The sequence below is a fragment of the Dunckerocampus dactyliophorus genome, chromosome 13 (assembly GCF_027744805.1).
Source record: "Dunckerocampus dactyliophorus isolate RoL2022-P2 chromosome 13, RoL_Ddac_1.1, whole genome shotgun sequence".
NCBI lineage: Eukaryota > Metazoa > Chordata > Actinopteri > Syngnathiformes > Syngnathidae > Dunckerocampus > Dunckerocampus dactyliophorus.
Window position 1 is genome coordinate 27022647 of NC_072831.1, and position 144179 is coordinate 27166825.

The window sequence follows — 144179 nt, forward strand, 5'->3', positions numbered from 1 at the left end:
CATCAATGTAACATAATTTAGCATCACTGACACCTAGTGACCAGTGTAGAATATTACATATCACAATGTGTCTTTTTCTGAATGACTTATATGTTTGCATTTTTGTTTGTTTAGCCATTTTTATGCTTGAAAAACGTATGCATATATTTTTTACTAATAAAAGGTAGCAATGATTTATTTAAGTAATATATTTTGAAAATAGATCATAGAAAATGATAGAGTGAAGCTGCAAAAATTCGAAGCATGATGTGGCGAGGGACAACTGTAGTCCATTTGCCCCGTACTGTATCGTTCCGCTAAATCGAGTGGCCAAACAAAGAACCCTGCGTGTTGCTGACTCACCGTCCCTGCATGTTTTATGGAGTGCAACTGCTAAATAACCCGCCAAGGGGCCAATGAAAGTTGAGAGTGCCAACACTTTTTGGTAACGAAGGCGAGAAACACTATTGAATTCCATCTAGCCAGGATGTACGGGAAGTCGGGGGTACCACTGTACTACCACTGCTGTTTCACAAACGATGAAGATAGTTGATACAACAAACTTGTATGACTGTACGCATTAATATATGCATGGAAGTACAGTATGTACTCTATGTGCTGTACATCATATCCTAAAAAAATGTCATATTTGACAACGTTAAGGTTAAGGTCGAGAAGCCACTTCTGAACAGAGGAGGAGGTCTGCGACACCACCTTTCTCCCACATGCAATGCCGACCTTTCATCCCTTCCTAAAAGATTCACTTATATAGCCTCTAACAAATACAGACGGCACAGCCACCTTGGTTTCAGGTGGCTCCATAACCATCATTACATCTGAATGGGATGCTAACGAAGGTGATACCACCCAAACGACCATCGGTGGCGGGCAGAGGCCCCACTCCATTTAATGCCACTGTCATTTGTCACCACAAAAAAGCGAAACCATTGTTCTCCGGGCCTGACTCCTCCATTAGAGGACAAATACACTGGATCTTGCACCAAGTTCTCAGACTATAGCCGTCCTATCTAGTCTGACGAGTGTTTGTCCCACCGAGTCGTTGAGCATGAGCTGATGAAGCCTGCTCGGATGCGAGGTGAAACGTCTTCTAAGACAACCTGAACAGTCCACTTGCGAGCTTTGAGATTTTGTGTAATGATGTGTATATAATACATATGTTAAACATAATATAAACATACTGTAATATATGTTTATATAATCTCCTGACTGCGTGGCCAACATGCTAACCACTAGGCCACCGTCCGGCCCATTTTTAATATATATTTTAGATGTTTTTGAATATATTTTTTAAAATAAAACATAACAAAGCTACAAAGTAAAATTAAAAATGATGAGCAGAGTGGGTTTTTGTATGTTTCTTAAAATGAAATATCCCTGTCACTACTAAGAAGTCTCTCATGAGCAGATGTTTGGGGAAAAGTGCTTGTGTCTCTCGCTGTCACTTTTGTGATTAATAACAACCCAAATGTGTCATGTTGGCCTGAGGACTATTAAATTGGGAAATGTCAAACTTCCTTTGCTTCACATTGTCTCTTCTTCCCCTGGAAATAAAAGTTAATGAAAATTGAAATTGTGGCGGAGCCTCTCAAGCTGAGAGAAGAGAGAGAAACCATTTTTCCAATAGGAAATACCGCCAGTGAAGGCATCTGTTCCTGGGTCAAACTGTGACATCATCACGTGCACAAGCAGTGTTGGAGCGTTCTTCAACGTCATATACAAAAAAGTTATCTTCTTGTTGTTGGCTTGGCCATGTTGTACCGAGGTAAGGGTTCTTTTCCAGAAAACCACAGGAAGTGAGCAAACGTAGGGCACGGGCACATTTCACGAACCGCCAAGAAAGATTATGTATTACAGTGGAACCGCTTTTAGCATAAGCCCTGGTTAGCGTGTTTTTGAAAATGTACGCCAAAATTTGTCTGCCGCCGTATCCCCGCGCGCTGTCGCCTGTGCGTTCATGTCGCCGGGCGTTTTGTGAGGCCGTTTTTTTTTTTTAGAAGACGTATTTGTGATGCAAATGTATCCATCTTTTGAACGCATATTGTTTTGAGAAGCCAAACTCTTTACTTAATTGTCCCCAGCAACTAAGCGGAACTACGTTCTTCATCACAGAAGTCTGACCGGACCTGGACTCGGGAGACCAAGTGGGGGGGGTAAGTCGCTGTTATTGTACTACAATGCTGATGGGGATGTCATACAACTTCATGTCAAACAATCCAAACTATCCCTTTAAATTAAACAACACCAAATAATTTAGAGGGCCTTAAGAATATACTGTAAGGAGAACCGCATGTGCCATGCCAGGTTCTGTGGTTGTCGTCACACTTTTCCTTTTTGCTGAACACGTACAACTTATCACCAATTACTACCCTAATTCAGTGATTCAGGGGTTGGTGAGGTGTCGGGGGGGCGTGACTATACTATGTACTATATACACTATTATACTATATTTGCATTTCTTCAAAGATGGCAGGCCTGTTCGTGTCAGTATTGATGCTTGCATGACGCTGGGGCCAGCAACTCATACAGTGGTTTGTACAGATAAATAACTATGGCATTTCAGGTTGTCAATAGTATTTCAAATTAGGGATATCTTAATCCTAACACCAACGCATTCAGGACAAAAACCCAATGTTAGAACGTTGACGCTGCATGTTCCCCTCATCTCATACATGCGCATAACCCTGACCTTTGACTTCAGCAATTTATTAATGAGGTGTTCTTGCTCAATATGCAAGGTTTCTATTCTGGTATTAGCCCAAAGAACTTCCTCCCTTACCTCTCCTTGGCACCTGTCCTCGGGCGGCGAGAGCAGGTGAGCGTTCTATTAAAGCCAACAGCACGTGTTTCCCGCGTACGTACACCCTCCTTCACTCCACATCCTCTATGGCGTCCTCTACGCTGGCAGCCAAGAACATTCTCGAAGCTTCCTCAAGGCCGAGTATCCTCTAAGCCAGGGGTAGGGAACCTATGACTCGGGCGCCAGATGTGGCTCTTTTGATATGGAGTACGCCGCAAAACCACTGCTAAGAAGTATTTTATTTATTGTTGGTTAGCTTAAGTATAATGTTTTTAAATTCAGGTTTACTGTATTCTAAAAGTACTAAAAAAGTCCAGAATTACATTCCCGCCTTCAATGGAGTCAACTTCATCAGCTTTTCAAGCACTTGCAATCGTACAACACGACAAAACCTGTTACCTGTGGACAGGGAGGCAGTAAAATAGGTGCAAACTCGCCGTGACGTCCACAGGAAACACTCAAAACAAAACACTTAAAGTGGCAATTGTGGGACTAAATACACGCACACGCACACAATGCTGCTAATGCTACATTTGCCCATTACAACCTACTCTTGTGTAAAAATAAACAGACATTTATATATATATATATATATATATATATATATATATAAAACAATGACAATTATTTAGCCCATATTATTTAAATATATTTTAATATAATATGTTACTACTAATAATAATATATTAATATTATATATTTAGTATATTTATTGTATTAAATGAACAATGAAATACAGTATATTTATATCTACAATATATATTACATTAAATAATGAAATTGATTTAACCCATATTATTTAAATATATGTAAAATATATATGAAATGTATAATATATTAAATAAATAATAATAATCATTATTATTATTTAACAAATATATTATTTAAATAAATAAATGTATGTGTGTGTGTGTGTATAATATATTAATTATTAAAAGCTACTTTACATTTGTGTAAAAAGTCAACAATGACATTTCTTTAACCCATATTATTTAAATATATGGAATATATGTGTTAAATGTACATGATATTAAATAAATTATGAAATTATTGAAGCCATTACATTATTACTTAACCCATATTAGTGAAATATATTTAATATGTATTAAAGCATATAAATATGGGTTGAATAAAAGTCATCGTTTATTTTAAAGTAGTTTTTAACGGGCAATGTAGCGTTAGGCTTAAAATAGTGTTTGGGTTAAGGCAGCGGTTCTCAATTATCTTTTGTCATGCCCCCACTGGGGGACGGAAATGTTTTCACGCCCCCTCCCGATTTAAAATACTACTGACTAAACTGCTAATATCTTTTTACTTATCTGCAGTGTACAGACTGACCTTGAAACTGCAAGAAAACGGAGAGCAGTGAAGCGTACAAGCGTATTTAAGAGTCAAGTTGCGTGCTAAGTACGACAAATTCATACATGTTGGCAGGTCCAGGGTTTTCTTACACCATGCGTTTATCTATAACCATTCATCTTTCAGTGTACTTAAGTGTTCTACTCGCAAGTATAACGCCAGAGTGCAGTGGAGAGTTTTGTTGAGGTGGTAGCAGCCCAGGAAGTAAAGATCACTTTTTTTCCTTAGTGCAGCTTTAATTAGTGCCACTTTGTTTGGCAAGAAAAACAACAGTGGGCTGTTTCGGAGCCAAGCCAATCTATCATTGTGTATCAAGCTCAGCATGTACAAAAAGAAGGACCCCCCCTCCCCCTTCAATAATTAGGCTTCCCATATAGTGTCCTAGCAAGCCATACAACATTTAACAAGCATCCCGTTGCACATTTGTGGAAGAAATGGGGCAGAATGAACAACAGAGTGTAAGCTATCACATGCACACACACACACACATGAATATTATATCACAGAACATGACCAAAGCAGCACACAGGAAGTGGAGCACTCCTTATGAATATTACACACCTCCGTGTGTTAAAAGCTTTGCATGTGCGTGCTGCTCCGCAACTGTCAGACTGCAGCGGCGCTTGCGACAGAGGCCGTAGAGGTTCAGCAAGCGGCCATGAATCAATGTGTGCGCATTGGGCGCCGCATGTCTTATTATAATAACACACGGCGATCGCGGAGCAGAGTGGTACAATGTGACGTGAGAGGACATGTTCTCATGTGATGTGGTCTGAGCACATGCCGACCTTCGTCACACTCCCGTCTGTTCGGAGGAATACAGTACGTCATTATCCAGTGGCACCGACTCCCACGTGCAAAAAGCTTGCAAAATGTGCATTAAAAATAGAAGGACCTGTCATACACGTGTGTGTTTGTGGATGAAATGATGGCGATCCAGCATCCTTTAAACTCTGCCCAAAATAGAAAATCCACAACTAGAATGATTGTGGTTGTAGTTTGATTTATTTGTTAAAGTCTGATTAGCAGCTTGCAGTGTGTCTTGGTAAAGTAGATGTGCCACGTGTGCGTCCGCTATTGTTGGCATCGGACGAAGCCCTAACTCAAACTCTAAGCCTAACCCCAATCCTAAACCCTAACCCTGACTCTAAACCCCAAGTACAGCCAATCCTCGCCACCAAACCAACCTTTACAGTAAAAACCTACTGCTAACCTAAACCCTAATACTACCCGAACCTAACACTGAGCCGTAAGCAAACTCAAACCCAAATCCTACCCTTATCCTAACCCTAATCTAACCAATATCCCCAGCTAAACTCTTTTCAATTCCAATCTAAAACTTAACTCTAACCCTGAACCGTAACCCTAGCCAAGCTCTAACCTAAGCCTACTCAAACCCTACCTAGCTCCAAAGGCTAATCCTACCCACCCTACAACCTTAACTCTAGCCAAATCCTAACCTATCCTGACCCCAGCCTAACCCTAAAATCAACCCTATTGTAATCTAAACCCTAACCTGATCATAAACCTAACTCTAACCTACCCTAAATCCTAACTGTAAACCCAAATCATACCAACCCTAACTCTAACCCAACTCTTAACTGTAACCCTAGCCAAAGCCCAACTCTCTCCTTAAATCTAAGGCCTAAAGCTACCCAGGCCTAAACTCTAACCTAACTCTAAACCCTAACATTACCGTTCAACCTAAATCTACCACAGTGCTAATTCCAAAATCCTAATCCAGGAAACCCGAATCCTACCCAAAAACAGAAATTAAAACTCTAATCCGGCCCTTAACCCTATCCTAGCCAACCTTAAACTCGAACCTAACTCTAAACCCTAACATTAACGTCAAACCAGAACCCTAAACCTACCACAGCCCCAATTCTAAGACCCTAATGTAGGAAACCCTCATTCTACCCTCATCCAACCTTCCTGTCAGCATCAGCCCGTCCTGTTCAACACAGGCGTCCGCCCCTACCTTTTGCCCACACTTCTCATTCCGTCTTTGCTTCCGCTTCCGTCACGCACTCCACCTCGCCGTGACTGATGGTCGTCACGCGCCACTCCAGCTGTCGTGGCGAGTCACAACAAGCGTGAGACATTATCAGGCGAGCGCACTGGATGATTGTGGTAACGTCGGCGCTGATGGTATTAATGCGGCCACTGATTGGAGCACATCCATCACAATGTCCCTGCCGTGAGGCGCTAACAAGACACGTTATCCTCATAAGGAGAAAGAATGTCGCTGTAAAGATTAAAGCTAAACGCTGAGCATTTTTCCAAAGTACCGAGTAATGCAAAGGATGCTTGTTGATGTCCTTGCCTCCTCTCCCCTCACCTCCCCTTTCACCCCATCACTAATCGCCAACTAAATGCCTCAATTTGTTCCCCATTCTTCGTTTCTTCTTCATGTTTTCCTCCTCGACCTTTTTTCCCTTCTCTACCGCTCTCTCTAACGTTTTCATCTTTTTTATGTTCTACAGTGCTTCGCTTATTTTTCCACTTGTAAAACAATTGAGGAGGTTAAGAGGGGAGTTTACGAGGACGGGCAGCACCCGCACACATTTTGCACACACTGTAAGCGTGACCCAAACCATCCGCGCCGCCTAATTGGGAACATGACACTTGAACATCCTCTGTCCCCAATTAAATGGGCTTTGGTGTGAAATGTGACCCCCCCACACACACTTACCTGTAACTGCAGGATGTGTGCGTCCCCGTCGTTATCGAGCGCTGGTCTGCGGTACCGCCAAAGGCAAGGCTTCATAACAGGGTCACACACTCAAGGACGTCTTGTCACTGATCCACGTGGTCCACACACACGAAAGCTACCAGCGGACCCCCCACTCCCCCCACCGTATAGAAGCCTCTCTATCTAGGAGTCACGCTCCAGAAAGAGAAGCAAAAAAAACAAGTGCAGAACGAGTGTAGCTTATTAGTGAGAGCATGTTCTAACGACCTGAGTGGACATGAGGTGCCGGGAAAAGGCACAGGGACACGTTGGAGGACAGACACGACGTGGGCATGCAGAAGGAGATAAGGGAAAGGAAGAGGAAGGAATCTGGTCCCAATCCAGATTCAGTTTTTAGGGAACAAAATGGAACAAGAGCTGACGTAAGCACAAACAAATTCCAACCTTGTCTGGTGAGATATTTCACCAAGATGCTATTTTATTCCTTTCAGTAAACCATTTTTTTTTTTTTATTGCGTATTTTTTTGCATAATAAAAATATTTTTTAATGGGGGGGGTGATTTTACAAAGTCAATTAAAATTTTTATGTTTTTTTCTAACAATGGTAGTATTTGAAGTATTTAAATATTAAATATATTAAATTATATTAAAAAAACATCAAATATATAAATAGAATTATATTATTGATATATTTGATCATTTATCATCAATTTATGGCAACAGAAATGTCGGAGGAAGCCTCTTAATGTGGACTTCACACTGCTGAGGAAACAGTGCCATCTAGTGTCTGGTACCTGCAACGCCTTTAATAAAAGCCCAACAGAAACTGCAAGCTTAGACAGACCAAAAATGTCATTTCAGCGATTTCTTCTCCGGTTGACATGCTACTTTATGGTACTTCGTCCTTGGCGGAGGTCTCTGATAACTGAGTCCAGGCGTGGAAGGCGATCTGGGAAGCCAAGCGATAAGCTAGGTGGTGTCACTTGCGTCTATCTGATCACCCGCCCTTCTTATCTTCTCAGGGCTCCGGAGGTGGCGAGCAGGCCAGGAAAAAGATAAATGGAGAAGACGGAGACAAGCTAGTGATGGAGCTGCGGGTTAAGCGGTAAAAGGTACGGCAAAAGTGCCATTCTAGGGTGACATGAGGGCGGGAATGTAAGGGTCGGCTGCCCGAGAAGCTTGTAAGGAAACGGAGCCAACACACTCACCACACACACACACACACACACACACACACTTGTTCAAAAGCCCCAGTGTGTGTGTTCGCATGTGTGTATTAAGGATGGCTGCTAATTGAATAATGACATGGATGCTTCTGATGGATGAGCTGACACTTTCCTCACTTCTCTCCTTCCATCACTGTCACCCTTCTTTTCCCTTCCTGTCAGGTTAACCAGCCCCCACCGCTCGCCCGTGATCCATAGACCAAACCATCCAAAATAATCCAGCCTTTTCAATTCAGTACTATTTCATTCATTATTTCATTTTTTTTAAGTCATTATTTGGACACTTTTATTATTATTATTAAATATTTTATTTTTTTTTTAAATCCATCCGTCTTCTGTGCCGCTTATTCTAAGAAAAAAAAATAACAAAAATAATAAAGGTAGTTTTTTTGTTGTTTTTTTTACCGTACATAAAATATTTTATATATATATATATATATATAATTTTTTTTACATAAAATATTTTATATATATATATATTTTTTTTTTTATTTTTTTACATAAAATATTTTATTTATATATATATATATATATATATATATATATATATTTTTTTTTTTTTTTTTTTTACTTGAATTATCATTATATCTTGTAAAAATAAAGCAGTGAAGGATTTCTGAGCCACAATGACAAGAGACAAGACAAAAAGTAGCACTTCCGTGGGGATGAAGTTATGGCCGTATGACTACAAACTGGTCATTTTACAGGAATAATTATGTAATATTATGAGGGGGGGAAAATGACATTTTGTCTGTATTCGCATATCAAATGAAGTGACGGCTTTTTAAGCCACAACGATAAGAAAACAACTTTTTACAGGAATAGTCGTCATTTGACAATAAAAAGTGGTAATTTTATGGCAATAAATATATCTTGAAAGCATATTTGATGACAATAAATGTGTATGCCAAGGGAACCAACGTTGTGTTATCACTTTATTCTTGTAAAAAGAAAATCCATAAGGGAAAGTATATTTCATCCAAAATGACAAGAAAACAGCAGCACTTGTATGGGAATTACACTGCAGTGCTATGACTAAAAACAGCTTATTTGACACTAATAAATACATAACATTCGGAGGGAAAAAACTATGATTTTTTTTTTTAAATAAAGGACTTTTAAGCCACAGAGAAAAGGACAAAATAAAGATACATAATATGAAGCTCAGTGAGAGAACACCACAGTTGCAGCGCTATCAAGAAAAAAAGATAAGACATAAAATACACTGTATGTCTAAAATATAAAGACATATTTGGAGTTATTTCACACCTTTTCGTTCAGTACATCATTCCACATGTGTCCATTCATTGTATTGGGGAAGACCCAGCACACGTTGGAGAGACCATGTCTCTCAACTGGCCTGGGAACGCCTCGGGATCCGCCGGGAGGAGCTTGACAAAGAAGCCAGGGAGAAGGAAGTCTGGGCTTCCCTGTTTAGGCTGCCGCCCCCGCGACCCCCGACCTTGGATAAGCGGAAGGAAGATGGATGGATGGAACTTGGAATACTGGATTAAAAATAGACTCTTTGATAAAATAGACTATTAGGTAACTACGAAAAAAATATTTTTAAGCCATAATGACATGAAAAAATAACATTTCTACGGGAAGTAAGTCTTAATTCTATGATAAAAACTGATCATTTTACAAGATTTTTTTTACATTAATAAATGTATATTAGAACACTTATTTTTAGTGAAGTTTTTTTTTTTAAAGTCATTTTTATTAAACATTATTGTACATAAATGATTAGTTTTTCCAAAACAATTTGGTGTCAGAAGTGGGATTCCTTGAGAGAAAATCGCCCTCATGTTGTCGAAGCCAGGAAATAAGAAATGAATATTTGTGATACGACACACAGTAGTCAGGATATTTAGAAGGATATTTCTCATCATTTGTTTAATTGGTTTAAAAAGAAGCAGCTCTTGGTCATGAAGGACAGTCGGACAAACACGCAGCATCAGGACGTGAAATGAGTCAGCGTCCTACGTCTTTGCCTTCCATCAGAATCAGGGAAGCTGGCCTCGGGCCCGGCCTGACTCACGTCAACGTTTCTGACACATTTCTTTTAGCTGCCGAGGACCTCGTCGGGTTTAATCAGTTCCTCGCTGCCGACGTCGAGAAAAGCCGCGGCTGACGTCCTTGAACGGGCTTTTGCACGTCTCACAGCACATAAATTGGTGAGGCTGTAAAGCGACACACTTTAATTAAAGTTCCTTAGTCCAGACCGGCACAGTTAACCGATTAGATCGGAAATAATCTTCAGCATTTTTATGGTAGCTGAAGCAGAAGAAGACATTATTTTGTCCATTTTCATTGATGCCAGTGCTGTCACTGATTAGAAAAAGAGCATCATCTTTACAAATTGGAATAAAATGACGTTTTTACAGCCACCACAAGCGGGAGACCAACACATCAAATATGAAAAAGCAAAGAAATGGTGTGGACACACACGTAAAATAAACCGAAATACAAACTATTTATCTCGAAACCAGGACTTGTCCACGGTGTTTAACCAAAAATGTACTTCGGAATTGTCAAGCCATTGATAAAATGCAGATAAAGTCCTTGAATTATGGTGAACTATTACAAAAATCATGTTTCTATGAGGAAAAAAAATATTTCACAGGAATAAATTCGTAATCCTAATATGATGACCTCAAAACATTTGGTTTTTTTGCTGTCGTACGTACAAAAATATAGGTAAATTAAATCAATATTACTACTTTATTCTTGCAAAAAAAAACGTACAAAATATAAAACATTTTTACGTGAGAAAAAAATGGGAACATACGCGTAGCAATCCAAATTTTAAAAAGTACAACTTCATTCTTATGAAAAAAATCTAGTTGTTAAAGTGAAGGAGTGATGAGAATTAAGTACAATAAATGGACAAGATTTTTTTATTTTTATTTTTATTTTACAAGAATAAATATGTAATATTATGAGGGCCAAAATTGGAATATTACAACTTTTGGGGGAAAATAGAGTTGCTATTGAAAAAACATCCGAGAGTGAATTCGTAATTCTTTGACAATTTTGACAAGAATATACTTTATATGTTACAAGAATAAAAGTATATGTTACAAGAATAAAAGTATCATATTATATTATTATGATATTATTGTGGAAAAAAATGAAGTTGCTATTGTGAAGGGGTTTAAAAGAAAAAAAAAACACAGGAGGAAAAAAGTTGGAATTCTGTGATAAAACTGTATTTACATTAAAAACCGTTTAAAACATTCTTTTTCATTTTTACGAGAAAATAGTTTTGAATTTGACAAGAAGAAATATAAAATACTGTATATATAAATAGAAATACCTTAGAGCTACTGCTTTTTTGTGAAGGCGTTTCTCAACCACACTGAAAAGGAAACAAAAAACAAGAGAATGTAATGTAAAATGTAATCCTGTGATGTAAAAACAGTCAATTTTCAAATAAAAATTGATAATTTTATGAGAAAAAAAAATTTAATTTTGCAAGAATAAAAGCATAATAACAAATTTATATTTGTAAAAAAAAAAAAGTTTTTATTGAGCAGTAATATGAGGGCCACAATGAAAACAAAGAAACGCTGCCACTGTGAATAAACAAGAAAAAAAAAAAAACAGGATTTTGTCAGCAATAAAATGGTTTATTTAATATTTTTAGTATTTGAGAATAATTATTTGTAATAGGACACATTTTTTTCTTGTCATTTTTTCTTCTTTTTTTAAAATTTGAATCAAGAATCTTTCATCCTCTGGTTCGTTCCTCTAATAGCTGCATTTCCAACATTTTAGGATAGAGATTTGTCAAAACATAACTGGATTCTTTTAAAAACATCACACTGCCAATTAGGACAGGTCTCCCACACACACACACACACACAATCCTATAATCATGTGTACATATGTAAGTGTTGCAATGAATAGCACCCACTGGTTCAGTGCCAGAGATGTACCCTGGGGGCGGGAACATGAAACGATAATCCAAAAGGAACACAAAACAACAGCAAGTGCAGATGGTGTAGAAAATCCTTATGAAACACACTTTTTATTTGTAAAAACTTCAATGCACTTCTATTGTATCCTTTTTTTCCTATACTCTTACTTCCCGTCCTTTCTTGCGTTGCCCTTCCTAAATCCACACACTGCGTTTCAGGGACATTTTATAGCCGTTTGAGCAGATTAGCCCCTCTTAAGAGAGCTCCACCCTGACAGGCGGCACTTTGGAAGTTCTAAATGGAGACCACAACAAGGACATTAGGAAAGAAAAAGTGTCGGGCGATCAGAGGGAGTAGCAAGTGGGAGTGGATGTGAGATGTCTGCCTCCCGGTTTCATCAGCAGAAGCCTGTTGGCGGAGAAATATCACAATTTGTAGCAATCGTTGGTTGTTGAGAGCCGTTTCTGATGTTTTTGCAATACAGTGTTCCCTCGTTTATCGCGGGGGATGCGTTCCCAAAATAAGCAAAATGCGCGAAGTAGCCTACTTCATTATTTTTTACAATTATAATTTATATTTTAAGGCTGTAAAACCCCTCACCACACACTTTATACACTCTTCTCACACAGGCAATAACATTTTCTCACATTTCTCTGATGTTTAAACCCTCTCAAAAAAGTTCAAACCTTGGTTTGAATTTTAACGACCAACCTGCAGGTCGGACACAAGAAATGATGAAGTCACTCACGCGTGTTCCACTCCTGTTGCAGTCTTCCTCCTTTCAGCTGAAAATTCATTTACAAGCCAGCAAGCAGGCGAGCTAGCAATGACACACGAAACACAGCAATGGTCGGCAGCCAATCAGGACGCAGAAAACAGACGAGAGAGGGAAGAGAGAGACGCTCAACTTCCCACAATGCAATTCTTCTTAAAGGGCCAGGCTGGGCCTGTAACAGCGTTCATATGCTGTAATCAAAAAAAGAAGCACTAAAGAAATTCGCGAAAGGTGAACGGCGAAAGAGCGAGGGAACGCTGTACGGACTTCGCTACGTTACTGCGGAAGCCCGTTTCCACCACTGACAGAAAAAAGTATTTCTAATTATGAGATAAAAAGTCAACTTTGTGGGGTAAAAGTCACAATGAGGGCATAAAAAGTTGGAATTATGAGATTTTAAAGAAATCATAATTGTGAGATAAGAAAGTCATCATTTTGAGATTAAAAATCAAAATTCGGAGATAAAAAGTCATAATTGTGAGAAAAAAGTCATAATTAGGAGACAAACAGTAATAATTACAGGATAAGAAAGTCATTATCATGACATAAAAAATTGAAATTATGAGATGAAAACTCATAATTGTGAGATAAAAGTCATCATTTTGAGATTAAAAATCGAAATTACAAGACGAAAAGTCATAATTGTGAGAAAAAAATCATAATTACGAGACAAAAAGTAATAATTATGACATTAAAAGGTCATAATCATAACATAAAAAGATAAAGTCATAATTATGAGATAAAAAGTCATAATTTTGAGGTAAAAAGACTGAATTATGAGATAAAAAGTCAAACTCCAAACAGCGCATGTGCTCACTGGAGCCTTGGTCACATGGCACTCGACACGTGAGTGTATGTATTTCATAATTTGGACTTTTTATCTTGTAATTATGACTTTAGTTCATAATTTGGACTTTTTAACTGATCATTTAGATTTTTTGAATCTCATAATTCTGATTTACCAGTGGGTTATTCTTCTTCTTTCATTGGCAGAAACGGGCTTCCATACATTACAGAGCAACAGTTTGTTGGTGTGATGCAGTGCACAGCTGCACCACTGCAATATGGACTGTAATGCCCCCTACTGGACTGGAGCTAAACCTTATCTTTCAATGGACATGGCTGGTCTAGTCTCACCTTGACACTCAAAGGCCTGCAGTGTGCTGGTGTAAGAGTGGCCCAGCCAGGAGGGGAAGCCCCCCAGGACCCTCAGCAGGTGGTGGGTGGAGTCTGTGAACAGCACGTCAGAGTCGGGATATCCTGCAGAGCTGAACAGGCTGAAGCCCTCGGTGGCGTTGCCAAAGATGTTCTAGCGGAGGAAGGAAGAAGCCATGATGGACAATGAATGAACGGATGACGGAGAGAAGGTCAGCGCACTCACCTGAAGGCGTTCCAAATATTTCCAGACGCGACATTTGTCCTCCATGCGCACCACCACGGCGTTGGCGGGAACGGCGGCCAGGTGGCAGCGTTCGTACTCCTCTAGATCAGCTTCCGTGCCATCGGGACACAGCAGCTTCAGGTCCTCCACTTCCAGATCCAGGGCCCACGATTCCTGGTTCCTGCCTGGACAGGTGAGGCCACGGAGACGTCACTTTGCAGTCTCACGCTGAAAACCTCCAAATAGGTTTCTTTTTCTAAATGTCGCATCAGTGCAACCTTCTGCTTCTTTAATTGGCACGCTGACATTTGGACATCCATCGCCTGTTGCCGGGCAACCGCAGGTGGACAAACACCCAAAGACATCTCGGCATCGCGTCAAAGTACGTCAATGCCAGAGCGCAACGTGTTCGGAATTCATTTTTACATAATACACACCGTCCAGGTTGTCAAAGACAGTCGTGTGCTTGACAAAAGCCACGTCGCCGAGGTTCTCAGCCACACACCTGAAAGAAACACACAAACAAGTATGTCGAAATAGACTCAAACTTGGAGCTAAATAAGGTCATCTGTACTGTGAAACCAAATAAGCTTCTTTGGAAGAAGTACTCTAACCTTCTGGCTCTAAATAATGAGCACGGGTCAGTAAGAAAGAAGCCAAACTCAGTTAGAGAACCAGCCAAATTTAGGACACACTTTCTCATCCAATAGTAAGGGAAAACAGCCATCTCTGAACGGGGGGAGGTCTGTGACACCACCTTTCTCCCACATACAATGCTGTGCTTTCATCCCTTCCAAAAAGATTCAGTCATGTAGCCCGGGGGGCAGACCCCCACTCCATTGTATCCTATCGATGGTCATTTGACACCACTAAAGAGCTAACCCTTCCTGTCTGGTCCCGTCTCCTCCTTTAGAGGAAAAACAGATTGGCTCTTGCACCGAGCTCTCAGACTAGAGCTGTTCTACCTAGTCTGACTGGTGTGTGTCCCACCGAGCCTTTGAGCATGAACTGATGAAGCCTGCTCGGATGAGAGGCGAAACGTCTTCTAAGACAACCTGAACAGTCCAGTTGTGATGCCCTGAGAATACAAAGACCTCAATGAATGAGAGGCTTCGCAGGCATACAGCAAAAAATGGTAATGTAGTTTAATTGAGGTTTGGACACCCTTGTGCTATGGACAGTACATGCTAGCATACAAACGTTTCCAGACACCTCCCCATGCCCCTTAATGTTAGTATTTCATCTTAAGTAATATTAGTATTCATTAGTATTACGATATTGCTCTCTTACTATTTTGTCCTTATTGTTGTACATTTTTGCTGTTTATATTATTTTTACAGATATTTCAACTTTTAATTTTTTTCTGGTAATGTTATGACTTTCTCATATTTGGACTATCGTAATATTATGACTTTTTCTCAACTTGATTTTCCAAATATTTTTGGTTTTGTTTTGTTCTTTTCTCATATTAGGACTTTTTTCCTTTAATTTTTCAATTTTATGCTCTTTTTTCCTGTTAATATTATGACTTTACTCTCCATTTTGCCTTTATTCTTCTAAAATTACTGTTGATTTCCCCATTTTTGCAGTTTTTTTTAATAAATATTTCAACTCTCATCTCATTTTTTTTATTCTCATATTTTGATTTTATTGTAATATTATAAATTTCTGCCAACTTAATTTTCCAAAAATTGCAATTTTTTTCTTTGTTGTTTTGTTTCTTTTTTCCTTAAATTTTTACATTTTATTATGACTTTACTCTTTCTAATATTTTGTCTTTTTCTTGTAAAATTACTGCTTTTCTCCATTTTTCTGTTTTTTTTAGTTGACTTGTTTAATTGTATTTTTAACAGGTGCCGAGGGCCAATAAAAAAAAAACAGCCGCAGACTGCAAATAGCCCCCGGGCCGCACTTTGGACACCACCAGTATAGACTTCAGAGTGTGAAAATTTGAAACTGAGTCAAAAGTTCAGAGACGCCATCTCATTTAGTAGCATGGAAAAGAGTCTCTAAACTTTTGACTGCACCTCTGTATAGTAACTTTTAAAGCGCAAGGATCTGATTCACTTGCATGGGACAGTCAGAAATTTCAAATGCTCACACTTTACTATGTAAAGCACCAGTCAAAGGTTTAGAGACACCTTCCTATTCAATAATATGGGAAAGTGTCTTTAAACTTTTGCCTGTATTTCAAATGCACGTACTTTAAAACGTACTACTTTTGACTGTATTTCAAAAGCTCACACTTTTGAAATAGTAACACTTTTGAGTTACTATCCACAGTACCAGTCAAAAGTTTAGGGACACTGCCCCATGCATTGAATCAGAAGGTGTCCCCAAACTTTTTTCGATTTACCCGAATCAAAAGATTTGAAATGCCTTCCCATTCAATAACATGGGAAAGTGTCTCTAAATTTTGGGCTGCTGGGTATTGTGTCTGATCGGAGACAGATAAGAGTTCCGGAGACGGATAACTAACAAGAATAATGTACCTCAGGGCCCCCGCCTCGCCGTAGTGTCGCTCTCGGGGGTTGCTGGCGCAGATGTGTCTGTCATTCTCGTCGCCTATGCAGGCCTCGCACAGGTTCTTGGGGTTGTTGCCCCTGGGGTCGTGCTGGGGGTCCTTGATGCCAGGTACGCAGCTGTAACCAAAGAAGTTGCCCACCACTGGGAAGGAAAGACGAAGAAAAGAAAAAACTCATGACAGGATAATCTGTCAGGATAACATTGGTCAGGGACGGCGAAGTACAGCGAGGGAAGTTGCACTGCTCCCCAACGCTGATCTGCGAGGTGTTGACCAGGTAGCCGATGGGAACGGTCCAGCCCACGGTGGTGCGCATGCCGGGGTGGCAGGAGCTGCGTTCATGCATCTCCAGCAGGGACAAATCGGATGATGAGCGCCGGGCCAGCGCCACCACGTAGTAGCTGATGCCATCTGCAGAAAGAATGCATTTTTTATGTTTGTTTGTTTTTAATCTAATCCCCACCCCTAATTTGCCAATGCTTGATGCCTGACCTATGACCTGTAGACTCACCCACTCCATTGAGGGACTCCCCTGCTGATACCTCCAGGCCGTGACACAGACCTGCAGCGTAGACGTCATCTGCAAACATGGAGGCTGCATCTGCGCTCCCATTCTGGGAAGTAAAAAAAAAAAGGTTAAAAACAACACAAAAAAATTAAAAAAATAACACTTAATAACACTTAACTAAAAGTGTTTAAAACTTTTAATAAAAGGACAAAAGCAGAAAATGAAACAGATTTTGATCTTTTCTCTATTGGGAAGTATAAAATTCATTCAACCAAATAAATGATGATAATTTAGAATGTGGCTATTAGCATACAACCAACAAGGTTAAGTATCACTATCAGTGTTAAATCATTTAAATGAGTAGTTAAACACACTAATTCCAATAGATACATTAAAACACAAATACTAAACCAAAACAAATAAATTAAAATGAATAAATAAAAAGTGAAATTGACATTTGACATTTTAAAAATGTTACATTTGTATTAAATAGTAATTAATTCTTATTATAATTACTATGAGCATACATTTTTATTTTGAAATATAAACAGATTTCATGAACACCTTAATCACACATAAGCTTTTCTTACTTTTTTTTTTTTATACATACTTTAATTTTCTCCATGCAGTCTCTGGTGTTCAGCCCTCGAACGCATTGCAAGTTCCCTCTGACATTCCGAGCTGTGGCGTTCCCGGCCAGATCCATGCACTTCTGTTCCTCCGCATCCGATATCACACACCATGACACTGAACAGCAGCCAATGAAAGGCAAGAGCGTTACTGTTTCTACTGATAATGCTGTGCTAATATTGTTCCTACCTGTTGCTTTTTGATGGGAGACGCAGTGGACGGAGAGAAGATGCGAGAAGAGCAGGAAAGCTGAAGTTCTCCCTAAAAGCTCCATGTCCACTCTGGTTGGGAGACTTGGGATAGTCCTTCTAATGCAACAGGGAATGAGGAGCAGGTGGATTTCATTGCACGGAACCAAAACAAAAAAAGTCAGTGAAGCAGGAATCTGAGAGGAGGAGAGTGTTGGTTAGCGAAAGAAGTCCTCAGAATAATCCTTCCTTAGTCTGCAGATAGTATAGCAGGATAGCATTACCCAATGCTGTATTATCTATATACATAGAGTGGGAGCACTGCAGGTCACCTGGCAATAAGAGTCAACTTGGGAGTTTTTAATTAAAAGGTGCAGCAGACAATGTGCCTCTGTGAACTGAACCGATACCGGGCCAGACTCGCTGCGACCCACTGGAGGCTGAAGCCTAGCTAACTTAACAGCGCTGCCTTTTGTCCCACGGTCACACATCACAGAGCGGCTCCATACAATTCTCCCTGTGCGCTGCATACATTTGGCACAAGTCGAGTACTATGGAGAAGTATCGCATTTCCTCAACTTCGTTCTAATACAGTGGTTGTCAGCTGGTGGGTCGCGGACTGAGAGTCAAAAATAACATTTAAATATGTAATATACAGCCAACATCTGAGATGTATCTGAGATATGGCATAGGCCGGTGGGTCCCAAACTTTTTACTGTTGTGTACCACTTCAGTTGTTTCACCTGAAGCCATGTACCCCCACACTTAAAAAAACATAAGCCTTTTTTTCTTAATTAACTCGATATATTGAACACAATTAATTGATTAAATCATTTTATAGTAATTCCGGGTGAAAATGTGTATTTTGTATGGTTACGTTTTGATAATATTTCACATGAACACTGATAAATACATAAGTAATCATCCTACACGTCTTTTATTCCAGTCTGATGTTGACTTCCTTCTGTTTGAATGGGTTGAATTTTTTGTAGCTGTGGTTTAAGTCTGCACATAAAGCAGTATCCAAAGTACAAAAATACATACAACCAATCGTTTTCAGGGGACAGCAATATAAATGAAATCTTCAAGATTAAACACTCTTAATGCACAAAATCATCATCAAACTTACTTATTTGTTCATATAATGCACACAGCAATGACCAACTTCATTCTGTGGCTCCTTTCTGCGCTGTTCTTCTTGCAGTGAGGCGTTCAGGCACACTCGGAATTGTGAGTGTTCCGCGCCAATTGTCGTTTTTATTCACGTACCCCCATCACAACTGGTGAACCCCTCTGGATACACCTACCCCACTTTGGAAACCGGGGACATAGGCGATTTAATTTTATTTGTATTTTTTTCTTCATTGAAATATATATATATATAATTTTCCTTCCATTCAAGCATTGTTTTGGTTCAGTTACGAAAACGTCCGAGCTGATGTAGATTTAAATTCATGGTAGATCTTAAAGATGTATAAGGATTCTAACACACCCATCTGGCAACGCCGATCCCACAGTGCACCGCGATGCTAACGTTTTGGTGACGTCACGTTAGTCTGGAACAAAAACAAGCGAGTTGGTGGGCTGGGCTGGGCCCCTCTTTGGTGGCTGCCATCGCTAATTTCCAGTAAAAAAAAAAAGCACACATTTAACCGAATCCAAGGAGACGTACACATAACGGGATGAGGTAGAAGGCGTCACCCGTGTGTGCCGGGTAAGTTTAAAGTTTTCGGGTCGCTTACTTTTGCTAGTCTTGTGGCTGAGCTTTGTTTGGTACTGTAGCTAGTTTAGCATGCCAGGCTAGGCTAACAGCAGCATCTTTCTGCTCTTGACTGGCGCCTCCGAGACGGCGGTATTCGGCCAATAAACCTTCTTGTTAATGCACCCCCCTCGGCTACACAAAACAAATAACCTCTGACCTGGGGGGGTGCTTTAAATATGCATGCATGTTGGCGCTAAGTTAATTGGTAAGATAACTGCATATCACAGTAGAGGGTGTGTGGTAATGTTTGACAATGCAATTTGGAAATGTTAGCAAACATCGGGGGCGGGGTGTGCGTAAATGTAATTATCTGCTACTCTTACAGTTTTCCACCAGTGCACTGAGACATGGCTTGGAGGAGTCTCCACGTCCTGCTGCTGCTGCTTTTCAAGTGGGCCTTCCAAACATCAGCTGAGGGCTCAGGTACTGTACCAGTTGTCCTCTCCCATGTTTAACGTCTTTTTGTTGTGTCCATGACACAAACATAGCAAAGCATCAAGTGTGTACAGTGAACATCTTGTGGTCTCCCTCCACAGATGGGCAGCTCGTGTGCCTGTGCGACAGTACGAAATGCCTCCAGGACCAGTGCCAGGGTACGCGCTGCTTCTCCTCAGTGCGGGTGGGCTCCAACGGCGTGGTATTTGAGCGGGGCTGCCTGGAGGGCCCCAAGAAAACGCGCTTACACTGCTCCACACAGCCTTCCTCCCACCAGGCCATTTCATGCTGCTCCCATGACATGTGCAACCTCAACACGACAAGGAGCTCTGTGATGGCTCTGCTGCCTTCAGGTGCAGTGACAGAAATAGTTCATCCAAGATCACTTGTTGGACTTTTTCTTCACTGCGAATTATCCAATGTGTAGCCCCGCAGGAAGAGCCGGTCGGGTACGGCGTCGGGATGCTGGTTCTCTTCGTGGTGGGTCCCATTGTGGTTCTGGCTCTGATGTCAGTGGCATTGGCGCTGGCCTGCAGGAGGCTCCACCACGGCCGCCTGCAGAGGCTGCAGGAGTTCGACACTGAGCAGGGGGCCGTCGAGGGCCTCATCACCTCCAATGTGGGGGACAGCACTTTAGCGGTAAGAGGAACAGGACATCTCTTTGAACTTGCATTGAGAGGACTAAAGTGGGTTTGTCTGCTCCTTTTAGGACTTGCTGGATCACTCGTGCACATCGGGGAGTGGTTCAGGTCTTCCATTCCTGGTCCAGAGGACTGTTGCTCGGCAGATCAGTCTGGTGGAGTGTGTAGGTAAGTTGGGCAGCATTGTAAATCTAAAGCAAAATGAATGAGTCCAGCTGCATTTACACTAACTATTAGCGATGTGTTGGTCGTGAACGATTTGGCTCTAAGAGCCGTCGCTCATTTCAAAGTGCCGGCAGGGGCCGGTTTGCGTCGATGGGAGCCAATTGGAAGCCCGTTAGTTGCCTCATTGGTTTCTCAGCCTCATTGGTTAAAATGATCTAAGAGTTGGGAATTGTACTGCCACATGCTTATATACAGTACCACTCAAAAGTTTGGAACGCATTCTCATGTTATTAAATGGGAAGGTATGTTTAAACTTTTGGCCCGTATGGTATTTTTCTTACAATACCTGTGTTGGCCTTCCTGTGGCGTTTTTGCATCTCCATTTCGGGTTCTTCTGTGTGTCCCTCCAAGGCAAGGGGAGGTACGGTGAGGTGTGGCGAGGCCAGTGGCAGGGCGAGAATGTGGCCGTCAAAATCTTCTCCTCGAGGGATGAAAAGTCCTGGTTCCGAGAGACTGAGATCTACAACACAGTGCTCCTGAGACACGAGAACATCTTGGGTGAGTCTACTGAACCTCTTCAGATCATCACATCAGGTATTGATGACGCTCACGTGACTCCTTGCAGGCTTCATGGCGTCTGACATGACTTCGCGCAACTCCAGCACCCAGCTGTGGCTCATCACTCACTACCATGAAAACGGCTCCCTGTACGACTACTTGCAGCGGGTCGCTGTGGAGCCGTCGGAGGGCTTGGCCATGGGGGCGTCCATCGCCAGTGGCCTGGTGCATCTGCACACAGAGATCTTTGGCACAGAGGGTAAGCCGGCCATCGCACACCGGGACCTGAAGAGCAAGAACATCCTGGTGACCAAGGAGCTGCGCTGCTGCATCGCCGACCTTGGTAAGAGAATACTTTTACAACAAGTGCAGTTTGGAACAGTAGGAAAACACACGTGAGGTGTGCTGACACTATTTTTTTTTTTTTTTTTTTTTTTTTTTAATGGCACTGAACAAGTCTCAACCAATCAACAGCCGAGCTCCACCCTTTAGGGTTGTGTATTTGGTACAGTAATGGTTATAAAAGTGCCTTCTTCAACTTTGCACAAAGGAAACACCAAACAATGCTTACCAGACTGCACTGTGTGGTAGAAACTGGGCTGTGATTCACTGCTGGTGTGTTTTTCCAGGGCTGGCGGTGACCCACTCGCAGGCAGACAACCTGCTGGATGTGGGCAACAACCCCAAAGTGGGCACCAAGCGCTACATGGCACCCGAGGTCCTGGACGAGAGCATACAGACAGACTGCTTTGACGCCTTCAAGAGAGTGGACATCTGGGCCTTCGGGCTGGTGCTGTGGGAGATAGCGAGGCGTACGTACAGCAACGGTAAGTCTATAGGCTTTTAGGACCTCCTGAATCTGTAGGCCCTGATAAATTCCCTCAATTCGTCTGTGCAGGTATCGTAGAAGACTACAAGCCTCCATTCTATGATCTGGTACCAAATGACCCAAGTTTTGAGGAGATGAGGAAGGTGGTGTGTGTGGAACAGCAGAGGCCTTTTATCCCCAATCGCTGGTTCTCTGACCCAGTATGTCGTTGGCTCATCCCCTCTGTATCATCAGCGTATTCCTGCACAGTCTTAACTTGTCCTCTTCTTCTCCTCTCAGACACTCTCTGCTTTGGTGAAGCTGATGAAGGAGTGTTGGTACCAGAACCCATCAGCCAGGCTGACAGCGCTACGCATCAAAAAGACCCTGGATAAGATCCACAGCTCCCTGGACAAGGTGAAGGACTCGTGAGAGGAGCATCCCTTCTTCCGTGGTTGCCTTCCACTGACCTTCTTCGGACTGGGCCTTTACAAGACAACACTTTGTAATGTTCTGCTCTGGCTAGAGACAATCAGGAGTTAGCCAACAGACTTGGCTATGTGTACTTATCTTAACACATCACTACGGAGGTGAACATGTCCATTTGTCATGGTCATTGCTCTAAAGCTGAAAAATAGGAATACATCTGCAGATGATGTAACAATCCAAGTCTTCTGTGAAGGGAGAGGAGAGGTCAAGGAATATTTGTTTACACTAGTGACTTATTCTTTTTAAGATATGGAGGTTTACTGTCTAGCAAGTGGGGCCTGTGCATACTCCTCTCGCCTCTCATCATGCCTCACTGCACAAACCACCTGAATAAGGAAAAACAAAACACTCCATCTTCAGTAGAAAACATTTTATTTATGCCTTGAAGTTGCCTAGGTGTGCGGTTACAGGTGAATTTGTTCACAAATGCTCGCTTTTGTTTATCTTTTTATATGTAATAAAATATTTGCTGCACTTCTGTCACAGATTTGACTATACTTATATATTATTACTTGGAGTATAGACAGTCATTGCATTTGTTCAACTGGTGGCCTCCACTCTTAATAGATGCCATGACTCAATTAATGGTCTATTTGAATGAATTAATACCGCAAGATGGCTGTAATTACCTCAGTACATGCAGCCTGCACAGCAGACATGGCATCTGTAAAGCTGAAAGTGTCGCGCTGGATGGAGGAGAAATTTTGAAAGCCATAAAATAAAGGCCTCCTCTATAAATGTATTGCTGTTTTCCTCAAACATCTGCTACTCTCTGCAGTTAAGTAAATATTACTGGCCACTGTTCTAAAAAATATGTACCCCCGCAACTTGCCCCGTACCACTAGGGGTATGCGTACCCCTCCCTGGTTGGGAATCACTGGTCTACCCTACATAAATTAACATAAAAAAAGGTTATGGCTTGCCATGTGTCATTTGCATCTGCCCAAAAACAACAAAAAGTGGGATATAAAACTCTTATCTTCATATTACCTTTATTAGTCTTGAAGGCCTTCTCAGAGTATAGCGCTGCTGGTGACTTTCATCGCATATGGTCTGGTAAAGTCTTGTATGGGTTGAGGATGCCTTTGGGGTCCAGCATGGCCTTGATGCCGGCCATCATGGCGACCGCCCGGCTGGGTTTACTGTAGTAGATGTAGTTCCTCTTCTTCAAGCCGAGCCCGTGCTCGGCGCTGACGCTGCCCTGACAGCCGGATGTCCACTCATAGACGAAGGGGTCGATGGCGGCCAGGAGTGCGGGGTCTCTGGCAGGAGAGGTGATGTTCAAGTGGAGGTTGCCATCTCCTACAAAAGGAGAGAAGACAATAGAAGTCATCATTTAGGATTGATGAAATTGTAGTTCACTCACCTCCCCACTAGATGGAGTTACACTTATTGCGCTCTCACTCGCTGGATGATGGAATGCAGCACAATGCATCCCCGACTATTCACAATTCAGCATTTGCAGCATGTTTTGCAATTTGCTTAAGAGTGTCAAAAATAGGCATTTTTATGGGTGCACCTGTTAATCGCGTTTTTGGCAGGAGGTCTCAGATGGTATCCCCCGCATAGAGCAGGAGTCAGCTGCACATATTATTTAGTTATTTAGTTTATCTTTACGAAATTACTCTTTTTGTCTCACCTACGTGCCCGTATCCTACAACGCTCTTAGCCTGGGCCCCTAGGTGCTCCCTCATGTCAGTCACTAGCTGGTAGATCTTCTCCACGGGAAGCGAGACGTCATACTTGTAGGTGAAGCCTTCATGAGTCAGAGCCTCTGTCACGCGTTCACGCATCGACCATAAAGCCTTCAAGAAAAAAAATTATCAAAAGGAAAATCACATTATCTGCTTTTACTTTCTTGGTAGTATGCCGCCCCCTGGTGGTTAGGCAAGTACATTATGCGCATCTCCATTTGAAGCCACATAACCTTTGTTTTGGATTCCTCCGTCGCCACCGTCCCATCAGTGACCAGCGATGAGGTCATGGCCTCCTCCAAAAAATTGTGGAGCTTCTCCTCATCGTGCTTTGCATCAGATCCAGACGTTTCTATGACGACGTAGAAAGGGCAATCTGCAAGCAAAGGCAGGGGGGTTTTGTTTTATTTATTTATTTATATATATATATATATATACATATATATATATATACACATATATATATATATATATACATATACATATACATATATATATACATATATATATATATACACATATATATATATATATATACATATACATATACATATATATATACATATATATACATATATATATATTATATATATATATATACACATATACATATACATATATATAGGCCTTTATTTCTACAAATTTTTCCTTCCAGCACAGTGTTTGCTAAAACGAAATTCAGCACTCTGGATCATATTAGCGTTTTAAAATAAATAAATAGCTATAAGATAATTTTACCGTAAATGTGAGCATACCCTACAGCAGGGGTCTCAAACACAATTTACCTGGGGGCCGCTGGAGGTAGAGTCTGAGTGAGGCTGGGCCGCATCAAGTATTGGGAGTAGGGCTGGGAATGTCGGGGTACCTCACGATACCACACGCAATACATAGGTCACAATAACGATAATATCTTGATACAGTATTAGGGTGAATCAAATAAATAAATAATTTCATAGTTTATATTTTGCTGCATTCAGCTGGGATAGGCTCCAGCTTACCCGTGACCCTAATGAAGACAAGGTATAGAAAATGGATGGAATTTTTTTACATTTTTTAAGTGACTCACTCACTCTTAGTTCAGTGTAGGCTTATGTGTGCATCCTACGAGTAACATTGGCTTGTCGCACGCCGTACTACAGTAATCTTTGAAGACAAGTCGAGGGCCGCAAAATGTGACTCGGCGGGCCGCAAATGGCCAAAGGGCCACGAGTTTGAGACTCCTGCCCTCCAGGGTAGGCCATAAGTTTCCATACATACAAAAATGTAAAATATATGTTGTTTTTTTTAATGTGTATCCTATGTATGGAAACTTATGGCCCACCCTGTATAATATAAACATATAGTTTCACTATGTTACTATTTTTACCCACAAATTTCTGATAAATTAAAACAATATATTACAATAATTAATCAAACATATACTAGAATATATAACCCAAATAAAATAAAAGTTATATAGCAATTATTTTACGTGTGCGTGTTTGTGTGTGTGTGTGTACCAGAGATAGGGTTATCCAGTTTGAGGTGTGTATTGAGCAGCCTCATACATTCACTGTCCAAGAACTCAAATGCAGACAGGATTTCACCCAGCATGCTTCTGCACAGCTGAAAGGTCTTCAGGAGATCCTCAAACGTTTCACAACCTGATCACGTGCAGAAGAACACACAAGTTGTTTATTCTGGATAATTTTTTTTTTACAACTATGATGCTAAATGTGAAGAGCCCTACCCAGAAAAACCACATTGACAGATTTGGGTTTGTGAGGACAAAGGATGGAGACAGCCGTGATGACCCCTAGTGTTCCTTCAGAGCCGATGAAGAGCTGTTTGAGGTCGTATCCTGTATTGTCCTTCCTCAGAGTGGCCAAACAGTCCAGGACCTGCCCGTCTGCCAACACCTGGACCATCACACCCACAAAGCAACAGCTCTCAGTGTCACAAAACATCTGCTAACTGAAGGAAGAAAAGCTCCTTAACTTCCTCACCGCTTCCAAACCTAGAACATTCCCGTGCAAGGAGCCGTACCGCAGCAGCCGCAGCCCACCAGCATTGGTCGCCACGTTGCCCCCGATATGGCAGCTGCCTTTGGCCCCCAGGTCTAGAGGCATGATGTGGTCTCGCTGCTCCAGGTAGAGAGACAGGTTCTCCAGAACGCAACCCGCCTGGCATGTCAGGACCCCTCAAAGGTGCAGAAAAGTATGTCCTGGATAACTATCACTGACCACAACATTAGGTACACCTGTAGAACCTACAAAGACTCGGTTTTAATTGACGCCAACAGACCACTATTTTACTGCATTTCTTCAGATGAATTTACTCAGCTGCAGAGAGTACCGGGCATCTATGAGAGGTAACGGATTGAAAAGAGAAAGGACTTTATTTGTAGTAATTTGTTATTATAAAAATGTTAAATTATTGTGTCAATATTTTTCCTGCTACCAAATTAATAAATTAAATTAATTAAACCGAATTTTTTTAATTTTATTAATTTAAATGTAATTAATGAAACAATTAAAATATTATACATATACTGTACATATAACATGTGTAATTTTGTTGAAATGAACAAAAAAAGGTTATTTTTGAGTAAAATAACCAGAATGTTATATTAATAAATTATATTTGTGGCAGTTCAGTTTTGGGTTCCTCAAAAGAAAATTATCCACGTGTAAAAAAACAGGTCCAAATATAATTTTTGAAGTGGCAGTAGTTTACTCACCTGCAGCGAGTGGCTGGCATCTATCAGGCCTTTAATTGCACAAATGCATTTTATTACAATACTAAAATCACATAACAAATTGTGATTTTTCTGAAAAAAATAAAATGATATACTGCAATAAATAAAATATACGCAACATCAGCTTTACAGATACCATGTCTGGCCAGCAAGTAATGTGTTGTCTTCTGTGACACATGGTGCTATCAGTGATATCACTATTTATTTTCTGGATTGATTTAATTAGGCATTATTTTAGCAAACAATTGAGGCACAACATCTATTAAAGCGGAGGCTACTAGTTAGTGTGGACACTCACCAGAAACACAGTCAAAGCTCAGGATGTTGTTCATGAAGGCGGTGGACAGAATGATCTCATCGTAAACGGGAACGCTGCCGCCCACCAGCCCGGTGTTGCCTCCTTGCGTGTTGACCGCCAGGTTACGACGGTTACAGTAGCTACATTTGGGAAGGAGACAACTGTTGGCATGTGATAAAGTGTATGTCGTTGACACTATTTGTGGTCCCTACCTGAGAATTTGAGAGACTTCCTGTGTTGACTGAGGCCTCAGCAGCACTTCACTGGAACCTGCAGAAGAGACACAAACGTCATTGAATTATCTTCTTTTACTTCTACTTTTGGCTTGTCCCGTCACCTTTCACAGACTTGAGCCAGTCTACATTGCACGATTCCAACAGGTCCGGGTCGGTGATGGTTCTGCCAGGTAGAATCCTCCTGAAAAAGTCCATATCCTCTGGCGTCACTGTGGAGAAGGGTAGCCTCTCTGGTGCTGCATCAAATGACGTGTTGGCCACATCTGCCCCGCCGTGGAACCTCCGACAGCAAGCTACACTTTGACACAGGCTCGTGGACAACAATGGGCCATAGGATGTGGATGAGCGGATGATGTGTTTGCTCAAGGGTTTTAGAGCGCTCCTCAGCTTCAATGTCCTCTGCAACATCCCAGCCATGACTGTAAGATTGTAGTAAGTAGTTAGCAACGTCTTAGCAAATACGGCCACTTCTTCTCTCTATATCTCCACACACAATTCATTAAAAATATAGCATTAGTTCGCAGTGATGTATAAAATTAACAAATGGCTTCTGAAAACTTTCAAGCTAAAGCTACTAGCTAGCTACCTCAGCACAGGTTTCAGAAGAAATTAGCTATCAAACTTACCTCAAAAGTTTTCTAATTTGCCGCGTTGTGGGGCACCTTCAAATTTTCGTGACGGTAGCCACTATTAGAGTAGCGTTTCCTTTTTTTTTTTTTTATAGTTTAGTCATTGAAATGTTCAGCTAACAGTAGCAACAGGAACAGTTCCGGGGGGTGAGAGCAGAGACGACGGACCAATCAACGTTTACGCTGAGCCGAAAGAGGCGGGGTTATCGTTTTAGGTCGGTCCAATGGCAGCTGTAGAAGAAGTGAAATATCGTAATGCGTATAAACACGGCGCAAGTACATAATTGCACAGCCAACTTTTTGTAACGACATAGAAGCTACTATTAGATTTGAGGCACATTGAAATTGGAATTTATTCACATCTTTTCTGATTTAGCGTTTGCCTTGAGTATGTATTACAACTGAAGTGATCAAAATGAGCAAAAAAAAAATCCTACACAAAATACTTTTCAAACTCTTGACAATTCATTTAAGCATGCATGCTGTAAAATATGTTGCATGCAACAACGTGTTTCCACCTTAATTCTTTCAACAAAAAAATCCCTGAATACAGTTTTCTTCTTAAAACATTGAGACGATACTAGTACCTTTACATGGGAGAGTTTAACAAGATGAGGGCTGGGGGTGAGAGACGGAACACTGACCTAACACATTAGTTTCATCAAAAAAAAAAAAAAAACATTGTGGATATATACAAATTTGTCATCTGAGAGTGTGAACAATGACATGGCGCACAGGACACTAACGTACTCCAAAGCATCGTCAATCGTCACGTGCCTTGTCTTGGTTTAAGAGCCTTTGTTGCACTGACGATCTGGATCACCTCGGCAGTAGCGACCGTTCCTCTGGGTGACCCTCTCACCTCTGACCGTCCCATTTGACCACCAGCCTATTTTGCGGCGAGTCCGAGCGCTCAGAGCTCAGACTCCATCCATGCCCGTTGCTTCAACTTGTTGTAAGTAACACTTGATCCAAGGCTTGCCTCCTCAGTTGGGGGCAGAATGTTGCTGAAGCTGTTGCTGGTCGAAGTTGGATATGAGCTTCTTGATGTGTGCCAGTTTGTTGTGGAGATACTGACAGCGGATCCTGTCCTGGCTGTAGTTGGGATTGGACTGATGGCACACACACACACAAAGAAACTGTAAGACGTGAGTAGGTAAATGTCACATGCAGTAATTTAAAAGTGGGGATTACCTTTTTTATGTTGCGATAATCGTGGAGTATCTGATTATGAATAGTCTGCAAGAGACATTCATCGTCATAAGGCTGGATAAACTTTGTATAACAAGTACACTAAATATGAACTTTGCATTGTTATGCCGTATTTCCACCAGCTTGAAAATTCAAATAGTCCAGTGAGAAACTGCAAAACCATGATGCAGTGAACGCACTGCATGACTGTCTCCTGCATCTACTTCTCAGCAGATCTGCCGAAGCGAGGAGACATATTTTATCCAGGAGAGACTGAGCTGCAGCACAGTGGATACAGCGGAGCTAATAATAGCGTTTGTGTTTATCAAATGTGAGAATTTTCATCCATATGGTGACAGATTGTAGCAAAGGAAAAGCGTCTGTAGCCGATAAAGACAATGCACGGTGGAAAAAGGAGCTTAAAGTTCCCATCTAACCTTGTATTTATGGGAATCGTGGTGGAGCTGTTTGAGCTGCGTGTCCAGCTCCATGAACTGTCTGGTGACACTGTCAATGCGGGCGTGCAGGTCTCGGTACTCGCTGTACTCCTTGTTGAACTCCTCCTTGTAAAGCTGTCGCTGAGGGTGGCTGCTAATCTCTGTGTACTTCCTACAGAAGACAGAAGCCAACGCAATCACATTCACAGAACTTTATTTGTCAAGGTTAGGCCTGTCACGATAACAAGTTTTCCTGCAAGGGCCGCACTGTGGCCTAGTGATTAGCATGTTGGCCGCAGTCAGGAGAGCAGGAAGATCTGGTATCAATTCTCCGCTTGGGCATTTCTGTGTGGAGTTTGCATGTTCTCCCCGTGCGTGCGTGGGTTTTCCACGAATACTCCAGTTTTGTCCCACATTCCAAAAATATGCATGTTAGGTTAACTGGAGACTCAAAATTGTCCGTAGGTATGAATGCGAGTGTGAATGGTTGTTTGTCTATATGTGCCCTGTGATTGACTGCCGACCAGTCCAGGGTGTACCCCACCTCTCGCCCGAAGTCAGCTGGGATAGGCTCCTGGGTCTGTTCCTGGGTAAGCCTGTCACCATCGTAACACTTTCATTCAAATTCAGAAAATAACAAAACTTAAAAACTACATGTTCATTGACTAAGAATGCCTTAACGGAGGCGATTACAATGCTGTGTGTGCGTGTGTGTGTGTGTGTGTGTGCACGCGCCTGGGAGGTGAGTCTCTTCACATTAAGACCAAACCTAGAAGATTTTCCCCCTATTCTGTTATAAAGCATCTTGATGCTTCAGGCATATGGAGCTCAGCAACCTCGATGGAGATGTACAGTATATACTTTGCCACAATAAGCGTTCATCACAATACTCCCTTTTGCGATCACTGGCACTAGTGTGTGATGGTATCACAAAATAACACTTGTGTAGTTAATCTTTTAGATGCTCTCAGGGCTTAAGTGCTGCGTGACAACGGTGTGACCCTAAAGAGTTTTTATAAAACTTAGAAGCGCAATTTCAGCTGAATTTTGAGGTCAACTCTATTATGACTATTACGACTTCAGAATGTGTTACTTACGTTAAATAATCAGTGCTATCGTCGGCTGATTGAGGCTCATCCGAGTCAAACATCACATCAGCAGGCTCTGCGGACAAAGTCCAATAGTTTTATGAAACACCACACTGTATAGTGAATATGTCATCACAGGTGTTGTGCTCTCACCTGCACAGTCCACAGCGACTTGATTGGTTACATCCCTTGGACTGTCATCTCTTTTCCTCTCTTTGCCGCCTCTCCTCCTTTCTTCCATCTATTACAAAATAGAGTGACAACACTGTAGAAACAACAAGAATTGTATTTGTTGTCTTCTTGTGCTCACCTGCTCTCGGTGTTTGCTCTTCTTCCTTTTAATGGTCTTCTTGTCCACTTGAGGTACTTTAAGAGGACGCTCAGGCGCCGCTTGAGGCTGGGATGTCTCCTGCTTGCAGGAAGTTTGCCTTAACCTGACGGCGTAATCTGCGTCCTGCCGACAAGCTGCCGACAAGGAGTCCAAAAGTGTGCGGGGGTCGAGCGAGTGCTTCTCCGAGTCATCCCGTGGCATTGATATGACGTCGCTGTGAGCCACTTGGGGTGACGAACCCAACGCGGAGATGGCGGTTTTGCGGGACAAGTGGGAGATCCTTGTCTTTTTACTGGCTAGAGGGTCGGTGTACGTGTACTCCTCAGTCAGGGAATGTTTGGGACGGTGTGCTGGTGAGGAGTTGGGTGTGTCCCGGAGAGGGCTGACCTGGGTCTCGGGGACGGTGAGGAGGTTCTGTTGCGGCTGGAAGAGCCTCCTATATGCCGGAAGAATCCCACACGTAATTAACACAAGCACGACTAGCACTATCAAGTTGAGGCTTCAGCTGTTGTTACCTGACAAGGATTCGCTTCAGAAGCTGCTGGTCTCCTGATGTGTAACCAGGCCAGTCCTTCTGCAGCTCCTTATACACACTGTCCTTCAGCACTAAAGTGTTGTTTCTGCTGTTGACATGGCCCACCTGCAGGCACACAAACAGCAACACACAAAGACATGCGCTGAGGAAATAGTGCTTACAGAGTAGCACTGTATCAACAAAGGAAGCATATTTGGTAACCTAATAGGTGTTCATAAATAACCTCCCACCAGTTATTACACCACCTTGCATACAAAAAAAAAATCACCAGGAGGTATTCTCAAAAAAAAGTCAAAACTTTAATTCCATGGTACGCTTGCTTTTGCATGAGCACAAGCGCACAATATACACATGACGTATAATCAATGTCATATATCCTGCAGCCAGTTATTAATGATAACCACCTTGAAAAAATAACCAAACTAGATTAGATTAGTTAATTTGTAAAGCACATGCTAATACATGAGTTAATAAAAAAGACAGAATTAGTCAAGAGGTTATTTTTAATCTGTAGTCCCAAGGCCATGATGTTAAAAAGGCAGCAAAATTCAGTACAATAAGAAAAAACAATAAAACAAACACAAAATACATGCAGATTACAACAGTAAGGACATCAGGGAAATGTTAAAAAGTTAATATACAAAAATAAAAGTACAACAATAAAAAAACGGAATAAAAGAAATATAAAAATACAAAAATACAATGAGGTATAAAACACATCAGGTGCAGACCTTTAATGCTGACAAGTGTAGGTATTGACAAGCAGTTGTTTTAAATGTTTAGTGAAAGCTTTAAATGTTGTTAATCGTTTAATATCATCTGGTATTGAATTCCACTCTCTGGCACCTCATTTTTTTGAGATTTTGAAAATAGCTGGAAGGATACTAATGGGCCGGTAAATATTTAAAGATGTTGAATCACCATATTTATTTTAATAATATTTTAATAATACTTGTGACTTTAGATTGAGTAATGTTGCTGAGTGTAAGGGCCTGTGTGGTAGCCATTGCTGGATACACTATGCTCTGACTTGGTGTGAAATTTCTTGAGATTTCTGCCACAGAGTCAATAAAGAAGTGGTTTAAAAACCTCTGCTATGATCTTCAGGTTTGTTAGGATGTTACCATTTAAGTGGATTTAAAAATTTTGTTTTGCATTTTTGGGGTGATCCCCTGTCAGGTTTTTTTTTATATTACTCTAAATCAGTTTTCCATTCACCCTTGCACTGTCCAAGACAGTAATAAAGTCTGCTTTTGCTCTTCTAATTTCTTAGGGAAATGTAATGATGCCTTCCTTTCACCAAGGAAGACTATTCTTCTTAGCCTTCTGTTTCATTTTCCATGTAAATTCTGTAATCATTTGTTGTAATTTATTTGTTAACACATAACATCTATGTTATGTTATATCACCAGCCAAATTATAAGCAAGCAGATGAAAAGAAAACAAACCCGGATACAGCCATCTTGTGAAATGCACCGCGTACGTTACGAAACAAGTTTAAGATTGCAACGTGCATACTGCAACATATTGAGAGGGGTGTAATAGTTTACCACGCTTATGTATATAATGTAGTATGATAGCCATACAGGCAGAATGTTTGATGCCGCTGTGCAGGTGTACCTAAAGTTGTAACCAGCCAATGCAGGTTACTGTTACCACTGTCTGTGTCTGCCAAGTGAAAATGAACAGAATTCTTATATTGTAGGTAGCACGCCTGTTTTATGATGACTTCTTGGAATAAGACAAAAATACATTTCAAGGAAAAAAAGCGGTCATGCGACCCCAATTGAGTTGCATAAGTGACTGACGCAACACAAGCCTGCACAGTGCTGTCTTGTCAAATGCACAGCGTACTTTATGAAACAAGTTTACCAAGTAACTTTAAACCCAAATAGAGGCGAGCCGAGGAAAACCTAATATAAGTGGAGGCAGTGGGCAATGCCACACGAGCACTTTTGAGGCCCCGATCAATTCCTCTGTGGGTCCAGCCTGCACAGTGTGCCTCGAGAGGGGCGGTCGCTGTGTGTGACTGGCCAATCACACAGCGTGAAGAATGAATACATAATGAGGATTTTCTTTCATTACGATTATGGATAATGTCGAGATGTACTCGTAACCGCCATGCATAATAGAAATAACCAAAAGAAGTAAAAATAATTCTTTGCTTGTTTTATTTATTTTTTTAAGTGATTAAGTTTATGAAGATATTTTTGCAGAGCTGCTGGAAATGGGTATTTCTCTTGAAGATAAAGTATCTATCTATCTATCTATCTATCTATCTATCTATCTATCTATCTCTCTCAGGAGTCACCAACGTGGTGCCGGCCGGCACCAGGTAGCCCCCCACGACCCCATGAGGTGCCCGCAAGCCTGCTTTTCATTCAGGTCTTCAGTTAATAATGAAAGAACAGTAGAAAGGAATGCATTCTGAAATACAAAATGTGAGTTGTGGACACCAGCATTTTGTTAATGTTCTGGTAAAACAAGCATATTCGCTTTGTTTGGGTTTAAAATAAGCTCTGAAAATAAATGTTACAAAAATGAGTAGCTCTTGGCCATTTTCATTTTGTAAAAGTAGCTCTCACAAGGAAAAACGTTGGTGACCCCTGATCTATCTTATAATTAATAGTCATTCCTCCAACGGGTTATTTATGATAACCACTACCTTGCACCAAATAACCAAAATATCTTGAAATAATGCAAAGTAGCTGTGATTTTTTTTTTTTTTTTATCGTTCCACCCACCTTGTGCGACCGAGATAAATAGGAAAAAGTCCTTACCTCCTTCAGCACGGTGTCCAGCATGCCTTTATCTCTGGCGGTCAGTCCGTCTTTCAGTAGTCTCAGCATCAGCTCGGGTCTTTTGTACGGCCTCAGGGCTAGCAGGTGTGTCACCCGCTCTCTGATTGGCCGCTGTTGCACCTCGTCGGAGCTCTTCCCGTTGGACTCGCCGGCGCCCTTTGTCTTCCCCGTGGAGGCGCCTGCCGCCTTGATGCCGCTGAAAAGGGACTTGGCGGAGCACCGGGGTTTTGTCAGGCTGGCCAGGGCCGGGGCTGGGGCACGCACTGTCACCTTCTTGCCTGCAGGGCGGCAGAAAAATGAATCAGCATACAAATGCAAACAATAGGCAATGAGGCAGGACTTGCATCATCAAAGGTGACCTACACTCAAACGTCTTGCGCTCTTTAAAATGCAGCTCATTAGAAAGTCACTGCACATACAAGTGTGTTTGTTGTGCGACTCCCACTCAAACAAAGACGCCACAGGCAGGAAATAGCGGAGATACTTTTTTCATCTTCTTGACAGTGTTACAGATTTAAAAATGACCTAATTTCCTTTTCCTCAGAAAGCCACATTTGGGTTGTGACACTCTCTGTGAGGGGAAGATATGAAATCTAATTTTGGAAATGACTGCGCTGCTACACTGACTTCCGCTGTTTTGACACAGCGTCGGCGTATGTGTGTGATCAACCAACAAACTTTACAGCGAAGGGGTGTGGCACCAGTGCCAGGATATTTGCAGTGTGTAGCATGTTTTTTTTTAATTGGCCGGCAGCATATTATAACAAGTAAAGATCCCCTATTAATTATTTTTAATGATGTTCCAACAGTAATTATGTGTCTGTTTATGAGCACCAAACATGAGAATAATCTAGCAACTCCCTCACTTGCTTGCTGCACTTAAGAGAGAAGAGGTGCTCAAATGGTCGTTTTTAAAGATTTGAGTTTTTATGGCACAAAGGAAAATAATCATAGTCATCATAAAGGAAAATAATCAGCAAGATGATAGTGAGATGAGTCCACCCTGGAGGATAGCTTTGGTGGGAAAAGAGAAAAAGAAAACCAGGCTTCACTACATATCCTAAAAACAAAGCTCTGCAAACTATCAGAGTTACAGTGTATATGTAAAAAGTGCCGTGGACAAACAGAGGCCATTAGCACAGAAAATGGTGTGTTCCCAGTAGGGCTTCTGAAAAGCACATTTTTTTCAGCATTAAGGCTAGATGTTGGCCAACACACTTCTAATACACTACTGTGGCACCTCTGAGACGTACTTAAAATGAGTCAAAAATATATATAATATGGAGGCTTCAATTTAAACACAGCCCAGTTAGAATGTTACAAAAGGAGGAAAAAAAAAACAAACTTTCTACCCTGGAAGCGCCCGCCATGCTTGATGACGATGGCTCCCCGGCTGCGGGTCTCCTCCTCGGCCTGCGCCATGCTCTGCAGGGCTTTGTCGTACGAGTCATCCGTCGCCTTGACCGTCATCTTCTTCTGAATCACGCCGAGACATGACAGGTCCTGCACAGCACTGCAGGGGGAGAGGGTGACGCTTTTAACAGTGTGGGGACATTTAGGACTACTGTGTATGCCTCTTCATCAGAACATAGCAAGAAATGAAAAATGCACCATTAACTAGAAAGGGAATATACTGTATATGCTGGCCCACGGATGGCCCCCGAGCCGCACTTTGGCCATCCCTACTTTTGTGGATCTTGGTCGGGGTCGGGCTTGTGGCCGCAGCTCAAAGATTTTTTTCGGAGGTGCGCTTCTATGGAGTTATATTGGTGCCTTAATATTGAGGTAGCAAAGGCAGATATTGAGCCATATTAACGTGCAATAACTACTGATGTGTTCACAGGCACGTCGCTGCCCTCTGTCACTCACTCTCTCTCGCTTGCTTAACCGCTACATGCTTTTGCAGAGAGCCGATCCGGTGTACGTGCGCTGATACCTCCGGTCGGGTTTTGGGGACTGAGCTCCTGGCGGGAGCTTGCGGGCTGCGTGCCTGTAAGGGGCCAAGGCGTATGGGCGTGTTCAGTGGTCAAAATTTGTGCCTGTTGGACACTCTCCGGGAGGGGAGGGCTGATCGGAAGTGAAAAAGTTGTATGGGTCCACCCCTACTTCAAACAATTCCATTCACATTGTTACATGTATAAAAGTACACTCATGAAGAAAATTAACCTGCACTTTTCCAACCTCATCACATCGTAACTCCGCACCACTACAATACAACAGGTTTCTTCATTTTGTGGCCTATTTCCAGTCATTCTGTTCATTCATATTACGCAAGGTGGTAGTTTGTTATCATTTACGGATGCAAGTTATGTTCTGTTTTTTGTTCTGTTGCTGTCTTCCATGGCCATGCTAATGATATGTCATAATAAAAAATCCAACAAAAAGAAGAAAAGAAAAAAAAAACACTCTGCCAAGATCTTGCATAACATCATGCCTTTTCTTCTGGAGTTTTGTGCGCCCTTATTCCCAGAATATGTTGGTCAAAATCCAAAAAGGTTTGACTTCTAAGGCATTAGACAGTGTTTTATACAAATGACAAGCTATTAGGAGGGCTGCTTGAGCTCCTAAAGGGATTTTTTTTTAATGTGCTTTGTTTTACTCGTACCTCGTGCTGAGTTGCTGGATGCAGTCAAAGCTCCCGTGTGGATTGTCCTGGGCAACGTTGGTCACCCCAAACATGAAGATCCTCGCCTCACCTCCATTCTCGGAGCAAGGAATTGTGATTTTCTGCAGTGAGAGAAACGGAAAGTTTGATTTATGCCCAAAAAAAGATTGATTTTATTATGAAGTTATGTTGAAAGTGATTCTCACCCCTTGGTTTCCATTGAAAGAGATGGTGGGAGGGGCAGATGAAACCTAAAAAGGAGAACAAATCAATTAAAGACTGATTGATTAAAAACATAAAAGCACGCATTCTACTCTGTACATTTCATATTACACTTCCTACTTTTTTTTGGACCCACAGTCCTCAAACACCACCCACAATGTTCCAAATGCGTGTTCTTTTGAATGGATGTCAAACTATGAATCATTCAGATGCAAGTGGATTGTCCCCCCCCCCCACCACTTGACAGCAGAACTTGGTAGTCATCCCACATGTCCCTGCCTGGAAATGACTGGTACGTACACCGCATGCTGTTTCAATTTAATACATTCAATGATGTGGCCGTCGAGGGAAAGCGCTCGCAAAATGTCACAAACCTTCAAGCAGTCACTTCATTAGGTATGTCTGCACAATCATCACGCAATCATCACATTTGCTTTTACAATAACAACAACGCTCGTTTAAAAATGTAATAATGCATTGCAGAATATTGAGAAGTGTTTTCTCTCGCAGCGGAACCTCAAAATACATTTTACATTCAAACTTTACCATAAAAAACAATGGAAAAAGGAATAATCTTTTCCAGGGTCAAACTATCACCCATCCTGAAACATTTAACCATACAGGCTGTGTTTTAAGTAAGGGGTTAAACATTTGCAACAATCATTTACGTGTAAAAAGATCAAAAACACATAATGGGTTGCGTCGCAGGGTGTCGTAGGTGTAAAAATAAGTGGACCACTTTAAACACCTTTGATAACAACTGACGCCGTGTATGACCATCAATCTTGAGGTTTTCTCCTCCCAAAACTCCAAACTCTGTACCCTCAGGGTTGATTTCGAGGACCCTGTGGGTGTCAGAATCCTGCACTGCTTTTCTACACAACAGCCAAAATAATAACTACAATGTTATTTATGCAGGGGGTTCTAGTTACTGCTTAATTGGCTGTGTCTAAATCCGGGGTCTGCAGCCTACTAGCTCGCATTTGTGGGCTGCATGACGCGAAGGCGACCGACAAATGTGTCATCCTTCTCCATTGAATGGAAGTCTGCATTCAAACCATCCTTCGTGGCTCATCATATCCCAAGATTCTTTTCGCTCTTCCGTCCAGCCTTTAAAAAAACTTCAACATTACGGTACACAGCGGGGGCAAGTATAGATTTAAGTATTCATTTGTTTGCAAGTCATAAGTATTGATTGATTTGTGCAATCAGAGGGTTTTATGTGTGCAGTCTTTGGATGTAAAGTCTCGATTCTTTCTACGACGTCGAATCCTTCAATGCTCATATTTAAATATAAACACATTTCAAAAATAATGTGTCGCTGCTGATTAGAGTGCGGTACAAATCAACAAAGTAGCCAAAAAGTAATAAATAAACAAACTATTGTTTAATATATCAGATTTGGCTATGAGCTGGAGATAAATCTGCCGACGGAGAACCTCTCTTCTCTCTCCTGTAAAACCTACATTTAAAAAACTTCTACAATGCAGCATTCTGTACGTTCTCCTTCGCTTTAGTTAAGTTTTCGCTGTACTTTTGTGATGGAAGGCAGATATCATCCCGTCATGACATCCGGGGTAAACATGACAACACGTGACACAACCAGGAAGTGTGATGAAGGCTAGACCGTCTACATTCACAAGGCTGGTCGGAGGAACCTCTGAACGTCTGTCTGGCCTTGGTCGACCGGGTAGGCAACTGGCCTTGTCGGCTGCAGACCCTTAAATTGGAGACAGCCACTGTTATATTAGTAATGAACATTGCTACAAACTCTATATGCGCTTTAAGCAGTGAATATAGGTGTACAAACAGGTGGTTTCCCTTATTACTCTCATCTGTGCTGACCTGCCATTACCACGGTAACACACTACATCACTGGAAAGTCCAAGAAGGAGATGTGTGGTTTCCATGTTGGCTGTCTGTGAAATGACCCATTTCTAAACAAATGGGAAGTGCTTCATAGAGGAAGTGCTACACTCCACACTTCCTGCATCCACACTCTTTTTATTTAAAGTTGATCAGCCTTGCCGGAAGTGCACTTTGGAGCTACGTACATTTTTTTTTTATTGAGTGTTTAATCTGTGCAAAGTGACCCATATGACAAACAATTGATCCCACCACCACCACCATTATCACTCTTTCCTAGCCGCTTTCAACTGTTAACATATGCTTATTTTCCGCATTCAATAGTGTAACGTGGAATTGTATGTTACAGTCTTTGGCGGACTTAAAGATACAGATATTATTAGTAGGCTAAGCTAACTCCTAGCTAAAAAAAACAAAAACTAGCTTACCTTGTCGTGGTGAAAGGTGCTAATGGCTCTAGCCGCACTGTCAGTTAGTTTGACGTGAAACACCGAAACGTTGGCGCCGCGGCTCCTCGGCAGTGGGCATCCGCCGGACAGCCCGTAGCTGCGATTCTCTTCTAGCGCCAGCATGAGGCAGCGAGGGCGCCGCCAGCGTCCTTACAACTGAGCCGCGTCGAGGAGGTAAACAAACGGACATTGGCGGAGGGAGAAAAACAAACCCCGCTGGACTTGTTCGCCTTTTTCTCGGTTCTCGTTGTGCTGATTCCTCCGCCGCGCGCTCTTCTCCGAGTACGACGCGTTACGTCACCGCGCTTGCGTGTGCGCGATTGGCCAGAGGCGTAAATAAACTGTGACGCAAGTTGTGACGTAAGCACATCCACTTCCCGTTTGGCTGACTGCTTAACAAATTTGGGAATTTCTTCACAATAGCGTAAAAGTTGCATCGGGCTTCATTGAGGTTTTTAATGAAACTTAGAGATCTTAAAAAAATCTTAAATATGCCACTAATGTATTTTAACATATACGTTTTTTAAAGTCACGTAAATCTATTTTTATTTCCATTTCAATTCAGCAAACCAATAATTTTAAGAATGCATGAATTGAAAACATATAATGTTTTATACCTCTCAAGCGAAAGTACTTACTGTCAACATGGTCTTGAACGCACTCGGAGTCCAAATACAGGGTTTCATCACATAGCTAGGGTGTGGTGTCTGTAAGAGGGAGGCCTTTATTTGTGGTCTTGAACGCATCATAATCAAAATGCTAATAATGTTCACATTTTATAATTAAATAATATAATATCAAATTCATCGTGTCGTGTTAATTTATATTAACATGATTAAATCCTATAATTTTTGTTTTAAATAAAAAAAATGTTACAATATAAAATGTATTTACAAGTATATAATATAAATTATATATTATATCATGGCCTCCATTCACATTCTGGAGGCCAGAATGGTTGTTTTTGGTTGTTTTTGTCCCTGCATGGAATAAATTTAGTCAAAAATTATTTTGAGTACAGCCTCAATGAGAACGGAGGCCATTATTTGAGGAAATATGCTGTCATAGTGAAGAAAGTATATTTTTTAAAGAGTTGTATATACTGTATTTTCATGTGCCTTTGAAGCCAGCAGAGGTGCCACATCTGACTCAGCAAAGTCTCTCTGGCTCTTTGTAGCGCTCGCCTAGCAACAGGTGACATTTGGGGGTGGAAAAAAAGCAACTTTGAACCTCCCCTTGACCCCTCCAGAGAGGAAAGGACGGAGCAGCAAGTACGCTTCCAGAAAGAGGTCGATAAATGCTGCTGTCACTTTCAGAAGATTCTCCATTCAAAAGCCACCAGGATCCAATGATCCAATGACTTTGTTTTTTTGTAGGACGGAGGCTTGATCATGCTGAACCCCATGTCCGACAGCAGCTCCCTTATTAGTGCCGCAGCCTCTGGAAAGCTGCGCCTGGTGCGCCTGCTTGTGGAAGGTGGGGCGCATGTCGACGGACGCAACTCCAGAGGGGAGACGGCCCTGCTGGCCGCTTGTAAAGCCCTACGTGGAGAGCCTCCTGGACCTGAAGCCATGAAGATCATCACCTACCTACTCCAGAAAAGGGTCTGTCAACTTTTACTATTACATTTCAACACTTTAAGCATTAAAAAATCAGTTTTTGTTCCCACTGAAGGCTGATCCAAACACAAGGGACAAGGAGGGGCAGACCGCATTGATGTACGCCTGCATGGAGGGAGCTGGAGCCCAGGTGGCGTCCCTTTTGCTGTCTGCAGGGGCGGACCCCAGCATGGAGGACCATTCGGGGGCTTCAGCCCTCGTCTATGCCGTCAACACGCAGGATGAGCCCACGCTGAAGGTCTGTCAGAAGATGTAACTCCAGGATAAAAAAAGAAGAAAGGAAGCCTGTTTGTTTTGGCAAGGGCCGAGTGTCCGGACTACCTGGACGTCCACCCGACCCTTGACACATCATCGTCTGTGTCCTGCATGTCCCCGTCCGACATCGTCCTCAAGACTTGCTCTCCCAACTCCTCTGACTGTGAGAACATCTTCAACTTCAAAGGAACAGGTGAGTGAGAACTGTTTTTTTGTGTATAGGACCAATGACGGTTGGGTAGGACCCCCAAAAGAGGTGAAAAGCAGGGGGTTCAACCTGAATTTTCATGAAAAACAAGCCAACAAAAGTTGGACTCCAAACCATCATCATGGGAGATGTCAGCAAATGTGATTTTTTTTGTGCCACCACGGAAAGCAAGGAAACATGTGATGATAACCATAAAACCAGGAAATGGAACTTTATTTCTGGCTGCGCAGTGCAATATCAGCAATACAATTCATTGAAGTGATCAATTACACAAACACACACAATGGCAGGAATTTACATTTTGTACTGTTGGATCTTAAGGAGGTTCCAAGTAGAGCTTCAACATGCAAAAAGAAGAAATGGGGCTGTGACAAAACATTTCTGAGTATGCAATTTATTGCAAACAAGCATTAAAGTGAAAGAGGCTGTTCATCAGCTGATCAAAAATTTAAGACCATAGCTAAAAAAAAAAATAAAAAAAAATCCCCAAAATAGAAATAAAATGTTGAAAAAAGGACTCAGTAATGAGTAGCTGCGCCTCACCTAAAAAACTGGTTTGGGCATGCTTGATGCCCGTGTTTCCAGGAGGCTAGTGGGAATGTTGCGCCAGTTGGCGGAGATGGATTCAATGTCTGGAACTGATGTCCATTTTTGTAAACGTGTCTTGCCATCCATCCCCAAATTGTCTCAATTGGATTTAGATCAGTGGAACATGCAGGTTGTTCCAAAAGAGTCAGGATTCTTCAGGAAGAAGTCCTTTGTCAGGTGGACATTGTGAAGTGAGCCTTGTCCTGTTGAAAAAGCCAGCCAACACCACACAGACGAGGGCTGCCCCCTGCAACATCTCCACATAGCCAGCTGCCGGTTGACACCCCTGCACAATCTGAAGCTCTATTGAAGGGTCATGATGGTGACCCCTCCACTGTGCCATGTGGAAAACATCTGAGGTGGGATCTCCTTGTCATGCTAGTAACATTGGAAGCCAGGACCGTCAAGGTTCCTTTTTTCTCATCAGAGAATAAAACTTTCTTCCACCTCTCAATGTCCCATGTTTGGTGCAAATTCCAAACGGGCAACTTTGTGGCATTAAAAGGAGATGAGGCCTTCTCTCCCAGATGCTGTCTGATGGTTATTGGACTGCACTCGGCACCAGCAAAAACCTTCATTTGGGCCAAGGATCGTCCAGTGTCTTGATGGACAGCCAATGGGATCCTTCGGCTCAGAGCCGGTCAAATATGTTGGGGTTTACACTTGTCTTTTTTGTTCCAATACCCCTCAGGATCTTTGAATTTTCAAATGACTGTTTTACTGCATCCCACCTCAGCAGCAATGGCGCATTGGGAGAAGCCTTGCTTATGCAGTTTAACAATCCCGCCGCGTTCAAAGAGAGAAAGCTCTTTTGCCTTGGCCATCGAGAGATCATGACAGCGTGAATACCTGACACAAAATGACATTCAAGCCACATTTTTACCAAGATTTTGGCTTTTAAAGGCTGCGCTGTTGAACTTTTGATCATTTGATGAACAGCCTATTTCACTTTAACTTCCACTGTGTTGTGTCACCTAAACAAACTATTAGGATTGCCTCTTCTGCAAAGGAACAGTGCTTCTGCAGACTCGAGTTGGATATTGTAGCCTCAAGTGTCACACAGAGACAAGTCCAGACAGAGGAGAGTGGATGCCTGCCGCTTTGAAATCATTCCTGTGCTGATGCAAATAAGTGCTGCTCTGTCATATACTACAGTATTATCTATCATAACCATATGCTGATTCATATTAAAGAAAACAGTAAACCAGTAAAAGCTAATTTAAGATGCGAGGAACTGATAGAAGTGGATGAAAAGTGTGTTAATTGTGAGGACTTCTTGTGTTTTTATATGAAAAACAGGCGGTAACAATCCCCTACAGGTGGTAATGGTGACTTCATCCAGGCAGGACACATTGTCATCATGTGCCTTACATACAAGTAGTTTGTAATTAGCACAGCCAAGTGGGCGGGTCTGGCATGATCAGACCATTTTTAATTGGCCTATGAGACAGTTATTGTTGAGCCCAATGAATTCTGCCTAGCAACAACAGGAACAGGAACAGCATTCTACCTAATTCATTATACAATGCATAGCATTTTTTAGCTAGCTAGCAGGCGCAGGATTCTTGTTCCTGTTCCAGTCACATGTGCTTGTTGCTGGGCAGACAATGTGACATGCACCCAAAAAAAAGACAATCATAATATTGGAAGTGGGCGTTGCTGCTGCAAACATCCAAGGACAGGGCACACTGACAATTTCTCCAAAAAATTGCAAAATAAGGATTCTGATGAGTTTATTTATGTGTATTGATATAAAAATGTAATACATGCTTGTATAACAATATAAAGCATGCATTGAAGGATCTACTTAACTTGCCCCTAATTCAAAATGGCCGCCTTTTGAGTCTTGTGTGTGTGTGTGTGTGTGTGTGTGTGTGTGTGTGTGTGTGTGTGTGTGTGTGTGTGGTTATCACTCTTACCATCTGACTGGCTTCTTCCAGGTCAGCGGGGAAGCATCATCAAGCCGCCCTTCTGTGACCTCCTGTACCCGCCACCCAGGCAGAGAATGTTCTCTGAGCCGTGCCTGAACATTCCCAACCTGGACCGTCTCACCAGAGCTTACGAGGAAGGCCTGAAGGCGAGGAACCTGCGAGGAGAGAGAGGCAGAGAGGATTTACATCACTCCCAAAGCCGCAGGAACACATTCCCCACCGGCACGCTTCTGCTTCACCTCCCGCCCTTGGTGAACAAATCAAGCGCTCCCCTCCAAGCCTCCAAGAGTGGGATGGTTCTTCTGCCTCACCCGCCTTCGTCATCTTCATCTTCCTGCAGGACATCAGGACACCCTCGTTGCCTCCGCTCCCCATCATCACCAACGCCCCCTTACCCCCCTGATGGTACCTCTTCTTCCTGGAGCAAGAGGAAGTTACCACGCCGCCACTCAGTGCAGCTTGAACACATTTGAAAAGCATTTAGGACCATTTTTGAGGTTGTAGATAGAGAGATACTTTATTCATCGACAAGAAACATGTCTTTAACTTCTTGAAGTTGTTACTAGCAGGCAGTGGCGGAGCCAGACATTTTTCAGGGGTGCCAATAAGTTATACCCTGAATTGTCCAGATGGCCTGTGGGGTGGCCGGAGAGTGACCAGGGGAGGCCAGGGCCACCACTGCTTTTGGAGCGTCTATTAGAGCAATTAATAGCAACTAATGATTTCAATGCATTATTTCTGGATTCTGATCACCATCATCGCAGCCAAACCCGCGCAGGGCATAATAGGGAAGTGGGTGCCGCCGGTGGGGACTCCTGTTTTAACTAAAGACTGCTTGGTTTACATGCCCACTCGTGCTGCTACAGAGCGCTTCCACTATTAACATATTTATGTGCTGAATCACGCTTCAGAATTTAAGTCAAAGTCAACATAGTGAGAAAACTTGACCGGAACCGACCATAATGCAAACCTACCTACCGCTTGCAGTTCATGCAAGACGCGGTTTCATTGACAGCTCCTCCACACGGAAAGTTGTGTGTTGCAGTGAAATGCGTCCAAGCGGAAACGGCGGTTAGGCTGAATAATGTTCTGCACCACAGAGCCTCGTTTGTCAAAATTGTCCCCCAGCCGTGGGGGGTTGGCCACTGAAGGTCGCCGCAGAGTGACCACTAACTTATTTAGTATGATGTGTACATTTGTGTACACTAAATAAGTGTCCCCTCGTTTTTGTATCCTTGTTAAAACATATTGCTGCAGTCCTCCTCCTCCTTCGAACCGTAGATTCACTTACGAGACAGCAAGCTAGCGATGTGATGACTCAGGAGGCAGGCCGGTACAAGGAGATTGATTGCCAATGTTGTACAGCCAATCAAGACGCAGAAAATAATGGGCGGAGCATCCAGATGAGAAAGGGAAGAAAGAGACAGAGAGAGAGAGAGAGAGAGAGAGAGAGAGAGAGAGAGAGAGAGAGAGAGAGAGAGAAAAAACACTCAACTTCCCACAATGCAATTCTTTTTAAAGGGCCTGTAACAGCGTTAATAATCATTTATTATCATATCTATATCTTACCATATGATCTATAATCATAATACATGTTTTAAATACAGTAAATACAAATTAAATGTTAAAAAAATATAACATATATTTTTACTAATATTTAATATTAATATATATTAAAAATGTATACAATAATTATATTTATTCTTAATTATTGTGTATTTATTATAAATATATATTTTTGAATAAAACAATTATATTTAGACTAAAATATACCTGTCAAAAATACTGTATGGATAATAAATTAAACGCTATTATTTATATTTACAATTAATTAATAATTAACAATAATGTCTAATAATGGTCTTTTCATTTATTTTTCTGTACTTTTTTTTTTACTACAGGTAATTTACTTGCCTGTAATAAACATCTAAATACTGTACATATTGATATATGTATTTGAATACAGTCTTCCCTCGCTACATCACGGTTCACCTGTCGCGGATTCGCTCTTTTGTCGATTTTTTAAGTGCAATTTTGCACTTTTTTTAACAGCGTATGAATGTGCATTGTGTTCTGCGTCCTTGTGGTGTATTAGAGTGATCTATAGGTGCTCTGTTGCATGTGTCTGTTTTTGTATTTACTATTGCTACCAGTAGAGGGTGTTGTATACTCATGTAAGAGTTGAAGACATAGCCCGACTGCCCAATCATCTGATTGGCTAAGGGAGCACCCACCCGTTGTGTTCTGCATTCTGGTTGGCTGTAGACCATTGTCAATTCATCTCCTTCATGCAGGACTGTCTGTTTCCTGCTAGCGATCATACATGCTGAATGAAGGCAGAAGTCACGCAGCTGTAGGGCGCCTGCAATACTGTAAAAGAATCTTCGCTCATGGAGGATGACAAGGAGGAATATGTTTTAACACGGATACAAAAACGCTACAGCCTAACGTCGCCAGGACAAGCCACGATCAGAGGAGTGAGTCACTTAAGTTCTTGTGTCCAAAGCTCGTAAGTTGATCGTTAAAATTCAAACGAAATTTGAACTTTGAGAGTGTTTAAACATCAGAGAAATGTGATCAAACATTAATGCCTGTCTGAGAAAAGTGTGTAAAGTGTATGGCGAGGGTTTTTTACAGCCTTAAAGCATAAATAATTGTGCAAAAATATAGTTATAATTTAGTAAACCAGTCATTTTGAGAACATTTCAGTTTTAGAATGCCACAAATACTGTATTTGTATTGTCTATAAATTAAAAATAGTAAATTGATTACATTAAAAAAAAAGGTCCAAATTCATGGTTTCAAGCAGCAGCTAAATCATCACTAACACAAAGTTCTTTTTCCAACACGTAATTCTCAGGGCTGAATCATCCTTTTAAAACAGGTGTGTACAAGCTCCGAACCTGGTTCGAATGAGGTACACGAGTGCATATAATGTGGCCCATGCAATTCTAAAAAGAACAAACAAAATTTTTTAAAAACTATTAAGCACAAAAGCAGTGTTCAAAACCTGTTCATGGCAAAAGGAGTGAAGTCATTTTATTTGTTTTAATACGTATCTACAACAGCGGCGGGGGGGGAGGAACAGGCAAAAAACAACTTGATGAAAAAAACCTGAAAAAAATACATTTATTAATTATCAATGCAGTTTCCCCCCGATAACATTGTTTAATCTAAAGAAATTTTACAATGTAAAGAAACATACATATAAGATTTTTTAATGTTTTTTTTTTTTTTTAACTACACAAGACATTTAAGGATGGGGGGAAAAAAACTACCCTAACATGATACAAAGCAACTCCCCCCAGCTCCCCCCCCGTGGACACAATGCCTCATGTTCAATACTGCTTTGTCATCAGGAGGAAAAAATAAAATAAGAGGAACTGAACATTTCACCCCCTCTTTTTGTTTTTCAATGTTACAGTATTTTACAGTTAGCACAATAGAAATACAGAAATGATCCTCAATGTTGTGACGACGACTCTTCTTCTTACAGGACAGTAAGAAAATTAAGAGAGTGAAGTTGGACTGCAGTTTTTTGTACAGTGTTTTTTTATATATATATATTTAAAAAAAAAAAAAAAAAAAGCCGCCTGTTCCTGCACTTGGAAATAGATGTGAAAATAAATCCTTCATAGTTAAGAAGAAGGGATATGTGTCAACAAAAGTGGCCTCCTTCTGTACAATTCACAGTTAAAATACACTTGATTTTAAAATTAGGACCTCAATTTATCATTTTTAAAAATTTAAATAGTTGTTGGACAAGCACAGTTTTATTGAATGGCGCACTCACGTCAGGCAACACTCAGGCTGCGCAACACATATTTTACCAGTCAAAAGTTTGGAGACACTTCATCACGTTATTGAATGAGGAAGTGTCTCCAAACTTTTGTCTGGTACTGTACGTCTCTCCCATCTTGTGTGATAGAAAGCCTCAAAATAAGTCACTAAGTCAAAGCTGGCAATGTGCGTGTTTGTTCACGCTCAAGCACATGTGCAACATAGATGTCTTGTAGAATTAATGCGATCATTCCTCCTCAGCCGCCGTCTTGCGTAAAATCAATAAATACACTCATAATAATCCACAAAGTCAAAGCAGACATGTTCGTTTGCTCATGTGCAACGTAGATGTGTCATATAATAACTATATAATATATAGTTATATGGTTGCTCCTGCTGCCAGTTACTAATGAGAACACCCCACCTTAACAGAATGACTCAAAATAATCCACACAATCAAAACCGATGTTTCGGTTGCTCATGCGCAACATAGACATGTCATATAATTATAATAACTATATGATATATAATTATATGGTCGCTCCAGCCGTCAGTTACTAATGATAATACCGCCCACCCACCTTGACAGAATGACTCAAAATAATCCACAAAATCAAAAGTGATGTGTCGGTTGCTCATGCGCAATGTAGACATGTCATATAATTATAATAACTAAATGAAATATAATTCTATGGTCCCTCCTGCCTCCAGTTACTATTGATAACTGGTCACCTTAACAGAATGATTCAAAATAATCCACAAAGTCAAATCTGATGGTTCGGTCGCTCGTGCACAATGTAGACGTGTCATATAATTATAATAACTATATGATATATTATGTGGTCGTTCCTCCTGCCAGTTGCTAATGACAATCAGTCACCTTGCATGTTACAAAGAAACAGAATGACTCAAAATAATCCACAAAGTTAAAGACGATGGCACACAAGCGCACAGAGAGGGGCATAATTAATGAAATTATGCGTTTCCTGCCAGGTAATAATGATAAACGATATAGTCCATGATAAAAAATAAACAGAATGACTCGAAATAACCCACAAAGTCAAAACAGACGATACGCTCGTTCGCTCACACATGAACACATGCGGTATGTGGATCACAGGATTAATAGGGTGGCAGTGCCAACATTATAAATGAACATGGCTGAAAATAAGCCACCAAGTCAGGAAAGTTGTTTCAATACAGCGTTGTGTCATGAAGTGACGGCCCACTTCAATGCTACAGAGCAGTGTGAGTGCCGCCCAAGTCCAGCACGCTTGACATGCTCCGGTGTGAGTGCGCCCTTTAAAAGTGTTCTCAGAGAATTTGCGTGCGTCCGTTTAAAAGTCCCCCTCAAAGACAAAGTGGGACAAGCAAGAGTTGTCTCCCGCCCCCATTCCAAGTTTCTGTTCCGACTGTCATTTGAAATATCAAAACATGTCAATGATATCAAAATGCATTGTACAGTATTTACAAAAACAAAACAAAACAAAAAAACGATGGGAGAGAATCTGAAAGGGGACGCTGACTGCGACTGCCGCCGCCCCCACCCGGACCCCGGTTAGCTAACTTCAACAAAAACTACGTCATAAGGGGGGGGCACCCAAGCGTCTCTGCGAGCCGACATAGAGCGTTGCTACCACGAGGCCGCCCCCCGGACCCAGACAGATATAAGCAGAAACCAATGACATCACTGCGAGATGAGGACTAACGTCAAAGAAAAATGTCCAAATACAAACAAAGACAGACCAAAAGTGACGTGAGCAGCATGTGTGACTGGGGTGGGGGGGTTGTCAGTACCATTTTAGGGAGGATGTGGGTGACATCACACAGATGAGGACACAGTGCTGACTGGATCTGCATATTTACACAGTTGCTACTACGAGAATAACACTTTCAAAATGTAACCATGACTCTCAAGTCAAAGTAAACAATCAACAAAAAGAAAAGTCCATAAATAAATAGAGCTGTGCATTTCTTTCGTTAACATGAAACATCAGGTTTGGATTTGTGTTGTTGAGTTTAAAACAAACAAACAAACAAAGCAAACAAAACAGTAGGCCAAGTGATGGCTATACCGTAGTCTTACCAGCAGGGGGCAGTGAGCTCACATCATTAAAGTTTGGATTTGTTGTAGCTGACCAGGAAAAGCATGTAACTCCACGTTTTCTTGTAATTTAACAAAAAAGTGTTTTTATCCACATTTGTGAAGTTAAAAAAGAGCATTTTAGAATAAACAGAAAACACAAGTTGGAGACAAATGTTTTCATTTGTAAGTGACATTACGCAATAAAAAATGAATAAATAAAAAAAAACAATTAAACTTCTAGACTACTGTATATTTATCCAGATTTGTATGTTTGTTAAAAAAAAACAATTAAAAAAATAATTTAGAGATACTGGACATGTTTTTATGAAGTGGTGTTATGGGGAAAAAAATCTTCCTGAAAATTAAATATTTATTAAAATTTCGGGTGTATTGGCTATTTATCTTGATCCCAAAAAAAAAAAAAAAAAGATTTTTTTTTTTAAAATAAAAAAACTAATTTGGAGATACATGTTTTCATTAGCAAGTGATGTTATGCAAAAAAATGTAAAATCCTCCAGACAGTTGTACATTTCTCAAAATTTCTGGTGCATTTTTATCCCCCAAAAGATAAGCAATAAGAAATTTACGGAATCATAATGATGATAACTCATGCTGATGATAAATTTTTGGAATAAAAAAATTAAATGTGTTCATTATCAAGTGACGTTAAAAAAATGTTCCGAACAATTTTTTTTTTTTTTACATGTTTATAAAAAAAAAAAAAAGTTGTTTGGAATAAAAACCAAAAAAAAAAAAAAAAAAAAAAATTGGAGATACATGTTTTTCGTTAGCCAGTGATGTTACGCTGTCTTCAAAGTAATGTGCCCTTAAAATAAAAACAAAACAAAAATAGATCCTAATCTTTAAAAATGACCATAGCAATATAATTAATAACAATAATACAATAATAATAAAAATAGCAATGATACAATACATACACAAAATAGGGGGAAAAAACTAAAATTCACGGATCATCACAACACCTCTGTTCAAAATGTACACACAGAGAGAATAATGTCAAGGGTCGGTGAGGTCCTGTCAGCAGACCCTGCGTCCAATCTGTTGGGAACATCACGTTTAAAAAGAACTTTGAAAAAGTCCGATGAAGTATCCAGACAGCTGCTGAAGAGAGCCAACATTGTGTCCTCATTCGGTCTCCTTTCCCACCCTCCAGTTCGTCCTCATTGTCTCGAAGCAGACAGGAAGCCGGGGAGGCTCGGGCCCGAATTCGAGAAGAGGCTCTTCCTGTTGCTCTGTGACAGCTTCCTGCTCGGGCCGGTGGCCATCTTGCACGCTCCCGGAGGGCCCGTCTTGATTAGAGTCCCAGCGTGCTCCAGGGCTGCTCCGGAGGGCTGCGTGGACCGCACAGTTCACCCAAGGGGAGGTGGAGGAGAAGGAGGGTTGCGAATGGCGGCAGGAAGGCCCCAGATGGGAGCAGAGGTTGTGTGTGAGGAAGAGGACGAGGAGGAGGCACGATCCGAGGCGAGGTAAGGATTGCGGAAGAATCCAAAATAAAAAGGGGGTACGAAATAGGAGGGGAAGATAAACAAAAATACAAAAAAGGAAAAAATAATCACACACTCATCGTCATGTTGGGAGAATACTGAAAAGAGAGAGAGGGAAGGGGGGAGGAGGGCACAGATGAGTGGATGTGCAACATTGAAACACCATGAGGCGCTCTGACCCAGCACTGCAAATGTCGCGCTGGCTCCAGCTGACTATTAAAAGGTCCCCTATTAGGCAAAAGTGGCTTTTGCATGATATTCGAACTCAGGGGTGCCAAAACATTTTCCACCGAGGGCCGAATACTGGAAAAAAAAGGATGAGGGGCCCACTTTTACTTTTTTATCCTGAGACATTTTTTTCCCCTTTTAAGAAAAAAACAACCTGCATGATGTTAGTATGAGCTGTGAACTGTTTTTGGTTTTAATTTTACAAACATTTCAACTTTCTTCTGGTACATTTGTTTTTCTCGTAATATTATTCTTATGCTTTGATTTTATTGCAATATTATAACTTTTGCCCAACTTAATTTTCCAAAAATTGCAACTTTTCTTTGTTTCTCACATTACGATTTTTTTCCTTACATTTCTAACGATATATTAAATATTATGACTTTATGCTCTTTATATTTTATCTTTATTCTTGTACAAGTCCTGCTTTTTTCCCCCATTTTTATTATTTTATTTTGTTTATATTGTACTTTTAGAAGTACAAGTAGATGTCAAGGGACGATAAAAAAAAAAAAAAGATGGATGGATGGTAACAGGCCATAGTCATTTATTAATACATTGTTTTGAAAAGATGCAATATAGTGAGGGAGCAGAAATGTAACCACAATAGTGAGGGACGACTGTAAATGGTTAAAAAAATAAAATAAAATAAAGTATAATATGGGACCTTAAAGGATCAATCAATGATGATCAAGGCGGGGTGGAGACATTCAAAGAATGGTAAAAAAACAAAAAAAAACAATTTTCTATATTATTTTTCTGCTTGTAGCGGATTGGTTCCGTCAGGATTAGGGTTGGACTTTCCAGGCCCAATTCAGCATTTTAAAACATAAACTCACTGAACAGCAGCCCCCCTCCCCTTGTGGTGGACATTCACAGACCACATTTCCCTTTGGCTTCCAAAATAAACATCCAGTTGTTTTGCAGTCATTAATTATAAGCATAATATGTTTGTGTTGAGGTGTTTTGTGTTTCACACGTGGTCACCATCACATGACTGTCACAGAGGGGACAGAATGAATTTGTCAGTGATTAGTAAGCGGTCACAATGCAAGCAGAAGATTTTTTTTAAAATGGACTTGAAATGCTGTTTTTCAGCCAATTTGAGTTTACAAGCAAGGCTGCTTGGACATAACTTGATATGTTATGGTCGCACTTTACAGTTCTTCATCTAGCAGAGTTTCAAGCTGTGTTGAAAATGGCCCAAAAATGTAAATACCAGTGGAACCTCTGAAGTTCAATAACCCTTAAGTCAGGGGTGTCCAAAGTACGGCCCGGGCGCCATTTGCGGCTTGCTGCTGTTTTTTTTCATTGAAATTATAATTTAAAAAAAAACAACAGCAGACCCGGAAAGAACAGCTGTAATGAAGTCAAAATATTGAAGAAAAAAAACGTAGTAAAAAAAGACTTAAAAAAAAAAAGCCATTATATTAGAAATAAACAAAACAGCAAATAAAGTTGTCATTTTTGGAAAATTAGGTTTCAGAAAAAGTTATAATGTAACGAGAATAAAGTCAAAATATTATGGGAATAACGTCATAAATATAACAATAAAATAAAAAAAGAAGTTGACATTTAAATTTTTTTTTAAAAAAACAACAGACACAGGAAAAAACAGCTGCAATTTTATGAGTATAAAGTCAAAATATTAAGAGAAAAAAAGTTGTATTCTAACGAGATTACAACACCAATTTTTTGAGAATAAAATTGTAAAGAAAAGATTAAAGAAAAAAAAGAAAAAATGATTAAAGAAAAAATGTAAAAGTAATATTAATATTACTTTTACATTAAAGTAATATTACTTTTATATTATTACAAAAAATATAAAAGTAATATTAAAGCGTCTTCGTCACGTACACAAGAACGGAGAAGCGAAAGTGTGAAGGGATAAAGCGGGAGACAAATATAATGCAGAGCAATTTGTGAGGTCTTGATTTATTTGAGTAGGCATTTTTGTGATTTTTTGTGTGCAAATGTTTTACTCTTTTGAACGCATATTGTTTTGAGAAGCCAAACTCCTTACTTGTGAAACTCCAGCGACTACCTGGAGCTACGTTCTTCATCACCAAAGTCCGACCAGACCTGGACTTAGGAGACCAGGTGGGGGGTGAGTCACTGTTGATGCACTACACTGCTGATGGGGATGTCATACAACTTCATGTCAAAAAATCCCAACTATCCCTTTAAGAAGAAAGTTGAAATGTTCAGAAAATGTAAAAAAACAAAACCCACTATAGTTAAAATGGGGGGAAAAAAGCAAAGACCGAAATTGATAATGATAAGTGTTTCCACCTACATGACAAAGCTGGGATGCAGTTCTTTCTTGAAATACTGTACAGGTATGTACTGTATAACTTCTTGGCATCTACACGTGTTGCTTTACAAAACATCAACGTGGCAAAGTCGCATCCTTTCATTTTTCAATATGTAGCCCTCACTGGAAAAAGTTTGGACACCCCTGACTTACTACGCGTGTGTGACAATTAAGAATGTTAAAAAAAAACAAAAAAACAAGATGTGTGAGGCGCATCTGCGACGCGACTCATTTCGCTGAGGATCACGCTTTTGTCATTAAAATTAAGACTGAAGTTGTTGTTTTTAAGCTGTGGTTAACTTTTTATGCTTGTATCACATTTAAGAATGAAGATGAAGTGAAGCAGAATCTTTGTATGAAACAGGCTATCGCCGCTAATAAAGGTTACTGTAAGAGGGCCACAGTTTGACCCTTTTTTTTTTTTTAAATACATTTGACTGTACAAAAATGTGAGGTCCATGAAAGGATTGTGTCGGATATTAGAGGTTCCACTGTTTATCCTAAACATATCGAGTCTCATGAGGTGACAATGGAGTTGACTTTGGATGGGAAAAAAACCCAAAACATCTGGGCATCCTTCTCTGCTTGCATTCCTCCACTGGGGTGTCAAGGTGAACCATTAGGGCTCGTGAGGCGTCATTCACTCGCTCTACTTACACTTTCGCTTTGGAATGGGTTCAAGAAGTTGCCGCCCATTTCGCCGTCGTCTCGCGGCGTTCCGGGAGGGTTGCTCATGCCCCCCATGTTGTTAGGAGAACTCTGTATGGAAAGGAAGGAAGAAAAAAAAAAAGTGATGAACGTTGCTGCTTTTAAGCGCCTCCAGATGTTTCCATACGGAGATTGAGAGAGAGCTCACCTTTGGCAAGCCATCCATGTCTCCAGATCCTGTGGACGCAAATAACACTCAGTCAAGTCAACATTAAGTACGCTTCTGCTTGGATAATGTGGTGCTGCTTCATGAGTGACGGCGACGCACCAAGCGATCCGTTCATGTGGTGCGGCTCCATGGCTCCCATAGCGCCCATTGGCCCGTCAGGCCCCGGTCCCATTGGGAACTGGTTCAAACAATAAGAAGTTCAGTATTGTGTTTGTTTTTATGTAATGTGTGTGTCATTCGGTACTCTAGTCTGGACCAAAACATAAAAAATAATACTTGTGCATGTATTTTTGTCATGGGACCAAAGGCTTTGCAGTAAGGAAGTACGGACTTGATTGGGCAGCTTTTGTGACATATTAAACGACCAAATGGACACATTCCAAATGAAAATGCCATCTGCTGGCTTGAATATGTACAGTGCAACCTCAGTTTTTGTGGATTTCAGTTTTCGCCGACTATTGTTGCCAAAAATATGTCGCACACTGTCTCGGTCATTGTACGGCTAAACAGTGCATCTAACAAAGCATCAACACATTGGTGACTCCGCCTCCGTCAAGAATGGATAGTGGTTCTTGCAGAGTTGGGACTCTATAGACCAAGGATGTTCAAAGTGTCATCCCAGATGACAGTGCTTCTCACTCTCTCTCTCTCTCTAAGGGAGAGCCCAGTCACCCTACGGAGAAAACCCGTTTTGGCCTCTTGTATGCGTGATCTTGTGCTTTCGGTCACTACCCAAAGCTTGTGACCATAGGTGAGGGTAGGAATGTAGATTGAACGATTAATTGAGAGCTTTGCCTTTCGCCTTGCTCAGCTCCCTCTTCAGCACAACGGACCAATGCAGAGTCCGCATCCCTGCTGATGCCGCACCAACCTGCTTGTATACATACAAGTATAAAAGGAATTGCATTGGAAGTGCTGCTGACAGCGCTCCTTTAAAGTATATTTCAGAAGCTTTTGGTGAAGTCTAAGCTGGTAAATATAGCGGAATATAAAAATAAGATACGCATTCAACCCGGCAGACGGCATTTTAGTTTGGAAGATTTGCATTAGGTCATGTCATATGTCATAAAAACTGCCTAATAAAGTGCTTACTTTATGCACACGTTCTTTACTGCACAGCCTTTGGTCCCATGACAAAAGAGAACGCTAAGGAACACACACCAAAATGTGAACACGGCCTAATAGTTCCAAAATGTAACTTACATTGGGTCTGTTGCCTCCGGGTCCAATAGGATTCATCATGGTGTAAATGTTTTCACTGGAGTTCGTGGAGTCTGCGTGAGGACCAAACAGGTCAGTTAACGGACTGTAAATGGACGTGTGACAAATGCAAATTATATGACAAAAAACAGGAATGGGGGGAGGGAGGCATGCGTGGTCAGTGAGGAGTACAAGATGCAGGAGTGTTAGTGCCGTGGAGCGGGGGGGCATAGTTAGGTGACGCACCACCTGGGCTGGGCATGATGGGAGTTCCGGGTGGACCTCCGCCACCTGGTGGACCCTGAGAGGGAGAGAACAGTTGACAATCAGGTAAAAATTCATGATGATTAATTTGAAGAGCTTTATAACTGACTGACCACGTAGTTTCCTGGAGATGAGGAGGAGTATGCTATCTGCGGAGGAAAACATCAAGAGTCAGTATGGGAAGAAGAAGGGGAAAAAAAAGAAAGAAAAAAAGACGCTCTTTAAGTGAGGGATAATTAAAAAACGCAGCGCAAATGAGCTGAAGTGTGCACTGAATCAAGTATAATACGGTCATTTTCCCCTAGGTCGTCTTATATTCAAGGTCAAGAGATGTATTCATGCAAACCAGCAATTTGCCACAAAACTTCCCTCCAAATAAATCAGAGCTTTTCCACCCATCCCTCACACACACACACACACACACACACACACACGTGACCTGAAGAGATGCAGAGACCCGCTGGAAAAAAAGTTGCACAACAACAACAGAGGATTTTAAGATAATCGTGATGATAAACTTCTGCCGAGCTAAGCTAAGAAACATAACATATTTTTTCCCCCACCAAATCTACACGTTCTTTCATAATATTGTCTTTAAAATACTTTTTCAAATACAGGTCTTAAAAAAAAAAAGTAGTTTTATATTTAAGGTCGTCTTATATTCGGGTCAATGTTGTAATAATGTTTTGTTTATATTAAAAAAAGGAGAAAAAAAAGACTCACTGAGTTAGCATTAGGCCCGGGCCATGGCCCTCTTCCTCCTGGACCCCTGAGTGATGAATGAATGAAACAAATGAAACAAATATAAGACAACAGCCACAATCACAACAGCATAGACAGTTAGAGTAAATGTTTTAATGTACATGTTCATCCCTGGCATGGGGCCACCCATGGAGTTGGGGGGAGGTCTCATGCCCCCGTAATTCTGCAAGACAAAAAAAATGTCAAATTGACCATGACATTGGATGATAAATGGAGGTTTGTGCGTGAGTGCCAGAGCGGTACCTGTGGGCCCATGGCCATTCCTCGAGGAGGGTTCATCCTCATTGGACCGCCCATGTTAGGATGTCCTGAAACGAACAGAAATAGTTAATTCCACATATGGCTCGTCTCCCAAAGTCCAATTGAGACATGCGGCAGACTACGCTTCCATCCTACACTCCTCCTTAATCCCATTTGTTCAAACCCTCTGGCTGTAATCTCCATCTAAACATCACAGCAGACCTCGTCCTGGGCCACACTCACAACCAATACAGCAGTGGCTGGTGTCTTACATTCAAATATCATATGGGAAAAAACAACACTTACGCTTGTTTTTTTATATTTTACTTTTTATACGGCAGAGTGTCATTACAGCTTTAGTTCATCAGGAAGTGACGGGAAGTGACGGTGGGCGTCCCGAGCAGGAGAGCTAGGCTCAGTGCTAGCTGTGAGTTTGGAGAGAGTTAGGAAGTGTGTTTATGTTGGCGTGGATGTAAAGTCCTGCAGTGTTCTCCGCTGTTAATAAAGCCATTAAAGTGCATCGGCGACGTGAGTCTCTCCTTCCCCACAACAAGCGGCGTTACAGTATTGACCAGTGCACACCAGGAAATAAACGGTGTCATTTCTTACAGGCATTGGCTGGACAGCTATGTAGTGAGGCTTGTTTAACCTTTGCCTTGTGGGCAAGCAGGAAGGAGAGACGATGCTGAGAGATGTGTGTGTGTTCTGAGCTGCTGTCTGGTGGCCGCGTTCAAGAAATAAAGTTGGCAGAAGCAACAGGAGAAGTTTCCTTCTTTGCTTCGGAGCTGAATAACACTGACAAGTTAACAGACTAGTAGCGAACGGAAAAGAAGACGGCTTTGTTTGTGTCGAATACAGAAGATGAGGACTTTGATGGATTTGTGGATGAGGATTGATGAAAAATAACGTGAGTACATTCTAAAATACTTCAATTAAGTACAACCCAACTCAGTTTTGCTCCCGCTGCTGCATGCATGCTTATTGTAGCGTCGCTGGGAGCACGTCCTGTTCCCAGCCTAATTTGCGGTAATGTTTTGGTGCAAATGCTCTTAAAAGTTACATGTTTGACCAGGAAATAGCAAGCTCAAAAGAAGACGGCTTTTTTATGTGGAACAACTGACAGTTTGTGTGGATCTTGTGAATGATTGTGACTGAGCTAGGACTCGGTAATTAAAGTCTACACACGACGGCTTCATTGATTGAAAAAACAAACTTTTTCTTGCATGAAGCTTCTACTTGAGTTGGTAATTTGGCCGCTATATGCAGTCAGATATTGACCAAGGGAGACAAAATGGGTGGCCGCTGGCCGCGTTGGACAGGTGACTGCTATACACAGGGTCTATAACATGTAAATTTGCTGCGGGGGATTTGTCAGTGCCTGCTATAGGCAGGTGGCTGTTCTATAAAGGTGGCCGCTAAGACAGGTTTGACTGTATATTATTTCCGGGGTTTTGTATTTATTTAAAAATACATTAAATATTCAACAATATTTATAAAAATATTTTCTACAAATAACCATAATGCATAATTTGTCCTACTTTTCCAACAAGTTGCACCAACTAAAAAAAATTAATAATTGTGTATGAAAACTACAAATGAAATAGGTTGTATGTGTAACCCGACTGGTTAGCAGGGTCCATGGATGAGAACTGAGCAGTGCTAGCCGACAAGCTAAAAGCCAGAGCTGTGGGCTCTTCATCCAGCGCGGCTCTTTAACGTGTCAGGGAGTGAGGTTTACTTCTTTATTTACTTTATCATAAAGAAAAGCTAAAGAAATGAAAAAAAACGTAATTAAATTTGTGAAAATTGATTAAAGCGATACAAATTTTGGCCTATGCTGAGATCTGAAAACAAACATGCAAAATCTGAACCTGATCCAAATCAAATGTTGTCCTGTGGTCTGTGGATAAAAAAAAATGACTGATACAATGCCTCCCCCGTACTAACAGTACTGGATACCAGACCAAGCATTGTACCTTGCGGCCGTGTGGGGTCCAAACTGTTTGGCAGAAGAGGCTGAGATCCCGGGATTCCACCTGGAGGCTGAACACACAACGGAACATGAAATAAAACAGGCTATCTAGGTGTGGAGCATTTTGTCTACCTGATTTGGCATTCGAAGAGCGGGGCGCGGTCCACCCGGGTACCGTGGTGACATGAAAGGCTGCAAAAGAAGAGCGAAAGAGGAGAAAGACACTTTAAATGTGTGGATATTTGGTTAAAGTTCCACTGAGGACACACCAATGAGGATGTGGGTGGATGAGGATGACATGCCTTGAAACAAGGAACGCACCGCAAGCGTCTCTTTGTAACGAGGCGCAGCACGACAGCGTGTAAAGACAGCACTCAAGTCATCGCCCCGCTCTCGCTGTGGTGTAAGCCGACGCGGCCTGTGGTCTTGCTAGCGCGGCTAGACGCACCTCGGGCCAACGATACAAAACCTTCCAGGGAAGCCATGGAAACCACAAGAATGAGGAGCGCTGGTGTTGTGCTCGCTGCACCAAACTCTTTAGGAAAGCTCGACAGACTGGATCTCATCTAGTTAGCAACCTCGCTAACCCAGTGTACCATTTATTGCTCAAGTAAGGATGTGACTGCATGTGTGCGTGTGTGTGTGTGCGTGCGTGCGCATGTCCACCATGGCCGCCCCTTGTTTTATTCATAAGCTGCTAGAAAAAGCAGGCAGAGAGGAGAGGTGTGTATGTGTGTGCTAAGAGCAGTGGAGCAGATAAGTGTGCAACCCCCACTAGCAGCTCCAGGGGAGGGGCAAGGAGTGAATAATTCATCCCACACAGGGACACCCGATTCTGGGCCTTGAAGAGGAGGCATGGCCTGCCGCCTCTGGATGCTTCCAGAGTGGAGCATCTACTAGCCTGAATCAAACCAGCGGGCCTGGAGGGGTAAAACGAGGAAGAAAGAATGGGAGAAAACTGGGGAGAGGAAGAGTGGGTGTGTGTTTCTGGGGGGTGAGGGGGCTTTAGAGGGAATGAAAGCTGGGTGAGAAAGTGTTCCAACTTACCTGGCCATGGGGTCCCATCATGGGGTTGCTTGGGTTGTGTGGGGGGGGCTGTGCGTGGGGGGACTGCTGAGAGCCGGGCGGTCCCTTTAAGAAAGAAGAGTGATATCAGAGAGACGGGAGGGGCCCATGTAGAGTGGGGTTGTGGGGTACAGGGGCACCTGGAGGAACCCCGATTAAAAATCACGAAGAGGATGGTGAGAGGGGAGGCGTTAGTGGGAGGGGGTTTCAGTTTGAGGAGAAAAGGAGCTGAATGTGCACTTTAAATGATGTTATCTTTAACAAATCATGTTTAAAAAGGCCATTAAAAAAGTTGAATTGATGCTAAACTGTGTGGTTAGGTGCCCTTCATGGGAACCACATGTAGTTCCGCTGTACATCACAAGGGGGCAGTGTTGCCAAAGGTTCACCGCAATAGGACATGCACTGGGGCAAGTACAGTAGTTGGGAGTTTGATACTTAAGTATGTTATCACTAACTAGAGGTGAATGACCCCTTATATAAAAGTCACAATACAACACTTTTCTTTAATTGTCCTTCTGATAATTCAAGAAAGAGAACTGACCAATCAAAACTTGCCATTATGACATCAATGGGCGTCTCGGCACACAGTAGTACTATCATATTAAGTGTATATAGATTTGCATATGTATGTATATACACACACATACATATATACGTTAAGGTCAGTGTGTTCATGACTCCACCAAAAGAAAGACACTGGGCAAAAACGGTCTGTGTGGCAGAGTTCCAAGACGAAAGCCACTTCTGAACAAAAACAACATTAAGGCTCATCTCAATTTTGATGATTCCCAAGACCTTCGGGAAAATACTCTGGTCTGAAGAGTCAAAAGTTGAGCTTTTTGGAAGTTGTGTGTCCCATTACATCTGGCGTAAAAGTATTGCCGCATTTCAGAAAAAGAAAATCATACCAAAAATAAAATATGGTGGTGGTAGTGTGATGGACTAGGGCTGTTATGCTGCTTCAGGACCTGGAAGACTTGCTGTGATAAATGGAACCATGAATTCTACAAAAAAGTCCTGAAGGAGAATGTCCGGCCGTCTGTTGGTGACCTCAAGCTGAAACCAACTTGGGTTCTGCAGCAGGACAATGATCCAAAGCACACCAGCAAGTGTGAATGGCTGACGAAAAACAAAATGAAGACTTTGGAGTGGCCTAGTCAAAGTCCTGACCTGAATCCTATTGAGATGCTGTGGCATGACCTTAAAAAGGCTTCATGCTGAAAAACCCTCCAATGTGGCTGAATTGCAACAATTCTGCAAAGATGAGTGGGGCCAAAAAGAGACTCACTGCAAGTTATCGCAAATGCTTGATTGCAGTTTTTGCTGCTAAGGGTGGCCCAACCAGTTATTAGGTCTAGGGGGCACACAGGGCCATGTAGGTTTTTTTTCTCCATAAGAATAAAACATTTCATTTAAAAACTGCATTTTGTGTTCATTGTCTAACATTTAAATTTGATTGATGATCTGAAATATTTAAGTGTGACAAACATGCAAAAAAAAAAAAAGAAAAAGAAATCAGGAGGGGGGCAAACACTTATTCACACCACTGTATGCGTGCGTATGTAACACTACCAGTCAAAAGGTTTAGAACACCCCAATTTTTCCAGTTATTTGTTGAAATTCAAGTCCAATGAATAGCTTGAAATTGTACAAAGGTAAGTGGTGAAGTGCCAGATGTTAAAAAAAAGTTAAGGTTACCCAAAACTGAAAAAAAAATTGTATTTCAGAATTATGCAGAAAGGTCTGTTTCAGGGACCACAAAATGGGTCAACAATTTAAAGCTATTCTGCAGAAATGGCAGTTGGTGCAACTAATTCCTACAGGTGTTCCAAGTTCTGGAGTACTTACTACCTCCTCTGTCTGCATAAAAACAGTGTTCGGAACACACTGTGGTACTATACCCTTGTGAACATCAGTTGAACAGCGTTGGACTGATGTAAGTAATTTGTTGCAACAAAATGCCAAGAAAAAAGGGAATTAACAATGGAAGAGCGACAGACCATTTTAACACTTCATCATGTAGGTTTTTCTCCAGAGAAATCGGAGTGTTTTGACCGGCAGAGAGAGAGAGAGAGAGAGAGAGAGAAAGAGAGAGAGAGAAAGAGAGGGAGAGAGAGAGAGAGAGAGAGTGTGTGTGTGTGTGTGTGTGTGTGTGCGTGCGTGTATATAAATGTATATATACTGTAGGTGTGTGTGGGTGTGTGTGTTATAAACATTTCAGTTTTTGCTCTTTACATCGCACCTCTTTGCTCTATTTCCCTAATTATTGCTCTTGTTTTTTTTTTTTTACTAAATTTGTATTTCTACAATGTGTCGCGGGCCAATACAAAATGAGCGGTGTGCCCCAAATGACCCCACGACCGCAGTTTGGACACCCTTGTGTTGGTGAAATACTTTGAATGGCGACACATTTTACTCAAAACATTCACTGAAAATCTCAAGTATTTGCAGTCATCAGACTAAAGTCTTCAATCAAGTCCCGGGTCATTGATGTCAAAGTCCAAGTCGAGTTCCAAGCCTTTGATGATATTGTCAAGCAGAGTCCAAAGTCATCAAAATTGTGACTCACGTCCAAGTCGCATGACTCAAGTCCACACCTCTGCCGCAAGGTGGTATCATCATTAAACCCCGCAAGCTGGATTGACTTGAAATTTCTCACACAGCTCTACAAACCACCCACTCTAACTTCACAGTGTGTGCCAAATCACCACTAAATCTGGCATACACCTTTTTCAGGGAGTGACAAGCGCATGTGTGTAAAATTTAAGCAAGACTGGTTGAAAACATGGCCACCAAGTTGAACATTTGTCTAATGATGATAAAACTTTGAGGATATCTGTATTACATGTATGCTAGCACAGGGATTCCCAACTACTATGGTGTGGCTGTAAAAAAAAAAAAATCATCCAATTTCACTTAATTTGTATGAAAATGATTATTTACGACAAATAACGTATCTTTGTTCATGTATGCATGTCATCGAACGAACAATTCAGTGCTCTTCCACTAGATGACAGGAGGTACATAAACAACCTGCGTACGCGTGGGCGCTTCGGACTCTACAATTGTCACGCAAATGAGACTTTTGCATGCTCTCAAACTGTTGCATCACTGACGATTAGGGTTCCTACAGAGCCAACGAAGCGTGTTTGGAGCAAACAACCACAGCTCCCTGTCACAATAAGTCCCTTCACCACTACATATGCACAAACACATACCCTCACTCCTCCACCAACGTTATAAATAGCACACTCGCTCCCTCCACCACTGCTTATGCTTATTCACTCTCATTAGGACCCCCCCGTCGCCTGCCTGCCAGCCAGCAGATTGCCTTGCTTACAGCATGCAAACAATGCTAGGTGACCACAGTCCAGGTGCAGGTGATCTTTCTCATCCTTCCACCCTTCAAACTCTCTTCAGTGCCGCCCGCTTCCTCTCTCCCACTCTCCTGCACCACCTTATCGTGCCGCGGCCAAATGCCAACGCTGTCCATCACACCGCGCACACGGAGTGTACATGTACCGGTGTGCAGCTCTATGTCCCCGGTTGTGTGGTTGGTGTGTGCATACCACAGCCGGGAGAACAGAGCGGCGGAGGCAGAGATGGAGGATGGAGAAGATGACTACATTAGGCTGAATCACCAATAGGCTCAACAGCGGACCACGGATGGATGAATGAATGAATGGTGGGAGCTTCAGAGGCCCCTGGTGGGTGGAAATATCAAGAATGGAAGCCACAGAGTGAGAAGATGGTAATAATTACACAATTGAGTTATTAAATGCTTATCTAAAAGTCATGACCATTACTAAACAACCGTTATTACAACAACTGACAATATCAGACGTGGAAAAAACAGTCCAACACAAAAGACAGTTTAAAAAGTATTTTTAACTATATTCTTTACATGGAACTTAATTAGAAAGAGTTAAATAACATTAAGTAAAAGATGTGAGAGAAAAACACTAACTAAATCGCAACATTACAGGAAGCTTTATGAGGATAGGAAAGTTATACTGCAAGAATAATATAGAAACAAAAAAAGTGCAGTCTTTTCACACCAATTGTAAAACTATGAGCACATTTTTAAAAATCAATCTGTTATGAGAATAAAGTCAGAATATTATAAGAAGTATTAATTTTATGAGAGTAAGAAAACGAGGAGGAAAAAATGGAGAATGCTACGAAAAGTCATAACATTACCATAATATTGGAATGTTGTGAGAAGAAAGTTGTACATTTTCATAACGTGATGAGAGGTAACATTGTTACAAGAATAAAGTCAGAATAGTACAAGAAAAAAGTAGTAATTTTATGAGAATAGTAAAATAGATGGGGGGGAAAGGCGGAAGATTACGAGAAGCCATAATGTTACAAGCACAATACTGAAATACTATGAGAAGAAAGTTGTGCATTAGGGGTGCACCAAGTACAATTTTATGATTGTTAAAAAGCCTGACTTGCCCATGCATTTTTTTTTTAAATAACTGACTGTAGGCCTGCCACGATAATCAATAAATTAATTAACGGCATAATAAATAAAAACAAAATTGCTAATTTTGCTGGCCTCAATATATTGACCTGTGTATGCGTGCTTGCACTCCTCCGCTGTCCCTACCAAACAGGCTGGATGACAAGAGGGACCGTGACAGGCCTGACAGCACACACCTTCTATATTCCAATGTTATTTTGTTGTGAAACATTGAACAACACACGTGAAACAAGACAAACCTGTTGTTTTAACTGCACATGAGGTAGTTCTGTCAAATAATCGAGTTTAGAAAATTGCTGTCCAAACCACAAAATGATATCGCTTCAATTACTCTTATTTTTTTTTTTTTTTTTTTTTTTTAAATCAAACAAAACTTGCAGCCCCTTAATAAAATAACGTGCACAGTGGCTGAAAACGGCCGGTCGTCCGATGCCATGAACTCCATAACTTTCTTCGTCATAGCTAATTTTTTTTTATTACACCCCAAAAGTAAACAGAATGTGGCATACAGTGCTTTTATTTTGAAGGCCGGAAGTGTGTTGTGTGTGTTGAGAATGTCTCTTGACCGTTGCTAAAAGGGTGAGCTGCGTACATGAATAAACGTGCCCTCCTGCAGCCGTGTCCCCCCGCCCTTCATTTACTCCCAACTTCCACGACATCGGCGGGCATTCTGACAGCGTGCCGATGCCCGGCTCTTTGCTCTGGCTAGCTTTAGCTCGTCCAGACTTTCAGACCTTTTGCGGAGGTAGATAAGATCGGTTTCACACAGAAGGATTATCCCATCGCCAATACCCCAAAATGAAAGAAATTGGTGATAACGGTAAAATACAAGACAGATGAAAGGTTGTAATGTTACGAGAAGTCACACCATTACGAGAATAACGGCGTATTACATGAAAAAAGTTGTAATTTTATGAGAATAGTAAAATTAGGAGGAAAAAAAAGGCGGAATGAAGAAGAAAGAAGTCATGACGTTATGAGGATAACATTGCAGTATTACAAAAAGACTGGTACATGTTTAAAAACAGTAAAAGTCATAATGTTGCAATAATAAAATTGTAACATTGCAAGAAAAACGTTATTTTACGAGGATGGCAAAACTAAAAGAAAAAACTCATAATATTACAAAAACTTTTGTTATGACAATTAAGTTGTTCTATTACTATTACCTGTAAAACATTTTTTTTAAGTTGTAATGTGAGAAAAAAAGTTAACTTACGTAAGCTAATAACGTTGAAAAAAGTTTTTTTAATTTTTAAAAAAAGAAAACCTTTGTAGTATTACTTAGCAGTACTTGTAGTAGTGAAAAAATGACGAGAAGTCTACTGTTCAAGACAAAAGTTGCAAGTTAAAAACTGAGTTAAGTTAAATTACAAAAACACTTAGTATTTTTTTAAAGTGGTATCAACAATAAGTCATTATGTTACTTGAATAAAGTTGTAAGAAAGTTACGAGAAAAAAGTTAATTTTGTGAGAATCGTAAAACTACCACAAAAAAAGTCAGAAAGTTGTTATATTACTATTACTAGTAAAATTTGTAAAAAAGTTGTATTGTGAGAAAAAAAGCTAAGTTAAATACATTGCTTTTAAAAAATGTGTTTTATTAAAGTGGTAATTCCGAGAAGTCTATGTTTCGAGACAAAAGTTGCAATATTACGAGAAAAAAATAGCAAAATTAGTTTTAAAAAAGGATTGTAATAAGTGAATGACGGGACTTAAAAATGCAAACAGCAGTCTGACAAAATGGTCTTGATGTGCGGAAGCATTGCGTATGTTATTGTTTGTGAAAGTATTTTACTTTCTCTGAATGTTGAGACTTTTTCCTCATTATCTTTTGGCGTTATTCATCTTTGTTTCCCCAACGTGGATACTAATCGTTAATGACTTTTAGGAGAGACAGGTTCGAAACAGAGGTAAGGTGGCCAAGGGATGGAAGGAACAATTTGTTTGGGGCAAAGCTGTGTGGAGGTATGGGGGGGGCATACCTGGAAGAAGCCTGGAGGCATGGGACCGCCTGGCATGGCATCGTTGGGGGGCATGTTGCCCATCACCGGGCTGGGCGCTGCTGCTGCGCTCTGAAACACAAAGCGAAACTCATTCAATGTGACGTTCAACACAAAAATGTACATGATGCAATGACTGCCAACATCCTGAAGGGGGCAGTGTCCACACCTGATGGCTCAGCACCCTCCCTGCCCTGCTGCCACCCCCCCAACATATTAAGTTTAATGGTTAATTCAGGAAAGTGTCTTCTATTACCGCCTTTAAACCGCTACCTGAAGATGGTAGACTATAAGGGCTTCATCTTTTTTTCCTGCTGACCAAGACTAAATTAGGACAAAGTGTTCAAGGAGAAATCACTGCACTTTTAAAAAATATATATATACACTTCTATTCCATAACAAGAGCCCCGTTGATGCATGACTTTGAAAGAAGCTGCATCACTTTAGTCATACTTACCGTCAGTTAACAAAGCACAGCACAATAAGCTCAAGGAAATATTGTTTAACATTACGTGGCAGCATCCTCAAGTACATAAGAAGAAAACCTTTTTATTGCGGCATAAAACGTTACAAGAGAGCGTTCATACAGTATGCGGCTATGCAACAGTTGCTTCCGAGTCAAAACTAATTCAATTTGAGCATATTCATTATGCCTTCGTTTATTTTGGCTCATTGAAGCAGGCAGCTATTTGCCAAGTGGGATTTAAACAAATCACAACAATTACACATTACATGTAATATGATCACGTATGACAACGTGCGGGTGATCCATTTGCAGCAGTTACAGCTGCAGCTGGTCACCGTCCAACACAAGCTGATAGCACACATGCAATCATTCAATTAATGCGGCGTTTGTGTCCTGTTTGTGACCTTGCCACCAATACCAGACGAGAACGATATGAGCATCAGGCGGCTATTTAATGGCCTCTAAAAATGACAATTCTTAAAGTGCTCACAACACCAAAACACATGTTAATCTTGTTATTTCCGCCGTGAAAAATAACAATGAAAGGCATATTTAGAATTTTTGTCACATCTTCCGGGTTCACACCAGGGAAGCTGCCGTCCACCCCAATGCTCCCTCGTTGTTATAGTCCGGTTCTAAATTAATTTCTGTTGTTTGTTCTACTTTTTTTTCTATTATGCTGCTCGCTGTGTTGAAGGCTTTTGCTGGAACACTCAAGGAGCCAAAGTAAGCTTGATCACTTTTCTAAAAAGACACCATTCGCCTCATCAGGTCAGCAAACTGTGTGGGACAAATGTTTCAATACTGCCATGCAGATGAAAATAAAAAGTAAAAAACCCACAAGATGTTCAACCGTGGAAAAGCGTACCAAGGTGGCAGTAAGTCAATCCACATTTCTTCTGCTAATATTCTCCATAGCAGCCAGCCTCGTGGCCCATGGCGGCTAAAACATGTCATACACCTCACAACACAATATTACTGATTGTTATCATTGTGAACATGTCACATTCTTCGCATACGTGTCTTTGTTTGCACCTGGTTGCCGGTGTCACCTTCAAGTGTTCGACGGGAACTGCTAGAACTGTGCATAAGTCCATGAGGACCAGGCAGCTCTTGATTTGACAGGAGCCAAACATAAGCCATGAGAAAACTCACAAAGAGCTCATCAACCCATCGGAAATTGCAGGAGGTCATTACTCAATATACAGTCTGACTCACTGTATCTTGGATAGAAGGCTACAATCATCACACAGCAACTTAACACTCAAAAGGTAAGCTCAGAAATATACAAGACAAGTACCAATACCAGTTTAAAATGAAAAGCAACAATTTTAACTTTTTCCCCATCATGCATTTCTCCCAAGCAGAGCAGTTCATTGGCCATGGCTGCCGGGGACGCTGAAATCATTCATTCAGCTGCTTGTGTCCACCAGCTCATGAGCTCCCTTTGGAGCTGAGCTTGGCCAATCTAGTCAATCTTATACATCTGGTGCCGACTTGTCCGTGCATGTAAATGATCTGATTCCCCAATGCCAGGTCGCTGTGTGAAAGCGCAAACAGGTGCGGCAATATGATGGGGTTCTGTAAGGAGGGAAAAGCGGATATATGCCAGCTCTTCTGCGGATCTTTGTGCACAAACTTTTTGCTAACCCAAATGAGCACAAGCTAACACCGTTTTCCCGCTCCTTTGTCAGGCCAAACAATAAGCAAAGAAAACTGGAACTGGAATCTCAGGGAGGCGACGAGCCAAATGATTCAGCCCGGGAGTTACAAATGATATAACTGTATTCTCGTCAACACACATAGACGGAGACGCATGTTCAAAGTGCTTACATAAGCATGCCGGAACAAACACACACACACAAACACACAGGGACACACACACACACGCACGCACACAAAGAGTTGCATCACAAGCTTATAAAGTACAGCCTTTCAGTAGTGAGGCAGACGGAGGAGAATTGGGGGGGGTTGAGACCCAGGGGAGGGAACGGTGCTCACCAACACACACGCACCCTTCGCACATACATCGGTCCACCAGTGTGCACACACACAAACGCACACCTAACGAGCACACTACATCGCAGTGACACACTCAGGCTTGGCTATACGACCAATTACTTCCTTGCACTTCTACGTGAAATCAGCGCACACAAATAACAAAAGAAGAAAAAAAAAATCACATGCACAAACACACCTCCCCCCATCTTTATGTTAATTCTGCTAGTGAACACGAGCAGGCCACCGAGTCCTTGGGGAGAGAGCAGGGTCGGCTGCCTCTTTCCTTCCCTCTCATCCGTTCTTCTCCATCCTTTTCCACCATCTTTCCACCCTAATAATAACAAACACACATATTTTCTTCCCCCTGCCCCGCAACCTTAGTACAGTTCGTCCCTATCGCAACCTTTTCCTCCCCTCATGCCTTCAACGCTGCCTCCCCCCACCTCTCCCATCCCCGTCTTACGAGTAGGGCGTCAGAAGCTTGCAGAAGCTGTTGCCATGGAGACAGGTCCTATCTGCACTCTGTCCCCCTGGCATCCCCCGCTCCAGGAGAGAGAAAGAACAAGAAGATGCAGGAGAAGGAGAGGAGAGTTTGAAGATAAACATGCAAGGTTGAAGAGAGGCTGTGAACGGGGAAAGAAAATGGGATTTGTTCACCATCAATCACCGTGGCACATTATTGATAAAGACTATTAACAACATCTATTAGTTCTTGTTCCGTTTCTCCGCGCAAAAGGTAGATTTAGTATGCAGCCAGGTCTTTATTAAAACCAAACTGGCCCACTGTGCTTTTGTAGTGACGCCCACAGTGTCGCCTATACATACCTTTTCACTGCAACAAAGCACACAAGTAGGAGTAGTGTGTTAAAAAAAAGAGACAAGGCTGCCACCTTCAATCAGCAGAGAAAGTAAAGCTAGAAATAAGGGAAAGGGGGTGTGGTGGTGGAGGGGGTCCTTGTTTATGATGATAAACAATAGCTGACAGAAAGACCATGTGCCATACATCACAAGCACCACTGCCACACTAATTCACTGACATAATGAACATATTGTACTGTATATATTAGGCAGGAAGCGAAAGAGTCTACTGTATGTCACTAGAGCCCACGAAAAGTTAAACAAAAACAGAGGGAGACGTTTTTAAAATGCTCGGGGATATTTATGCAACAACTACCGTAAATGATCCAATTAACGCCTCTATTTAACTAACCACTGAGTCTCCCATAAAGCAAATTACTGCCTGGGTCTCTAATTAGGTCAAAAAACATTGGCATTCACACCTGTAATGGCTGTATTTTTTTTTTATTAAATCTCACAAAATGGCTGTAGCTGCATTTGAAGTATAATGAGTGGTCAGCATCCGGCAGCTTCATCTAACTCTGCATGTACTTGAAAATGTCGGTTGACACAGTTTGCTCCTTAACACTATTCCAACGTTGGTTTTGTTTCTGCTGTGTTGTGCAATGTACTTAATGGTGGTCAAAGTGGGGTATGTTTTTCCTTCTGCTTTCTCATGTACTCCAAACCATTATTAAAGTTACAAAATAAGTTGCAGCATAATATGATAACAGCCTCTCTCCAATTATATGATGTTTTTTTTTACTGAAACGTTTTAGAAAACCTTGCCTTTCCGATCAAAATATTGCTACTGTTCAACTTTGAGTTCTAGTCCAGGGGTCACAAACTCGCAGCCATATTTTGTGGCCCCCTACTTGGCATCAAAGTTTAGTGCAGGGGTGTCCAAAATTTTACTAAAAAATGAAAGGATGCAAGGGCCCGTTTGATATTTAGTAAAGCAACAAATGTACTGTAGCTATGCTAAGGCATTTTTCAAGAAAAACTGCATCTCAGCTTTGTGATATACGTAGGTGATAAACCCTATCATTAGCATGAACTTCCGTCTTTGCTCTTTTTTCCCCAATTTTGCAGTTTTTTTTATTTTGCAAATATTTCAACTTTCTTCTTAAATAACCTTTGTAAATTTTCTTCTTGTAATATTATGACTTTATTCCCATAATATTATATAACTTTTTCCCCAACCTAATTCTCCAAAAATTAGAGTTTTATTTTGTTTTGTTTCACATATTATGACTTTTTCTTTAATATTTCAACTCTATGCAACTGAAATGACGTTAGTTTTTCTCATAATATTACAAGTTTATCCATCCATCTTCTATACCGCTTCTCCTTATTAGGGTCGCCGGGGCATGTTGGAGCCTATCCCAGCTGACTTTGGGCGACAGGCGGGGTACACCCTGGACTGGTCGCCAGCCAAGTTTATTCCCATAAAATTTATGGCTCGTTAGAACATGACTTTTTGTTCTTAATATTTTGACTTTACCCTCGTAAAATTACAGTTGTTTTTTTCAATTTCTGCTGTTTATTTAAATTTTTTTCATATTTTTATTTTAATATTTCAGGTTTGTGTTACTAAAATGATGTTGTATTTCCTCATAATGTTACGATGTTATTCTTGGAAAACGCTGAATATTCCTCATTAGATCACAACTTTTTCTCTTAATATTTTGACTTTATTCTTGTAAAATTATTGCTGATTTTTCCATTTTAACTTTTTGTCTAATTTTCTTGTTAAGTTGTATTTTTAGAATGTGCCGCGGGCCAGCCGTGGGCTGCAAAGGGCCCCTGAGCCACACTTTGGACACCACTAGGTTAGCATCCCAGGCGCTTGATGTGAACTGTACAACTTTTTACAGATCAAGTGCCGCAAGGCATGCTGGGAAGCCGAAAGTGGAAGCACTGTAAGAGGAAGAGCAACCAGGTCTGTGGTACCATGGATGAGGGAAAGGAGATTATGCTCTGAAGAACCTGTTCATGTTCTGAAATGTTATTAATAAAGAATGATAAGATTGGATATGCTGTAATTTTTTTGGAATGGGAATACTTGCCCAGCACCACCCAGACACCCAGACCAGCGGCCCCCAAGTAAGTTGGGTTTGAGATCCCTGTTCTAGCTGATCTCTTACAAGCACTTTGTCCCAGTTTGGGCAAAAGGTCATCAAAACTAAATATGCATTGTGGAAATGACAGCCTCTCAGTAATTACAGGATTTATAATAATAATAATAATAATAATAATAATAATAATAATAAAAATAATCTTAATCAGTGGTTCTCAACTGGTGGGTTGAGACCCAAAAGTAGACAGCAAGTTAAAAATGACATTAAAATATGTAATACACAACCGACGTCTGACTTGTTTCATACATTTTAGTCATCTTACTCTTCGGTATAAGTGAAATCAGATTTTTTTTTTTGCCTCATTTAGTGCAAATTTTAAGTTTTTTTTAAAATTTTATTTTCATTGATGCATTACAGTATTTGCATGCAGTTATATCCCTCATTTCTTTGACAAAATGCCTTAATAAATTCCTCTAAAATGCACTTTGGACATGTAATTTTGTATATTAATGTTTCAACAGATGACATAAGCGGTTAAAAAATACATTTGCATGATTTGACTTGAATAATAGTATTTTAAAAAATAAATTAATGGGGGGGTCACGAGAAACTCAGTTCACAAGACGAGAGTTGACGTTACTCTCTTCTGCACTCTGTGTGTCTGCTACCAGCCCTGCCTCCAACCAGCGAGACTGTATGACTGACAAAAGGGCTCACTCCGTTTATGCCATTGTTCTATGGAACAAATGTGCCAAGGTGGTGAAACCAATGCACAGAGTTAACCCTCTCTTGCTTGTTTGCACATGGCAATGTATTGAAGCCGGTGAAATTATCGAGTGACAGAAATATAACAAATACAAGGGAATTCAAGACAGTGTAAAAAATAAATAAATAAATAAATAAAAATGACTGAAATAAAGGACCATTGGGAAATGTGGGTCCCGGGTTGAGACCATTTGAGAACCCTGATCTAGATGTCTTAACCAGCAAAACTGATGCCCCAATATGTTCTATGAATAAGACTGTGTCTGGAAGACGCAAAAGCAAAGAAATAGACGGCAGACAAAGTCAAGAAAAGGTATGCAGCGCCCCTCGTCTGCTCCTGCATTCCGCCTCCTCCACAGTGGCAGATTTTCATTTTAGCTTCATGGTTCTTTTTATTCATCGTCTTTGTCTTTGGCCTCTGTGCCGGGTCTCTGGAGTGCGAGCTGAGTGGATGTTGTGTCTGCGGCATGTATTAGCGCTGTCATTCGGTGTGTGTGTGTGCGTGTGCATGTGTGCGTACACTCGTGCTAGTTTTTGAGAAGCAGCTGGGCTTCAATGTTTGCGCGTCCGACGTAACGGCGAGAGCGAAGCATCCGTATCCTGTTGCTCCCGAGCGCAATCGCTGTGTTTTGACTGGCCTGATAAATTAGCTGGATCACCACAGTCAGCTCTTTTGCCTCCCTTCTCCACACACACTCCCTCCATCACCTCCCCCTACCTCTGTCCCTCCCTCCCTTTCTCTCTGTGTGCTAAGGACAGGAGGTCAAGGAGACGGTGATGAGGTACATATCAGTGTGAACCAGAATGTAGATTAGTAGCCTCTCCAGGCAGGCACACACACACACACACACACACACACACACACACACACACACACACACACACTTAAACCTCCTCTCTTCATCTTGTGTTTATGTCTCGGGTTTTTTCTGTGTGAACGAAATCAGGCGGAGGTCAATAATGTGTTGAGCACTATTGATCTATCCAGTAGGTCCTGCACATGAGAGGAAAATGGAGCCATCCTTGAGTGGATGCTGTTAGCAGCCCTGTGGCATCATTAGCACCATGTTTACCAACATCCTAGCTGGAGAGGGCCAAAGTCGACGTGGCATCTTTGCAGGGGAGCCACATCTGTTGAAGAAGTATTAAAAAAACAAGAACAAAAAAACATTTTGTCTTATAAAGACAGCATAGCGGCGCCATGAGCCGAGGCGGAAATACTCGCTTGAAAGCTGGCTTAAAAAAATGTTTACGGTCAACTTCAAAAGGTTGCGCGCTTTATGTCGCACGTCTGCAGTTGTTTGCCTGAGGCATGATGATCAAAACCTGGCCTCCCACACAACCACACCAAAATGGATAACCTCCCCCGGACCTGGAGGCAGCGCCGGGTGAAACTACCTCGGAGTAAAATGACTGCACAGCTCATTCATCGATCAACACATTTCACTCGTGTATTTGATCAATTCACTGTATTTATTCAGCACTACATGGCTTTTAAGGTTATCTGGGGGGTTTTAAGACCACATTGCTGATACATTAAAAAGAACCTAGACTTTGTGCGGCCACCTACCTCAGTAGATTGGGATTTGTTTATCTATATTAGATGATCATCAAACCCCTTGACTATTATCAAAGATGACAATGGCATTTTTGAACATATGACAAGATTTGCTCATATAAAATCGACAGTGATAACTTGCGTCTTTTTTATTACAGAATGCAGTAACCCGTCGTTTATTGCATTTAACTGGTTCCAGTTCCGGCCGTGATAAGTGAATTTCCACCAAGTAGGATTCCTTATTTATATACGGAATATTTTGGTAGTTAGAGCAGAGAAAAACTGTTTATGACCTTCTAAATACGGTGTTTAACAATGGCGTCCTCGAGACATGAAATAACTCCCCTATAGCCACCTTTACACTTGTGTTATTCAATAAAGTAGACATAATAAAGAGAAAATAAGACATAACAGACTCACGTGTTAGCATTGGGAGACTTCCTTGTTGTTCCTTTCTTACTTCAGGTTTCTGGACAGTACTTCCTGCGGTGGCTATTGTCTCGTCAATGTAACATTACTGACACCTACTGATTAGTGTAGATCAGGGGTCACCAACGTTTTTTCTTGCAAGAGCTACTTTTAGAAAATGAAAATGCCCACGAGCTACTCATTTTTGTAGAAATGATTTTCATACCTTATTTCAACCCAAACAAATCAAATATGCTTGTTTTACCAAAACGTTCACAAAATGCTGGTACCCACAACTCACATTTTATGTTTCAGAATACATTTCTTTCTAGTGTTCTCACATTATTAACTGAAAGCCTGAATGAAAAGCAGGCCTGCAGGCGCCTCGTGTGGTCATGGGGGCTACCGCGGGCACCAGGTTGGTGACCCCTGGTGTAGCTCATCCCTTGCTACATCGTGGTTCGAATATCGCTCCCTCACTATCTATAGTATGTTTTTTTTAAATTATTAATTAATAAATGATCGCTGTTTCGTGTTTAATATGGAGTAATACCTAGGTTCCCAAATTGGGTTATGCGTACCCACAGGGGTACCCCAATTCTAATCGGCGGTACCTGAATGAAAACGAAAAACAATTACTGACTAACATTCACAATTACGAGTGCGCCTGAGCACCTCACGGCACAAGGAGAACAGAGCAGAAAGCCGAAAATAATTAAGTTTGATGATTACTTTGTGCATTAAGTGTTTAACCTCGAAGATTCCATTTATATTGGTGTTCCAATCTCCGCACGGCGCAGCGGTGAAAACCTGTCATTGAGTGAGGATTTCCCTGAAAATGAGGCTTTACCACTGGTTGTATGTATTTTTGTACTTCGAATATAGGCATCTGAAGTTGGAAAAAAGTCAGTCACACGGATGGATGCCAACATCAGACTGGAATTAAAGATATGTAGGATGATTACTAATCTATTTATCAGTGCACATGTGAAACTTTATCAAAATGTGTCCATGCAAAATACACGTTTTTGGACCGGAAATAACTATAAATTAATTAAGCAGTTAATTATGTTCAATATTTCAAGTTAATTAAGATAAAAAGGTGTATGTTTTTAAAGTGTGCAAGAGTAGGGGGTACATGGCTTCGGGTGAAATGTCTGAAGGGGTACGCAACTGTAAAATGTAAAATGAACCACTGGCCTATTATTAGTCAAAAAATGTTGAAAGACAAGTTACATGTCGTATTCTGGTCACTAGACATCAGTAACGTTATGAGACATGAGGTTAGATTACTTCACCTTTCACACTGCATGGAGACTAGCTACTGAGCCACCAGAGCATAGCCGACATGCCATGGCTGAGATCGAGTGGGGAAAAAAAGGTTCTCCTCTCATTCCATGTGGAAGTGGTAAGTTTTTGGCTCGTTTGTCCTTCTTCCCCACTCCGTTTGAAACACTTCCTTAAATTTAGATTAAGTAAACTGGAGAGGCTATGCTTGTGGCGACCATCTGTTATGTCCCTGCAGTGATCCCGTAGCCTAAGTAATGTGAGGTAAACAAAGAATAATAGCAGTGTAAAAGCGACTGTGTGTTATTTCATGTCTACTGGCTTCTAATAATGTCAAAACTGGTATTTAGAAAGTCCTAAACATGTTTTCTATGCTCTAACTACAATAATATTCTGTTTATCAATATTGAATCCTACTTCGCGGAATTTCACTTATCACGGTCGAGTCTGGAACCAATTAACCGCGGTAAACAAGGAATGTCTATACTACATATCATCACAAAGTCTTTGAACACGTCTTCTGAATGCCTTATATTTGTATTTTAGTTCATTTAGCCATTTTTATGATTGAAAATGCTTAATTTAGGCATACAATTTGCTTAAATATGCATACTTTTGGACTAATAGTAGGCCATATTCAGCCTGTGATGACTTAAGTCATATATATTTTTGAAAAACCATGATAGAGTGAAACCGTGAAATCTGAAGCACAAAGTGGCGAGGCATTACTGTAATAAATTTTTTACGACTGCATTTGATACGTTTGTTGTGACTGTGGTGGCCAGTAGGAGTAAGTTAGGTGTTAATTTAGGAATAAATTCCAATTTACATAAAAAAAAATCGACGAGTTGTAGGAACGGAACTTGCTGGTAAACCGAGGACCGCCCATATGGGCTTTATCTTTACTCCCCATTGTGACATTTGCCCACTCAGCTCCATTTTCAAACACTTTTGGTGTTGTCCACACTGCCCTCCTCTACAAGGCATTGTGGGTAAACAGAGAGATTAGCCAATCAATCTTCTCTCGGAAAGAGAGGTAGTGGAATTGGCAAGAGTGCGAAGGAGGGAGATAGGAAAGGAGAAAGAGGCCAAGGGACACAGAGAGAGAAGGAGTGATAAGGTGAAGGAGGTGAGGGAAGGACAAGAGAAGTGTAGAAGGAAAATATAATACAGCGATGCAGATCTTCAGATGTCACAATGTAAACAGGCGGTGTAAAAAAAAAAAAAGAAAGAAAAAGAAAAGAGTGTGAAAATGGTAAAAGTGATAAATGTAAATAAAGAGTGAGTGTATAAGAACAATGGAGGTGAGGAGTGGGATTATGTAAGGGAAAAAACTGTCTGCAACCATCAAGCTGCTAAGAACTGGATTTGGTTCTGAGCAAACTGCTAAAGAAGTATCTGAGAAAACAAAAGCCCACCTAGAAACAGAAAGGTAGCATCTACATCAACGATGTAAACGTCCGTAATATGCATGCCAGGCCGGTAGGCTACAATGTCTCCTGTTTTCAAGTGTTTACGTTTGTATTTTCATGAGGTATGGGCAATTGTGAGGAACTGGCATAACTGATTAATCGAGTCTGGAAGCAAAAGAGTGCACTACTCGGCTACACCCAGCAGAGGTGCTGTTTGATTCAGTCTGAACTAGCTTGCTGTATAAAGAACAATATTAGATGTTCGCTATCCACACAGACCTCTGCTACGGCACATTCATTTCCCTCTAAAGTTGCACACAACTCAAACCACCACGCAAAACATCAGCGGGCGTGGAGAAGAACACAAGAAGAAGGATATACTGTATTGTACGCAGGAGGTTATGTAAAACAAGCAGACTCACATTTAAAGATTTAATGTTTTGCTCTATATGACACTGGCATGGAAACAGGAGTTCAGAACATTCGGAGAGAGTCTCCCATCCCATTAAAAGTTCTATACTTAAAAATGACAATTTAATGATTTCCTTATCATCAAAAAGAAGTTTAGCTAAATGGAAATGACTAGTTTTCAGGCTGAAAACACTTGAAAACAAATGTGACAAATGATCACTGAAACACAGTCCCAGGTAAAGAACCCTTAGAAGTTTAATTCTGCCACCCATTCATCACTTCTTATTCACATAAATTGTAATGCTCACACTATAATAAACATGGTGGTATTTGACACTACAAATTGTGACTGGACAAAAAGCCACACAAAACTCGCTATCCACTGACTAGCGATCCACGCAGACCTCCGCTAGAGCACGACTCCCCCTGGGGGCATTATTTTTCCTCTCACGTCTCACAAAACTCAAACCACCATCATGCACACTGTGCAGCATACACATGGAAAGCCCACAATTTTTTTACATGTTTATGTCTTTATGCTGCGCTCATAATGTTCTTTCCTCCGGCAATGAAATGTTTTGCCGTTTGTTCGGCGGTCCTTGAACGCACCGTAGTTGCTGTGAGATGCAAAACCGAAAGTTTATACAGTTATCCCTTGCCACTTTGCACTTTGAATTTTGCAGCTTCACTCTATCACGGTTTTTCAAAAATATATTTATTTTAAAAATCATTGCACTTTCGTGATTATTATTAGCCAATTAGTAGTCAAAAGATTGGCATATTTAAGCCATTTTTTGCCGAAATTAAGCTTTTTCAAGCATAAAAACCACAATACTTGTATAACTACTATAAAACTACTTATATTCAAAAACAATAAAAGGCATTCAGAAGACTCATTCAGAGATGTCATGATGCTATGTAGTATTCTACACTGGTCGCTAGGTGTGAGTAATGTTAAACTGATGAGAAAAATAGACATTACAGGCAGTACTGTACAGCAGGGGTCTCCAACCACTGGTACCGGTCCTTGATCAGGGCTGAACCTGGTCGCAGGAAACTTTCAAAATAATTACATCACATTTTATGTAAATGGATGCCAATTTTGGAAATGCAGGCTATTGCTTAATTAAAAAAATAATATCCAGTGTTTGAATGTTTATGTTGTTTGCTGCGAGCGTGACCATCCCGCGGTCTGCCGGAGATTTCTGGCAGCACGAAAAAGGTTTGGGGACTCCTGCTGTACAGAACCGGAAAACAACAAAGAACTCACCCAACCCTAACATGTGTGAGTCTCTATTATGTCTTATTTGCCTGACTATAAGGGTGTTATTTCATGTCTAGAGGGCTCCAATGTTGTTAAAAAAACGTATTTAGAAGGTCGTAAACAGGTCTCTACTTCATGGAAATTCACTTAACCAATTAACCGCGATAAACGAGGGATTAATGTATATACACCGTGACTATGATTCCATCCGTTCATTGATTGTCTTACATTATCATTTATTAACAAGGGAAGTCACAGTGTGAAGAAAGAGCGGGTTGCCCAGTAACCGGTGGGTTGCGCGGTTTGAATCCCGCTTCCTCCATCCCAGCCACTGCTGTTGTGTCCCTGGGCAAGACCCTTCACCCACTTTGCCCCCAGGGTCGCCTACACATGGATGCTACGCTGACTTACGACCCAGATCCAGACCTGGCAGAATTAGCCTTAGATTGAAAAGTTTGATCCACAATAAAAATCGTTTTATAAGTGCAACAATGAGCTTAAAAAGTTAGCTTAACTAAATGAATGCATGCATTCATATTTATAGTACGCTGAGCCCTTTTAAATGCAAACGAATAAAGACTAAAAGGACCTCACTGGAAGTCAGGATTCCAAAGGATTAGATGCGTTGTAAAGAATAAAGAGACCTCCACCGGGGCCAATGCGAGTTTGCGGCTGCTTTTGTTTAACAAATCTGCCCCCAAACTGTAATGACTATTTCCTCTGCTCAGACATTTGAGGAGAAGCAACTAGCATCAATAAACTACTGTTGAAGATAGTGAAGATAAAGAGCCTCAAAGCCCTTCATCCTTCATGTCACACAAAGCCGACTGCCACCGTAAAACCTTTGCAGGGTTTCGGCACCCAGCGGAGAGCGCCGTGATAATGCCTCATAAACGGCGGCCCCCGCAATCAAGCAGCCTTCAAAAGACTGACAAACTCTTGTAAAGATAAGACACACACACACACAAAATTTTTTTCTTTTCTCGCTATGTCTTCTCTGTCAAGCGTCTCTTGAAACCAGCAGAGAGGACCTGTGCTCGGAGAGAGAGGCCTCAGGGGGGCCGGAGCCAAAATTAAACCGGGCTTGTCTCCTTCGCTTCATCACTGCTGGGAAGCAGACAGCGAGCGACCGTGCAGCACGGCTATCGCACTGTCACGCACGCACATGGGGGTTAACTGGCACCAGGGGTGTGAGCCCCTCCACCCTCCTTTTATAGGCTGTTTGCCAAAGATGCCCCCCTCCCCGTCCATAAATACGTACGCACACGCACACACACACACACAAAATCCCTGACTTAGCCTCAACCCAGTGCTGGGATTACCGGATTAGAACTCTATTCCATTATCTCCCCACACTATACAGCATGCACGCACACACACACAAACACACACACACGGTCTTGACCAGAGGGCATGGCCTCCTGAAGGCAAAGATGCAGCGTATCAATCATAACACATGACATTTACAAACGAGACGAGATACAACGGCTTCTTCTGGGTGCAGTTACATGACCATCCCAAATCATAACAAGGGACACTTTTTGTACACCACCCACCTCCTATGAGGGTTCTCCTGTGGGTCCGTCATGGTTTCACCGGCAGTTTTTACCGGTGGCTTCAATGCAAGTTTACTACTGATGTTCTACCAGCAGCAGAGGTTCTTAGAGCTGTGGTTCTCAACTGGTTTGGCTGTGGGACCCACCATCACCCCTCAATGACGAGTGGTGGCCCAAATTGCAGGAATGTTTGAACTAATAAAGTAATAAATGATTTTCTGAGTTCTCACATATCTTATATTTTAAGGGACTCTTTTCAACCCAGTGTGAGCTGCAGAGCTGGGACACTGTCCGTTTATGGCGCACTGTTCTCCAGCATATATCTACAGCTGTGTGCCTGACGGAGAGCATGTTAAGTCTCCGCTCGATGTCCTTCGTCTATCCACAAGCTCGACATTCGCTCAAAATAATCGCATGCACCTCGCGGCGGCGTAGCAAACAAATATCGCAGACAAGAACGTGAGGTGCATTCACTGACATTGGGTCATTACAATATTTTTTATTATTTCCCCCCAGGCAAAGACCCGCGACCCACTGAAAACGGCTCCGCAACGCACTTTTGTGGTGCGACCCACCAGTTGAGAACCACCGTTCTGCAGTGTTCTTTGAAGTCCTAGTATAAATCTAAAAGAATATAACATCTCAAATTCAGAATTCCATCAGATAAGCCTCTGAAGTCGCACAAAAATGTAGAAAACTCGAACCACCCATCATGTAAGACAGGGGTGCTCACACTTTTTTAGCTTGCGAGCTACTTTTAAAAATGACCAAGTCCCAAAGATCTACCTACTACTATAAATATAGAAAGTATATATATTTACTATATTTATTTTTTTAAAATCTGAGTAGGTATTTATGTAGGTTATACATGTATATCAGGAGTGCACGCACTTTCTCAGCATGCAAGTACAATCAAAATGATCTAACTCTTTCTATAAAACATAACATACACAAAATGTAACCAGTAAACTCTGAAATTCTATTGTAAATATTAATGATTAGTATTTCACGATCACTTTTTCAAAGTTTACAGGTAATCAAAGTAGTTGCTATCATAATTCACTTCAGTATGGAAATAAAGATAATTCCACATAACTCCTAAATAGTTGTGTACAAAACCTGAGTATTGGTAATATGTCAGTCAAATTAGCTATGTAACGTTCATTAGGGCACACAGTTCATGTATTACATCCAGTTAGCATTTGCTATCAAACATTACCGATATACAAGAATTGAAAATGATGATGCAAAAGACAATGCAGCCGAAGTCAAGGCAACATATTGAAAAGGTTTCACCAATGGGCACATTTTTAATTTCATCATGAAATGATAGTTTAAGAAGCCAACGTGTGGAAAACACTGATTTCTGTAGTGGAGTTCATGACGCGAAGCAAAGCCAGTAAACAATACATTCTTTTTCTACGTAAGGAGCCGCTACAAGTGAACAGATAACTTCTGTTATAGATAGACATCTTACTACAGAGTTAGTTCATCCATAATAAGAATAATAAAGATGAAAGTTGCATCTTCGCGTGTAGCTTGAGACGCTGCGGGGGAGCAAGCGTGAATCAAGAGGGGAGCTTAATGTCAGCTGACTGATGTCATATGACAACTACAACGTGACGTTTACGCGATCGACCCAAACTACCTTGGCGATGTACCGGTAGCTCGCGATCGACGTAATGGCCACCCCTGACGTAAGACATACATGCTGTACATGCTTTTTCTGAACGTGTGTGAAGCAGCAGTAAGACTCAACAAATTATTACTTGTGCTTGGTGTCATTTTGACAATGGTTAGCTTCTTTTTACACTTGTGTTGACAATTAAGACTGTGGATCACGACGTGCTTGTGCTCTTTTCCCTTTAAAGTTAAAACTGAGTGTTTTATTGCTTTTACGTTTCAATTAAAAATGTTTTTAAAAAGTTTTACAATTGTAAGAATTGTGTTTATGCACACATAAGGAAACTTTTGTTTTTCTTTACTTCAAACAGTGGTTAACTTCTTTTTACACTTGTGTGCCAATCAAGAATGTTGAAAAATGAGATGCAATGTGCCCTATATTTTGTGTTTGGCATTCGCCTTTAAAGTTAAAAAACAGGGTTTTCTTGCTTTTACGTGTTCTGTAGTTTTTCCTCTACATCACACAGCAGTTAACGTCTTCTTACACTTGCATGATAATCATGGATGTCGAAAAATGAGACTTGATGTGTTGCATTATGGGTTGCGCATTCGTCTTTAAAGGGTAAAACAGTGCTTTTTGTTTCTTTGTTTGCTCACATTTAGAAATTGTGTTGTTTTATTTACATAATACTGTCGTTAACTTCTTGTGTGACAACCATGAACGTTGAAAAACGATAAGAGAGGTGTCGCATTATGGGTTCTGCGCTCATCTTTAAAAAAGGTAAAACTGTATACTTTTATTGGTTATTAACTTTTAAAGATAATGTGTTTTGTTGTTTGCCTTTACATTTCTCAAATGGGGGGGACGGTACACTCTCAAGGGGTGCGTGAGAGATAGGGAGGACTTTTAATAGTTATGCAGACCTGCCAACATGTATGAATTTGTCGTACTCAGCATGCAATTTGACTGTGAATGCGCTTGTATGCTTCACCGCTCTCCATGTTGTTGCATTTCGCCGGTTTCAGTTTCGTGTTCAGTCGGTACAGTACAGAATAATACATTAATACATTAAAACATTTCTCTCCCCCAGTGGGGGCATGACAGACATAACTGAGGACCACTGTGGTTAGCTTCTTTTTACACTTGTGTGACAATTAAGAAAGTTGGAAAAAAACATGTTGTATGAGTTTGGCATTCGTCTTTAAAGTTAAAATATTTGTGTTTGATTTATTTATTTTTTTTAACATTGTACAGCTGTTAACTTCTTTTTACACTTACAAAATTAGCACTTAAGGCATGTTTGCATACAAAGTGAGCTCCTTTGTATGATGCCCAAGGCTGTTAACAATGTTAAAAAAGTTATTTAGCATGTACTGCCTGTACCGATATGAAATGCTTTATGATGCCGACAGTTTGACTGTGGTGATGATCAGTTCTTTCTTTGCCATTATGTCCTATGGGAAAATGGTCTCAGAAGATGAGCTAATCGAACGTTCAATCTCAGTTTCCTTTTTTCCTCTGCAGAGAAAACTACAATTTGTGGCCTGTGGCTGTTTTTTTTTTTTTTTTTTAAAATTGGTCCACGGCCCATTCTAAAAAATAAAATTTATCAAGAAAACTAAAGAAAAATCTGCAGTCATTTTACAAAAATAAAATTAAAAAATTAGGAAGAAAAATAACATCATAACATATCAACAGCATAAAGCAGCAACATTAAGTTGAAATATTAAAGAAAAATGTTATTTTTTAAAAAGGCTGTCATATTATGAGAAACAAACAAAAACAATGAATAAAGTTGTAATTTTTGGAAAATGGGTTGCAGAAAAGTTCTGTTATGAGAATAAATCAAAATATTATTGGAATAAAAGGTCATAATTACGAGAACAAAATTTCCAAGAGGAAAGCTGAAATAGTTGGAAGATTTTAAATAAAACAAACAACAGCAGAAATGGGCAAAACACAAGTGAAGAAGAAAACAGAAAAAAAGTAGCAATTTTACAAGAATAAACTCATAACATTGTGAGAAAAAAAATAAGGTCATTTTAGTAGCATGGAGTTGAAATATAAAAAAAGAATAATAAATTGAAGTTGTAATATGAGAAACAAACAAAATAAAGTTGTAATTTTGGGGGGAAAAAAGTTATATTTTAGGAATAAAGTCAAAATATTATTGGAAAAGTCATAATATCATGAAAAGAACATTTATTAAAGTTATTTAAGAAGACAGTTGAAATATTTAGAAAATTAAAAAAAAAAAAACCAGCAAAAACAGTAAAGACCAAAGTTGAAACTAAAAATAGGCTTTTTCACCTGTATCGCCAAGCTGAAATGCAGATTTTCTACAAATATATAGAACTTCTTAGCATATCTACATGTGTTGCTTTACAAAATATCCAAGTGGCCCTTGCATCCTTTCATTTTTCACTATGTGGCCCCCACTGGGGAAAGTTTGGACACCCCCGGCGTAAGTGTTAGTAGTGAAATCCGTGTTAAACCACACAGGTAAGGTACGGCCTAGAGAGAGTTGAAACGCCCGATTGAGGGAGGTCACTTACATAGTCATGGAAGGCCTTGGCCTCGCTGGAGTGCTCGCACGTCTCCCTTCGGTCTGGAGCTGCACAGTACAAGTCCCAGAATACGCTGAAATGGAAGGAGGGGGAGTAGAGAAAAGGTCGCAAGGGTTAGCAAATGGAGCAACGCAAGCCAATGTGTAACAGCTATTCATAACCCATTCACACACTCTCGCTATCAGCGTAGTGCTCTTAAAACTGCCACTTATGCACTTGAGCATCGGCGTATGGCGGGACACAATGCCCGCGTCATCCCCCCCTCCCCCCAACCCTCAATCAGCCTCTCACTCGCTGTAAATACACCTCACTGACAATGTAGTACACCTTGTAAACTTATCACAAGTCCTTGCGATAGAGCAACAAGGCAGTCCAGTGATTGGGAATGGGCTGAGACGGGTAGGTGTAAACCCTGTCAATACAAACTTCGATTGCAGTCTATTTGGGCAGTGGAAGTGGGGGAAATCACCAACATGACCGGCAACACTATCCGCCAAGTCTCTAAGAGGTCCTAATTGGATCAGTCTGTGCGTATCGATTCGGGGCTAGGAAGCGGGTGGAACAGAGACACACGGTTAAACACAGACCCGATCGGGCAGCCGCCGCGCCTTGCTAATTTGCCAGTCCCAAACCGTGTGAACTTATGGATGTTTTGATCGGAAAAAGTCAACTAATTATCCGGCTTAGCCTCCCTCCGTGATGAGGTCAGAGTGCACGGACGCCGTAGCGGCATGCATACCAATGTGTTGTTCCAAAGCAAACTCGAAGACAACATAAATGTATTTATTTCCATTTTACGAGTGTGCAAGAGAGGAATGACCATGACATCCGATGGTTCCCCCACCCCCGGTTAACCTGGGTTGTAACCTTTTCAAATTATTATGCTGCCCATCCTCTTACTAGCTATTAAAAAACACGTCCTTGGTTTTCATATTGCTGATGGTGCTTGGCGGGCCCCGATGTTCGTTCTTATGACTCAGCAGAATCACCCCCCGAGGTGAAAAGTTACACTACACACTGTACTAAACACCATTTAAAGCTAAATGCGGAGTCTGGACACTTAAATATTTGCTTTATTGTTATATAGGCGGTATGTTGACCATTTCCAGCTTAACTGTCTTTGATTCAGTGTTTTTTTTCTTTTTTTTTGCTGTAGGTTTGGGTTCTGGGTTCAACATAGGTCATGGGCAGGACACAAGATCTCGCAAGATTAAAATGTGACAAGATTTCACGTTCACAAAAAAACTGTCTCATGGGCACTATGGCTGTGACGATACTACTTCAATATATTAATCACACAATCAATGAAAATGAACTTGCTAATTTTGCCAGCGTCAATACATTGCCATGTGCTTGCGCGTCTGTTTTCCTCGTCTCTCCTCACGCCAGTCACTCGCACTCTCCACACTGCTAACCATGCTAACACTCTCATAACAAACACAGTCACAACATAACACTAACACTAGATAACACTAGCTAATAACAATAATGGATTCGATTTTATGGCGCTTTTAAAGGCACCCAGAGTACTTCACAATGAAGTGAACTCATTATTAGTTCACTCCTCATTATTAGTTCACTCCTCAGTCACAGACTTGCGATGGTCATCTACATCTGTATCCACAGCTGCCCTCGGGTAGTCTGACGGAAGCGTGGCTACCAATTCTCTGCCTCTCCGACCACCACCACACATGCAGTTACTGGGTGGAGGGAGCGAGGATGGAACCATGAGGATCGAACTACCAATCTTCTGGTTTCTGAAGAACCGGCTCTACCTCCTGAGCCACTGCCGCCACCAAGTGGCTGAAAATATTTGTAAAACCCTGCCTTACCAAAAAAATACTTCTACTATACCATTTTACAAGCCGCTAAAATCACTTTGTTCCAGTTTGGACAAAAGGTCATGAAAACTAAACGCGCATTAAACAGCGTCAATAGAGGGAATCTGGCGTTAATCAGTGATTACATTGACTCAACAGTCCGAGCTAATATATGTGCGCATGTAAAACGGCTTGACTTTTAATTGAGCGAGGTAATTTATTCGCCCTGGGGTCTGGTTTAGACTCCCGCTCTGGGCTTAATCCAAGTCTCGATGGTCTCGTCGTACAGTCGTGGGCGTGTTTGGATTCGAATTAAGTCGAGCCGTGGCACAATCTTCTTAAGGTGAGGGGTTTAGGATCACCTCCGGTGGTATGTGTAAGTAAGTAGCCGGCGTTCATTTACCACCGGTGCACTGCTAATATCGTTTATGCTAGTTTTAAAAATGTTGAAAGGACATCGACTACTGGGTAACTGCATCTGGCTTTACAGTAACATGCTTACAGCCGCTCCTATTTAGAGTGAATGACAACTGCGTGTCATGTTATTAAAACAAGCAAATTGGCTGATTTAAAGTGTTTAAACTGCTGGACAGACCTCCCCCCCACCCCCCTTTTAAGGTCAACCCTTAGCCAGGGGCAGAAATGACAGCAGCGAGGGGGCAGAGATGGCGACCGAAGGGGTGGCACAAAAGAAGGCTGGAATGCAACGGGATAATCTGCTAAGAATCCTTCTGCTGCCCGAACAAAGGAGGAAAAGTGGGAGGGTGGGGGAGACACAAAGGGTGACCAGGGGGTAAGGAGGGGGAGGGGACCCAAAAAAAAAGTAGGGGGTAGTTGGGGAGGGCATCAATTCTCTAACCATCTGGATCTATTGTTTCAGGAACGGGGGCTGAAAGATGGAAAGCTGGAGGAAGGGAGAGGACACAGAGGGATGTGGTGGAGGGGTGGGGGGGTCACACCCTCCGTGAGTCTGGTCACCCCCAAGGCTGAGACTCTGTGGCCAGCCTCACACCAACGGCGTCATCATAAAATCATAAATCACGACAAGACACCAGCCGTTTTAGTCCAACAGGCGCAACTGTTCTTGTGCACGCTGGGGACCATCAAAAGGATGGGGTCGCACCCTCGTTTGGAAATGGGGACCATGTTGAGAGTGGGTGCCTTGTCAGTTGTCGTAGAAGAAATAATATGTGATGAAACTGCTGCACTGATAGCAATAAAAGAGTGACACTCACCACCACCACGAATGGAGAAATCCAGGGGGCTCCCCTAATGTGATGTTCTTCTCCCATCGGATCTTTGAACGAGAGAAGAAAGAGAAGTCACAACAGGTCATTCAGGACAGGAGGGCTCCAATATGTTTTCATAGATATCTTTACCCACGTTTCCACGTCATCCAGGATGGTTTGGAACGTTCAAGCTACTAGCAGGGCAACAGTGTCACCACCCAGACAGTTCAGTTCAGTTCTTCGAAGTACTTTTTTTTTTTTTAGACGTTTTCGAGTTCATGAAAGCTACGAGCATAACATCAAAACACTTCGACGCTGTACCTGCCTATTCGTTTTTATTGCTAAGTACTGTAGCTTGCAGTTTTCAAAAGTGTGAGGCGGCCCACCCCTGGGAGGCAAAAAAAAAATCTTCAGGAGGTGCAGCAGCTTGAGAAAAACAAAGAAAAACATTATTTTCAAACCTGCTAATCTAACTTCAGTGAAACTTTGAAGACAAAGAGACCAGATCTGTTATTTGACTTGAAAAAGTTTCTCATAAATTCCGGTGTATAAGTCGCACCCACTAAATTTAGAGGGAAAACCAGATTTGTTCTTATGTAAGCCGCACCGGTTTGTAAGCTACACGTGTCCATGTCATAAAGTGGCATATTGTGGTGCACACGAGTCCGCGACGACCAGTCAGCTCTTCATTTGACAGGAGCCAATCATGAGATACGAAAAAACTTACGACGAGCTGTCAAGCCATTGGAAATAGCAGGAGGTCATTACTCAATATAACAGTCTGACTCACGAAAGATTTCATCTTACAAACAACATTAAACTCATCACACAGCAACTATCAACTATATGAGTTTTATATGGAAAACCCCCAAAACTTTAAAGTGTTCCCATAATACATTTTGGTTGAGAAAACCTAGCATAGAAAACGGTGCTGCAATTTTGGTTCTGTCCACCAGAGAAAGCCAGGGGACCTGGCGCCCAAAGCAAAAAGAGGGAAGCTGACGTCATGGCAGCGCCCCAATGAATGCATTGCTCAGACGCAATGCCGTAGGGAAAACTTTAAAATGTTTTTTTAAACTGATATTGGGACATGTTTGTATATTTGTATATACAACTTTTGAGTATTAAGTTGCCGTGTGATGAATTTAGTCCTGTTAGTAAAGTGTTCTTTGAAAGATGAAACAGTGAGTCAGACCTATGTTATTATACTGGTATACACTGTGTACTGACCTCCACTGACTTCCAGTGGGTTGACAAGCTTGTTGTGAGCGCACTAAAACTGTAGCTCCTGATTGGCTCCTGCCAAAGAAAGACCTATCGTTGACTGACTCACGAGCGGCACAGTATGTAAACAATTAGTAGTAGTTCTGAAGTAAAGGTGATGTCACGAGATTAGAATTTAGCCATAAATTAGCCGCGCCGCTGTATAAGCAGCAAGGTTCAATGTTTAAAGAAAAAAGTAGTGGTTTATACACCGGAATTTACAGATTTTCATCTATGGAAGTAGGTTCTTTGTGGACCCCCTATGCACACTGCAGTTGGCACCTCTAATGTAAGGGTGCCACAACCTGGTACTACAGTCGTGGAAAAAATGATTAGACCACCCTTGTTTCTTCAGTTTCTTGAGCTCTTAAATTAAATGCTTATGCGATATATTCGTTATTATCATTATATTTGTCCAAACAAATGTACCTTTAGTTTTAGCAGGCATTAAAATGGATAAATAAACTGAACAAACAAAGGTGGTCTAATCATTTTTTCCATGACTGTATATGAATCACTATTTTCCTAAGTTATGACAATAAACTTGCAAAACATTTGCATACCTAACCAAACCAAAGTGACCCGCTTGGGGTTTTTTGTCTCTTCTTCCACTCCAATCAACCCGACTCTCCCTTAAGCTACGCAGGCATTGTTGTTGTTGCTGCATTGGGTGTTCCCCGGGTCAAAGGTGGCATGTCGCGGCTTACAAGAAAGCGGGAAGCGGGATGGCCGAGTAACTTTATAGGATTTGTCTCATGAAAAATGTACGCCACACCTCGCGCTCATGTAATCGGCATGAGGACAGCTAATACCGGAGAGGACTACAAGAGACCTGATAGGGTTTTAGGATTTTGGAGTTTTAGATTCTGTGTTTGATATAATGCACAATGTGAGCAAAAGTATTGGGATGCCACATTTATCAACCGCAATAACAGCTTCCACTTTCTTCAGAAGACTTTTGCCAAGATTTTGGGAAATTTTCAGTAATTTATGGAAAGTTAGGCCATTTGCACTGTGCTGGACCTGGGTATGACTCCGCTCTGTGTTCACAATTAAGCACTCATGCCGCGGCCCATTTGCTTGTGCCATTGCTTCTACACGGTTGTACTACTGCAGTTTCCCTGACTTTGTGGATTATTTTTTAGTTGAACCGATTATTTTAACTGTGCAAGGTGGCAGCTGTCATTACTTGCGAGAAGAGTCATCACATTAATGAAATGGCACCTCTTTACTGTCGCCGGTGAGCGAGCGTGCCATGTGTTTGACTTTTGGATTATTTGCAGTCTTTGCGTTCTATTCCAATGATGAATTGTGTCAGTTATCATTAAGAACCAGCAAGACGTGATCGCATTACAGTCATTAGCAGCGTTTACACTTGCGCGCTTTTTGTCTCCGCATTGTCCCGCAATTCGCCTTGGCAATGCATGTCACGAAAAGGTTGAAGACTAGTTTACGCACTGTTTGCGCACTTGCCACGCAATTCTTGACTGAAAATGGTCTACCACGAAACAGCAATCATTAATTAATTTCTGAAAAACCACGATACAGCAAGGGAGCTATAAATCGAACTGTAATATTGTGAGGGACAACTGTGCTGTTGACGCTGGATGCGCATGGGTATGCATTGTCACCACCACTTCCGGCCTCCGTGAAACTGTCGTGGCATTATTTGGTCCCGCCACAGAAGGCATCACCCCAGCTTCATTAATTCATTCAGTGACCCTCAACTCCAGAAAAGAAGCTCTCATTACAGAAAAGAAAGATAAGTCTATATATTTTCTTGCATCTGCAAAAAGAGAATGCAGAAAGAGCAGGAAGAAGGCATATACTTGGAAAAAAGAAGGCACGGACAGTGCGGGAGAGGGAATTGCTGACTAGAAAACATCGCTTTGGGCTTCATGATCAATTAACAGAAATTCACAAGGAAGATCCAGGATTACCCCATTCATGTGAATGAGACACGCTTTGAAACTAGGAGGTGGGAATGTCTGGCCACCTCATGATTCAATGCAATTACGTTTCAGAGGCCTCCGATGCGATGATTAAACAATTATCGATGCATCTTTTTCTGTGATCAATAGTTATTTCATGCATAATTTTTTTCTGTATATAATTTTTACTCACTGTGTACTACTAAAACAAACCATATTTGTAATGATTAAAAGAAATATGAAACAAATGAATTTACTTCCATTATCTTTTAATAATTGGAAGGTTACATCTACCAACATATATCCCATTGCACAGAACCAGTGGGAAAAGTAAAGTACGCCAGTAGCAGCATGTATAAAATTAACGCACTTCAGCATATTCTGAGTAACCGACATTAAAAATTCTGCCATTATTCACAAATAAATAATCTATATCTGAATTCAAACTAAAATCCTGAGCATAGAATCTCTGACAAAATATTTTTTGCTGTACAGCAAAGTTAAAAACAACTTTCATACAAAATATAGAAAATATTTCTGTACCAGCGGCTCTCATACAAGAATTATACTTGCAGACATCAGCATATTATGAATAACCAAAAAAAAAAACTAGGCTGCCCTTATTAACAATTCCAGTGTCAGTGAAATAACGTTGTGATGGGACGTTGTATCTGGGTTCCGAAGTGCGCAACAAGGCACGAAAGCCCTGCTTCTCAACAACGGAATGCAGCCACAAATCCTTCACAATAAAAGGTGCGATTGACTCTGTGATTCGCTTAGCCTTTTCTGAGTTGGGTGGAAAATTAGTTATAACCTGCTCGATGGTTCTCTGGTTGGCAGCAACTTCAGCTGGCTGTTTTTCTTCCTGGTTCGGGTGGAAACGTGTGGTTTCTCATATTTGTCGTGTTCCCAAAATATTTTAAGTTTGTAAGACAACGCTTGCATATTGTCTGGCTCTTGTCCAGCTCATTTTTACCTTCAACTACGTGAAAACCAAAGTGCTTACAGACGCTTGCTTTTAATCCAGCGGGTGCAGGTTGGAGTTTACGCTCAGCCATTTTGGTAGCGTCTTTAACTTTGGTGCACCACCTTCAACTGTCTGGGCGGCACTTCCGTTTTCCGTCTTTTTGCTCCGTTTTTTTTGTTCCGTCAGCATTGATTGACATTTCTGACTAGTTCATGGAAATTATATTTCAAAATTTTATTTGCGCAATGGCACGCAGCCCCGCACAGTTTACACATACTTCATACCTGTTTACCACCAATTTACTCACTGCAAAAGTGTGTACCACTGTGGGGAGAAAATGCGTGCAAGTGTACTCAAAGATCCACCGTGGTCCACCTCGTCCAATCATGCCAAAGGAGAAGAGACTGAAGAGACTTTTGGCCACTCTTGATGTTAAAGCACGTATCGCACTTCTCAATGAGCAGCGAGTGCTAAATAAAATAAATATTTCATGTTCTCAATAGCATTGGGGGTGTGAAAAATGTCTGTCCCTTAGTGCGGCCATGACAAAAGAAAAAATAAATGAAAATAAATGAGAACCACTAGTTTAGGTTAAATAGGCTTAAATCCTGATTCCAAGATTCTTGTCCATAGTCACAGGTATAGATTTAAATAATCCCAGGCAAACATTGTACTTCTAAAGTAGCAAGTCTTACCTCAGACAGGAAGGTCTGTGCCGACTTCTGTGCGCCCACGTGTAGCAGATACTCGTACACATACAACGCCAACCTGAAAGGCACAGGAAATATAAAAAAGGTTAAAAGACCCAATTTAGCTTGCAAACTTTTCGTGACCTTTCCCTTTCCCCCGTTTTGAATTTTACAAGCAAAAACAATGTAGAGGTGTAAAGCGGAGTCGTTCGCCTGAATAACACCGTGTGAATAAAATGCGAAAATATATATATTTTTAAAGTTCCACAATAGTTTGATGTGTCTGAGACGATCACAGTAGGATTGCGATGCTTTTATAGATGAACTTTAAAGGGGGAACACTTTACGCTATCCTTTTCTACAAAAGCCTGAGTGAGAGCTTTGTCAAACAGCTATTCTAAAACATTTAAGACATTAAACTTCATCCGACTCTCATGCTCATCTCCTATAACAATCAGCGACTGCTTGCAGAGAGCACAATAATCTAGTCAATAACTACATTCAATGAAGTAAAAGTGGCACAAAAAAAACCTTCAAATTAAATCACTGCCAATACAAACAGCGGGGGAACGCTGCAATCCCCGACTAGTGGGGTCTATTACCAGACACCGACGGTGCAGAGGAGTGGGGAAACCCCTATTGACCCAACATTGTGCTCCCCAACTCCCTGCCTTAGTCATGTTTAATAGGCCATTAATGGACCATCAATCGACCGGCGCTGTGGACATGAAGGTGGCCCCGTGTGCCTGCAGCAGAAAGCCCTCTTGACGGGACCGATCTGGCCCTAATGAGTGGGACAGTAGACCACTGTCATCATCAGCTGATCGATGAAACGCTGTTTTGAGATAATCTGTCTGTCTTTTGTCATAAACTGCTGATAAGCTCTTAGTATTACCATTTTTACGAGTATTTCAGTCTGAGAAAGCCCAGAATTAATGTCTCAATTCCAATAACTGCAGAATCTCCTATAGTCACCGGGTGTGTGGTCTACAATGAATAAGCTGCATTTGAAGTATCCTGGAGTAGTAGTAATGCACTTTAAAATGTTGGGAGTGGGACCGGTGTGAAAGTCATGCTTGTTACACTTGCTCCACTGTTGCTTACAACAGCGCTATTAAAGCTGACTGAGCAGGCTGTTCCCTAACGCTATTACAACATTGGTTCTGTGGCTGCTGTGTTTTCTCATGCACCCCAAATCATTACTCAAGTTTTAAAAATATGTTTTATACACACACACACACACACACAGGTGTCCCTCGTTTATCACGGTTAATTGGTTCCAGACAGGTGAATTTCTGCAAAATGGGATTCCATATTTATAAACTGATATATTCGTAGTTGGAGCATATAAAACCTCTTTACAACGTCTTAAATACGGTTTTTAACATTATTAGAGCCCTCTAGACATGAAACAACACCCCCATAGTCACTTTTGCACTCGTATTACCCAATAGAATAGACATAATAAAAGAAAATAAGACATAAATAAGACATAATCACATGTACTACAATGGTTTCAGGTCCGCTTATTATGAGCGACTTTGGGCTTGTCTTTTCTGTAAAGTCGCTTTTAAATTCCCAAGTTCCCTGTTACTTGGGGCATGTTTTCTCATAGAGCTAGTCGCTTCTTTCTGACCACACTGACACACATGCAGTACATCTGGCCTACGTAGGGCCCAATTGCAGATGGAATTGGCCAATAAAAACGGAATCTACTGTGGAATCTCGTGGAAATTGACAAATTGTGAATGAAATGCTGTCATCGTGAGGAGAAGGAATGCTTGCGTGGGGAACTAGTTCTCTGGGCGACTGCTCAACCGTGGCGGAATCTCACCACAAAAACTAACCCGCGCCCTCCCGAACTAAACATGTTGAAACGGCGAACTGAAACACCAATGGCGTAAAAACTTGGAAACTCCTCTTACGGAACGTGAATGGAAGCTGGCTGGGCAAATTTTGGAAAGAGCGTCTCTCCATTTTTTGCCTCTTTGCAGTTTAGGTAACTAAATTAAGCATTTACTGTATTGTTATGATTATTCTGGAGACTAAATTGTATTTGTGAGGACTTTAGCATACTCGAAAACTCACCAAATCTTGCCACTACAAGTTTTTGGGGTTTCTTGGGGTGTGACACCCCCCAAAAGTCACTCAATGATGCGTCGTACTACTACTACTACTTGGCTGCAAAGAGCAGTACAAGAACATGTCATCAGCTATGGAATGTTAAGCTACATACAGTACCACCATGCTATGGCACAACTCCTGACATGGATTTCTGAACATACTGAGAGAGAGTCTCTCATCTAAGTGAAAATAATGTACAAATAAAACAATCAAATGCAGATCTTTAAAGTCTCTACACTTGCGCAACAAGCTCCAGATCCAGTCTTCAAAAGTTGTGTAGGTTTAAAGCTCGTTTAAACACAAACAGTAGCTTTTTCGGTATGCAGCGTTTGCAAAACAGACCGGTTTGGACACCTGCCACAAATAGTTAACGTGATCTGTCAGTCAAGTCTTTCGACTATCAGTGCCTAAGCATAGAGGATGTAATTTAACCAAATGGTGAAATGTCGATGTAAAACAAGCAATCCAAATAATCCTGCGCTATAAAAGTGTCACAAGTTCATATTGCGTGGAGCCTCAGGTGACGACGAGAACGACCACACAATAAACTTCCTATGCTTTCGGCTCGCCGCAACACGTGACACAAGAATAGAACTAACCAGGATGAAGCGGGCACAAAATAATCATCCTCGCTAGCCGTACATTTAACAACAATCATAAATGAGTCATGTGATCCAGCCTGGAGCAATTACTGTATCATAATTTATGCTACACTATAGGCCACAGGCTATTTTGGCACGTTGTTTCTGAAAGGACAAGGATTGAATTTCCGGTGCAAGAAAGGTAAGAACAGACAGGTTCTTCCAGATGTGTCGCAAGAATTCCGTCTAGAAGCTTCCAAAAGTTGACCAGCTAAAGCATGCCAGTTTAGCTTGCAACTAACCTCCGTCATGTGCCAATGACGAACACACAGTAAACAACAATGAGGACATGCAGCATTTTCAGAATTGGTCTGTCGAATAATTGTGGTCCCTTCCCGATAGCAGCTTGCCAAAAATTGGTAGGGTGCGGTTGAGTTTCTTTGGTACGACTTTTGATAATGGAAACACCAAACATGACATACCCTTGCTGGATTTTGTGTTCTACAATGTTCCACGGGCCAATAACAAGAGTCGCAGGCCGCAAATGGCCCCCTGGCAACACTTTGGACAACCATGGTCTAGGGCCTAACCAATTCCTTGAATAATCAAAACAAAAGCTTCAGATTAATCAACTAAGAAAATAATCATAAATTGCAGCCAAACTTTGTAGCCTACGTTTTTGTGCCATCAAATCCAAAATCTTTCAGTTTTTAAGAGTACATCATCCCAATAAAAGTCCACTGAAGTATATGAAATATGGTTAAAAAGAGCAGACACAACATGAGTGGTACAAAATACGGCATGCCTAAAAAGTCAAACAAATAAACTTTAGCTTTGTTGCATTTTTGTTGTTTTGCAACGCCGCCGTAGGTGGTTACTGTAATGTCCAGGACAGTGGTTCCTTTTTTACTTTTTACAGTCACATAACCCTTCAGACATTTGACCTGAAGCCATGTACCCCCTACTCCACACAAACATCAACCTTTTTATCTTAAAAAACTTGAAATATTGAACATAATTAATTGGTGTATTCATTTTATAGTAATTCCGGGTCAAAAATGTATATTTTGCATGGTCACATGAGCACCGATAAATAGATAAGTAGATAGTAGTGCTTTGTTGAACGTGTCTGTTATTGTATTTACTACTGCTAACAGTAGAGGGTGCTGTATACTCATGTGAGTTGGAGAGTGCAGCGCCACCTAGTCTCATTATGTGTTTACGTTCCTGTGCGAGCATAATAGACAATAGCTGGCGAAATACAGAGCCACAACAGTCCTTGTTGGCTAAGGGAGAAGCCGCCGATTGGGTTTTTGCATCCCGATTGATTGATAGAAAATGGTCTACAGCCAATCTCCTTCGTGCCATTTCCTACTGTGCTCAATAGTCTCTGGCAAACTAGCTAACAGTGTGAGCCGTTTGCTAACCGATATAAACAATAGAAGAAGAAGCAGCTAACCAGCTAAATGAAATATTTGGTTCAAGGAGTAGGATGACAGTAGGAGCACTATGTTTTAACAAGGGTACAAAAACGCTACATCCGAACGGCACCAGGACGAGGCACGGTCAGAGGAGTGAAAACGCATGAGTCACTTAATCATTTTTCGTGTTCGACTTAGTAGATTGATCATTAAAATTCAAGCGAAATTTGAACTTTGAGTGTTTAAATGAGAGAAATGTGAGAAAATGTTAATGCCTGTCTGAGAAAAGTGTATAAAGTGTACAGCAAGGGGTTTTACCGCCTAGTTAGCTACTTTGTGGATTTCATTTTTTGCGGGCTATTTAGGGAACCTACCCCCCCCCCCCCCCCCCCGATAAATGAGGGAACACTAATCATCCTACATACCTTTTATTGCAGCTTGATGTTGGCATGGTTCCGTTTGAATGAGTTGAATTTGAGCTTCACTTTTTTTTGTCCACTCAAGATGGCTATGGTTTAAGTCTGCATATTCGTTTAATTGTATAAAAGTGTAACAGTAAATCAGTATCCCAAGTACAAAAATACACACAACCAACGATAATAAAGTCTAACTTTCCAAGGAATACACATTCACAGGTTTTCACCGCAGTGCTATGCGGGGGTTGGAGCACCAATATAAATTAAATCTTCAAGATTATAATTATCAAACGTACTTATTTGCTCATGGCAAATGCCAATGAATGCCGTTCAAAGCCGATCACAAAAACTGATCGGCGTGCAGCGGCAAACCCGACATGTGCTGTGTCAACACTCGTATTGAGCCGACAACGGACACACTTTGTTCACTTTATTGCCGCGAGAATCAAAGCTAGTCTGTAAAAGCTCATGGTTTCAGTTTGACAGCTTGACACAGGCTAAGCCAATTGATGCCACTGTTTTTGACCACTCCCTTATCAAACGCATTACTGTTCGACTTATCTTGCATCTTTCTTTACACGCCTTGCCTAGCTGTCACTGGCGGCAGCTAGCCAGCGAGTTATCCGCCTAGCTTCTCGTCTTCACACTCCAAATGTGGCTTTTTTACCACAAGGACATTTGGGTTTTAAAACAAACAAGCAAAGCGGTTAGTTTGGAGCTCATTTTTGTCCCACGGGAAAGCTACAAGTGGCTATCACGTTCATGAGGTACGTACTAACTTTTTCAAGCGTCGCTGAACAATTTTGCTCTCTTGTTGTCATTATACTAATTATGTCTTGTCCCCAAAACACTATTTGTGTGTGGTGCTTTAATGAACATAAACATATAATGTGTCCAGCATTATGACGGTGATACTGTATCAGCTGATTTTGAGTAGCTCACCAAAAGGGTCAAAAAATATTTGCTTCAACTCTTTTATTATAACCATTCAATTCAGACTTTATACCTTTACATAATGACGAATGACCACAAAATAGCATAAAGACGACGGCCACATTGTTTGAGTGGATATCTGCTGGGTAAATAATTCTAAATGTTGCTAGCCACAAGTAAAACACAAATAGTTGACAGCTCTAATAGTGGTGTAAGTTGGTGGAGAACCCTGTAACCTGGATACTCAATGTATTGTCTTTAAAGTTAAGCAGGACAGATTTCTATTTCCATCCATCCGTTTTCTATGCCGCGTGTCCTTAGTAGGGTGAAAGGGGCATGCTGGAGCCTATCCCAGTTGGCTTTCGGGCGAGAGGCGGGGTAGACACTGGACTGCTGGCCAGCCAATCACAGGGCACATATAGATTCACACTCACATTCATACATATGAACAATTTAGACTCGCCATTTAACCGAACATGCATGTTCTGGGAATGTGAGAGGAAACCAGTTCATCCCGGAGAAAACCCACGCATGCAGAGTTTGGAACCCAGGTCTTCCAGATCTCCTGACCGTGTGGCCGACATGCTAACCACTCGGCCACAGCCCAGACCCAGATTTCAAATATAATAAAAAGATATTCATTTGTATTATCTTATCCTGTTAATTTGTTATTTTGAGAAAGAAAACCAAAAACTAAACTATGAATATTGAACTATTTATTTCCCATGTATTCGTATTATTCCAAAATATGCATCAAATTAAATTCAGCCACGTAAATGTAGCTGAGCAAAAGGTACGTGTGTGAGGAGGGAATGATGTTTACGTGTATGATGTGGCTCTTTGCAGTAACACAGTAAAAAACGTGGCTCTTGATCTCAGACTGGTTGGCCACCCCTGCTCTAGGAGGACCCGTGTGAGGACAGCCCTAACCCTAACCCTAACCCTAACCCTAGCCCCAACTAAAGGTCTGGTTGCTCAGTCCAACATGAGTAATTCAGGAATTTAATATCAAACGATATTTATTGTGTTATTCTACAGGGTTAACTTCTATTTCCACTTTTATGTCTTTTGATGGTGACAATTTGAACCTGAAGTGTTCTAATTCACTTGAAATTATTCCTATGGGGAAGAAAACTGCCTTAAAATGAGAATTTGAAAGCCAACCACTGTATTCCCCTAAAATTCCACAGCATTTGTGCGTAGTTTTGTCCAATTGAGTGATTTTAAGGGCAAACGTATCTGCAGCAGTGGACAAGGGTGGACAAACTTCAAGGTCCAAGACTGCAGTTGTTCTGACAGCCTCTTTCAACACACACACACACACACACACACACACACGCACGCACGCACGCACACACACTTGACCACACGGCCGCAGGAATCTGACCACTTTCTTAGGAGCTCCGAGCAATTTGTAGGTCACAAAGCTCTCAATGACCGCTGGTGTAGAGTGTAAGACACTGTCACTTGCAGGTCATCAGTCCCACACACACACACACACACACACACACCTGCATACAGGACCATGAAGTGCTTACCAGTGCTGTTTTCTGTACCTTAACCCACACAAACACCAATCGGGATCCCTCGCATCCATGCTGGTGGCAAGGAAAAACCTCTCGGGTGTATTTAAGATAGACTAAGGCTTGAAAAGTAAAGGACGTTGCTTCATTTATGCTCACGTGAAGCACTTGGTTTGCCGTCTGAAGGTCCGCCGTCCCCCTCAGGAGTCCTTCAATGAAACTTTTATGTATGGTGCCTGTGTGTTTTTGTGCATTATTCAAGCTTGTGGAAAATGAAAGAGAAGCTTGAGGACAAGGGGGTAAAGCGGTAAGAATGGGGGGGATTAGTTGCAACAGGAGCATGGAAGGAAGAAACCATATCCGAATGATGTTAAAAATGATATTCACTCAGGACGAGACATGCCAACAAACACAAACAGGAGGACAACGAGGCCATCCTGCATTTACTTCTAAGGAAACACATTTTATCCAGGCGGAGACTGGGGGCACCGCAGCAAAGTGGAGACTGTGGAGTATAATGTGGAGTACCTGCTTTTGTCAATAGCAACTGGCGCCATTGGTGGAAAAGGGGCGTTAAGTGTTTAGAGGGTTTTTTCTTTCTTTGTCTACATGGGAACGTTTCCAGGTCGAAACAGCAAAGTATTTTATAGTTTCAACCTTTCATCCACATGTAAACGGCGTTCTAGGTGCCCTGAAATGGTCGTTGAAAACAACGGCTTCCAGAGTGGGTGATAAAAACAGAATATCTGAATATTCATGCGCTACATCGTTTTCACCGAGTGATCTGTTCCCGTCTGGATGCGACTACTTATTAATCCGACACAGTGTGGATGCGATTTTTTTTCAATCTCAGGGCCTCAAACAGCGTCACAACAATGTGCCCCTTTCACACAGACTTGCGAAAACAACCGCACTGCTCGTCCTTGCTTTGGAATGCACTTCATAAATGTAACACTACCTGCGAAACCCGGCATCTTCCTGACTCCCCCCCCCCCGACGCTATTCTGTATAAAAGGCACCGACGGATAAGTAGACCCGGCAATTTCCCCGTCTTGAGGCAGCATTGGAGCTGCAATGCACCACAATGCTGGCACAGGGTTGTGAAGTTTGTGTGTTTGAAAAAGAACCACTTTCACACAGATCTGCAAAAACAACTGAACTGCATGTCCTTGCAGAAAAATCCAGCTTTTGAATACTCTATGTAGACTTTGCCCTTTTCACACAGCCCGGAAAAGCCGCCACTTTCCCAACTTTTTTTACCCAGCTTCTCTGTTCTGTATTAAAGAAATCGGGGGAAGGTGGGAGTTGACCTGGCAATTTCCCGCCATCGGAGGACATAATCAGAGCTGCAACAGAGGCAGGACTGTGTGTAAGGGTATTCCGTGATGCCGAGACAGAACTGTAAACTGGTGTTGTTACATATCTAATTATCTGATTGCTGGGTGCAGTGTGAAAACGCCCACTGTTGCCTGCCGTCTCTTCACTGGGTTCTGTATAAAAAGGCACAGCCAGGTCTACTGATATGGCTCTGATGCGACTATTCTGCGGGATTTCTCTGAAAGAGGCTCTGGACTCAGCAGCACAAATGCTAACACAGCTCTGTGTTACACGATTACCGTTTTGGTTGGAGGTTTATGCAGAGACTAAACGTGTATATCCTTCGTTTTCGGAAGGCTGGAGTACTTTTGAGATGCATTTTCGAATGTTTGCATCAACCGGCAATCAGAACGGCCGTTTTAAATCTTCAGCTTAGAACCAGTCTCAAGTAAAAAGAAAAATCAGGCAGAACATCCAGCCTCATTTTACGGTTCTCCAGCATTTCTGCCTCTGCTCGACCCGGACCGTCCGACTAAAAGCACAATCTCCTCCCTCCATCACACCATGTGCGCTAACCTTCTGACCCCCACTGCCGATCCCTCTTGCGCTTTGTGCGGGGTGGGGGGGTGGGGGGAATGGAACATGTAGTGACGGCGTTGGGGGGGGGAAAGCGTGCACATATAAAAGTGAGAAATCTTTCCCTCCCGTACCCATGATCGCCACACCTTAACATGCTGCAAGAAAGCGCCTTCTTCTTTATCTTGACAATAGCAGCCCCTCTTTAAACATGGATGAGTCCGCCTTGCTGTATCTGGCTCAAGTGGGAGGCAAAGCTGAGAGAGCAGATGCTCGGCTCCGTCTCAATAATTCAACACAAGGAGCAGCAAACGGATGGGGAAAGTGGGAGATGAAGGAGATGCCGGGATGAGTAGCTGCAGGACAAAAAGGAGGCTTTTTACCTGCTTTGTGGTGCGTTTGTGGAGTTTAACACAACATAGTGCACCTTTCGTTCAACTTTTAAACCAATGCGTTTCAATGCTGTGACCTCATATTGTGTCTGGTAGCGAGTCCCGTTCAACACTGTAGTGAACAATCGTCTGCAAACAAAGAAACCCGAGGCTGCTGCTGCTTTAGCCCACGCCAGCACACAAGTCGCCCATTAAATTCCTCGCTAAATTGTCCCTGCTCTGTTCGGCAACACCAATTTGGCGCTTTTGCACAGTTGTGCCTTGCTGGAATGGAGGGAATGCAAAAGTTAGGAGGCGCACCAGTGCCAGGGGCTGCATCCGCAAATGGAGCACCCACACGCGGATGCGATGTGGTTATATGAGCCGTATGGAGCAGTGTGTCGTAAAATCTAGCAAACATAAACATATGTATATACTATTTTCACATAATTCATTGTTCCCCACTACTATTAAGACCAAACTTGCAAGTTCCTAGCCAGGGGGACCCCCACATGCTAACCACACTTGCTGCACAACTTTACCCGGCTCTTGCTTCTCCGCTCCGGGTCAGCTAACCGTAGCCAACAATAGAAGAAAGCTGCAGGAGCAGTGACCAAACAAGGTTAATTTACTTGATAAACAGTAGTTAGCGCCGAAGTTCATCAGCTAGCAAGTTTAGCCAGCTAGCCTTAGCACTCCCCATGATGGAAGTGTGCAAACAGTGCACTTACTTTTCTCTCGCTTGGCTGTCTGAGGGGACCACAGCTCCTTTGCCCTTGCCGTACATCGTGGCAGCTGCTCGGCGACTTTATTTTATCCCACTCGGCACCTGTCAAAGAAAGCTAGCAGGAAAAGCTACTATCTCCATAGCTACCCAGTTAGTGTTGTCTCCCTCTCTCGATCTCTTTCTCTCCCTCCTCTCTCTCTCTTTCTCTCTCTCGCTCTCTCTCTCTCTTTGCTCCGATTTCCTTTTTTTTTTACATCCCAACATTGCCCACAAATCAGACAGGGTTTCACCAGAGGGGGGAACTTGAAACCGTCCGCTGGTGGAGCTTTTTTTTTTTTTCAATCGCTGTTCCAAGATTCAGCTGGCAGCCCCCTGTTAAGCAAAGGCGGGGGCTTCTTAAAGGCACAGTGTCTTATTTTCCCCCTGACAACTTTGCTTCAAGTTCGAATGGGCGTCAAGTTCAGGCCTGGTCGGCTTGTGATCCATGTTTTAGTGCAGGAAATATTTGATCAATTTAACAATATATAAATATAAAACAATGTAACAATATTAACAAAATAATTGAATTATTCCCTTTTAAGGTCCACAGCTACTTTAAGTGACTGTTTGCAATGTTGCCTGGAGGGCACTAACTTTGAAACGTGCTTCAAGCTTGCTCCGAGCACGTAAGCCACAACCCACGTAACGCATGCACGCATCATTTATGTTTGTTGCCGAGTAACGTTGCCGAGTAACGCCATTGCAATTTTGTCATAGAAATATGATAGTAAGACTCAAAGTAATCTAAAAGTCACAACACATGGCATACATTTGGGTTAATACAGACGTATCATTTAATCTCTCGCAAGTAATTAACAACAACTGCCACCTTGCACAGTTGAAATAATCAGAAAGACTCAATTTGCTGTAGGATGCATTCAAATGATCACTTCATGGAGTTTTAGTGTCCAGGCATGCTGCCGCTGTTGGTGGTGGAAGTGTGCGTCTTGTCTCTTTAAGAGTGTGTAGCAATGGAAGCGGCCTGTGTTTGTGTGTGTGTGTGTGTGTGTGTGTGTGTGTGTGTGCATGTGTGTGTGCAAGGCAAGGGACAGGCAGTGTGTTCTGTTTTCGTGCTACTAGCTGTGGGAAGGGCACAGCTGACTACGTGTGTGTTTGCATGCATGGTTGTGCGTGCGTGCGTGCGTGTGTGCCAGCATTTTTGTACAAGCTTTATTTTCGCTCATGTGTGACGACAAGCGTCTTCTGACAAGTCGGCTGCAATAAGAAGAGGGATGTCATAAACACGTATAGCAATTATGCTGTGGTTTGAAATCAGCATTTAGGATTAGAATCAGTAAAAATTGTACAAGATCACAGAGTAATCACTTATTTGTTTGTTGCATTATTTGTTGGCTAGCGTGCTCCCAACTCCGAATGCAAATGGTAGAGTCCTGTCCGTCTAGTCATATGTTATTTCACATGAAACTGAAAGTAACCTGTTAGCATAGAAGCATAACTACTGCAATTGCTGATTTCTTTTTTTCACTTTTGTTTGAGGAATTTCTTTTGAGACTCAATGCAATCTCTCCCCCTGCCACAGAATGCAAATGGTACAGTCCTGTACATTTGCCATGAATCCCAAATTAGCCTAGCGACCAAAAACAAAAAGGTGGTGAAAAAAACAAACATTTCATCATCTTTTTTTTTTTTTTAATGCAAATGAAGTCACGTTGGAACTGTCTCCCGACCAGTCCAGGGTGTACCCCGCCTGTCGCCCGAAGTCAGCTGGGATAGGCTCCAGCATACCCCTACGCCCCTAGTGAGGAGAAGTGGCACCGAAAATGGATGGATGGATGGAACTGTTTCCCCCCCTTCCCCAAAATACGGATGGTAGAATCCGAACTGGTTCAAAATCTTCGCTTGCCAGACGCACGATAATAATTGCACAAATCCAGAAGGTGCGATAATGTGACCCCTTCGATGCAAGGCTATTAGCGCCTGATGTTGTGCGTTGCCTCGCGTGCCTCTTTACAGCCAGCTGGGGGCGCTGTTCTGCCAATGGCAGCGTTTTATCAACAATGCTCTTAGTTTATTTAAAGGTAAAACTGCAGTGTATAAGCTTTTACTCTACAGTATAGTGCACGGTCTGTGATAATGTTTGATTGTAGCAGATGGTCAAATCGGGTGTGAAGGATCATTTACAGCTTCTGGTTTGATTACTGTTTTTCTCCATAATTTTCAGCACACCCAAACTGCACGCATGAAGTTTGGCTGCCGCGATTGTGTGTTGTGTTGTGAGCCAGGTGATATCTGTATGCATGAGGCATCATCTCAGGCTAACTGGCTGCTGGAGCTGTGCGGAGCAGCATCTATCATCCCAACCCGCTGATGAATGTCTGTCCTGAGTGGCTCTGCTGTGGCTGAGGGAGGGGAGAGCGCACCGAGCACTGGAAGGAGGGATGCAAGAGGAGGATGATGGGGAACGGTTGAGTGAGGGATGCGGGGAAGTAAGACTGGCATGCAAAAGCCAAGAAATGAAAGAGGAGAGGAAGAACAGTGGGAAACACAGCACAAGTGAGTGCAGACAAGAAAGTGGGTCAGAGGAGAGCAGGATGATGTGAAAGAGAAGGAAGGAGATGGAGAGATGGTACCGCAGGGACAGGCAAGGAAGGCGGAGGAAGAAGAGGAGGAGAGGAGGAATTGGGATGAGGGAGTGGGGGTGAATTGGGGTGGCGTCACTCGATGCTTTAAGCTAAATGTTGTTCCAAAATCATCATAATCGTCATTTGTATCATCCGGTATTTGACATGGATTCAAACTGCAACATTGAGCTGGAAACTTTAAACAGCTTTGGGCACATTCTGCATTTTAACATGATGATAACCGTTACTATTATTATTGCTATTGCTACAAATTGATCTATTTCAGTTGTTGTCAATTATTTTCTGTCAGGCCATACAAACCACTGTATGAGTTGCTGGCACCAGCATCTTTAACTCATTCAATCCCAGCCATTTTTCAAAAGACAACCCCTTCAGTACCGGCCATTTTCGAAGATGTTCTATGGCTTTACGAGCATGGAACCTTAGACTCCAATCTTTCATCAGAAAAAAAAGTTGGTTTCTACTTTTTTCCGTTCTTTAGTAATCAGCAGTAGAACATAGGTCAGTTTCAGGAAAATATCAGTTCCTGACTAAAACAGGGAGAAAACCAGCTCTTTGTGAAAAGTATAGTGAAATATTCTTTGCTTTTGTGACAGCTCAAATATCTAAACAACAACACAAAAAACATTTATTTACAAATATAACACCATGAACTATTTACAATGTTCATATTTGGAGCTGACCTATGCTACAAATGTATGTATTTATTTAGATATGAAAAATAAAAACATATTAGTATATTGGTAGTAGTAGTAGTATAAATTGTTGTAACAATCATAGTAAATAAATAGACGATTTTCACCTTATTATTATTATTATTAAGAACAATACTGCTAATAATTGTAATATTAATTTATGTATTTATTTATACAGTATTAACATTTATTATTATTATTAAGGATATTACTACTACTACATTGTTATCACTATTATTACTATTATTAGTAGTAGTAGTACTTGTATCACACTCATTTTAATGCCTGCCTATCAGTCTACAGGCCACAACAACAATGCTCAGTTTGAGCTGTATTAATTGACCAATATGTTTATTACTATTGTGGATGTAGTTTGCAGTGCTGTTCTTAAAATCAGGATTGATTCCCACAAATTGTGCATGAGATTGACTCTGTATCCGGCAAAAGTGTGCCGCTGATTCTCAAGTCTGGATGGACAGATGACGAGGACTAAGGACTGATGGCGACAGAAGGCCAACAAGCTTATCAGCTGCTACGTGTTTGATAAAGCAGAGGAAGCAAAGTGATACTGCTGGTGCGCAAAAGGAAAGCAGGCCGTGTTCCTGAGGATCACTGGGCTCTCGGATCAATAGTGCTGCTAGGGAAAGCGAGACAGTGATAGAGTTTGTGGTCAGGAGCTTAAAGAGATACCTGCACCATCACTTTCTCATCTTTCTCTTGTGTCCACATGGATGGGAAGGAAAATGATGCTTTTGCTCCAGACACCTGAGAAAGCAGTTGCATTTTGTTAGGTTTTCAACGCCTAACACCAACAAAAATTGTGCTCTCTTTGATACGCAGTATAGATTCACTAGCTATGACTCAACACGCGGCCATTTTTGTCTAAATAGCTGGCAACACGAGCGAGTAGCAAGGTAACTGTGCCTACAGTAAGGCATGGTGGTGGTAGTGTCATGGTCTGGGGCTGCATGAGTTCTGTCTGCACTGGGGAGCCGTGGTTTACTGAGGGCAAACATGACTTCCAACATGTGCTGTGACATTCTGAAGCCTCTAGGGCCACGCGGCAGTTTTTCAACATGAGAACGGACCTCCAAGATGATCAAGTGCCTTGCTGAAGAAGATGAAGTTGTTGGAATGAACAAGTGTGTCTCCTCCACACCTGACCTGACCTGATCTGTGGGGCGCCCCCAAGCGAAAGGAGGAAAGGTGGTGATGTCATCAGGAGTGGAAGAGGATTCCAGTAAGAACTGGTGCAGCTCTGGTGAATTCCATGCCCAAGAGGATTAAGGCAGTGCTGTATAACAATGGCGCTCGCAGTAAATATTCTCACCAAGGACACAATTTGTCAGACAAGCTATACACGGACTACGCTAAAGCTGTGGTTCTCAACTGGTGGGTCAGGATGCTTTCTGGATGCGTCGCAGACAGCAAGTCAAACAGTCCATTCAAATATGTCACATACAACCCATGTCTGACTTTAAAGCGAAATATCTGATTTGGTGGTCTTTTTGATATTTAATTTTAATGTATGCATTTTGTATGCATGCGGTTTTCACGTTCTTCCTCGTTTCCTTGACAAAATGCCTTCTTAAAGTCCTCTAAGTTGACAGGCAAATACACACAAATACTTTTACACTAATACAATCAATTGAGCAAATAAATGAAGGAATCGATAGACTGAACAGTGTAAAAAAGATGTAATAAATACAAATAGGGGCCGCACGGTGGTCTAGTGGTTAGCATGTTGGCCACACAGTAACAGTCTGGAGATCGGGAAGACCTGGGTTTGATTCTCCCTTGGGCATTTCTGTGTGGAGTTTGCATGTTCTCCCCGTGCGTGCGTGGCTTTTCTCCTGGTACTGCGGTTTCCTTCCATATTCCAAAAACATGCAGGTGAGGTTCATTGAAGACTCTAATTTGTCCATAGGGATGAATGTAAGTGTGTCTATATGTGCCCTGCCATTGGCTGGCGACCAGTCCAGGGTGTACCCCGCCTGTCGCCCGAAGTCAGCTGGGATATGCCTAAAGAGGAGAAGCGGTATAGAAAATGGATGGATGGATAAATACAAATAAAAATGATTAAATAAAAGTGTACAAAAATAATCAAGTAAATCCATCCATTCAGGTTCGCGGTTATGCTGGAGCCTATCCCAGCTGTCTTAAGGCAAGAAGCGAGGTACACTGGACTGGTCGCCAGCCAATCGCAGCGTATAATAAAATAAATAAAAATAGAAATAACTTTAATAAAAGGTTTTTTTAATGAATAAAAATGACTTTAACGAGTGTAAAAAATAAGAAAATAAAAATTACTTAAATAAAACTGTAAATAATAAGAAAATAATAAATAATTTCAACAATAAATAAAGAAATAAAAATGGCTTCAATAAAAATGTAAAAAACAATAAAAATGTAAAATTGCTTAGATAAATGTGGGTGGCCACTAAATGACCGTTGGAAAGTGTGTGTCCCGGGTTGAGACCATTTCAGAACCCCTGCTCCAAAGTATATCCACATTTGCTTTCTATAGTTTTGTCCCTTGAGAACATACACAGCCATTTTAAAAACTGCCATGCAATCCATTTTCCCAAGCGAGGGGATCATGCGCTGCTCTGGAATGTCACAGTACACGTAGGAATTCATGTTTCTCTCAGTGAACCACAGCTCCCGCGGTCCCAGTGACACTCGTGCAGGGCCAGATCACGACGCTACCCCCGTGCTTGACTGCAGGTGCAATTATCTCGCTACCCACTTGTGTTGCCGGCTGTTTAGTCAATAATGGCGGTGTCGTGACTCATTTTCAGCATACTGCTAAACAAGTTGCACACTGACTTCTCTAAAGTATATCGCTTGAGAAGATCTACTAAAATGCTTGCCAAAATGTGAAATAGCATATGGTGTGCGTGTTAATGTAACTTATGTCAATTCCAAGGGGGGTTAGGTTAATTGGGGCTGGAAAAGTGGGTGGGTGTGTCTCTCCCCTCTACGAGTGCCTTATTTACATGGCAAAGCTGTAATTACCCTAACGAAGCCCCTATTGCATGGGCGGGGGGAGAGTGCACATGCACACACACGCAATCTCCAAACAGGTTGTAGCTCAATCACGGCAAACCTGTATTTTTCATCACTCCACAAGGCTTCCATTCACATGCTCCTTTCTAATTGAATGGCTTCCTTTTGCCTGCCAATCAGTAGTCTTGTTGGAATTTCTCTATTAGAGCTCATTGGCTTCTAAGAGCGAGCGCCTGGAGCACTCGGCAATCACAGCTCTCCCGTCTTTGGTAAAAACACTGTTTTAGGAAAAAAAAAAAAAGACGACCCAATCAAAATTTCAAGTGATTGTTTCAGGAAATTCGGCTTCTTGAATGTTTTACGCGTTCACAGTGTTGGGGTCAAGATGTCACGTCGTGACAAATAGAAGATAAACTGCTGCAACTGTCTCGTCACTGTCTTTCTCCAGCTAGTGACTCACTTTCGTGCGACACACAAGCAGACAAAGCTTCTTGCGATAAACAGCCACATAGCTAGAATGCGAGTTAAAAGCGAGTTAAAGAAAAGTGCAGAGCACCGTCAGCTATCTTGTTGTATTTTGTGACACTAGAAGCCGATGCGAGAAGCACAGTATTCAGGAGTAGATAGAAATGACTTTGGTAACATTATTGTTTTTTTATGGGACGATGCTGGAGGATCGCTCCTCCCTCCAGTTATTACTAAAAAGACTCCAAATAATCCACAAAGTCAAAGTGCGTGGCACACTCGCTCATGTAAAAGCACATCATCAACATGGAAAGACTCAAAATAATCCCCCAAAGTCAAAATCCCCAGCATACGCAGTAATGCATGGGAACATGCGCACGCTTACATGTCAAATAATGAATGCACACTCTCCTCCCGCCAGTTCTTAACGATAACCACCTTGCACAAAAGAAATAAACAAAATAACCCGCTGAGGTAAAGCCCACAGTACGCTTGCTGACGCACGGGCAAACACCAGCGCACAACGTAAACCTGTCACATAATGAATGTGATCTCTCCTCACGCCAGTTATTAACAACCACCTGGCACAGTGGAAATGAATTGAAAGACTCAAAACAATCCCCAAAAATCAAAGTCCACAGTACAAGCACTAAGGTATCGGAACATGTGCGCTCTTACATGTCAAATAATGAATGCAATCTCTCCTCCCGCCAGTTGTTCACGATAACCACCTTGCACAATAGAAATAAACAAAAACGACACAAAATAATCCACTGAGTTAAAGCCCAGCGCACGCTTGCTCACGCAGGGGCACATTCAGGAGTAAAACGTAAACCTGTCATATAATGAATGCGATCTCTCCTCCCACCAGTTATTAATAATCACCTGGCACAATAGAAACACATTCAAAGACTCAAAATAGTTCCCAAAGGTCAAAATCCACAGTCCACGCGCTCAGGTATAAGTAAGCTGACATGCACGTGTGATTTGCATGACAAAGAATGAATGCAATCGCTCCTTCCACCAATTATTAAAGCTAACTGCCGCCTCGCGTGATGGAAATAACCAGAAACGACCACAACAAATCCGCAAAGCGAAAGCCCAAGGTTTGCTCGCTCGTGCACGAGCGCGCACACACACGCACGCAATACGAACCCGTCATTTAATGAATGTGATCACCGCTCCCGCCGGTTATTAATGATCATAACATCCACCTTTACCCGTGCATCAGGAATGATCTGCACGCTCACTCCCGTGCTGCAGGGTATAGTATGTGTACGTGTGTTGGGCTGTGAACACCGTGAAGAACGGGGGTTTACTGTACTGAGAAGGCCTCGCTTCGTGACCCGCTTGAGGGTGGGTGGGTGGTTTACTATGATGGCACGACCCCCAAAGTTGCATCAGTGTGTCCTTCTCCGAGTTGCGACTCCAACTGGAATTTAATCTCTTCAACCATCATTGTTTTTCCTCTTCCCCTATTTTCTTTTTCTTTTGCTGCTACTACTGGCTCTGTATGCTGATGCCCCCCTCCAACCAACCCCTATTTCTCTTTTCCTGAGCCCGTCTCTCTCTTTCTCTATCTCTGTGTGTCTTACTCTCTGCCTGTCTCTCCTTCCTCCTCATTTGTTCTGTCCTCCACTCCTTCTAAGCCACCCCCCACCTCCCACCTCCCACCCCCACATCTCCACTCAACCTCACGCTTCTCCTCTCCCCGCTGACTGCCTCCTGTCTGTCTTACTGCCGCTGCTTCTCCTCTGCCGTACGTGCCACAGATTCAGATGGCAGTCAAATGCGTGACGCAGACACATGCATGCAATTACACACACACACACACACACACACGCACACCTGCATAGAAATATGTGGGTGACACTGACGCTTGCTTTACAGCGGGGGGTGGCCAACTTGTGGCCATGTGGGCCATATGCGGCCCGCCAGAGCATTTAATCCTAATACAGGTGGTCCTCGTTTTAAGAGGTTTCGTGTTTTATGAACGCGCTCCCATGAATTCATGAAAAACTTAACTTTAGTCCGTAAACACACGACTCACTCCAGAACTAGCTACAGCAGGCACCGGCGGAAGAATACGTGCAGCACCAAGAATAACATTGCCTATGAGTAAACTTTTTGCACTTCATTATGTGTCCCAGTGCGCCAAGGAAAAGGAAAGCCATCACCATGGAAGTGAAAACGAACATCATAAAAAGCTCTTATGGTGCCACCCGCTCAACTGTCAAGAATGCTAATGAATGCTAGAGGGGTCATGGATTCCGTGCGCTGCTACAAGGAGATCTGGGAGGAGAAGAGAAAGTTATGCTTCCAAACGACAATAGTTTAAGAAGGTAGAAAGGCCTGCAAGACAACCACCGGGATAAAAGTAAGGAGTTGTTCACTTTATGTTCCGCTTTCTTCTTCTTCTTGTATTTAATTTATTTATTACTTTATTTCCTATGTCCTTCATGTGTCCTGTGTACAGTGTGAGTGACTTTAGGCACGAGTTCCGACTTCCATCAACTCGTTCCTAACCTGAGCACCGCCTGTGATTTCAGTTCTCTCCTCAAAGACCCACAAATGCCTCTCATCCATAACGTGTAATATGTTACATTAGAGGCTGATGTCTTATTACACTTGCACAATGCACAAACTTGTCCATTTTCGCCTCTAAAGTCAGGCGTAATGTCGGCAAAACATCAGCGTCCCTCACGAGACCTCACATCAAAGGCTTAACTGCACAGCTTGTACTTTTTCTTTGGCTTTTTACTTGCACATTTACAGCCCTCCCTCGTCCATGGCGGTTAATTGGTTCCAGACCCGACTGCAATAGGTGAATTTCCACAAAATAGGATTCAACATTCATAAGTGGAATATTTTCGTATATAGAATTTTTTTTTTACGATCTTCTAAAAACGTTTTTTTTTACCATTATTAGAGCCCTCTAGACATGAAGTAACACCCTCACAGTCACTTTTATATATAATAGATATAATCTGAGAAAATAAGACATATTAGACATAAATAAGACATAACATAAATTCACACGTTAGCACTGGGAGAGCTCCTTGTTGTTTTTTTCTGGACAGCGTACTTCCTTCGGTGGCTATTGTCTCATCAATGTATTGTAATGGCAACTTTAAATGGCTTCGCACTCATACTAACCAATATAGTTGACATAATAAGAGTAAATAAACCATTTAAGACGTAAATAAAAACTCCTGCTCGTGTGTCACAGTAAATGTGGTGACTAAATGTGGGAAGTGAGGTGTCAGAGGTTCAGAGTTAGGTTTTATCTTGCCGTAGGTTGTGGCCCCAACAGTAGCCCGCCTTGTTATTATGATTATTATGTTGCCATTATTGTGCCTGTTGTGAGATGATTTCAAACTGCAACAAATGCCTGTTCTAGCGATCACGTCTATAGCTTTGCTCACCGAACAATTACTGACACCTAGTGGCCAGTGTAGAATACTACCTTCACAATTAGAATGCTTCTTCTGCCTTGTATTTGTATGTTAGTTCATTTAGTGTTCATTTAGCCCTTTCTATAACTGTAAATGCTTAATTTACACCAGGAATAAGTCCAATTTGCTTAAATGCATGTTTTGTTTTGTTTTTTACTCATAATAGGCCGTATTCAACCACAAAACAGCGATCATCGTTAGGGGTGGGGGTTCATGTCCAGTTCGGCCCACAACCTAAAGTAGGCTTTGAGTTTTGGTCCCCTGTGCAATTGAGTTAACACCCCTGCTTTAAAACGTTGCCAGTAGGGTTTATAAATGATGTGTGATGATTGTGATGGTGATGGTCTGACTATACATTACATTAGTGGATGACTTCTTTCTACACATGAGGCGCGTCTGACTTTTATTACAACTTCTCTAGTCTAGTCAACTAGTCATCCCTCGTTTATCGTGGTTAATTGGTTCCAGACCCGTCCCAGATAGTGGAATTCAATATTAATAAATGGAATATTTTCGTAGTTCGTGCATAGAAAACCTGTTTATGACTTTGTAAATACAGTTTTAACATTATTAGAGCCCTGTAGACATGAAATAACACCCCAATAGTCATCTTGACACTGCCATTATTCTTTGTTTACATTGGCCACCGCTAGCATAGCAAGCTACCGAGCTAACTAGTTAGCTTTTCCAGTTTACTCATTCTAAACTAAAGAAAGTGTTTCAAATTGGTAATAGTTTTAATTTTATTTGAACATGCATACAAGTTACAGTGGAATACATCACTAAGCACACAGTTCCACATGCCCAAAAGGAGGAGGAAGAAGCAATGCTTATTTAAGCCGTTTGACATCTGTTGCTGTATTGCGTGTGATCTTTTTCAGTACATACAAAAGTGATAAGTCATGTATCAATGTGGTAATATAAATGTCTGGGTTTTTCCACAATCATAATAAATAATAATCATATACAATAATCAGTAGAATAATAAATAAATCTAAAAAAGACAGAACAGAACAAGTTCAAGACTCTTCTTCCTTGTATTTTGCAAACAACTGCTTGTATTGCTTCTTAAAATCGCTCATCTTGGTGATTGTTTGAGTTCCTTGCTCAATCTGTTCCATAATAAAAATGTCCACATACTGAAATGTTGTGAGTTTTTAGCGTTGTTCTCGCGTATAAGTGTGGATTATCCTCACTGATCTTTTTTGCAGTACATTTAGCGAGTGAAGATTGTGTCTATAGTTATTACCCCATAACTCCGCACAATAAGTTCGATATGGTAATACCAGAGAGCAGTCAAGAGTATGGAGTGATGTTTGGTCAAGGACAAATTTTGCTTTATTCAATACTGAGGTATTTCTCGCCATCTTATGTTGTATATTTTTAATGTGAGATTTCCAGCTCGTTTTTTCATCTATTATAATCTTCAGAAATGTATTTTCATTCACCCTTTCAAAGTGCGTGCAAGTCCTTTCTGCTAGTGCCAAATAGCATTATTTTAGTTTTACTTAGGATCAAGGATAATGTACTGTATTTTTAACAAACCGTCTTTTTAGTATGGCCATTTCATCTGTGACTTTATTAATTAGCTCATGTGGACTTTCCCCAGAACATAAAGCAGTAGTATCATCTGCAAATAATACTAACTTTAAGTGTTTCGTCACTTCACAGATGTCATATATATACAAGGTAAACAGTATTGACCCCTGGGGTACTCCGCACGTTACATTAAAACTGTTTAAACAATTGACTGGAGAAGAAGGACAAAGAAGTCAGAAACGTACCACTTCCACACAGAATGAGGGGATGCCTAGTGACCAGAATACTACCTATAACTTGTCTTACAATATTTTTGGACTAATAATAGGCCATAATCAACCACAAAACAGCAAATTTTCATTAATTCATTGGGGAGCAATATGCCTCCAACCTTCACCATCAGAGGATCATCTGCACATCACCATACGTGTAAAAATGCCATGACATGAATTTAAATATTTTTAAGAAACGAGGTGAACCAAATTCTGTCCAAATTGTGTGTGAATGCTGAAATGCTGAAGCTGGACTGAAATGTATGGAGTTAAAGTCATGCCAAACCTCAAACACACAAAACATGTTTTACTCACACCCAACGATTCACAGGCAAACTCATGTGTGCTTTGCAAATACAAAACATCGCTCACAAACAAAATGCCTTTTGTTTAGCAAATAAGAAAGGTACCTATCAAACAAATGCATCCTGCTTCAGAAACACAGCATGTTTTACACATACAAAGGAACACACAGTGGTGGGAAAAAGTGCTTGCCCTCTTCCTGATTTCTTTTTTTTTCGCCTGTTTGTCACACTTAAATGTTTCAAATCATCAAAGAAATTTAAAGCCATTTCAAAAGCTTTGGGACTCCAGTGAACCACAGTGAGAGCCATTATCCACAAACGACAAAAACATGGAACAGTGGTGAACCTTCCCAGGAGTGGCCGGCAACCAAAATGACCCCAAGAGCGCAGCGACGACTCATCCAAGAGGTCACAAAAGACCCCACAACAACATCCAAAGAACTGCAGGCCTCACTTGCCTCAGTTAAGGTCAGTGTTCATGACTCCACCATAAGAAAGACACTGGGCAAAAACAGCCTTCCAAGACAAAAAACACTGCTGAACAAAAAGAACATTAAGGCTCGTCTCAATTTTGACAGAAAACTTCTTGATGATCCCCAAGACCTTTGGCAAAATACTAAATAAGATGTGGTCTGACGAGACAAAAGTTGAACTTTTTGGAAGGTGTGTGTCCCATTACATCTGGTGTAAAATTAATGCTGCATTTCAGAAAAAGAACATCATACCAACAGTAAAATATGGTGGTGGTAGTGTGATGGTCTGGGGCTGTTTTGCTGCTTCAGGACCTTGAACGGAACCATGAATCTGCCGTCTACCAAAAAGTCCTGAAGGAGAATGTCCGGCCATCTGTTGGTGACCTCAAGCTGAAACCAACTTGGGTTCTGCAGCAGCAATACCTGCCAAGCGAACGTTTGTTTGAGAGCAAACGATGAGCAGACAGCAGCCAGACAAATGTCTACATGGAAAATAAAATAAATGATTATTCAATATTCCACCAAACGCACCTCACACATTCATTGCATCATCCTGGTGATACTACAGCAGTAAGTTTGGAAAAAGATGCGAGGAATAAATCGGTGAAAAATAGTGTAGAATTAAAAAACAATTTTTAAAAATTGTGAAGTTGTTTTTCACTATTATTATTTAATATTATATTTCACAATGTAATGAATTGTTTCATTAAATAAATAAGTATTTGTTATTATTTTGCTTTTAAGTCAATGTTCCATATTTTGACTATCAATTTGTTTGGCTTTACATGTATTTAATTAAAAAAACACAGTCCAGCTATTAAAGTAGAAACTGTAAACAAGGGTTGGAATTAAACCTTGCATCGTTCGGTGCGTTACCGCTGCAGTCAGGTTGCCAGTAGTTCTATTTCAAGCTCAACTTTTTGCATTTGCCAAAACCTGCTAGTATACCTGTATATTGATTTCAATGCAAGCGTAATTTAGAAGTATTTTCTTTTTAGGAGCCAGAGGAGAAGCATTGTAGCCCGGTTGTTGTCATGGCGACAACAGGCACTCCACATGTGTGTTATCTCACCACCTTGGACAAAACCTCATCAAAGCACGTCTGCACACAACCAGAACGTCCGGGTGAGCAAGCGGAGACGTATACGCCACAAAAAGTGTACTTCATACGAGTAAAGATATCAAACAAATATGTTACCATTGTCATTTTGCACTTTTGCACATTTCGCCTTTGATGCTTTAATGAAGAGCGCCAATTATGCCATTTTTATCAATTTTACAATTTACTATTTGCAATTTTTGGTAGATGGTAGATGCGAGCGTCTTCGTCACGTTCACATGAACGCACGGGCGACAGTGCGCAGGGATACGGCGGGGGTCAGATAAAACGCCAAGCGTTTTGTGAGGTCTGATTTTTTGAGAAGTCATTTTTCCGATGCAAATGTATCCATCTTTTGAACGCATATTGTTTTTAGAAGCCAAACTCTTTACTTAATTGTCGCTACCAACTAAGCGGAACTACGTTCTTCATCACAGAAATCTGACCAGAACTGGACTTGGGAGACCAAGTGGGGGGTAAGTCGCTGTTATTGGACTACAATGCTGATGGGGGTGTCAGACAACTTCATGTCAAACAATCCGAAGTATCCCTTTAACGTGAATCGGTACATCTTAACTGTGTAAAATATATTTTTTAAAATGTTAAAATGTATGCATGGATGTGTGAAATGGATTATTTCAGCAGTCAGACGTTAGAGCATGAAAACGTCCTGAGTGGAAAGACGCCGTTAAACACACGCGGCACATAAGTCATCCATTTGGTATGGACTCTGCAAAGTGCCAACCTAAAAGAATTTTCAACATAAAGCGTCTTTTCTTTGCATTTGACCTGAGAGCTCGTGACAGAAACATCTGTTGACTTGGATGTCAAATTGGATCCAGACTGCCTGTCCTCTCCGAGACATTTGCAAAAAGTTACAAGACCTTTTTGATTCTTTTTCCCTCCTCCTCCTCCTTCTTTTAGTGCTGAGCTACAAACGTGCGCGTGTGCTGGTATAATTGGCTGCTTAGTCTGCAGATGTTTTTTTTTTTCTTTTTTACCCTCTCAACTGCTCGACCAGTATCAGATGCTGGTCTCGTCACCTTTTGACATGGAGAACAGTGTATTATGCTTTCTTTCATGTTTCCACATTTATTCCTCAATACCTAACTTGGTTGTTGGCAAAACACGGTGACTAAAAACAATTCCCATGAGCCTCCACCCATGCAGAAGAAATCCAGTCCGACGTATTGTATGTAAGTATAAATATACTGTTAGCTCTAAGTATCTTTAAGAACAATTGTGCTTGAAATAACCAAATATATAAAAATGAAAAGCATTTAATCAGTATGACTTGTGGAACAGAGTAGTGTGATACTGAAATATAAAAATATAAAATAGACAAGCAAATAAAGGAAATAAAATTCATAAAGATAAATACATGATATAATAACTAGTAAATATCTGGTAATATCAGTATAGGATAAGTTTGACAACCAATATGCATAATCATGTAAATGTATTTATTATTATTATAATATGTATTATTGTTGTCATTAGCATTGATTAGTTTTTATTTATGTATTTCTTTTTATATTAAAATAATATAATAAATATTTGGTAATATTAATGTAAGATTTTCATTAAAGGTTGAATAATACAAATGTCAAATTATTTAGTTTATTTATGATTATTATTTATTCCTCATTTTACTTACTTAAGTATTTATTAGATTTTCATTAAAGTTTGACAGCTGCTATGCTAATATAAATGTCAAATTATTTCTTTTATTTCTGATTATTTTAAATAGTCATGTATTACTTATTTTACTTATGTATTTCTTTTAATATTAAAATAATATCATACAGAAATAATTAAGAAATATTTGGTAATATTATTATACGGTTTTCTAAACTAATATGCGTAATATAAATGTCAAATTCGTATTATTTATTTATTATTTTAATTTATTGCTACCCTTATTGTTTTTCACTTACCCGGTGAGGCGGGGAGGCGAGGCCCGAGCGGGCCCTCTTTTCTGGCGTGAAGCGCCGCGCCACGAGGCCGGGTGGGCACGACCTGCCCCGGGGACAGTGGCGGTACACCTGTGAAACAGTGGCCGCACGGTGGCTGAGCGGTTAGCCACGGAGTCAGGAGATGTGGGTTCAAATCTCCGCTCTGCACGGAGTTTGCATGTTCTCGTGCATGTTAGGTTCATCCATGTGCGTAGGTATGAATGTGTGTGTGTGTGTGAATGGTTCTGAACTTTTCAATTTAAACGATTTTTTGTGGGCTTTCTTTCTGGACTTTTTTTTTGTCCAATTCCAAATTGAACAACTTCCAGAACATTTGAATGCTGATGTTCCGTTTTGCTCACAAAGCAAACTGAGAATGTTTGTTTTGTCTATTTTTATGTAGCAACGGAAGAGCCGGCATTTTCTCACCTGTGCCTTTTATACAGAAGCAGTTACACTGCCGTAACCGTGTGTGCTTGCACACAGCGACACTGTTCTGTACGCAAGCCTGAGGCGGATGGATGAATGTTGGCTGCGTGCTTACGGGTTTCCTGCGTGAAACAAGGCAGTAAAATGTCAGCTTTTACGTGGGAAAAGGACTTCAGTATCGATTTACTCGTGCGTTCAGTACCTGGAAATAGTCAACTGACACAATTCTGAGAATGCATTTTTCCTTGACTCCTTGAATGTTTTTTCCCCCTTCACAAACCGATGACATCACTTTTGTCAGACACTCACTTATAAGAGGCTGCGAGATGAAAGCTGCTTGCAAAAACACTGAATTCTTCAATGGAGTTCAACATTACTGCCATTGTTTTCCTAAAGAAAAATGTGTGTGTTTGTGTGTAAAGGTTTGTTGCTGACTGTCTCGCCCCCATTTCCCGCCCCCCGGGTCCTAAATGCAGGGTGTCCTGGCTTGGCCCCTCCACACTGGGCCCCTCAACTTGCCTTTCTCTCTGTCAAATTTTCAGCTTTCATTCTTTTTCACACACACAAAAGTCTAAGAAACTCATGCTGGCCTTTTTCTATGGCGGATCAGCCAGAATGTCCCCACGAGAGACAAGTGTCTCCGCAGTAAAAGGTGGGATGCCAAGGGTGGTGCCATGCAAACATAGAAAGACAAGACTACACGCAGATACATCATACTATGGGGAGCGCAGCTTAGCTTTTTTTCCAGCCAAAATATCCCCGAAAAAAGACATGTGTCCCCACAATGAAGGTGGGTTGTCAAGTGTGGTGCCACACAAAGGTAGAAAGACAAGAACACAGACCTCCCATCGTTTTGCTTGTGTTCATATCTTCCTCCTAGCTTTCTCCCTTCAACCCCCTACCCCACCGCCTTCTATGGTTCCCTCCCCTCCCCCCTCTCCACCTTCCATCCCCCCACCTACCTCCATCCTCCTCACACACACACACGCACGCACGCACGCACACACATTGTGCTTGACCTCCCGTAGGAGTTGTTCTTAACTTGCTGACTGAGGCGCACCCTGCGTCTGTGTGTGTACACGTGTGTGTGTGTGTGTGTGTGTGTGTGTGTGTGTGTGTGTGTGTGTGGGTGTGTGTGGGTGTCAATGTAGCCCTATGTGGAGGGGTGGGGGGGTTAACATGTTTTTGTGTGCTGACTCCACACATGATCCCCATTAGAGGCTGGCGGGAGACAGACACACATTTTTATGTTCTCACACACACACACACACACACACACACACACACACACACACACACACACACACACACACACACACACACTCAGTGGGTGGTGGGTGGGTGGTTGATCCCGGTTTACCCCTTTACTACCAACATGAAGCTCTTTTTTTGTTAAAGGAGACATTTAAACATGCTTTTTTTGCCGTGATATGAAGGGGGCGGGGTCATGTCGTCATCATGTAACCGGGAGGCTCACCCCCCCCCCCCCCCCCAAAAAAAATGTTTTTGTCTTCATCCCTAAAAAAAAAAATAAATAATTTTTTTCATTGGTGACGTTTTAAAATGAACTTCTTTTTACACTTCAGTTGTTGGCTGTGGAACAGATTATTTCTGCATTGTTTCCTGTGGGAAAAATGTTCCTGTGTCACGTTCACAGCCCAATAGTAGCCGCTTTTATACCGCAGCATTTTCCCGCCTTTTTTCTATGTTTTTTTTCCTTGTTTTTAAACGCCACCGACACAGAACGGGAGGACAAAGTCGACCCGGCAGTTTTCCCCTTTGTGAAGGAGCAGCCCCTTTTGTCAACTGGAGCAATGTTTGCGGCTTTTTTCTACGTTTTACAAACGACGCCAATGTGAAAGGGGGACCTGGCTATTGTCCACCTTCTGAGGTGAGCACTGACATGGAATGGGGGGGGACAAAGTTGAACGAAGAATTTTCCACCTTCAGAAGTGAGTATCCCCTTTCAAACTGCCTATGAAAAAATGACTGTTTCTGTGTCGCTGTCCTAAAAACAAAAACCCCGCCCCAGACACTGTTTGGCGGCACGAAGTCGACAAGGAAGTTGGCAATTTTCTACCTTCAGAATTTGTAGCCCCTTCCACACTGCCTGAAAAATCTGGCATTTTTCTGCCTTTTTTGCTGGTTTGAATAAATGGGGCCAACAAAGTTGGTCAAAGTTGACCTGGCAATTTTCCACCATCAGAAGTAAGTAGCCCCTTTCACACCGCCTATAAAAAAACGACTGTCTTTTTCTGTGTCGCTCTTCTAAAAACAAAAAACCCCGCCCCAGACACTGATTGGGCCATGAAGTCGACAATTTTCTACCTTCAGAATTTGTAGCCCCTTCCACACAGCCTGAAAAATCTGGCATTTTTCAATTTTTTTCAATAAACGGCACCAACAAAGTTGGTCAAAGTTGACCTGGCAATTTTCCACCTTCAGAAGTAAGTAAGTAGCCCCTTTTAAACTACTATAAAAAAACGTCATTTTCAGTCTTTTTCTGTGTCGCTGTTAGTCGACAAGGAAGTTGGCAATTTTTCACCCTCAGAAGTCGTTGCCCCTTTCACACTGCCTGTGAAATCTGGTATTTTCCCACCTTTTTTGTTGCTGTTCTGTGTAAACGGCAGCAACACAGAATCAAAGGATGACATCGACCAGGCAATTTTCCACCTTTCAGACATGTGTAGCAGCCCCTTTCAACAGTGACACAAAATGGAGGGACAAAGATGAACCGGCAATTTCACACCTTCAGAGGTAGTAGCCCCCTTTTCTTTTTTTTTACACTGCCTGTAAAAACTGGCATTTTCCCCCTTTTTGTCCATGTAGCAATGTGCGTATGGGAAATGCACTCATTGCCCAGGCAATTTTACGCCTTTACAAGCAGTAGCCCCTTTTTACACTGCAGTATTATTTTCTTGTTGGTGTTCTGTATAAACGGCTCCGACATGAATGGGAGGAGAAAGTTGACCCGGCAATTTTCCACCTTCAGAAGTAATCGGCCCTGTCGCACCTGCCTGGAAAGGATAGCATTTTTATGTGCCGCTGTTTTACCAAAACAAATAAGCACCCTTACTAATTGGGGAATGAAGCCGATGTGGCAATTATCCGTTTTTAGATGTTCAGTAGTAGCTTTTCACACAGTATAAAACAACAGCAATATTTCACTTTTGCTCTGTGACTGTTTTTATTATTCCTGTTGTTATTATTTAAATGGCACCGGCATGAATAGGAGGACAAAGTTGACCCGGCAGTTTTCCACCTTCAGAAGTAGTAGCCCCTATTACACTTGCCCCGAAATGACAGCATTTTGACGTGTCCCTGTCTAAAAAAACAAACAAACAAACAAAAAAACACACACTGACACAAACTGGGGAATGAAGTCAACACTCATCCACTTTGCGCTTCGAATTTCACACCTTCACTCAGTCATGGTTAAAAAAAAAAATCATGAATAACAAATGCTCTTTTGTGGTTGAATGCAGATTACTAGTCAAAACATATGCATATTTAAGCACATTTTATGTATTTTTTGGACTATATTAAGCATTTTCAAGCATAATAAATGCCTAAATGAGCTAAAATACAAACATAAGGCATTCAGAAGACGCATTCACATTGTGATGGTGTAGTATTCTCCACTGGTCACCAGGTGTCAGTAACGTTACTGTAATGTTGGGTGAAACACCCCAGGCACCAGACTTGATCCCCGGAACAACAGGCTTTTATTGCAGGCTTGAATGATCTCACAACAGGCACACTGATCCCTCATAAAAACAGGAGCTACTGTTGCAGCCGGAACCCACGCCAAGCTAAAGCGCAACTCTCAACCACCAATGTCACTTCTAGCCATTTTCCTCTGTAGCTAACTTTGGTGTTGGTGCTGGATTACGTTCAAGGTCACCTGCGAACTGATTCAACGCCAGTTTCATTTTCCGTCGTCCTGGGGAGCCGTGTCATTATGTCACAGGGGTTTGCCTCCGATCAGGAAATAACAGGAAATGAGATGCGCGCCATACTCTTCACCAAAAGCAACAATGGCGGACGCGTACATGGAAATGTTGCAGCTGATGGCTATGCTATTACCGTGTATATTTGACGTCAGCGGCAATCACAGACCAGGAGAGTGGGAAGGTTACTTTTTCCTGTTTTGTTTTGGCAGTCACCGCAACATTTTACCACTCGGGCTCGTGTTTGCGAACTTCCACGCTAATATTATGTTATTTTGTCTGTTTAGGAATTATTCCGGGAGTGTGTGGGCTCATCCGGCCCAGCAGGCTTTTGGAGCCAGAGTTGAACCAAACAAGACAGCTTCAGTTCGACACCACAGTGGAACCAGGTCAATGGAAAACCAGAGCTCTGAGAACCAGCGCCAAACCAGCCACAGTGGAAAAGTGGTACAGCGTTCCCTCGTTTATCACTGGGGGATAGGTTCTCAAAATAGGCCGCTATAAGTGAGATCCGCGAAGTAGCCAACTATATTTTATACAATTATTAAACATGTTTTAAGGTTGTACAACCCCTCAGCATACACTTTATACACTTTTCTCAGACAGGCATGAACATTTGATCACATTTCGCTCCTGTTTCAACACTCTCAAAGTTCCAATTTAGTTTGAATGCTATTGATCAATTTACGAGATTGGACGCAAGAAATTAAGCGATTTCATCATGCGTATTTCACTTCTCTGATCGTGGCTTGCCCTGGCGCTGTTAAGCTGTAGCGTTTTTGTGCCGTGTTAAAACGTATTCCTCTTCTTCGTCCTCCATGAACCGAAGATTCTTTTACAGTATTCCAGGCGCCCTACAGCTGCGTGACTTCTGCCTTCATTCAGCATGCATGATCATACAACAGGAAACAGGCAGTCCTGCACGAAGGAGATTGATTGACAATGGTCTACAGCCAATCAGAGCTCACAACACCACGGGCGGGTTCTCCCTTAGCCAGTCAGGACTGTTGTGGCGCTATGTTTACCGAGATGAACAGGACACATCTTCAACTCTCACATGTAGTAAAGAGAATAACAGACACATGCAACAGAGCACCGCCAGATCACTCTAATACACCACAAGGAACACAGAACACAATGTGCGTTCATACGCTGTTAAAAAAAAAAAAAGTGCAAAATTGCGCTTGAAAAAAATCTGTGAAAGACCGAATCCGCAGAAGGTGGACCGCGATGTACCGAGGGAACACTGTAGTCCTGTCCGTCCTCGACTTAGCTCCCCGAGCATTGTCACACATTTACAGCAACACACACGAGCACGAGTCGTATTTACGTTGTAAAGGTCTTAGTTTGTCTTATTATGTCTACTATATTGTGTAGTACGAGTGTAAATGTGACTATGGGGGTGTTATTTAAAGTCTGCAGGGCTTTAATGTTAAAAAACGTATGTAGAAAGTCCAAAATATTCCACTTACAAAGAAGGAATCCTACTTGGCGAAAATTGCTTTATCACGGTCGGGTCTGGAACAAATGACTAAAAAAAGGTATACTGTATATGTATTAAAATGAATAATATACTGTTATGCGTTAAAATACATTAAAAATGCACATTGATTATCACACCTTATATTGCAATAAATAAATATTTACATGAATCCACAAATGATGAAAAACACACAAAATTACAACAAAATTTACAGCATTATGACATTTTATTATTACATTTTTTCCACTTTTTTTAAGGCACCCTACCCCTCCAAAAATGTATTTTATTTTTATTATTTTATACGGATGGGTCTGTAACCAATTAACCGTGATAAACGAGGGAGTAGCTTTTCACACAGTATGAAAAAAAAACAAAAAACGCTTTACTCTGCCGCTCTTCCGTTTAAACGAGTCGACCTGGCAATTTCTCACCATATGCGGCAGCAGCCCGTTCTGTACCGCCTGTTAAGGCTTTTCCCGGCTTTCTTCCAAATTTGACGCAGCAATTTCCCATCTTTTCCCTAATTTTGTCGATTTTTAGCGAGCATTCAGACACCTAAAAAAGAATCACCTTTCACTTTGTCGTAATGCGGTATTTTGTGTACAATTTTGTGCTGATAATTGTAATGTAATCCGGTATTTCGGTACAGGGCTGCAATATAACAAACTGTTCAACACAAAGCATACGTCACATGGTCATGTGGTGACATATTGCTGCAGTGCTGACACGTGTGACAAAGTATGGGCAGACTAAACATAAACACTGGTGAGGTATAAGAGGAATCTCTGCACACGTTGTGCACCGCTGCGTGTCAGCCTTGTGTGCGACAGTAGCAGGCCAGCAAAAACAAAAGCAGCGTGAGAGATAATCAGTCTTAAGTCCCTCATCTAAACTACACCCAGTCTGTCCAATGCCGGCCTCGGGGATTGTCCTGGACTTTTTAATCCACTTAAAAGCAGAGGACCTCTGCTGCCGTTTCCAAATGGGGCTTGACCTCGCCACCTCCTTGTCATGGTCACAAATATATATATTTGGACTCGCAATGTAAAGCCAACATGTGACCGTGCACAGTAGCACACTGACGAATTAGCCCGCAGTGTTGCGCCGCGCGGACGGGGAGGTCAAAAGTCACGCAAGTATTGTTTAACGGGGCTATTAACGCAAGTGTGTGTTCATGCATGTGTGCGACGTACAAGTTGTCCGCTGAAAATATCACAAGAATTTCACAAGGAATTTGCCCCACTTCTTCACTCACGCAACTGCAAAAAACACACACACATGCGAAGCAACACAAAAAACAACAATAATCTAATCTAAATAATAATGCAGAAAATTATTATAATTATTTTCCCTCCTCCCGTCCTAACGTTTTGTCGTTATCTAATTTGAAATGTACTAATTCCTTATTCTGGCGGAGGGAGGGCAGGCCACTGACTTCAACAGCTGCTTCATGACCCAAAAAACTGTCAGTCTTTCCCTGGAATAAATTGTGGAACGTACCATTCTACGGTACACGGGGGTGTACATCCCCTTGCGTCTTCCTGTTTCCGGGTTCTGTGTGCCCCTTGCCTTAGCTTAGCCGACTTTATGCCGAGTTTAACAATATTATAACCCCACACGAATCAACTATGAGCAGGTTAAAAGCGTTTAATACGCGAACGTAAACATCATTCTACAGGCGAAGGCCCCTCGTTTCCTGGCTGTGTTTCCAGCAGCCCCATAGTAGAATCAATTCAGCGAGAGGGGAGCTTGAAACAGTGCACTCCATGCTTTGCTCAATGCTGAGAGGAGGAACACACAGTGCAAGAAGTGAACACACCGAGCTGACGGCCGCAGTGCATACATGCACACAACAAGGCGGCAAGGCTTCCATCACATGTGGAAAAATAACCAAAACGCCCCAATAAGGCCATGCTAACAAACCAGGAAGACGCAAAACGTCATTGTGAACAAGAGTAGTGGCATCAAAACAGCGGCTGCTTCCTTCATCACCCGCTATTGGTTGCCGTCAGCACCTCCGGTTTACTATGAAGTACTCCAAAGTGCAAAATACACGGCATTAAAGTCAGGGAACGTGGTGAAAGTCATTCATAAGCCTCTAAAAGCAGGCATTTTCCTGCATTTTTTCACGTGCTGCTAGCTGTTTTCCATAAATAGCACAAACGCAGAAAGGGGGACGAATTTGACCAGGCAATATTCCACCTTCTGGCTGTAAAAGCCGGTATTTTTCTGTGTCGCTGATCTGTATAAACAACGGCAGTGCAGAATGGGAGGAAGACTGGAACCGGCAAAAGAAGCATTCCCTTTTATACCGTCAAAGCCGACATTTTTGTGTTTTGGTGCTTCAGTATCAACGGCACCAAATTTGACCAGGCAGTATTGCACCTTCTGACGTAGTAGTGCAACATTTTCTGTATTAAAGTCAATGAAAATATACTCAAAGTGATAAAGCCTTTAAAAGCGGGCATTTTTCCTGTGTCACTGTTCTGTGTAAACTGCACAGATGCAGAACAGGGGGACAAAGTTGACCAGGCACTTTTCCACCTCGCTGTTCTGTATGAACAACACTGACACAGAATCTTCTAAATCTTTTTAAAAACACGTTTGTTTGCTGTTCTGTACAAACGTCTCTATGTGGGAGAATGAAGTTGTCCCGGCAATTTTCCACCTTCAGTGGTATTAACTGCTGCTTATACTGCCTGAAAAAGCCAACAATTTTCCACCTTCAGCAGTTGAAACCTCTTTTTAAAAATCAGGCATTTTCCCATGTCGCTGTTTTTTTATAAAACGGGGCAAAGTTGACCTGGTAATTTTCCACCGTAGCAGGCAGCATCCCCTTTCACAAAGGAGTATTAGGGCCACATTGAAAAAAAGTAACATTATGAGAATAAAGTAATACATTTACAAGAAAAAACCCGTAACTTTGTTACAGGCGGGGGGCGGGGCAAGGAAGGTGGAAGTGATCAGGGCTAGCTAGACATGCTAATCTGTTTGTGCTCAACTACTCTTGTTTTGCTGTTGCCACGTTATAAATGAAAGCTTGCCGGACGCAAGAGGAAAGTTTCCTTCCTTCCTGAAGAGCTGTGCTCTATTTCCCCTCTGACACGGAATATTACGACTTTGTTCTCGTAATATTACGAATTTTTTCTCGTAAATTTACGATTATTCTCAAAATCTCCAATTTTTTTCCAATGTGGCCCTAATACTCAGTTGTACCCTTTTCCACCGTATGTATAAGCCGGCATTTTCCCGTATTGCTGTTCTGTGTAAACAGCACTGATATGAACTGGGGGAGAAAGCGGCAATATCCCGCCTTAACAACGTTTTTTTTTAAAAGTACATTGCCTGTATTCCCACGGAAGCAACGCCATTTTTCCATGGCACTGTTGTTTATTAATGCAACAAAGTTCACCTGTCAATTGATGCACGTCGAACTGGCAATTTTCCTTCTTCTCCCACCCTGCTGATGTGTTGAAAACAACTGTTGCGGTACCCCGAGTATTTCATACATCACACCCTACGCCGACGTCATGAAAAGCCCACACAGTACAGGGTTCTGTATAAAAGGCACAGGTGGATAAATGGCGAGTTTATCCATAGAGCTTCCACGCAACAACTTAGCAGGATGTCTGTGTGAAAAAGGCTGTATATTGCAAGGCATGTGGCCTTTGACTCGGGATTAAAATAATTAAAACGGTAGTGCGTGTCACACGTCACGCTCATTTAAATATGTGAGTCTGTTGAGGGGCGGGTGCGGGGGGGTTGTGGTGGGATGTGTTTCCACGCCAAAGGCGCTCGCTCTCCGCCAGCAATGTCACCTTCATGGGTGGCTCCATCGCAGGGTAGCATCCTTCAGAATGTAACAGATTAGCTTTGCAAGGCTGGGATGTTGATGAGGTCATCACTTCCCAAGGTCACACACACACACACGCACTGGAGTTAAAGCCCCCCCCCCACACTCTCTTCAGAGCCTACAGAGGCTCAATTTCCTGTGTGCTGATAACAATAAGCAAGGCAAATACGCCTCAAACACATGATCACGCGAGACGTCGGCAAATCTCGCAAGACTTCAGCTCAGTGAGCGTCTAAAGGATGACCGCCACATGACCAAAAGTGCACGTCAGCCAGTATTTTTGTATTTTTTTGTGTTATACCACCAGAGATGGTTAACCAGTGAGGACAAAGACAAAAATGTGATGACAACCATAGAACAGGAAATGGAACTTATAAGACAAATATGCCTCACAAGTCCAACAACAACAACAACAAAAACAGTGATGTCATTTTAGACTAACTCTGCAAGAGTGTCGTGCTTCTTTTTGGCTTTTTTTGGGGTGCATTGACGCCACCACAGAAATTTACCAGCCATGACAAAAAGTAGACCGCTGTCATGCATGTTATACTTTTTCTTTGACTTTACATTTCACATTAAAACCCGTAACACTCCGGCACCGTCACTTCCATGTTGAGATAGACTGTTTTGTTGTTGTTTTACATTTTGCAGTGATGAACTTCTTGTTATCATGCGTGACATAACTCATCAGTGTAAAGTTAGGACTGTTTTATTGTTTTTACACAGTGGTTAATTTATTTTTGGACTAAACATCACCAGCACTGTTACTATAAGTTGAATGGTGGCCACAGCTTGACCCTGGAACGGATCATTTGTATGTCCATTATTTCCTCGGGGGGAAATGGGTCTTCTTGCATTTTTGCACATCCCTATGCATGCAAATCTCTCCCTGTTGCATCTTTTGTGTTGTCCCCCTCCTCTTGCAGCATAACAAACTCATTTCGGGGAGGGGACGGGACAATATCTGCAAGGACACGCGCCACGATATGTGCATGTGACAAGAGATAAAAAAGGAAACTCGGAGGTAATTGCGTCACTCAAACCGACGAGCCAGTCACTTTAAATGGTGACTCATGCGTCTCACTTGCCGGAGCCTGAACGCACCACGGTGACGCCAATCTGCTCTTTGCTCAACAGGTTGCTGCGTCAATAAGGACGGATCTCGGCGCTCTGTGTTTTTCCAGCGTTTGTCAAACATTTGACTGCAATCACACAATAAAGGACCATAAAATAGCCAAGTGAGGCCTCGAGGAGCACAAGTCCTCTTGACACTGTGACATCAACATGTTACCGAATAGCTAATTATTAGTCTAAGTATGGATTTACTGTCTCAATGTCAACACACTCCCACCCTTTTTAAATGATTTCCTTCATGTCAACATTAAGTAGGAAAAAAAAATAATGGAAATGCTGTTTTTGGACGTCTTACACCATCTAGTGGTGGTTATGTGCTATTACACAGCTACTGTTCAGCCCCCGTTGATTGACTGCATGAAAGTACGTTCTTTTTATTACATGGGTGTCTTTCAGCTGGAAATGTCGAAAAAGACTAATATTTCATAAAAATACTTACATTCAAAATTATTAACAAATCATTTGTACATTTTCACAAAATTGTTTTACACACAAAATTCATTTCTGAATATACAAAATACAATTATATTAAGTAAAAAAAAATCTAATGTGTATTTTTAAAATGTAAAATCAATGAAAATATAAATATCAGCATTAATGTCTTTGACTTACAGACTTTTGGCACATTGTGACATTTCCAACGAAAAGATACACATTCATCAACAACAACAAATCAATTTAACTCTGAAGTTTGACCAGGGAATTAATACCGGAATTTCCAGTGTATAAGACGCCGCATCGACAACATTTTGAAAGAAAAAGAGATTTGCACATATATAGACCACATGTGTCCACATCATAAAATGGCATTTTGTGGCACGCACGAGTCTGTGAGGACCAGGCAGCTCTTTATTTGTCAGGAGCCAATCATGAGCTATGAGAAAACTCACGACGAGCTTGTCAACCCATTGGAAATTACAGGAGGTCATTACTCAAAATAACAGTCTGACTCACGGTGACATCTTACAAAGAACGCTAAAATCATCACACAGCAACTTAACACTCAAAAGGTACCTAGAAAATATACAAGTACGAGAAAAACTAAGTATTTGAACGTTTTTCCATAATGCATTTCATCTGAGCAAAGCATTTCATTGGACAAGTGGCATAGAAAATGGATGGATGGATGGAGCTGCAATGCTGTCTCTGTCCACCAGAGGGAGCCAGAGGAGCCCAGAGGGAGGCTGACATCATTGCAGCGCCCCGGCAGGCACCAATGAATGCTTTGCGTGGTCGCAATGCATTATGGGAAAATGTTAAAATAGCTGTTTTTTCATTTTAAACTCATATCGGCACTTGTATATTGCCGAGGTACCTTTTTGAGTGCTAAGTTGCGATGTGATGAGTTCAGTGTTCTTCGTAAGATGACACCTTGAGTCAGACTGTAAAATTGAATAATGACCTCCTGCGATTTCCAGTGGGCTGACAAGCTGGTCGTCAGTTCACTTATAGTACGTGATTGGCTCCTGACAAAGAAAGCGCTACCATTTCCTTACTGACTCAAGCGGCACAGTATATAAACGATCAGCAGTCGTTCTGTAGTAAAAGATATGTCACGAGATTACAACTTAGTCATAAATTAGCCGCACTGCTGCATCAGCCGCAGCGTTCAAAGTTTAAGAAAGAAGTAGCGTCTTATACACCGGAATTTATGGTAATTTCATCATGTAAACTTCATATGCAGCATCCAATAATACATAATAATGATGTAATACAGGAGTGTCCAAACTTTTTCCATGGAGGGCCACATACTGAAAAATCAAAGGATGGATGGGCCACGTTGACATTTTACATTTTGTAAACCAGCCCAAGTAGATATATATATTTTTAAAAAAAACAGCCTGCATGTCAGCTTTGTGATGTACGTGAAAAAGCCTTCTATTAGTATCAACCTTTGTCTTTTTATTACACTTTTTTTTTGCTTGGGTTTCCATTTTTGTTGTTTTTTTGACAAATATTTCAACATTTACATGTTCTTTTTCTCATCATTGACTTGATTGTTGTAATATTATTTTTTATGTCTGTTTTCCATATTTATTATTTTTATGATATATTTTATTATATCTTTCCCAGCCTAATTTTCCTTTAGTTTTTCTTTTGTTTCTCATAATATGACTTTAGAAATAACGGCTTTTTTTCTTTAAATTTCCACTTCAATTAATTTGATTTAATAATTATATTGTTATATTATAACAATATATAGTTATATTAAATGTTATCATATTTTTTCCCTAAAAATATTCTGACTTTATTCTAGTTAAATTACAACATTTTTCTCATAATATTTTGACTTTATTCTCCAAATGCTTTAACTTTATTCTTGTAAAATTACTCCAGTTCCCCCCCCCCATTTTCTTGTTTAACTGCATTTTTAGAATGTCTCCCAGGCCGCATTTTGTACACCCCTGGTCTAATACTGTACCATTGGGGCTATTATTTTATTGTAATATAATTCTAATCATTACTTTTTTTTAAATACAATCCACTAATATTTATTTTACAGATTGTTTTTTTTAAAAAAACTACACAAAATATTTGTATTCATATTTCTTAATGTCTCAAAGTAAGAGCAGGGATATAATTCTAATTGATGACTATTAAAACATGTAACATTAGCCGTATTGCATAAATAGAATTACTTTATTCAAATCATGTCAAACAATGACATGTTTTTGTTATGAATAATTGTGGGGCATTTGTTAAATATCTGCAGTATACACGATTTCCTTTCACGAGCTTTCCATGAATTACAGTAAACAAGTGTAAATATGAAACTATGTTGGCACAGCAGGGTGACCGCATAAAGAAAGTGCTCATTTAAAGTGTGTGTGTCGGGGGGGTTGGGCAGAGAGGTAGAAATGCAATAAGACAAAGGTCTTCAAAACCAATTAAATAGTATGGATTTGCGGTAATTGTAGCACCTTTGTTTCCAACATTCAGTGAAAGTCTTTGGTGTCCTTCTCCGTGCAAACGTCCACCTGCGATATTAAATTAAAAAAGGCCACCGTGTTTGTCTCGACCCACTTACAAACCAGCACCACCTAGAGGAGCTTCCGTGTGTTGGTCCTTCATCAGTTCGTGGCGTCCTGCTCGTCGTCGTCTTCTTCTTGTTCCGGAAGGCTGCCCGGACACGGCTCCATGGTGACGGCCACGCCCATGCCGCTGCGCCCACTCGACATTTCCGTGACGTACGTCCATTCGTTCCTTTCGGGGCAGTAACACTCCACGCTGGACAGAAAGTCGTGCTGGTTGAAGCCTCCTGGAAGGACACAAAATGATTGCTATTATTCAGAAATAATTTTATAAAATGATATAATAGAAATAAATATACAATAGAATAATAATAATAATATCTTTTATTAAAGGAAACCTGCACTTTTTGGGGAATTTTGCCCATCATCCACAATCTTTATGTGAAGACAGGAACACAAGTCTCTCTTTTTTGTGCATTCTAAAGATATAAAAACAGATTAAAAAAAGAGGCAGCTCATTAATGGACGTGACGGGACACTCCTTGTCCACCTAGAAAGCCCGCTATTAACGCCTCCAACAAGGTTTTCTATACATGCTGTAACCATGCAGTAACAGATACATTCATGATAACGTGTAATACTTCATAGTATTTTGCCATACTTTGGTCGTTCTAAGCATTCCCGGAACTTCCTTCCTGGGCACGTAGATTTCATATAGCAAAATAGAAACAAACGCCTACTGTACACCTCGCGTTAACTTTTCCAAACTCAAAACAAAAACACAGCAGCGGCCGCAGCTCCTATACAGTATGCAGCCTGACCTTTCGGGAGTTGCCTGTTGCGTGGTGAGCGTGACGTTGACGTGCTGTGTGATTAAGCTAGTTGCTACGCCAGTACACTACGCCAGCAAAGTATTTCTTCAGTGTAACGATGTTCATAATAATGTCGCCATAGTTTGGTTAATATGCACGTCACATTCTATGTAAATGGAGCTTTGTTGGAGGTTTTTTTTTTCCCCGGCTTTATAGGCGAATAGTTGCACCCCATTACGTTGCATTTTTAGGTGTCTCTTTTAATCTGTTTTTATATCTTTAGAACGCACAGAAAAGAGAATGACATGTTCATGTCTCATAAGGATTGTGGATGATGGGAAAAAAAGGTGCAGTTTTCCTTTAAACTTGTTTGAAAGTAATAATAGGTTGAATACAATTTTGTGTGTTGTGTGCGTATGTGACTGACCAAGCACAAAGATGCGCCCCTGGTGCACAGCCACGCTGTGCGCACTCCTGCAGCTCTGCATGGACGCCCTGGACTCCCACGTGTTCCTGGCTATGTTGTAGCGTTCCACAGTGGCCAGCGGGTGGTGTCCGTCATAGCCTCCGATGGCGTACAAGTAAGAGTTGAGGCAAACCAACCCTGCAAAAAAAACAAAAAAAACAAACTTAACTAAACCAGTTCTAAATCAGTTTTGGGGTTTTTCTTCTTTTTTTTGGGCTTACCTAGACCGCTGCGTACAGTGGTCATGGGTGCCAGCTGGTGCCAGGTGTTACTGTCCGGTTGGTATTTCTCTGTCGTATTGGAGCGGTTAGGTCCATCAAGGCCACCCACCACATAGAGGGCCCCCCCACAGGCCGCCACTCCTGCTCCCATGCGGGCCACCGACATGGGGCACACGTAGGACCAGCGATTGGACTCCGGGTCCCACCTGCAAAGCACAGCACAGCACGTCAACTTGGGCTGTACTTTGACAGAGCAGAACCTCCGTCACCAACCTCTCCACAGTGTTGTGCAGCGTGGAGCCCTGGGAGCCGCCCACGGCGTAGATGCAGCCGTCCACCACAGCCACCCCGACCCGGTTGCGGGGTGTGTTCAGGGGGGCACGCTGGCTCCACTGGTTAGTCATGGGGTTGTAGCAGCACAGCATGTCGGACTCTGTGTTGTTCTCCAGTGACAGGTTTCTGCCCCCGACCTGAAAGACGAGGGAGACAACGTTGACCACGTTAGAGGAAGAATAAGAGAGTGGTTCTGATTCGGGTAGACAACCCACAGTGTAGAGGAGCCCGAAAAGGGCGCACGCTGCCAGGCCACTGCTGGGGGCGGCCATGTCGGCCAGCTTTATCCACACTTTCCTGCGGGGGTCGTAAGCCTCCATGGTAGCCAGGGAATGCTGCCGGTAACTGAAGAGGAAGAAGGCAGTTTGGGTGAGGTCAAACTGGCATGTCAGAGCAAGAACTTTATTGATTTTGAGCGCTGTTTGACACAAGGTGGCTTAAAGTTGAACGATAAGATTGCTGCATGTCATTACTTTGATCATCTTGTTTCAACTTTCTAGCATTATTTCTCCAAGTCAGAGCAGGAACCCTGTTGATTTTAAATGCTGTTTGGCACAATGGTCACAGACAAAATTGCTCAAGGTCATACGTTTGTTGGCTAAAATTATCTCAGGCAAACGTTCTGGCATTATTCCACCCCGTTGGAGCAAGAACCCTCTTGATTTTGAATGCTGTTTGACGCCGCGGGGTTTAAGATGGAATAACAAATTGCTGCATGTTATTAGTTTTATTAGTTATTGATCACAATCAGCCCCTTTAAACTCCTAGGTATTTGTCCTTGCTATCACAGCAACATCCTCATTATTACTCAGCACAGGAACCCTATTGATTTTGAATGCTATTGGACACAAGGAGTCAAATAATTGCTATATGTTTTATATTTAGTATTTACTGGTCAAAATCATCTCCTTTAAACATTCTGGCATGATTCCTCCCTTTCAGAACAAAAACACTATTGATTTTTAATAGTATTTGACACAAGGGGCTTAATATCAAAGAATAAATTCTTACACGTCTATTAGTTTTAATATTTACTGGTCAAAATCACCTGTTTTAAACTTTCTATAATTACTCCTCCCTGTCAGAAGAAGAACCCTATTGATTTTGAATGGCATTTGACATAAGGGGGCTTAAAATCAACGAATAAACTGCAATATGTCTATTAAGTTTTCTTATTTAATGGTCGAACTCATCTCCTTTACACTTTTCAGAATGATTCCTCCCTGTCAGAACAAGAACCCTATTGATTTTGAATAAGATTTGGCACAAGGGGACTTAAAATTAAAGAATAAATTGCTATATGTCTGTTAGTTTTAGTATTTACTGGTTGAAATCATCTCCTTTAAACTTTCCAGCCTGATTCCGTCCGGTCAAAGCAAGAAGTACATTGACTTTAAATGCCATTCAACACAAGGGGGCTTAAGATCAAAGAAGAAATGTCTGCACATCAACACTTTACAGGTTAAAATAATCTCAGTCAACATTCAGGAATTTTCCTTCGTCAGAGCAAGAAATCTATTAATTTTCAATGATATCAGCTCCAAAGGTACCATTTTTGCATTTTTTTGGTACCATTTTGGGGTCATTTCTGCTGCTTTTCCAAAGAAGTTGCAAAAAAAAGAACAACAATGAGGAACAAGGATCCCCTGTATCTCCTTAATGACAAATTTTATCCAGGAGGAAAGTGAGGGCAGCAATAAAACAGCGCTCAGTGGAGACTGTGATTCCGCAGCGTGCAGAGCCAAGGATGTTAGCATGTGTGCTTTTTGTCATACCCGCCGGCCACATAGATGAGCTGTGTTCCACGTATGGGCGCTGGAGTAACCTTCCTCAACGTCATTTCCTGGAAGATCTTCGAGAGGAAGTCCTTGCAAGCGTTGGCCTGCGGCACACACAGCCAAGTGTGGAAAAAGGAGCATGTGACTGTGAGGCAATGACGATTGTCCAAATGTACTGTAGACATCCTAGGTCATAAGTACCTTGCTAAGGATGGGGCATGACAGGAGCTGATTTTTTAAGAATTTGGGGGGCAGAGCGTAGATGTGGACAGCATTCAAGAGAGCGTGGAGGTACTGGGCTCGATTCTCCATGTCCCAGCGGACCCAGTCTGTACACGCTTTATACACCTGAAATCATGTCTGTACTTGTTATTTACATTTACTGCTGCCGTTGACATAGCTGCATTATCTGATTGCAGGATGCCGTGTCGCTGTGCAAAAGCACACAGTTACGGCCATATCCCACCTTCACTGAGTTCTGCATAAAAGGCAAAGACGTCTTATTGCAGGGCTTATTGTTACGAATGTGATGCAGCTATGAAAGGGCATAAACAGTCATCAATAAAGCCACATTTGGACCATATTTTCTTGGTACTTTTCAATCACATTTGATGTTGGCCTTCCAGTTCCGAGGGTCCGCTGTACTTTTAATTACAGTCTTCCGATGCCTCTAGAGGAGTGTTAATGAGTATTTTTGAGGGGGGGCACACACACCTCTGACTCACAGAGCACCTTGATGCTGTCCTGACTGATGAGCTCCAGCAGCTGGCAATGAGACAGACTGAAGAATTCGTCTTCTTTGGTCACCTGGGGCAAACCAGGATACAACAACACACATTTCAAATACTGTCTGTAATTTCCTATAACGACATGCATTCCATCCAGTTTCGTAAGATGCATGTATGTGTCACCTCACTGAAGTGTGTGTTGATGTATTCCCGGCCTTGCTTGTACAGCTCGACGCATCCGATCTCCTCTGCGAAGCGAGTGATACCGATGACATTGGACGACTCCAGGTGCTTGGTGAGGAAGTCGCAGCACGCCTTGGCCACATCCTCCATCTGGAACCTGACAGACCCCCAAAACAAAAGCTATTTCAAACAAGCCTCACAGACTTCTATAAGGGTAAAATGTTATTTTTTTCCTACGTCTGCATTTACCTCATGGCTCCCAAAAGGACATGCAGCACGCACTTCTCCCCCACGATGATGTGGGACGTGTAGGCAAAGTCGATGAGCCTTCCCACCACCTGGGGGCAGACGTCGCTCAGGGTGACCTCTGAGGCTTGACACTCTTTGAAACTGCTGGTAAACATGGCTCTGAAGTAGGGGCTGCAGGAGGCCAGGACCACCTTGTGCACCTGAAACAACAAACCAAGAGAGATTAAGACCATCCCTTTAGTTTTAAGAAAAGTACAATGACAAAACATGACAGAACAAACAAACTTTTTTATTTCACCAAGTCACAAAACAATGCAGGTGCTTTTTGAGATGTTTCGTGTCCCACAAATTGATGCTAAATGATATTGTCAACATTTTTTTTAGACCAAATAAACAACTAATATATGACAATATGTAATAACAAAAATAATAATAGTAATGCAATATTTCTTTAAATATGTCATCTTTCACTCTGTTAAGTTGTGTGACATGCATTTTCTCACAGGCAATTCATACTGGCTGTCAAACATTTGGAGCATTTCTCTTTCAACTGTACAGTATTAAAGAAAGATATTTCAGTGATGGACAGTTTACCCTGCCAATGTCGACTTGTTGTACATTGTGTTTATTTTTTTTATACATTGGAGGTCCATTTTGTGTTGAGCTGTTTAAAAAAAAAACTGCATGTTTAATAAACAAAAATGTGCACGATGTGTGCATTGTGTGTGCAAATGTGCATTATCCAGTGTCATGTTGATAGGTGTATTTAAAAACGACCTTTCAAAAAGGTAAACTTATAGATAAAAACTTATTTGTAGCAGCGATTAATTACAAGTAACTATGGACAAAATGTCATTAATGGCAATTGAAATAAAAGCCCTAAAAATAAGACATACAAGTATAAGGCATAAATAAGACACAATATACTGTAGACTCACACATTCGCATTGGGATAGTTCCTTGCTGTTTCTTTTCTTTACTTCTGGTTTTTGTAGCCAGTACTTCCTGCGGTGGCTAATGTCTCATCAAGGTAACATTACTGACACCTAGTGACCAGTATAGAATATCATCACAACGTCTTTGAATGTGGCTTCTGAATGTCTTATATTTGCAATTGCTAACTTTCGGCACAAAATACATAGAATTATATTAATATATTTTTGACTAATAAGACTGTATTCAACCACAAAATATTCTATTTTTGAAAATCCATGACAGAGGGAAGTCATCAACAAATCTTGTAATGCACACTTAATGCTATCAATCCTCAAGCCGTGGTACAAGTACTACTGGGGGTACATGGGCACCACCCAGTGATACTCGGAAATGACTTTTTCCAAACGACGATAAAATTATATTAGAGTCATACACATTGAAATTGAACTTGGCTTGCCGTGCTTCCTGCAGTTTACGGTCCTCACCTTGAAGTCCATGCTCTTCTCCTTGTGCGTGACGTGCAGCACCAAGTCACACAGCATCTCCTGCCGTCGGAACTCGTCCATGAGCTGCAGGGACTTGGACGCGTGGCTTTCCACCGTGTAGTCCAAGTACCCAGACCCGTGCATGGAGGGGACGGCGATGGCCGAGAAGTCCGAACCACGTGTTAGTGCTTTCTTTCTCAACGAGCAATGCATTGTGGGACAGAGGGCTGGTCCAGATTGTAGTAAAGCTGTGATTTATCCCATAAGTCTTTGATGGTTTTTAATGCATTGGTGGGAATGTCCAAATCTCCTCCATGGTTCTCATAAACGTTCTCACACACACACACACACACACAGTTTAAATCTCCATTGATGTTGGAGGAAAAAGATTTAAGTGCAGGTCATTTGTTTGTGTGAGAAAGCATTTTGGCTGCTAAACAGGCTGATGTCCTCTTGCGCACATCCAGGATCCAACATGGCTGAGCGATCCCAAAGCCACAACCGCATCAGCAAACATTGCAGAACATGGTCCAATGTTCCATTACCTCCAAGTCAGGCAGTCACAGGATGGCATCTTCTCTTGCAATGCTTCTCCTGAAGAGAAAGAGAGTCAATGTCTATCAAGCTATGATTTCAACATCATTGATTAAGTCAGGGGCATTCAAAGTGTGGCCTGGGGACCTTCTTTTTTTTTTTTTTTTTAAATTGGCCCGCGGCACATTTTCTTGGGCCTTTTCTTGTTTATTATAAAAATATAATAAACAAGAAAACAAACAAAAAAAAACATAACAGAAGGTGAAAAATCAGCAGCAATTTTACAGGAATAAAATAAAAACATTAGGAGACAAAATTTTGTTTATAAAATCATACAAGAATAACATCGTAATATCATGAGGAAAAATAACGTCATTTTAGTAGCATAAAGTTTAAATATCTAAGAAAATAGACATTATTTTCTAAACGTCGGAATATTATCAGGACCATACAAAAAAGGTTGTAATTTTGGGGGAAAAAAGTAAAAATATTATGCGAATAAAGTCAGAGTTACGAGAAGAAAATTTACAAGAAGAAAATGGGAACAGCAGAAATGGGGAAAAAACAGATTACATTTTATGAGAACAAAGTCAAATATTAAGAAAAAAAAATAGTACTCTGACAAGAAAAAAAAAATAATTTTTGAAGCACAGAGTGGAAATATTAAAGAAAAAATGCTATTTAAAAATAAAGTCTTGATTTTCAAGAAACAAAACCAAATACAATTGTAAGTTTTGGCAAATTAGGTTGTGGGGAAAAGTTTTAATATCATGGGAATACAGTAAAGTCAAAATATAATGGAAATAAAGTCACAAGATTTCGAGAACGATATGTACAAACACAAAGTTGAAATATTTGGAAAAACAGCAAAAATGGGGAAAAAAGCGCAAAGAGTGAAACTGACACAAACAGTCTGCTTATTCACCTACAAGTACATCACAAAGCCAAGATGCCAAAGTAGCAAAGCGGCAAAGTTGCATCCTATCATTTTTCAACATGTGGCCATCAGTAGAAAAAGTTTGGACGCCACTGTATTAAGTATTTTCGTGTGTGTGTGTGTGTGTGTGTGTGTGTGTGTGTGTGTGTGTGTGTGTAGTTGCAAAGTTGTCAGCTTCACTCTAGGTTTCACTTCCTTTTAAAAGAGTTGAGGCTGTGTTGTTTATGGGGCAGCTTATTGCCTCAGGAAACGTCTGTCTAACTTAGTAGTATTCAGTGTTTTCAATATCTTCACTTATTTGTGGCGGGCTGCCATCGCCAACGTCATCATCTAATTAGCATAGTTGGCCATGACGAATGTGTATGGCTGTTATAAAACATATTTTCCCTCACTTATGTTTTGTCCTTTCGTCCACACGCAAACGTTTGTCTTTAAAAAGTGAGGTTTTGGAAAACTCCGGCCGGAGTAGAGATTTTCAGAAACTCTGACTGAGTTTTTGAGTGCCCGCGGGTATAACCAAGCCTTTTAGTTTGCGTCATAGGAAATGTGCGACATTATCAACAAAACACGAAGTTATTGACTTAATACTGTGTGGAAAAAGGTTAGTAAAATTACTATGGCAGAATCTTTGGGACCCCAGTGAACCACAGTGAGAGCCATTGTCCATAAACGGCAGTGGCCGGCCAACCAAAATGACCCCAAGAGTGCATCGACGACTCATCCAAGGTCACAAAAGACCCCACAACAACATCCAAAGAACTGCAGGCCTCACTTGCCTCAGTTAAGGTCAGTGTTCATGACTCCACCATAAAAAAGACACTGGGCAAAAACGGCCTGCCTGGCAGAGTTCCAAGATGAAAACCACTGCTGAACAAAAAGAATATTAAGGCTCGTCAGGAAACATCTTGATGATCCCCAAGACCTTTGGGAAAATACTTGGTGGTCTGACGAGACAAGAGCGTAACTTTTTGGAATATGTGTGTCCCATTACATCTGGCCTAAAAGTAATGACGTATTTCAGAAAAAGAACATCATACCAACAGTAAAATATGGTGGTGGTAGTGTGATGGTCTGGGGCTGATTTGCTACTTCAGGACCTGGAAGACTTGCTGTGAAAAATGGAACCATGAATTCTGCTGTCTACCAAACAATCCTGAAGGAAAATCTCCGGCCATCAGTTGGTGACCTCAAGCTGAAACCAACTTGGGTTCTGCAGCAGGACAATGATCCAAAACACACCAGCAAGTCCACCTCTGAATGGCTGAAGAACAACAAAATGAAGACTTTGGAGTGGTCTAGTCAAAGTCCTGACCTGAATCCTATTGAGATGCTGTGGCATGACCTTAAAAAGGCTTCATGCTGGAAAACCCTCCAATGTGGCTGAGTGAAATTCTGCATATAATTCCTCCACAGCGCTGTAAGAGACTCATTACAAGTTCATTGCAACTTCGCAAAGGCTTGATTGCAGTTGTTGCTGCTAAGGGGGGCCCAGCCAGTTATGAGGTTTGGAGGCAATCACTTTTTCACACAGGGCCATGTAGCTTTGGATTTTTTTTCTCCCTTAAAAATAAAAAGTTTCATTTAAAAACTGCATTTTGTGTTCAGTTGTGTTGTCATTGACTAATATTTAAATTTGTTTGATGATCTGAAACAAAAATAAGAAATCAGGAACTTTTTCACACCACTGTAAGCTTGGAACAAGATTTTTAAAACAAAACAACCGCAAGCATTGGAACCTGTTTGACCAACTATTTAAAATTCACAAAGGTTAAAAATAACGTGATGAGTCTGACATAAAAAGGAACCCTGAGGAACAACGGTTTGCATACTTACCAAAGCAAAAGGAATGTTATTGAATTCAACTACGCCGCCATTACGAATAAGTAAAGTAAATGTCTGTGTTGGTGACATACTTGTTAATAAATAAACTAACTATACTGCCTTAAGGTATCTGTAAAGGACTTATCATGAATCGTGACTAGTGAATTTTGTATGTCAATAAAAGATGTGTGGGAGCCAAAAACATTAGCAATAGCCGTTATTCTAGTTTAGCATCAAACAGGCGCTAATGCTAGCTTCCCTGCGCAAACATTTACGAGACTACCCATGTCAGATATGCTTACAAGTTCTACATATTTAGGAAAAGAATGCATCTCTGTGACATAGGTAAAAAAAGCCTATTATTAAGAACGTCAAACCTCACTCTTTTTTCCCCCCCTTTTTGGCTGTTGGGTTTTCCCCCCAAATATTTCAACTTTCTTCTAGTAATTTTTTCCCCCTCACCCCTCATAATTATGACTTTATTCCCAAAAAAATGTGACTTTATTCAAGCAATATTATTACTTTTTCCCCAATGTAATTTTCCAAAAATTACAATTTTATTCCTTGTTTTGTTTGTTTGTCATAATTTCAAAATACAAACACATTGTTTGAACATATAGCAGGGTTTCCCCTTGGGTTTTTTGAAGCTGTGGTGGTGGGCTGCAGGGGAGGGCCGCCTTGTCGTGCCGCTGCTGCGTCTGCAAATATTTTTATTTTTTTTGGATTATGACAAATTATTTTTAGGACTTATTTATTAACACACTTATTCAGCTGCTTTCAACAACCAACCGAACATGTACCAAGAACGTTGAAAAACTCTTAATTGAATGGCAAACTTGCTGAGAGCACTTAATGTGAGAGACTAAAATGTCGAGCCTCCTTCTGTTACCTGACATATTTACGTAGTCAAATAATAAAAAGTAGAGGTGAGCTATTTATGTTTTATGTGACTGCCGACATTTAAATTGCACTTTATTTGTAAAGTACATCTCCACTAAATGTGCTCATTTGTGTCACGTTTGAATAGAAGACTTATAAAAATACTAAGAAGCAAAGCAAATACTCTTTGGTGAACTACTCAACATCAGCTGGTGAGCTAGTGCTAGCTTACGAGCTACCTGTTGGAGACCCCTGTGATGGCATCACTGTCTTAAAGCCGGACACACTACGTGTTTATGTTGAACAACTTAGATGCACAACTAGTGTTTTCAAGACAAGCCATTACGCTGATAACAAGAGAGCAAGATTGTGAAATGACACTTGAAAAAAGTAAGCTAGCATGTATCCCATGAAAGTGATAGCCACTTGTAGCTCGCCCGTGGGACAAAAACAAGATTGTTAGCTGCTGTCAGAGAGGCAGTGAGAGCCAGGCAAAATGTGTTAACAAAGATGACAGAAAGTGGAATGAGATTGAAACGTGAGCGATCACACACGCTGGTATAGATAGGCTTAGCCTGTGACAAGCTGTC

The 144179-nt window shown here is 41.4% G+C and overlaps 6 protein-coding genes and 1 long non-coding RNA gene across 16 annotated transcripts in view; 3 read left to right on the forward strand and 4 right to left on the reverse strand.

The window, feature by feature from the left end:
- Positions 1–9273: 9273 nt before the first annotated feature.
- otomp (otolith matrix protein) lies at positions 9274–28620 on the reverse strand. 6 transcript variants are annotated; one of them, XM_054796013.1, is made up of 12 exons: positions 21621–23896; positions 21356–21545; positions 18008–18126; positions 17799–17935; positions 17192–17294; positions 16906–17091; positions 16649–16823; positions 14594–14661; positions 14157–14341; positions 13913–14084; positions 11397–11438; positions 9274–9539 (listed from the first exon to the last, which is right to left on the reverse strand). In XM_054796013.1, exons 3-11 carry the CDS (start codon positions 18090–18092, stop codon positions 11404–11406), a joined length of 1146 nt encoding a protein of 381 aa, XP_054651988.1. In that variant the 5' UTR covers positions 18093–18126; positions 21356–21545; positions 21621–23896; the 3' UTR covers positions 9274–9539; positions 11397–11403. The 6 variants fall into 6 exon arrangements, with proteins under 6 accessions (XP_054651988.1, XP_054651987.1, XP_054651990.1 ...); XM_054796012.1 differs by having other exon boundaries at positions 19136–21545; XM_054796015.1 differs by having other exon boundaries at positions 18008–18203; positions 19136–21545.
- acvr1l (activin A receptor, type 1 like) lies at positions 19546–23349 on the forward strand. The gene is made up of 10 exons (XM_054796018.1): positions 19546–19720; positions 20094–20191; positions 20305–20556; positions 20631–20842; positions 20913–21012; positions 21421–21567; positions 21635–21910; positions 22197–22394; positions 22466–22596; positions 22676–23349. Exons 2-10 carry the CDS (start codon positions 20116–20118, stop codon positions 22805–22807), a joined length of 1524 nt encoding a protein of 507 aa, XP_054651993.1. The 5' UTR covers positions 19546–19720; positions 20094–20115; the 3' UTR covers positions 22808–23349.
- A 154-nt stretch (positions 28621–28774) lies between the features above and the next one.
- LOC129192227 (RNA polymerase II elongation factor ELL-like) lies at positions 28775–40278 on the reverse strand. Its single transcript, XM_054796010.1, has 12 exons — positions 39963–40278; positions 37653–37697; positions 37447–37568; positions 36194–36354; positions 34821–35119; positions 32021–32145; positions 31485–31941; positions 31328–31415; positions 31184–31250; positions 30087–30258; positions 29653–29697; positions 28775–29570 (listed from the first exon to the last, which is right to left on the reverse strand). Exons 1-12 carry the CDS (start codon positions 40104–40106, stop codon positions 29445–29447), a joined length of 1851 nt encoding a protein of 616 aa, XP_054651985.1. The 5' UTR covers positions 40107–40278; the 3' UTR covers positions 28775–29444.
- A 923-nt stretch (positions 40279–41201) lies between these two features.
- Positions 41202–46002, forward strand: LOC129192725 (ankyrin repeat domain-containing protein 34B). The gene is made up of 5 exons (XM_054797029.1): positions 41202–41272; positions 41360–41587; positions 41658–41840; positions 41876–42050; positions 44594–46002. Exons 2-5 carry the CDS (start codon positions 41375–41377, stop codon positions 45055–45057), a joined length of 1035 nt encoding a protein of 344 aa, XP_054653004.1. The 5' UTR covers positions 41202–41272; positions 41360–41374; the 3' UTR covers positions 45058–46002.
- Positions 46003–47621: 1619 nt separating this feature from the next.
- On the reverse strand, positions 47622–103801 carry LOC129192091 (single-stranded DNA-binding protein 3-like). Of its 5 annotated transcripts, none has more exons than XM_054795625.1 (18): positions 103502–103801; positions 93515–93587; positions 88665–88726; positions 85598–85682; positions 67355–67444; positions 60860–60943; positions 59945–60004; positions 59817–59883; positions 57844–57908; positions 57702–57763; positions 57562–57607; positions 56952–56987; positions 56824–56875; positions 56578–56648; positions 55474–55552; positions 55354–55382; positions 55155–55256; positions 47622–51802 (listed from the first exon to the last, which is right to left on the reverse strand). In XM_054795625.1, the coding sequence occupies exons 1-18, from the start codon at positions 103555–103557 to the stop codon at positions 51632–51634; spliced, it is 1290 nt and encodes a 429-aa protein (XP_054651600.1). In that variant the 5' UTR covers positions 103558–103801; the 3' UTR covers positions 47622–51631. The 5 variants fall into 5 exon arrangements, with proteins under 5 accessions (XP_054651600.1, XP_054651599.1, XP_054651601.1 ...); XM_054795624.1 differs by having other exon boundaries at positions 56821–56875; XM_054795627.1 differs by having other exon boundaries at positions 51651–52053; positions 56821–56875.
- On the forward strand, positions 98652–114844 carry LOC129192093 (uncharacterized). The gene is made up of 3 exons (XR_008573346.1): positions 98652–98817; positions 112459–112685; positions 112785–114844. It is a non-coding gene; the product is annotated as an uncharacterized LOC129192093 (long non-coding RNA).
- Positions 114845–130604: 15760 nt separating this feature from the next.
- The window catches only part of keap1a (kelch-like ECH-associated protein 1a), a 16751-nt gene continuing 3176 nt past the window's right edge, over positions 130605–144179 (reverse strand). Inside the window, exons 2-12 of the mRNA XM_054797077.1 lie at positions 139419–140012; positions 137998–138197; positions 137749–137905; positions 137552–137644; positions 137039–137185; positions 136835–136941; positions 135275–135404; positions 135000–135196; positions 134727–134932; positions 134467–134643; positions 130605–133514 (exon numbers count right to left, since the gene is read on the reverse strand). Coding sequence (XP_054653052.1) covers positions 133327–133514; positions 134467–134643; positions 134727–134932; positions 135000–135196; positions 135275–135404; positions 136835–136941; positions 137039–137185; positions 137552–137644; positions 137749–137905; positions 137998–138197; positions 139419–139631 — 1815 coding nt within the window. The 5' untranslated portion in view covers positions 139632–140012 and the 3' untranslated portion in view covers positions 130605–133326. The remainder of the gene's footprint in view (positions 133515–134466; positions 134644–134726; positions 134933–134999; positions 135197–135274; positions 135405–136834; positions 136942–137038; positions 137186–137551; positions 137645–137748; positions 137906–137997; positions 138198–139418; positions 140013–144179) is intronic.

What these genes read in the sequence shown, in the direction of transcription:
- otomp (XM_054796011.1), bottom strand. Translation starts at nt 28,246, where the DNA reads ATGGCTGGGATGTTGCAGAGGACATTGAAGCTGAGGAGCGCTCTAAAA. An exon ending in ATGTTCTAGGTTTGGAAGCG is followed by an intron (nt 26,457 to 26,543) that starts GTGAGGAAGTTA and finishes GTGATGGTCCAG; the next exon opens with GTGTTGGCAGACGGGCAGGT. An exon ending in TGTCAATGTGGTTTTTCTGG is followed by an intron (nt 26,202 to 26,287) that starts GTAGGGCTCTTC and finishes GCACGTGATCAG; the next exon opens with GTTGTGAAACGTTTGAGGAT.
- acvr1l (XM_054796018.1), top strand. Translation starts at nt 20,116, where the DNA reads ATGGCTTGGAGGAGTCTCCACGTCCTGCTGCTGCTGCTTTTCAAGTGG. An exon ending in GATGGCTCTGCTGCCTTCAG is followed by an intron (nt 20,557 to 20,630) that starts GTGCAGTGACAG and finishes TCCAATGTGTAG; the next exon opens with CCCCGCAGGAAGAGCCGGTC. An exon ending in GAGGCGTACGTACAGCAACG is followed by an intron (nt 22,395 to 22,465) that starts GTAAGTCTATAG and finishes TCGTCTGTGCAG; the next exon opens with GTATCGTAGAAGACTACAAG.
- LOC129192227 (XM_054796010.1), bottom strand. Translation starts at nt 40,106, where the DNA reads ATGCTGGCGCTAGAAGAGAATCGCAGCTACGGGCTGTCCGGCGGATGC. An exon ending in TGGACACCGTGCTGAAGGAG is followed by an intron (nt 32,146 to 34,820) that starts GTAAGGACTTTT and finishes GTGTGCCTGCAG; the next exon opens with GTGGGCCATGTCAACAGCAG. An exon ending in ACGATTCCCATAAATACAAG is followed by an intron (nt 29,698 to 30,086) that starts GTTAGATGGGAA and finishes TGTCTCTTGCAG; the next exon opens with ACTATTCATAATCAGATACT.
- LOC129192725 (XM_054797029.1), top strand. Translation starts at nt 41,375, where the DNA reads ATGCTGAACCCCATGTCCGACAGCAGCTCCCTTATTAGTGCCGCAGCC. An exon ending in CCTACCTACTCCAGAAAAGG is followed by an intron (nt 41,588 to 41,657) that starts GTCTGTCAACTT and finishes TTCCCACTGAAG; the next exon opens with GCTGATCCAAACACAAGGGA. An exon ending in CTTCAACTTCAAAGGAACAG is followed by an intron (nt 42,051 to 44,593) that starts GTGAGTGAGAAC and finishes GGCTTCTTCCAG; the next exon opens with GTCAGCGGGGAAGCATCATC.
- LOC129192091 (XM_054795624.1), bottom strand. Translation starts at nt 103,557, where the DNA reads ATGTACGGCAAGGGCAAAGGAGCTGTGGTCCCCTCAGACAGCCAAGCG. An exon ending in CTCTTCGAATGCCAAATCAG is followed by an intron (nt 59,884 to 59,944) that starts GTAGACAAAATG and finishes TTGTGTGTTCAG; the next exon opens with CCTCCAGGTGGAATCCCGGG. An exon ending in CCGGAGGCAACAGACCCAAT is followed by an intron (nt 55,553 to 56,577) that starts GTAAGTTACATT and finishes TGTTTGAACCAG; the next exon opens with TTCCCAATGGGACCGGGGCC.